The following is a 144,179-nucleotide window of genomic DNA, read 5'->3' as shown; positions in this document are numbered from 1 at the left end:
AAGTCTTCTCTGATCAAATAATCTTTTATAAAAAAAAAAAAACACTATAAATGATACATAAATGTTGGGGTTCAGCCTTGGCCTTGAGGGGGAAGGGCATTGGAGAGCGCACCCGAGACGCCGCCCTTCCCCCAGCCCTGGGGAATGCGGAAGCAGGCCACAATTCTCTGGGTCCGGAACCAGAAGAACTGGCTTTGCAACCAGCCCCCAACTTTCTTGCCAGCCCATGTGCCCCCCATTCTCGCGGGCTTTTCACCCCTGGGGTGTCGCTATCCAAGTGACGTTAGCTCATGAGGCGGTCCTATGACAAGCCCAGCCTATCGTCAGTGCTCTGGCCGATCACCTTTTCTCTCGTCACCTCCTACCATATCAGCCTTTGCCCCTCCCTAATAAATCAGATTTGCTCTCGAAGCATCTCCAAGATCCGCGCACGCCTGGCTTTCTTCACGGTTAAGGAGGGGAAAAAGCGATCTCCTATGGCCCCGTGCACCTGAGGTCTTTCCTGAGCCCCCTACTCCACCCTGGCCTTACCTGCGGGTCGGGTGACCAGGGGAGAGGGTGAGAAAGGAAGCTGTTAGCCGATAGCAGAGCCTGAATCCCCCCGCCAGGGGAGGTGACCCGAGCCGGCACATAAACTATGCATATTTAGAATATGGCTTGATATGCTCTTGCACATGTACATGCTGGTGAAACCACTACCATAATGAACACATCGATTGCTTTTAGAAGATTCTGCATGCCACTCACACTTTTTAACATCATTTTCTGAAACTTTCTTAATTATTGTTTCCCCCTGTTACTGTATCTCCATGCACAGGACAGTAATTGATATAGAGCAGGAACTCACACATTTGTTAAAAGAATGGCAAAGAGGTCTGGCTTTGATCTGTTCTACCATTGTTGTAAATACACTAGAGTTACCTTATAAAAACTGTAGCTCCAGAGTTTGGAATGTTATCCACAAGATCTTGCAACCTCTGTGTGACTTTTCCTGATCACAGCTTGCTGTGATTTCCTCTATGTGAGGTGTTGGCATACTTTTAACTGACCCTGATTGACTGAATCATTACAGCTGCTGTCTTATCACTTCTTCCTGCCCGCATTACTTTTTTGCCAGTCCTGGGGTTTGAACTCAGAGCCTGAGCACTGTCCCTGGCTTCTTTTTGCTCAAGGCTAGCACTCTACCACTTGAGCCACAGCACCACTTCTGATTTTTTATATATATATATATATGGTGCTGAGGAATCAAACACAGAGCTTCATGTATACGAGGCAAGCACTCTACCACTAGGCCATATTCCCAGCACCTACAATATACTTTTAAAAACTCAGCTGGGTACAAGTGACTCATGCATGCAATCCTAGCTACTCAGGAAGTTGAGATCCGAGGATCATGGTTTGAATCCAGCCAGAGCAGATAAATCTGTGAAACTCTGATCTTCAATTAAGCACCAGAAGCCAGAAGTGGAGCTGTGGCTCAAGTGGTGGAGCACTACTAGCCTGGAGTGCTAGCTCAGGGACAGCGCCTCCTGCATTTCTCCAGGCTTATTTCCTGGCTGGAGCAATACTTTGGCTCCTGCAGAGATGAGAAAGTACTACCCTGCTGTGCTGAGCTGCCAGGAAGCTTTGTGGGGTTTAGGTTAAGGAGTCTGATGCCCTTCAAGTTAAAAACATTTGTTCTAAGGACCGGATCTTGTTTTTTTTCTTTCCTTGAAGTATACAATACACAGCAGGGAAGATAAAATAACTGGTTTTGTCTCACAAGATTTTTTAAACTTCCTGTCCACATCATATTTAGAAATTATGTTTTTTCTAGAATTAGTATTTGTGGATAGTAATGTGAAACACAGTGACTGAAATAAAAAGAACTGGGTTTAATTAGTTGAATTGGTAAAATCCAGAAAGAACATGGTTCTTCCCAGTGTCCTTTTCAAATAACAGGAAATTTCCAGAAACACTGCTCAGCCTGGCCCTGGGCCCTGCTGTTCTATTGCCAGGCTTCCCTTAGTATTATTAAGGCCAAAACAAATGTCACTTAAGGATGGCCTCCGTGGTCTTATGAATGAATGGGGAGGCAATACCTGAGGTAATGTGGAGGGATCTGGTCTGACTACCCCTCATCAGGATTTTGCCATATTACCTTGGTCTATAAGAAGCAATTTAGGGTGATGTGAACCTTTCTGAAGTGGAAAGGCAAAAGATGTGTAAAAGACTTAACTGCTAATCTCTGTTCTAATCCTAGTGGCCATTTATTATGAAGTAAAGAAAGCACTGATTTGGTGCTTTGGGGAATTTATCAAACCATCATTTTCCTTACAGGGTTTACATTCATGCTATTGTTGGTGCACAATGAGAACTGAGGAAGGCAGAGGTCACAGAGGTTACTTTCAATGGTCTATGGATCCACACCAACTCTAAAGCCACTGCTCTTATTAATCTGTATTCTCTCTTTCCATCAAATCTCCAGTTTATTAATTCTGGTGCAACTGGCCATAGGGTTCCTGAAATGGGAGGGCGGGGGTGGGAAACAGAATGAACCAGGATACCTATTATGAATGTCCCACCTATTCAACATCCCCTGCACAATTTTTTCTTCATCTCTCATTAGATCCTTGTTTGGTAACAACATACCACACATTATGCTATATTCTGAGGATCAGTGACAGGCCCTTTGTGTATGAGAATATAGCCTAAATAGGAAGCCAGACTCAAAGCCAGTGGCATGTGATTTAAAAAAAAAAATAGGGCTGGGGATATAGCCTAGTGGCAAGAGTACCTGCCTCGGATACATGAGGCCCTAGGTTCGATTCCCCAGCACCACATATACAGAAAACGGCCAGAAGCGGCGCTGTGGCTCAAGTGGCAGAGTGCTAGCCTTGAGCGGGAAGAAGCCAGGGACAGTGCTCAGGCCCTGAGTCCAAGGCCCAGGACTGGCCAAAATAAATAAATAAATAATAATAATAATAATCACATTACATGTTCTAACCTTATTTCTGATGTACTAACCCAACTACCCTAAACAGAACCACAGGAATCCCCTTGGCCTCCAAAGTTTTTATAGGGTTCTTCCTTCTGTTTTCCTTTAGCATGGAACTGGTATCCCCAGTGACCTATAGATTGGAAAAGGTATCTGTTCAAACTTGGATTTTACTATGCTTACCCAAGAGTCTCCTGAGGCCTAATAAACTTGCCAAGAAACTACTTTAGCATTGTGCCACATGTTGCTAAATCTAGCATGGGTCAATTAGAATTTAAAAGAAGAATACAAATTTATTTTACAGCAACACAAAATTTTATTAAGCAACATTAAAAAGGTAAGTAATCAGAAAACAATTATTTCTATAGAGCTACATTCTCTAATGAACTTTTTTCCTTTGAAGAATCATTCCTTTTAAAAAATGCTACCTGTAACAGTACAAAAATATGTATGTATATACATATATACATATATATATTTAAAAGAACAATTAGGTTTAATAGGAAAAGGAAATATAAAAAACCAAAATAATTATTTACACTCATATAAACACTATTCAAACAAAATAAATACATTCAATAGCCACCTAGTGAGCTACTACACTGCAGGTCCAACTGTGAAGTAACTACATGTAGTATCAGATACCCAGATTGACAATACTGTATTTTTTCACTGATTTCTTCATTTGCTTAATTTTCTTCCTTAACACTTGATGATCTTGTTTTAAAATATACCGAAAATATCTGCAACCTAAAAAATAAAATAAGCAAATTAATACTCACTAATTCTTAAGTATATGTCTTTATATTAAAATTTTTGCTTCAAATTTGGCATACTGATAATGAAATAGAGGTATTTATATTGTCACACGTAATAGCATAGGTCTAAGCATTTTCTAAGAGCTGTCACCAATAAAATGTACTATTTCCTATATAAGATTTTGTTTTGTTTGTTTGTTTTTTGCCAGTCCTGGGCCTTGGACTCAGGGCCTGAGCACTGTCCTTGGCTTCTTTTTGCTCAAGGCTAGCACTCTGCCACTTGAGCCGCAGCACCACTTCTGGCCATTTTCTATATATGTGGTACTGGGGAATTGAACCCAGGGCTTCATGTATACAAAGCAAGCACTTTTGCCACTAGGCCATATTCCCAGCCCCATGTAAGATGTTTCTGATGGGTCATAATTAAAGCATATACTTTAGCTTATATTCTACTCTTCCCTCTAAACCCTAATATGCCTTATACATACAGGTATGCATATACCTTATATATGTGCATAGCAAATTATATATTATATACTATAAAATGTATATACATATTCATATATGAGCCTCTTCAAAGGCAAATTAGTTTCCATTTCAATGTTAGCTTGTAACTTAATCACAATGATATCTATCACAATGTTCTTTGTTCTATGGTTTTACTAGATTTATGGGGTTTTGTTTATTTTTAGATAGTCTTGCTATGTTGCCCAGACTGGCTTTGAGTTCTTGGACTCAAGTGATATTCCCACCTCAGCCTCCTGAATGGGGGGGAGTTAACATACTTATTCTTATTTCTAAACATATCACTTGATTTAGTTAAAATAAAATATCTCATATTCACACTTCTACTTATACTTACATAGAAAGCTGGAATTTCACTCCTACCTTAACAAAAAAGAAAAGCTAAGCAGGGTGTCAGTGGCTCATGCCTATAATTCTAGCTACTCAAGAGGCTGAGATCTAAGGATCGTGGTTCAAAGCTGGCTTAGGTAGTAAAGTCCATGAGACTCTAGAGACCAAAAAAGTGGAAGTGGAGCTGTGGCTCAAAGTGATAGAGATCTAGCCTTAAGTGAAAATGGTCAGGAACAGTGCCCTGATATAAAACCCCAGGACTAGCGCACACACACACACACACACACACACACAAAAAAAAAACTTAAATAAACTATAAAATTTTAATAATTTTTTAACTCAGAAGAGAGCTAAAAGTAGTAAAGTATCTCACTAGAAGAAAGGGACCTAATTTGTTTTTCACATAGCACAGAAACAACTACACACACCTCTGCTAAGAGCAAAGCAAAAGCATACCACCACCATTAGAATTTGTATCTTATGGTGTACACAAGTAGAGTCAAAGCAAGAAGTAAACCTAATTCAATTCTCAAAAAGGTTACTCACTCCACACTAACACCTGGACAGAAGAAGAGATGTGCCTATTTTCTAGCAGGAGATGTCTTACATTCCTAGAACAACTTATAATTGATACAGATAGTATTTTGATGAGATGGCTACTTGGTATTTAAAACAATCCTATTAGCAAATAAGGAAGAAACAGTGTTACAATGCCCACTTCACAGAGAAAGCTGTCAAAGGCCGACTGCTTGACCTAAGTATGCGGCAAGTGAGTGACAGTAGTGGAAAATTAGCCCAAATACAGGTACCTCTAGACAGATATGTGCACTACTCTAGAAAGCATAGAAAATGACAACCCAAAACAGCTTTCTGTCCTTAGTCATTTTTTTTATAACTTCCTTATTTGCTAATCCCCCTCTTTCCATAAAACCAATGTTCAACTAATCTTAGTGACTATATGAAATATATGCTGGATACTAATTCCAAAATAAAATAAGCCCTAAGTGCATTAAAGAATTTCTTTAGGACACCTTAAACTTCCTAGCAATTTATATCTTACTAGCAGTCATTATAAGGTTTATTTTATTCATTTCTGAACATATTTTGCAGTTTTGTACTGTTTCATGTTCAGTGGCACAACAGTGAAAAGTTGTATTGGCTAGTCACTTCTTGACCTTATGCCTGAAGAGTTTTATTGAAAAAAGATCAATTTTCCTTTTTATTTTAAGGGGACTTTTTGATATGCTAACAAGAGCTATTCTTTGTTTTCAAGAGAAGAAAAGTTCCCTCCTTACAAAAACAAATAAGCACAACAGGGGGCTATAAAAGAACAGTGAGGTCATTAAAAAACACTTCTTGTTGTTGGTGGTGGAGGACTTAAACTCGGGGCCTGGGTGCTATCCTTGAGTTCTTTTGCTCAACTTAAACTCAGGGCCTGGGTGCTGCTATCCCTGAATTCTTTTGCTCAAGGCTAGCACTCTACCACTTTGACAGCTCTTCTTCTGGTTTTTGAGTGGTTAATTGGAGATAAGAGCATCATAGGGACTTTCCTGCCATGGCTGGCTTTGAACTGTGATCCTCAGATCTCAGCCTCCTGAGTAGCTAGGATTATAGGTGCGATTATTGGCATCCATCTAAAGAACACTTTTGTCCTTTTAGTAAACTAGATAATATCAGTAACCTTTCTACAGAGCAGGCCAAAAGCTTATTACTACTATTAAAAGTTAGCACAGTGCATCTTAATGACCCCAAACAAAACTCAACTCAGCAATGAAAACCAGTCACAAGCAACAATAAGAAATCACTGTTTCTAATGCATCGGATCCTTTATATGCACATCACCTGGGCCCAACCTGGGATTCATTCTTCCATTCACCAATTATTTCTCAAGCACATAGAGGTTTTAGGCACCACATTTCATAAGCTCTAAATGAATCAATCATACTTTGGAATTTCAACATTAGCCAAAAGCCATTTATTGTTTTTTTATTTATGGCCAGTCCTAGGGCTTGAACTCACCAGGGCCTGGGCACTGTCCCTGAGCTTCTTTTTGCTCAAGGCTAGCACTCTTATCACTTGAGCCACAGTGTCACTTCTGGCCTTTTCTGTTTATGTGGTGCTGAGGAATCGAACCCAGAGTTTCATACATGCTAGGCAAGCACTCTACCACTAAGCCACATTTTTTTTTAATGTAAAACTTATTGTGAATATACCTTTTCCTAACAATATTCCAGCCACAAAAGCTTTCTCACAAGCCAAATCTGTGTCTTCCTTCCAATCACATTTTGCCCAAAAGTAACTGAAGTGAAAGGTTGGCCACCAGGTTTTCCTGGAGTTCCACTGTTCTTGAACCCATGCAGGATGACTTCTGGGAAAGAGAAATGTCAAAAAAGGAAGGTCAATGATGCAATGATGGGGACAACCCTGTGTAGCTAAGATTAGAATTTGCAAAGGGTCTGTGGAAAGATGACAAGGAAGATGTTTCCACACTAACTTCTGAGTACAGACGTGATTTGGCACATGACTGGCAGTAGCATGAAGGCAAATCCTTTTGTGTTCTCTTGGATCTCCAGATCCTATTCCAATTCATTATAGCACAGTGGTTAACAGTATAAAGTTCTGGATTCAAATCTCATTCATTCATCTACCAACTGCGTATTCCTAAATCGATTGCTTAATCTTTCTGGATCTGTTTCCTTGAGGATAAAAATGGTACTAGTTCAGTAGCACAGCATGCTTCACATAAAGCTCTTTACACAGTGTCTGATAGTAAATGGCCAAAAAAATGTTGGCAGTCAAAATTACTTCATTACATATTACATACTTACTTTAGCCAGACACTGGTAGCTCATGTCTATAATTCCAGCTACTCAGGAGGGAGATATCTAAGGATCATGGTTTAAAGCCAGCCCAGGCAAGAAAGTTAGTGAAGCTCTTATCTTCAACTAGCTTTAAAAGTAACTGGTGGCTCAAGTGGCAGAGTGCTAGCCTTGAACAAAAAAGCTCAGAGACAATGCCCAGTCCCTGAGTTCAAGGACCAGCACCAAAAAAAGGAAAAAAGAAATTACTTTAAAACCTTCCATAAAATTATAAGCCACTGAGAACTGCAATACAGATTAAGATGCCATTTTTATACAAACACATGGAGTACATGACTATGATAGCTGCACTGAGGCTAGCTAATCATCAGTAACTTAACTGAGTATATGCTTATTTAGCATCTACATGCTCCCTGTGGTAAAACTTTTAGGGATTGGAAAAATGCATAGTATATTTCCTGGCTATCAAGAATCCTACGGTCAAACACTACAAGTGGTATAATGTGCAAAGAACAATGATAAATTTTATCATATAAAATTTAAACTCAAGAAGTAGGCTTAGAGTTCAATCAAACTAGCCGAGTTACTTTTAATACAAAGAAACAAGTAAATATAAACTCTACTTACCAGAAAATTAGTTTTCTCTTCTCCTATTTTTTTAAGAAAAGGAAAAAGAGAACCTATAGTGTAGTAGGAAAGTTAAACAGCATACTACAATTGGGAGGTGGTTATCACACTCCTGTTTCCACTCTCCCAAATTCATATGTGAAATCAACAGGACATTAGGATGATACAAGGAGGTAAGGAATTGGGAAGCATTAGAATGTGAGGTAAGTCATGAATTGGATTAGTGCTGTCAGGAAAAGAGCCCCAGAGCCTTGCCTTGCTCCCTTCCACACATCAAGAAGGCACTATATGAACAGGGAAGCTGGCCCTCATCAGGCTCCAAATATGCTAGCACTTTCACCAGGACTTTGTACTTCCCAGCCCCTAGAATTCTTAGGAGTAAATTTGGTCCCCACTATGTGTTTTCTTATAAACTCTCAAATAGACTAAGATATACAAACAAAACATTTTATAATCAGCACATACTATTTCCTGCATCAAGTCAATTCTGAGGCTTGAAAAAAGTTCTTGGACACTGAACTTCCTAACCAACTAAAATGGACAAAATATATAAATAAAACTTAATATTGTGATAGCCTTTCTTCTCACGTAAAAAATAAAAGCCACCTCCTTTTTACATAAAATGTGTCATTAATGATAGTATGATCAGATATACACTTTTAGGTACTTACTTTGAGACAATAAAATATCTGACAGATATTACTCATAACTTTCCTAGCTTCTGATGTATGCAGAAAATAGTTGAAGATATTGCTCAAGAAACTTTTTTAAAGGCAATTTTTTAAATTTAAAACTTGAAAGACATTTCAGGATGCTAGCAACTCACACCTATAATCCTAGATACTTGCAAGGCTAATAATCTTGAGGGAGGATTGTGGATGGAGACTAGCCAAGAGAGAAAAGTTCACGAGACCCCCTTCTGAATCCATAGTTGGAAGCCATGGTGCATGCTGGTCATTCTGAGCTACCTGGGAGGCTGAGACTGGGAAGATCATGGATCCAGGCCAGCTTGGGGAGAAAGATTCCCAAGACTCTATGTGAGAGAAGAGAAGCTGGGTGAGAAAGCATACGCCTGTCATCCAACAAATGACAGAAAGCCTGGAATAGGCAGATTCCTGTCCAGGTGCACACCTGGGTAAGATGCAAGACGATTTCTCAAAAATAACCAGTGAAGAGCAGAGCTAGTGGCATGGTTCAGTGGTAGCAAGTGGGTAGCTCTGAATTCAAACCCTAGGACCACAAATAAAACAGAAGAACAGCAAGTGAAAGACATAAGCTTAAACATTGGTTAGTATTATTTATGAGGTTCCAGTAATAAGTGTTATTTCTTACTTACTCTATTAATACTTGTTTCAGATATTTTGCCAAATATTTCCAAGCAGTTATGTTCTTAGTGCATCCAGCAAAATCCAAAATCCCAAATAACACTTCCAAACCCAGTTTACGGTGTTCTTCTTTTTCTGCAATAGTGGTAACAGTCCAAGTTTACACAAGGATATATAAAGTTGATCAAGTAATAGTGAATTATAAGCTTCTGTCTGATTAAATGTTTAAAACAATTCACCATGCTCAGTCTCCTGTGATGAATCAGAAGAATTCAGTGATAGTCTATGCTAATAAGGACAAGATAGTAAGTCTTATCCAAATACACTCTTCTACTTATATACTACTAAGAACCTGCACATTTTTGTCACATTCTCTTTTCTTGGGAGAGGGACCTGCATAGTCTTGGTACTAATTACCTCAGCAAGCTGACTTCTTTCTAATAAGTATGTACTTTTCTATACCTACCGGAAGCTCTATAGAAATTAAAATTATATAAATTGAAGCAATTACTCTTTTGCTACCCATTGCCCAATGTTCTATCAAAGCAGACAAACATTCTCTGTAAAGAGTCAGCCAGAAAAAGATTTGTGAGGCATGCAGCCTCTATCACAACTCTGCCATTAAAGTGCAAAAGCAGCCTTAGACAATACCTAAAGGAATGGAGTCCTGTTGAACTTGATTTACAAAATCAAAGATGGAGCTGGGAATATGGCCTAGTGGCAAGAGTGCTTGCCTCATATACATGAAGCCCTGGGTTCGATTCCCCAGCACCACATATATAGAAAACGGCCAGAAGTAGCGCAGTAGCTCAAGTGGCAGTGTGCTAGCCTTGAGCAAAAAGAAGCCAGGCCCTAAGTCAAGGCCCAGGACTGGAAAAAAAAAAAAATTTAACTCAGACAAAATCAAAGATGGGTGGATTGAATGCTCCATAACTGTTTGTTAATTTCCTAATCTATAGAATATCTACACAAAGATGTATAAAACAACAATTACTTACCTGATTTTCTAAGTAATACATGGAATTCTAGCATCAGCTGATGAGATGGAACAATCTCATACAAAATCTAGAAGCAACAACAATTGGTAATTTGCACATATTAATGACATATCTCAAATTTCAGCTCCATTTCAAATAAAGTTGAAAGGTGTGTGTACAGAGATATGTGTTTAGTATGCAGCCAAGGCTGGCCTTAAAATCAATCTTCCTGCATATATCTTCTAAGTGCAGTGAAAAATAACCCCTGCTACTGAGAAAGTCAGGACTATTGGGAAAAATTAATGAAGACTTTTCATTTTCATCTTACACATATCTACTTCTGCTTACCATATTTAAAACCTTAAAATATTTTATCTCTGTCCAGAATAAAATCTTAATTATCTTGAGATAGGCAAATTATTCTTAGATTAAAAACACTAAAATTATATGCATCAAAAATTAGAAATGTCATATCCAATGCCTAACGTATGAAACTGTAACCTCTCTGTACATCAGTTTGACAATTAAAATTTGAAAAAAAAAAAAAAGAAAATAGATGAACAAAAATAAAAAAAAATTAGAAATGTCTGCTCTTCAAAAGACACTATTAAAAAGAGAAAAAGTGTTGCAATACAGTTTATTAGAGTACATGCTTAGCATACTCAAGGTCTTGAGTTCAATCATCCCCAACACCTGTAACATAAAAAAGATACCAAAAAAAGAGAAGCAATCCTCTATGGGAAAAAATTCCCAAGCCATGGAATTTTATCCAGAATATACAAATTCTTTTAAATCGGGAAGATAATACCACTCAAAAAAAAAAAAAAAGATAAAATATCTGGACACTAGAAAAAATAAAAAGAGAAGTAGGGGACATAGGAATGGCCAAGACATATTAAAAGATAGTCAACATTAACCTTTAGACAAATGCAAATAAAAACTATAATGAGGGCTGGGAATATGGCCTAGTGGCAAGAGTGCTTGCCTCCTACACATGAAGCTCTCGGTTTGATTCCCCAGCACCACATATATGGAAAACGGCCAGAAGGGGCGCTGTGGCTCAGGTGGCAGAGTGCTAGCCTTGAGTGGGAAGAAGCCAGGGAGGGTGCTCAGGCCCTGAGTCCAAGGCCCAGGACTGGCCAAAAAAAAAAAAACTATAATGAGATATCCCCTAACAGTGGCACTGCAAAGCCAAACACTCAATATTAAATGTTGGCACAGACGTGGGAAAATAGAAGTTTCACACATAGATGGTGGTAATGTCATTGGTACAGTTATTTCAGAAACAGCTGAGTAGTTTCCTAAGAAGTTCAACATATTTTCCTTACCCAATAATCCCACTCTTAGTTACCCAGTAAAAAATAGAAATACATGTGAACACAAAGGCATACATTTATTGTCTTAGTAGCATAATATGCAATAGTGAAAAAGAGAAAATAAAAGCTGGAGAGATACATCAGTGTTAAGGGTTTTGTCTAACATGTACAAAGCCCTAGGTTTGATCCACAGGACATACCCTTTAAAAAAGAAGTCCATCAAGAAATGGATGCTAAAAATGGAGTACTACTCAGCTATAATAATTTACTAATACATAAAACAGCACGAGAGAAACTAAAACATATTACTCTACCAAGACAAACCATACCAAAAAAGAGCATAAACTGCTCAAATATTGAAATAAAAATTCTACACCTAGTGGTATTCATTAGATACTACATTGAAAATGAACTATACAACTTGTGATGGGAATAAGAGGCAAAAACTGGGAGAGTGGGCCAGGAGTTTGGCCTAGTGGTAAACTGCTTGCGTAGCATGGAAGAAGCTCTAGGTTCACTGCCTCAGTACTACATAAACAGAAAAAAACTGGAAGTGGTGCAGTGGCCCAAGTGGTAGAGTGCTAAACTTAAGCAAAAGAAGTCCAAGCCCCAGGACTGGCAAAAAGAAAACCCCAAAACAAAACAAACAAACAAAAAACTGGGAGAGTGAGAGAAGGGGTGACATTGTCCAAAAGTCAATGTACTCTTTACCTCACTTATGTAACTGCAACCCCTCTGTACAGCACCCTGATAATAACAATTTTTTTACAAAAAATTATACCTTAAGCACACTTATCAGTTTTGCTTTTGGTGCCTTCTCTCGCTTTAGAAAGTTGTATAAGTAGATGTGGGCATTGGGATTTGATGGGAACTTTGCATCATAGGCATAATTGGTGAGGACTTTCCTGGCTCCATCATGATCACCATAGAATTCCAGCATCTAAAAACAGATTTCCTTCAGATGTTTATAAAAAGGTAAGATACAACTTTACCACTAGAAGGCAACAACAATTACAACAAATGTTCACAAAATGAACAAACAGTAACTTTTTAAAGGAATAACAGTACTATCCTTTCTCACTATCATTGTTACAAGTTCTACACAGAACAATATCACTTAAGATAGAGGTTGTGGATTCCCATTTAAAAGCTGATTATTTTGTTGCTAAAAAAAGGTAACTTCAACATAAAAACTACTAGAAATGAGACTATGAAATAAAAGTCCTCAGGCTGGACTCTGGTGGCTCACATCTGTAATCCTAGGTACTCAGTAGACTGAGATCTGAGAATCACAATTCAAAGCCAGCCCAGGCACAAAGTCCATGAGACTCCAATTAGCCACCAGAAAACCGGAAGTGGTACTGTGGCTCAAAGTGGTAGAGTACTAGCAATACTAATGATTGTGAATAGGATGTACCTCAGTGTCCTACCACAAAAGATGTGCATGATAATACATCTGCCATAATTTTGTTCTCATCCTTACACAGGAACTCACATAGTAGGATATGACTTTAGAGATTATCTTCACAATGACCACTTTAATACTCATAAATTCTTAAAAAGAGCAAATATATTCCTATAGTACAGTGTCAAGGACTTCTCTGTCCTTTTACAATGATTCTGACATGATGGGACACCTTATAAGCTTTCTGAAAGCTACAATCCTTCATCTTATACATTGTGATCTATGTAACCTAGATTCAGATTTTTCCATTTCCCCATTATATCTCACTCAATCTTCCTACTTTTCTTCTAAGCTCAACAAGAATAATGTAAAATTGACTTATACAATCACATTCTATTTATATTGTGGATATTTGACATGGCAGGTTACCCAGTGGTAAAAATAAACAAAAGTAACTTTGATAACACATTAATAAAGACCAAAATGTGCTGTTTTTCTTTTTTAAAACTGATCTTCTCCATTATTTTCCATCTGAACATTGGGCAAGCTATCTTTCCACACGCTTAGTACAAAATAAAACTGACCATTTTTTTTAAAGTCTACTTACTTCTACATAACTCTTCACAAAAGGGTCCCAAACTCCAGGAATTTTAATCAATGCACCAATATGCGTAGATGTCTTCCAGCTCTGGTTAAGTATATTTTGGGATTTTGTGCTGTAAGCATAATCATCCTTATCTGCCCAAAGATAAATGAGTTTTAATGTCATGAAATCTTAAGGATTTCTGGTAAATTAGTAACACAAAAACCCCAAGAAAAGTTGAAGTCCTGATGGCTCACAGGTCAATTCTAAGAACTGGATCTCATATCAATTAAGATGCAAAACTCCTCAACAAGGAACTAGCATATGAATCTAGCCACACTTATAAGCCTGAAATCCTAGCAACTCAGGATGCTATGATTTGAGGATGACGGTTTAAAGCCAGTCTGGGCAGGAAGGTCCATGAGACTTATTTCCAATAAACTACCAAAAAGCTGAAAGTGGAGCTGTGGCTCACGTAGTAGAGCTCTGAGCAAAAGAAGCTTAGGAGCAACACACAGGCCCTGTATTCAAGCCCTAAGACCTGCACAAAAAGAACAGGAAAAGGGCTGGGAATATGGCCTAGTGGCAAGAGTGCTTGCCTCACATACATGAAGCCCTGGGTTCAATTCCCCAGTACCACATATATAGAAAACGGCCAGAAGTGGCTCTGTGGCTCAAGTAGCAGAGTGCTAGCCTTGAGCAAAAGAGAAGCCAGGGGCAGTGCTCAGGCCCTGAGTCCAAGCCCCAGGACTGGCAAAAAAAAAAAAAAAAGAACAGGAAAAGAGAAAGTGATGCTGTGGCTCAAGTGGTAGAGCGCTAGCCTTGAGCTGAAGAGCTTGGGGACAGCACCGAGGCCCAGAGTTCAAGCCCCATGACAGCAAAAAAAAAAGTGAAAGGAAAAATTTGACAAAGGGCATTTATGAAACACTCACAGCTAACATTGAACTTAATCATAAAAGATTTTATGATTTTTTTTTCCTAAAATCAGGGACAAAAATGTTTTCTCTCACCACATCTATTCATTATGATGAAGGTTTTGCTCAGGGCAATTAAGCAAGAAAATAATAGGAAAGATGACTAACATTGAAAAGAAAGAAAAATATCATCTGTTTTTGTAGATGATATGATCATGTACCTAGACAATCTGAAAACTTATTAGAGCTAAAAATGAGATCGTCAAGGTTGCAGGGTCTAAGGTAAATACACAAAATTCAAATGTATATCAATACACTTGCAACAGACAATAAGAAAATAACACTGCAGGGCTGGGGATATGGCATAGTGGCAAGAATGCTTGCCTTGTATACATGAAGCCCTGAGTTCGATTCCCCAGCACCACATATATAGAAAACGGCCAGAAGTGGTGCTATGGCTCAAGTGGCAAAGTGCTAGCCTTGAGCAAAAAGAAGCCAGGGACAGTGCTCAGACCTTGAGTCCAAGGCCCAGGACTGGCCAAAAAAAAAGAAAGAAAGGAAGGAAGGAAGGAAGGAAGGAAGGAAGGAAGGAAGGAAGGAAGGAAGGAAAAGAAAGTAACACGGGAAATAAAGCCATTTACAAATGCAAAAAAAACAATACTTAGGTACTATTATCTTTAATACTTGGGTATTATTTGTATATCTATAATTGATTATCTATATTTACCTGTAATCCTAATCAAAACCTCAGCTGACCTTTACATGAAAACCCAAGATCCTAAGAATAGTATATCTATACCTATATCTGTCAATAGCTAGGCAGATGACAAACAAACATAAATGTTATAAGCCAGGAGCTGGTAGCTCACACCTGTAATACTAGCTTCTCAGGAGGCTGAGATCTGAGGACGGCAGTTCAAAGCCAGCCCAGGCAGGAAGGTCCATGACATTCCTATCTCCAATTAACCACAAAAAAAAAAAAAAATCCAGAAGAGGAACTGTGGCTCAAGTGGTACAGCACAAGCCTTGAGCAAAAGAGGTCTTTGAGTTCAAGCTCCATTTAACCACCACCACCAACAACAACAACAACAACAAAAAAAAACCCAAAACTGTTAGAATACTTCTGACTAGATGTCATAAAGAACTCTTACAATTAAATCATTAAGACAATTTGCTGGTGTGGTGGTGTATGATTATGACTTTACCTACTTGGGAGGCAGAGATCAAAAGGATCTGTTTGAGACCAGCTTGGGCAAAAAATTAGCAAGTCCGGTCCATTTCAACCAGAAAGCTGGGTGTGCTAGTATGTGCCTCTGATCCTGGCTACAAGAAAGGAATACATAGTAGGAACGCAGTCCAAGGCCAGCCAGGATAAAAGCATGGGACTCTATAATAAATAATAATAACTAAAGCAGCACAAATGGGCTAGGGGGTATGGTTCAAGGGGTAAAGTACTTGCTTGGCAAACTTGGAAGCCCTGAGTTCAAATCTCAGTATGCCAAGAAAAAAAGAAAATTCAATTAAAATCCAAACAAAAGGTCCAAATACAAATTTTTCCAAAGAAGACACATTAAATGGCCCATAGGTACATGAAAAAAAAAAAAAAAGTTCCACAAAGTAGGAGAAAGCTACCCTTGAGCTCAGGGATAGCACCCAGGCCCTGAATTCAAGCCCCACAACCAACAACAACAAAAAAAAAATTAACAGATTAACCCCAGGAAGTAAATGCCAAAGCAGTTAGCTCCCTCCTACCATCTAATTATAAATATCAAGTTATAAGAACAGGAGACAGGGCTGGGGATATGGCCTAGTGGCAAGAGTGCCTGCCTCATATACATGAGGCCCTGGGTTCGATTCCCCAGCACCACATATACAGAAAATGGCCAGAAGTGGTGCTGTGGCTCAAGTGGCAGAGTGCTAGCCTTGAGCAAAAAGAAGCCAGGAACAGTGCTCAGGCCCTGAGTCCGAGCCCCAGGACTGGCCAAAAAAAAAAAAAAAGAACAGGAGACATAAAGAGGCTATCTAACCTTTCACAAATGGGTATGCACTGGCCTGCAACCCTAGCTACTCAGGAGGCTGAGATCTGAGGAATCCAGTTCAAAGCCAGCCTGAGCAGAAAAATCCGTAAGACTCTTGTCTCCAATAACCACCAGAAAACAGAAGAACTGTGGCTCAAAGTGGTAGAGTGCTAGCCTTGAGCAAAAAGAGCTCAGGGACAATGCCCAGGCCTTGAGTTCAAACCCCATGACCTACAAAAAACCCTCAAGATTAATTTCTAAAAGCATTATTTATAATACTCCAAACTATATTTTCTAAATAAAACTATATTTTCTAAATAACCATCAAGAGTATAGGAATAGACTAGTATGGATGTCATACAATGAAATGTTTTACTCCTACAAATATGAGTAAAAGACAGCTACATTTAACAATGTATGTCTTGAGGGGCTGGGGATATAGCATAGTGGCAAGAGTGCCTGCCTTGGATACACGAGGCCCTAGGTTCGATTCCCCAGCACCACATATACAGAAAACGGCCAGAAGCGGCACTGTGGCTCAAGTGGCAGAGTGCTAGCCTTGAGCGGGAAGAAGCCAGGGACAGTGCTCAGGCTCTGAGTCCAAGGCCCAGGACTGGCAAAAAAAAAAAAAAAAAACAATGTATGTCTTGAAATCAGTGGTAAACAAAATGTGTAAGGTCTAAAAGAATGTACATGCTATGAACCCAAATATAAAAAATTTGGTTGGTAAAAGGGAAGAGGGCAAATATAGTAGAGGGGGTGGGTTTGCTCAAAGTGCACTGTTTGCATGTATGGAAATACTGCAATGAAACACCCTATTATAAATGAAACTAAAAAGATGATATAATCCAAAAATAAAATATTAAAAAACATATTACTGAAAAAGTGTAAAAACTCAGATATATAATAATGCAACTTATCTGGAACACATATTTATTTTAATCAGTTTTGCTACTATCTTTTATAAAGGAAAGAAAGTCCTTAATACATTAACTATTAGAAAAATTTCAGATATAAGCAAAGCAAAACTACAGTTACATATACAAGGAAGAGTGTAAAGAAAAACAAGGAAGGGAATACCATAAAAGTCCATAGGTGGAGCTTATTATTTATTAACAAGGCTTATGAAAGCAAGGCACCTACTCTCCCATAGAAGCTGGGTGTCCGGGCCCTGCCTTCAGGCATTGGCCAAAACAGAAAATTCTTTGGCAGCTACTTTAAGGGGAATGAATGGGTCATATGGGAGATACAAGCTTGAGCTGTTAGAAACTGCCTTAGGAGTTGCAGGATTCTCTGCAACAATCCTTTCTTTGTATAGTTTTCCTCCATACTCTTTAGGATCTTTTCACGTCCTTATCCAATTTTGTCCTGATAGTTACCCCTATGGTAAGGACTACTTCTCTGTTATTCATACTTAATAAGCAGTATTTCCTTGGTTTCTGAGAGCCAATTTAATCCCTTTCTTCTTCAAATCTTCCCTTTCCTTGCCTCCCAATACACTAGAGAACTGCTTTATTTATGTTAGTCTTGTGAGTATTTTGCAGGCTCCATATCTGGAATGCCCTTTGAACTTCAAGACTCACTGGCCTTTGCCTAGCAACTCCTGGTAATACCTTAGCTGCATGTTTAGCCTTTATCTCTTGCTTTTTATTCTGGACATTTTCTGGTGTATTTTATGCTGTTTTCCCATTTATACTAAGCAAATTTTTGGTATTACTTTCATACCTTCTATTTTCTTAACTTTGCCATAATTTTTTATGTAATTTCTCTTTTCTAAAAAATGGCTTATGGAGCAACAGGTGTGGTTTGTGGCTGCAATCCCCATATCTGGAAGGCTGAATGAGGAGATCATGAGTTTTGAGGCTAGTTTGAATAATGTATTGAGGCCTCATCTCCAAAAGCCAGTGACCCAAACAAAACAAACACATGGATATTAATTGACTAGGTGAAGTTTTAAAGTTTTCAAATAAATCATTTGGTGACTTATGCATGTTGGAAGCTGGAATTTAGACAGATAATTCAGTACTTTTCTGTAGTTTGTATTTTATTCTATAGCAATGATAGATGAATATTGGATCACGTGTGTAGCTTTCTAGATGATCTTTAATGAGAAAAACTGAGGACTAGTTCCATATAGCCAAACTCATGAGATCTTCACATGTGAGCATATACCTGTTCTTTTTTTTTTGGCCAGTCCTGGGGCTTGGACTCAGGGCCTGAGCGCTGTCCCTGGCTTCTTTTTGCTCAAGGCTAGCACTCTGCCACTTGAGCCACAGCGCCACTTCTGGCCATTTTCTGTATATGTGGTGCTGGGGAATTGAACCCAGGGCCTCATGTATACGAGGCAAGCCCTCTTGCCACTAGGCCATATCCCCAGCCCCATACCTGTTCTCTATAATATCTAAAGTCAATACAATTACTAGATGATTCTTTAAGACCCCTTCTAAGAAAAGTTTATTTCTTTTTTTGTAAGTCGTAGGGCTTGATTGAGCTCAGGACCTGAGCGTGGACCACCCCTGAGCTCTTTTGCTCAAGGCTAGTTCTCTACCACTTTTAGCCTCAGCACCACTTCTGGTTTTTTGGTGGTTAATTGGAGATCAGAGCCTCATGGACTTTCCTGCCCAGGCTACCTTCGAACCACAATCTTCAGACTTCAGCCTCCTGAGTAGCTAGGATTACAAGTGTGAGCCACTGACACCAGGCTAAATTTATTTCTTACAAAAACAGTAATTATATACTTTAAAAAAAAGTTTCTTTGGCTGGGAATGTGGCTTAGTGGTAGAGTGTTAGTCTAGCATGCATAAAGTCCCATGTTTGATACCTCAGAACCACATAAACAGAAAAAGCCAAAATGACAATGGGACTCAAGTATTAGAGTGCTAGCCTTGAGCAAAAAGTTCAAGAACAGTACCTAGGCCCTGAGTTAAAGCCCCAGGACTGGCAAAAAGAAAAAAAGTTTATTCATATTCACTCACCAAGCTTTGACAATTCCATCTTCTTTTTAGACCAAGAATAGTACTGCAAAAGCCCTTTGTAGGCCTGAACAAGGTTCATTATTATTTCCTGGGAAGCTGACTTTTCACCGTATCTCCATGTTTCTGCCTGACTTAGATTTCTGTTTGCATCCTCAAGCATTCCATGATGTATAAGGTACAATGCATGTTGCAAGGAGATCTGCACCAATTTTAGAAAAGCCACTTAAGTCACTAAATAAACATTAGTTCAAAAGCTCAGCAAATACATAACATATGCAGAGTTAAGTCTTGGTAGGATACAAAGGACATGATACTGACCCTATCATTAACATAAAATGCTATGTAAATGAGAGCTAAGTTATAAAAATTCACAAACAGAAGATAATATGATACAAGGGGTGGGAAGACAGAATGGGAACAGCTTTTAAGATCAAATATTCTGGTTCAAATAAGCTCAGGAAAAACATCTTGAGTGTTAAAGAGTCATGAAAAGGAAAGTATATCCCTGATACATTCAAAGCAATTAAAATAAACAAAGAAGGAACATTTTAAGAAGTGAAGCCACTAAGGAGATTAGTGGAAAATACAATTAAACCGACAAGTACAGTAGATCAAGAAGCTGAAGACCTCCATCTCAAACTGTTGCAATGATTTCTCAACTGGTCCCTCCATTCCTGCCTCCCACAGTCAATCTCCCACGTGGCTACCAAAGAAATTCCATCATTTGGCGAAACCTTTCACTGGAGTCTCCCACTGCCTACAGGATCAAACCCAAGCTCCTTCGGTGTGGAACACAGGGCCAGGTCTATTTTCCCTGATTTCTACCTAAGTGATTCTTAAGAGTAACAAGAGCATTGGATACAAGGCTACCAAATTATAACCCACGATAAATCAGGTAACCGTTCCTCTAGTTTTCCTAGAGAAACAGCAATGGTGTTCTTCATAGTAATAGTAATCAAAAACCTTTTACTGTTTGTCCTTAATTACTGGCCTCAGTCTCTGGAGTGAGAAATGAGGTTCCTTCTGTTTACTTTTCACTCATGGCATGCCTGGTCTACCAGAGGATAAGTTCATAAGGGAACACCTAGAACCTAAGTGCACATTCAGGAAAATTTTCCTAAAGTAATAGATAACATGTAAAACTAATTCTACACTGAAAAACATCTGTTTGCAAAATTTTAAAAAAGATGTGAAACAGCACAACCACTATAGCAAAGAGTTTCATATTTCCTTAATATGTTAAACAGAATTGTGGGAGGTAGAATGTACAGGTGACTTAGCATTTCTTCTCCTAGGTATGTATCAAAGAAACTGAATGCAGGTGCACAAACAGATACTTGTATACCAATGCCCACTGAAACATGATTCACAGAAGCCAAAATATGAAAATAACTCAGCGACAGATAGCAGCTATTTAACATGTAAATACACAGCTACACAAAGACATAGGATTCTGATACATGCCACAACATGAATAAACCTTTAAAAGATGTAAGTGAAAAAAAGACATAAATGGACAAATATTGTGGTATGTATATTATCACAATTTAAAAAAATGAGGAACATAGTGGGGACAGGAGGGAAAAACTGGGAGAGAGCAAGAGAAGGGGTGACATTGTCCAAAAAGAAATGTACTCATTACCTGACTTATGTAACTGTAACCCCTCTGTACATCAACTTTACTGAGGAACAGAAGAAGTAAAAAAGAAAACATTACTAAGGCAAAGACAGAGAGTACTTCAGGCTTTGCAGGCCATGTGGTATCATCCAATTACTCAACTTCACCACTGCCATTCAAAACCAGCTACTGACAATATGGAGACCAATGAATGTGGCTGTGTTACGATAAAATGTTACAATCTTGAAAAATATAAAAATATTTTATAAGACATGATTGAACAAGTGTTCTTTTACTTTAAAATATATCACAAAGAGTAGGATCTAATATTTGGGAATGTCTCAAAAAAATTATTTTGGCCAGTCCTGGGGCTTGAACTCAGGGCCTGGGCACTGTCCTTGAGCTTCTTTTGCTCAAGGCTATTGCTCTACCACTTGAGCCACAGCGCCACTTCTGGCTTTTTCTACTTAGGTACTGAGGAATTGAACCCAGTGCTTCATGCATGCTAGGCAAGCACTCTATCACTAAGCCATATTCCAGCCTAGTAAGACTATTCCTAAAAGACATAAACTTGGACAGAAGGTTCCACACAAGCATGAGGAAAACTAAGGTATTTTCAGAACAGCCAGACAGTACAAATGTGTTTCCTCAGCTTCTTTTCTCCCAGTTATCTTCTTGCCAGTTAATTTTGGTGATAAAGTCTTTGTAGACATTTCTGCATCGGCTAACTTCAAACTATGATGCTTTGGATCTCAGCCTCCTAAGCAAATAGGGTTATATTTTCAATTAGAAAACTTAAAAGCTAACAAATGAATGGTTCTCACAATATTGCTTCCTTTTTTTTCATACAGAGAAAATTTCTTTATTAAAACAATTAAAAATGTTCCATTATTATTTAGCTTTTTCTTTTGAGGTTAATGCTGCATAATTTTTTTAATTCTATTATATTTCATGTATTTGTTTAACATATGTTATTGTTATTTCAGAGGTGATACACAGAGGGGTTAGAGTTACATGAGTCAGGTAATGAGTACAATTCTTTTTGAGCCATGTTTCCCTTTCCCTCGCTCTCACCCAGTTTTACTCTCCAGTCCCTACACAAGATATACAAGATATAGGGGCTGGGGATATGGCCTAGTGGCAAGAGAGCTTGCCTCCCATACATGAAGCCATAGGTTCGATTCCCCAGCACCACGTATATGGAAAACGGCCAGAAGGGGCGCTGTGGCTCAGGTGGCAGAGTGCTAGCCTTGAGCGGGAAGAAGCCAGGGACAGTGCTCAGTCCCTGAGTCCAAGGCCCAGGACTGGCCAAAAAAAAATATATACAAGATATACACAAGTTTTTTACATAGTGTCTAGTGAGTACCCCTGTTGTATTTGTTAGCCTTTTGTTCCATCTTTTCTGTGCCCAACCCCCTCATCCTCCTATAGACAAATATACTAACAAGACAAAAGGCAAAGACAACAAAAACAGCAACAACAAAAATCTCTCGTTTCCTTTTCTAGGAGTTCATTTCATAAGATATCATATGTTTATATGATCACATAAAATACTGAGCTTTTGACAACAGTGCTTTCAATTTCTCTTGTCTAGATATCCTAACCATTTTTCATTATTGTCTACCTTATCATTCATGTAAACAATTTTTTTTAAAAGCTGGGCAGTGTGGCACATGCCAGTAAACCCAGCTCAGGAAGCTGAGGCAAGAGGATCAGAAAGGAGTTCAAGAATAGCCTGGGCTACATAGTAAGATCCTATCACAAAACAAAACAAATGATATTCAAAAGAAAACCAAAAGCAAATTTTGCACATTTAAGTTTACCTACAGAGTTACATACTCACCTTTAGATAGTTCAAGACACCAATGTTTTTCATCCGGTCAGCAAAGGTATTGAAAGTTTCCACGTTGCTTTTGGGATGATAAAATAGAATTTCACTCCCAAGCTTCCAAATAATCTGTCAAAGCACAAATTACTACCAAAATATAAAGATTTTGCCTTAATACAATTTCTGCCTCCAATTTTTTTCTGAGTACAACATGTAAAAACAACCTAAAACTCCTGAAAGATACTTTTCTATATACTGAAAGTAAGATACTGTAGCAAGACACTACCAGTATCTTATTCCACTTCACCCAGTAAAGCTAGTACTACATGTTCGGTGATAGACGCTTTCAACTCATTTAAGTTACCAGGAAAGCATAACAGTACTATTATTAATTTTGTAGGCTAAAAACCAGCAGTTAAGATATTCATATATTAGATGTTTCATATATTTAGTTGAACTTTAAATGAATTTTATATATTTAGTACATATTAAACATGTTTACCACTATTTAATATACATTAAGTATATACTTTTACTAGCACAGGAAGAAAAAGTGAAATAGGTTTTGGTACAGTCAGCAGCTAAACCTGTACTCAGGCTTTTGTTTTACTTCATTAGATACAATGTTTGCTATAGTAGTAAAAGCTATATGAGATAGTTTACATGAAGTTAGCTGTGGATGGTCTTTTTCTGAGCAAATTTAACTGTACATGCTAGGCATTTTTTCACCCCTGCCCTCTGAAATGGACTTTCTGTTTGGACTTGGAGAGACAGTTAACAAGAACCAATTATTAAACTGGCACCCACTATGGAAAAAGATATGGAGTTGAGGAGCCCTGTCCAAGCATAGGGATGAGGGAGTAACAAATGTAGGTCATAACTGTAAATAGGATAGAATTCATAGACCTTGCTGAAAAGGGGCTCACACGAGGATGGCCATAGCTGAAGACAGTGAAGGTAACAGATAAGGGAAAGCACCCAGGCAGGCACTCCTGGCCCTATCCTAGTAAGAGAAAAGCCAATGAGGCTGGAGAAGCAAAGCCAGAAACACTCAGGAATCTGCTAGTTTTCCCAGCAAACTCACACTACTTACCTCAGGTGCAGCCTGTCTTTTGTGGCTATCTGAATCTTCCAAGATCTGCAAATAACTGTGCATGAACTCTGCAGCTCGCTGCCACTGGTGCTTCAGCAAAGCTTCTTGGATAAAACTTAAACAAGCACTTGTTGTCTGAGCAAAATCCTTCTCTTTTTTCCCTCCAGTCGCTATGAAAATAAAAGAGCCTCTTACCCACTGTGACTCCTAGTGAGCTATTCAAAAAAACTTACTTCTGATAAGCACAAGTTTTAATATGGGGAACAGTAGGTATTCCTTGATGCAGCCCATCCCTAATATCAAAGCTAGTCTCATCTGAAACAAGCTCTTCCACACAATGTTATTTTTCCTGACTAAAAGATATCCAAGTTGGCATGATGGTGCAAACCTGTACTTTAGAATTAGAAGGCTGAGGCAGGACTATCCAGAGTTTGAGGCCAGATTCAGCTACAAAGTGAGATAGCCTCAAAAAATAAGGTCTAAAGGTCTAGAGCTAGGTCTAAACTTATTTTGATTCCATGATCATATTCTCCTCCTACTAAACCATTTAGGGAGAATCTTGCAGAGAGTTTCTCTAAAAAATAAGCCCCACAACTCAGGAGGCTGAGATCTGAGGATCATAGTTCAAAGCCAGTCCAAGCAAGAAAGTCTTGAGACTCTTATCTCCAATAATACTCAAAAAAGCCAGAAGTGGCACTATGGCTCAAGTGGTAGAGCAGTAGCCTTGAGCACAAAGAAGCTCAGAGACAGCATCCAGTCCCTGAGTTCAAGCCCCCAGGACTAGGGGGGGAAAAAAAAAAGAATAAGCCCCAGTATTTTAGATGGGTTAAAAAGTCCTCAAGGTCATCCTAGGCAAGCCTGGCCTTGACTACCTAACAATGTTCTAAAAACTCCATGCCAGCTTCCATTTCTTTAGGACCAAATTCTCAGTAATTTAGTGACTGACATATTAAAAGAGTTGCAGACATTAGCACTTCATCTCTATAAAAATGGACAATGCGAACATTAAGGGAGGTATTAGGGCTTATTTATAGCCTTGTTATGTGAGACACTGGTTCCACTGTTTTCTTCTCTTCCTTCCCACCACAACCACCAGGTCTTGGGCTCAGTCTTCCAGCTAGTTACCCTTACCCTAGGCACCAACAGGTACCCAGCAAAGATACTTTTAAACAGTTTGAAGGCTTTCTACTCCCTACATACTGCTTCTTAAAATTAGTCTTCTAGAGAATTGTGCCTGTAGCCAAAGCTTTATAATAAAAAATCTACACACTGTCTACATGTACAAAAACAACAAGGGTTGAAAAAGTGAAAGATTCTAAAATTTTCATCTGCAATTGATTTCCAATTTTTTGCTCATCAAAATTGCACAAATACCTAATCATTTTAAATAGATCATTATGTAGCTTTTTCAACCATTTAGGGGTCAAAGACCTGAAACACTGCTTAAACTTAATTTACTTCCATCTAAGTCCATTAAAGTAATACATCAGAATTTACATCTGTTAAAACAGAATTTAATAGCTGAAGTGTGGCTTACATGGTAGATTTTTAAGCAAGCGTAAGGTCCTGAGTTCAAACCCTAGTGCCTCCTTCAAAGAAAATCCAAAAATGCTAAATCTTTTCTCATTCTAAAAATATGTAACAGTCCAGTCAAGCAAGGCATAGTGCCAGATGTGTATAATCACAGCACTCAGAAGACTGAGGCAGGAGGATCCCAAGTTTGAGGCCAGCCTGGGCTACTACTTGGTGGGACTTCACTTCAAAAAATGAAAACAACAACAGAAGAGTAATACATAATAGTCATTAGGAAAAAGTGATACAAGGGTCTCAACTTCTGCCTTTGGCTTGCCATTTAAACCAGATCTCTTGCTTTTCTGTCCTTAGGTCATTTTTCAGATAGGGTCTTATGATGTTTGCCTAGGTCAGCTTCAGACTGAGATATTCCTACCTATACCTCCCATATACAGCCAAGATTACAGTTGGGTACTTTCATACTCAGCTTACTTATTGACTTTTGCCTGGGCTGGCCTCAAACCATGATCCTCCTAACCACTACTTCCAAAATAGTATTACTGTGCCCAGCTAAAATTTATGTAAAAATGTCTTTGGCTTTGATCAAATGTGTAAACCTATTAGATAGAACCATGTCTCAACCTAGAAGAAATTTTAGTATTTAAAAACTTATAGGCTGTTTGGCTGGCGTGGTGAGCTATGCCTGTAATACCAGCTACATGTGAGAACTGTGGTTTGAGGTCAAACAGCACAAAAAAAGTCGGCTATTTAGATTTCACTAATGTCTTTTTAAAGTAATATAACTTCATTTTAAAATTCCACCAGCTGCTAAAAATTGTACATTAAGTGGACATGGTATTTTAAAACTGCACAAAAGAGTACACTATTTGGGGTAAAGATGAACTAGGGGATATGTAAGCAAAAAAGATACCAGAGATGAAAGTGCTCAGTAAACTCTGCCAAAAATACAAATGGATCCACTAGAGTGCAGACTGTATTAATTCAAAGCCAAAGGTTTCAAAAAATAAAATAATCAACTTCTTACCATTTCATTTTTACTTATAGCCTAAAAAGAGACTCACGCATTCCTATTTTGACAATAAAACCAGCATGGGTCATTCACTTTGCATCCATGTTGAACCTTACCATTTCCTTGCATTAAAATGGTTCTATTGTTTCACTTACCTACAGTGTCTAATTTCTTTTGAAGCCAAGGAAAGTGCATTCCTGCACTGGAGACCACCGAAGTTTCCATTTGGTCATCATCCTCTGTCGCAGGCCTTGTCAATTCTTCACTGAAATCACTCCTATCTGCTCCAAACTGAGAACCACATTTTAATCCCTAGGATTCTGTTTTTGTTTTTGTTTTTTTTTGTTTTTGTTTTTTTGGCCAATCCTGGGGCTTGGACTCAGGGCCTGAGCACTGCCCCTGGCTTCTTCTTGCTCAAGGCTAGCACTCTGCCACTTGAGCCACAGCGCCACTTCTGGCCATTTTCTGTATATGTGGTGCTGGGGAATCGAACCCAGGGCCTCATGTATACGAGGCAAGCACTCTTGCCACTAGGCCATATCCCCAGCCCAATCCCTAGGATTCTGAGCTGTCCAGAAAATCAGCCACCTTTTCATCTAAGAAGTATCAAATGACCAGCATTATACCTGAAAGCGTTGTTTTATTTTTTTGTGCCAGTCCTGGGGCTTGAACTCAGGGCCTGAGCACTATCCCTGAGATTCTAGGTTAATGCTTTGCCACTGAGCCACAGCTCCACTTCCCACTTTTTCTGAGTAGTTTATTAGTGATAAAGAGTCTCATTGACTTTCCTGCCCAGGCTAGCTTTGAACCTAGATCCTCAGATCTCAGCTCCTGCATAGCTAGGATTATACCAGTGAGCTACAGGCATCTGGCTTAACAGCTTTTTTAATCTAAAAAATTAATTTAAGGTCAGCAACAGCCAAAATCATTGATCCGCTACTCTAAAAAACTACTGACTGTATTTCAAACACAAAGCTAAGTAAAAGCCCCTTCATTAAGTGGCAAGAGTGCTTGCCTTGCATACATGAAGCCCTGGGTTCAATTCCCCAGCACCACATATACAGAAAACGGCCAGAGGTGGCACTATGGCTCAAGTGGCAGAGAGCTAGCCTTGAGCAAACAGAAGCCAGGGACAGTGCTCAGGCCCTGAGTCCGAGGCCAATAACTGGCAAAAAAAAAAAAAAAAAGTGTAAAGGCCTCAGGGGGTGGGGGGAAGGGCTTGTAATTCTAGCTATTAAGGAGGCTGAGATCTGAGGACAGAGTTTTGAAATCAGGCAGGAAAGCCTGTGAAACTCTTATTTCCAACTAGCCACCAAAAAGCTGGTAATGGAGCTCAAGTTGCTGGAGCAATAGCTTTGGGGGGGGGGGGGGGAAGCAACTAAGCCCCAGTACCACAACACACACAAACCCTCAAGTCTAGAGAAATAGCAAACTGTGTAACAAGAATAATCAGAATAGTAATAGTAGCAGCTGCTACTATTTACTAATCCCTTCCTACATACCTAGCCTATTCATTGACTAATTTAATCATCAGACCAATCCAGACGTAAAAGCTATTATTTTCATTCATACTAATGTTGAAAAAAAAAACTGACTTAAAAGGATATCAAGTTTCCTAAAGTCACACACACACACACACACACACACACACACACAAGTGAGGACGAGAGTTGAGGGGCAGCGGGGGGTCACAAACCTACAGGCATGACTAGAATAAAGTGAAATGGCCGTGGGAAAGGAACCCACAGGCCCATCCTGAGTGGAATCTAATCTCCAGATGCTCAGCGTCCCCCACCCCGGCACTCCCCTCTCCCCACATCAAGTCGAGTGACACTTCGGGAAGCTCTTCGATTTCTTCCCAATTTTCTTCCTTGCTGCAACCTTACACGCGGGACCCTAGTTCGGAGCCATCTCCGAACTGTCTGGATGACCTCATCCGCTTTCTAACTTCGTTTTGCCTCAAATTCTGCTTCTCCACATGCCGGCAAGGGCAAAACCTTTCTAAATGGAATTCAGTAGCGAAGCTAATGTGTTTGAGGGGTAGTCACACTCACACACTCACACTCACACCTTTCCTTCCCAAATTCTCAGGTCCAGGTCTTCCACAGGGCTAACGCGGTTGCCAGGGTAACCAAGCTTCGGCACCACACCCGGCGGCTTTAAGGAGTTCTTAGCACCGTGGGAGCAAGTATGTGAAGGAAAATGCGGCGGATCGTACGCACCTCTTCTTGTTCCTCTGTCATCTCCGCAATCAGGAACGCAATCCGCGGCAGTCACTTTCCTTACACCTGGGGTAGCTCCGTGCACCAACGGCGTCTCCCGGCCCCAGAACAGCGCGTGACAACTCCCGCCGGAAATGGAGTCAGCGAGCGTTTCCTTCACCGGAAGTGGAGTGCGCTATTTAGCGTTTGCTGTGGGCATGCGCACGCCCTGCTTTGGGCGTTCCAGCGGCGCGCAGACGTAGCCCCGCCCCGAATGCCTTCCTGGCGAGTGGGCAAAGCCGCATCTACACTCCAGACCGGAAGTGATCCTGAAGTGGTCGCTTCTGTCCCCCCCACCCTCCCACTGATTTTGCCTCAGAGATTTCCAACCTATTCGGCTCCCAACTATAGATGGGAGACTTCCACTGCAAATGGAGTGTGGGCTAAGGGGATGATGGCCCAGCGAAGGGATCATTTGGAAGAGCAGAAGGTCACTTTATCTGAGAAGCATCCAGTGGTCGCACGGTTTCCTATCTGCTTGCAGACAAACTACACAAATGGACGAAAGGCTGGTGGCTGGTGACAGGAAAACCCAAATATATCCTCTGGTTTCCCTGAAATTTCTTTTTTTATTTCTAGCTTTTCTATTTAAGTGACTCACAATTGGTCAAGAATCTTCTACCTTCCGAACAAGGATCCTCTTGGTAGTCAACTTTCTTGAGGGCCACTGACAACCACATATGAAAAAACCAACCTGAAAGTAGGATGATTAAATCAAAATGAAGGACAAGTCATCTCGAGTCAGAGGTCCATGATAATACAACATGCCGCTGAGTATTTGAGGGACTGGTCTCTGAGGGAAGAGACAGACTAACACTGAATTTAAAAGAACTCGCAGTAAGCGAGTGAAAGTTAAAGGGAGGCAGGTTGAAGTCAACACAGGAAAGAATTGTATTCATAACAAAAGCTGCACAATAATGGCATGGGCTCCACCGGAAATCTCTGAATTTTCCCAACCATGAACCATTTGAGAATCTGAGTATCATAGAAGCTAAAGGGTCCAGAATTTGTACCTAGATTCTTTAAGTGCTACAAATAAGTGATACTGTTTACTTCATAAACAATATACAGTCATTGGCTTGAAAGGAAAGGACATTCTGCTGTTCTTCGTGTCATTAATATTTTCCTTCAATCTGTACTCTTAACTCTGCAGGCAAGACGATCCTAAATGACATGATAAAGAAGGGCATAGACACACACAAAGTCATTACCTCCTAATCAAAGCCTCATGCATGGCTTGCTTGCTTGGATGGCTCTCTACCATTTGAACCAAGCCAGCCTGGCTTTTCTTTTTTACTGGTTAATTGGAGATAAAGTCTTATTGACATTTAACCTAGGCTGGCTTTAAACTATGAACTAAGATCCTCCAGATCTCAGTCCCAGTGCATGTAGGATTAGAGATATGAGCCAATGCTATCTGTCTTACTCTGGATATAATTGAGTTAAAGCCACCCAGTGTTTTGTTTTGTTTTGTCCACCCCCAGGCTGGATCATTATCTTCCTACATGTGCTTTCTGGCACAGCCCAACATTTTCCTGGTGAGATGGGGGATTTTATTTGTCTGCCTGTCTGTCTTGGGGCTTAAACTCAGAGCCTGGCTGCTGTCCCTGAACTTTTTTGCTCAAAGCTGGTGCTCTACCACTTGTGTTATATCTCTAGTTCTGACTTTAAAAAAAACTAGTTGATTGGAGATGAGTTTCATGGACTTTCTTGGTCAGACTGGCTTTGAACCAAGATGTAATTCTAGGACGTGAGGGCTCATGTCTATATTCCTAACTATACAGAAGTCTGAGGTTTGATTAGTGGGGTTAGAAGCCAGCTGGGGAAGACAAATCTGAGAGATTCTTACCTCCAATTAACAAGTAAAAAGCTGGAAGTAGAGGTGTAGCTCAAGTGGCAGACCACCAGCCCGGCAGTCCTGAGTTCAAGCCCCAGTATCAGCACACCCAAGAAAAAATGGTACTTCCTTAACATCCTCAAAATCCACTCACCAGTTGTTTTTAACCTTTGACAAAATACAGTGTGAAGATTTTTGGTGTTGAATACTTACCTACATGAAAGCAACATTTTTTCTTGACACCAGATCCTTGATCTTACATTCACACAACCCATGCTAGAAATAAAAATAGAAAAAGATCTGTGTGTTTATTCTGCTGACTTTTAATTTACGCTCTCTATTGAGTCAGCAAACGTGTTCTATAAAGAGGCAGAAAGGGACTTTGGAGAGCATACAGTCTCTGTTGCAACGCTTCAACTATGCTGCTGTAGCTGAAAACAATATGCAGTCAGAAATAATATGTAAAAAGATTAATATGTATTCTATGAAAACTTTGTTTATGACAGCAAGTGTTATTGGTTGACAGAGTGGTGTGCACCTAGAGTTGTTCAGCCACTTAGGAATCAGAGACAGAGAGAGCCCTTGAGCCCAGAAATTTGAGGCCAGCGTAGGCAACATAAAAAGCCACCATGTCTTAAAACAGAAAAAAAAAAATCAGTCTTCTGCCATGTGAGAAACAGCTGTCTCTAAGTAGGCCTCCTTAGCAGTCACAAAATCTGCTGGCATCTTGATCTTTGATTTTCCAGCCCCCAGAACTTGAGAACTAAAATTCTGTTGTTTATAAGACACCCAGTTATGGCTGGTAATGTGACTTAGTGGTAGAGTACTTGCCTAGCATTCCTGAAGCAGTTGGTTAGATTCGTTAGTACCACATAAACAGAAAAAGCCAGAAGTGGCATTGTGGCTCAGGTGGTAAGAGTGCTAGCCTTGAGCAAAAGGAATCTCAGGGACAGTGCCCAGGCCCTGAATTCAAGCCTCAGGAGTGGCAAACAAACAAACAGAGACACTCAGTTGGTTGTTACAGCAACCTGGGTGGACCAAGACATTTCAGGGGGAAACGAGATGCTTATTTAGCATTTGTGAGGCTCTGGCTTTGATCTCCAGTGCTAGGGAGGAAAATATAAAAGCTATTCAAGATGAAAAGATATGCTAGATCTCCAAGGGCTTACTTTGGATGAACAAACAAATCAAAGGAGGCTAGTTATTATTCTCTCCTGCTAATAACTCTCATAGCCTTGCAGTTTCTCCTGCTTGTTACTCTTACTGCCTGACAGATCACTGTGGAAGGCAGTCTGCCCTGTCCAGTTACTCTCTCTGATACTACTTAAGGCACAGATCCTTGTGCTGATTCTGGAGAAGAAGAAGGTTCAGTTTCTTTTGCACTGTCTTTACTTGGCTTGCAGAAGCTACCTTTTGATGATCATTTTCCCACTTTTCAAAGACAGAAATGGAGATGTTCTATAGTTGTGGCTTTAACCTTCCACAACAGCTATGCTAAGGAATCTGTTGCTAAGAAATAGCTGCTATATGGATGACAGCAAACTTCTCCATCCCATTCTCTTTTGGCTAATGCACAAGAACATGATTTTATATGGCAGCAAGTAAGATCCAAATTTTTTGGTTTTGAATATACATGTGCATTCTTTGTTTGGGGATGTACCTGAAACTTGGGCAGCCCAGTTAAAATGACAGAGGATTACAATGCAGTTCTCACAAAGGTGTAAAGGTGGGCTTATCTTCTAAACACTAGTATATAAGATATATTGGACACAAAAGAAGCCAGAACTCAGGGAAATGGAAAGAAAGGAGACCTCAGAATATCAAGCAGGAAACGATATTGTATAGCTTGACCTGATAGCTATATCTTTGCCATTTTCTAACTCACCAATCATAGAGTAAAGAAAACAGCTCATTACTTACAAAAACACTTTGATGCTCTTACAGCATATCTTTCAGGCTCCATCAAAGACATTATGCCTCAATTTGGAACAGAAATTGTTACCTTATTTGCACCATTAATGCTTTTAAAAATGAATTGTTATCTACCATCCCCAAATAGAAATTATCTTGGAGCTTACCTGAACTCTGCCTGCCTTAGAGTGGTATCATAGAAATAGGCCATCTCCAAGTTCAACAGGAGTGTGCATAGGCCATGGCATTGGTCCTCTGGCAACAGCTAAACAGTGCTGAAACTCTGAGAGCCAGATCTCACTGATGACCTGTATAAAGCTCTCCTTTTCTTTTGATTATATATTAATGATATAAAACACTAAAAACCACAGAAGAAATTAATATACTTTTATATTGATTGCAGGACAGTAGCATTTGGATATATTGAGTTAAGTAAAAATACATAGGAAAAGTTCATTTGTTTTGGCCAGTCCTGGGCCTTGGACTCAGGGCCTGAGCACTGTCCCTGGCTTCTTTTTGCTCAAGGCTAGCACTCTACCACTTGAGCCACAGCACCACTTCTGGCCATTTTCTATATATGTGGTGCTGGGGAATCGAACCCAGGGCTTCATGTATATGAGGGAAGCACTCTTGCCACTAGGCCATATTCCCAGTCCGGAAAAGTTCATTTGTTGCACTTTTAAAAAATGTGACATCTAGAAATTTTAAATTATATTTATAGTTGATATTATATTTCCATTGGACAGTGGGGCTTAATAAACCAATGAGAGAGGGGGGAAATCCGAGGTGATGCTGAAAAGCTCTGCTCAATTTAAGTTTGATTCTCTTATATATTCTGTGCTATCAGATACCATACAATTTTAGATTGGAATGGCTTTTCATGCTACATAGAACTCTTATTTTTCTTGTATATAATATCCTCATGTCAACTTTTATTTTGTTCATTAATCATATATTGGCTATTGCAGCCTAAGATTTCCTTACTTAAACAACATAACTGAGCAATCCTTTCCTATTATCTAATATTGTAGGTTTTAATTCGGTCCCTTTTTTATTAACGAGGAATTTTGAGACTCAATGGCTAGTCATACAATGAGATCTCTGATTCCTGGTTCATTTGTTGTGACTACATTTCCCGCCTACACTGTTGTTCTGATAAGGGGGTAAATCATATCTGAACTAAATGGACAGAACTAAACAGCCTGCACTGCTGAAATTGAGTTGTACAGCTCACATCCTGAAATCTATTCTGCATTTGTTTCAAAACATCAAATATTTAAGTTCAGTGAAAACAGGGCCAAGGTAAATTAAGCAGAACCGGAAACAGGAACACATAGGTACACCTGTATATTCGTCGCAATTGCAACTCTTTGTATAATAGAAAGTGGAATAATATTTGCCAGAGTTAGACAAACAGAACATGCTGGCAGAACACCTTTCCTTGCATATGACTCATTCCCTGTAGAACATACACGTTGACAAGCTTTTTAATTGTAGGAAGGGAGTCAACCCTTTTTGTCAAACACAAGTCTCCATCCTCCCTGCTTCCAGAACAGGATGCTTGCTTAAGTTCCATTTAGTTATATGACCCATGTACTTCAAGTCTGATATATCTCTGCAGGTTTTTTAAAGCCTATTAAATCTAAATTCTTATGCTTGGTTTTCAATGATTTTCACAGTCTGCACTATAACTACTACCCAAATTTGTCTTCCTTTGTTTCTTTGGAGTACTGAGGGGTTGAGCTCAAGACTGGGGGTCACACATTCTACCACCTAAGCTGTCTCAACAGTGCTGAATTTGTCATCCAGTACTCAAATGGAATCCTCTCACTCTAGTAAAATGCTTTTGTTCTCTTTGCTTTCCTTTAAACATATTGTCTACAGTGTCTTTTTTGATGTTTTATTCTCTTTCCAATCACACCACCCAACATTACTTTACTCTTTAATGCTCAGAATTTTTACCAAAAGAAATTTTAGTGCTTGTTGTATGCCAATACGGGGTTCTTCAACCTTCCCAACTGCCCTTATTCTTACTAACAAGGTAAGTAGCAAAGGAAGCCTGTTTATCTCTGATGAGTTCACTCTATAAAGAATATAGTCCATCTTTGAGGGAGCCAATGTTGGGCACAGGTATAAAGGTGGGTTCATCTTCTAAACACTAGTATATAAGATATATTGGACACAAAAGAAGCCAGAACTCAGGGAAGTGGAAAGAAAGGAGACCTCGGGATATCAAGCAGGAAACAATATTGTGTAGCTTGACCTGGTAACTGTATCTTTGCCATTTTCAGACTCACCAACCATAGTGTTTGCATTTGGCCTAAGTCTTTTGCTAGGTTTTACCTGGTTTATAACTCATTGGCTACTTTTATGTTGTGGTTGTTGTTTTAGTTTGGTTTTTTCTTTTGTGTGTTTGAGGTTAGAGCTCACTAAATGGCCCAGGCTGGCCTGGAACTCGTCATTCCCTTCCCTTGCCTTCTGACCTGAGTGCTGGGATTACAGTTATGCCACCACTACTCTCACATTTCTCAGTTACCTTTAAGGAGAGGAGTCTAACCTCTTTCTACTTAATATTAGACATTTTCTCCCTGTAACTCTAGGTATTGGTGGTACTAAGATGTTTAAATTACACCGTTTTCTGAGTTTAGACACAGGTAGAAACACATAAAGCCATCAGCTCAGACCAAACATAGTACATACCATCACACCCAACCATTTACAGAAGTAGAATTTTGTGGTCAGGTTGACCTAATATTTAACTTTATTTTAACAATTGCTACCATGTTTCCCTAATCAAGATGGAGTCAGCTCAACTCCCTACAACAATTGGACAAGCCTTTGATACCTTTAGCCCTGGAAAAGATTCCCTGTCAGGACTGAGAGTACAAACTGCCTAGAAACCAGTGGACATTCTCTATCAGGCATGGCTGGACACTCTTGAGAATGACTGAGCAGACAGGTTGTGTCAGGTCTGGATGGATGCTTGGAGCCCACAGACGAAGAACTAGGAAGCCAATCACTCCTTTTCATCCTCACAGTGTTAGGGTTCTCTTTCCAGTCTCTGTCTCCACATGTCAAGTCTCTCAAAGTGTCAATATAGAAACTTAATACAGTATATGTCAATATATCTACCAGCTATCAGACTGAGTACTGACAGCTAGAGCCAACTCTATTTCCTTTATCTCATGTCTGAATCAGCGTTTCTCGTTGGTTCATACTATGCAGTGCTTTATGTCCCCCCCCCCTCCCTTTTTTTTTCTTTTTCTTGCGCTAAACCAGCAATAAGGGGTTAAGCTTAGCTTCATGTCCCTCCTAGGTCATACATCCTTCCCTAGAAAATCAGCTATGACAGGAGTTTCCACTTTATTAAGAGGGACTTGTAGTTTACTCTTGGGTACTCTGGGCTCTATTTGTCTCCCTGTTATTGGAGGAAGGGTGTGCTGAAGCATTTGTTACAAAGGAAATGAAACTACTCTGCATCCGGGTTTCTGTTCAGCATCTGAGCCTCCAAATTTTCTTGCTTTGCCTTTGTGTTGGAGGTGAGGTTCTCAAATTCACATTTTCTAGTAGTGTCCAAGAAGACAATGCAGAAAAAGGAAATACGAATTGATTGTGCCCTATAGAATTAATTATAGTCAATGCTATAGTGTTATTATAATTCAAACTCTAAAACTATTTTTAACATATATCTGCCTAAAAATTCTTCAAAAACTTGTAGTTGATGTGAACATATCTATAATTCATGAAAGGATTATAAAGTTTTTAATCTTGTCTGGCTTATCAATTTCTTTCTTTTCTGGGTTTATGCTTTTTTTGTGTTTTTTTGTTTATTAGTGTCTTTCTTTGTCAGTTGTAGGCTTGAACTCAGTGCCTGGCCTCTGTCCCTAAGCTCTTTTTGCTCAAGGCTCTACCACTCTGAGCCACAGTATTACTTCTGGTTTTCTTGTGGTTACTAGAGTCTCATAGACTTTCCTCACTGTGCTAGCTTGGAACTGCAGTCCTCAAATCTTAGCCTCCTGAGTATCTAGGATTCCAAGCATGAGCCACCAGTGCCCACCTGCATGTGTGTGTGTGTGTGTGTGTGTGTGTGTGTGTGTGCACACGCACGCATGCGCCCATCCTGGGGCTTTGAACTCAGGTCCTGGGTGCTGTCCCTGAGGTTATTTTTTTGCTGAAGGCTAGCACTCTACCACTTGTGCCATGTCTCCACTTCCAGCTTTTTGGTAATTTGCTGGAGATAAGCCTCTCACAGGCTTTCCTTCTAGGGCTGGCTTTGAACTGTGATCCTCAGATTTCAGCCTCCTGGGTCTCTAAGATTACAGGTATGAACCACCAGCTCCAGTCTCACCTTTTTCTTTACTCAACATTAGTGATTGCCTGTGGATCACATTCTTTTTCCCTTAACTTTAAAAAATGCAATCAGTTTGGGAACTCAACAGATGGTATTGTTTCTAAAGGTAAATGTATCACTCAACATGAAGAATTAAACTATAACACCTTAGCAGACAAGGATTGGAGTGTCTGACCTACTCTTCCTTGGATTGACCTACCTGTGTGTTTTTCATATGCATATAGGTATTTCAGTTAAATTATGATTGAAATGAGATGTTGTTCCCCTAGTCAGCAAGAAAGTACAAAAAAAATGGCTTGTTGGTTGAAGAAGGCTTTAGAGTTGTGATTAAAAGAGAGAATTAGCTGGGTTTGAATCTTAGTTCCATCACTAATTTATGCATCTATAACCTGAGGACCATATTGGAATCAACTATTGTTAGTTACAACTGTTGTGTAGATTAAGCAAACGATCTAGATAAGACCTCAGAGTAACAAAGAAAGCACTCGGTAAATATTTACTATCATTGACCAGCTTACTTTCTCTGACTTTCATTTTTATTCTTTTTTATTTTTAGTTTAATATTACTGGTCCTGGGGTTTGAATTCAGGGCCTGGGCACTATCCCTGAGGCCCCTCCCCCCTTATTTTTTTGCCATTCTCCGGGCTTGGACTCAGGGCCTGAGCACTGTCCCTGGCTTCCTTTTCCTCAAGGCTAGCACTCTGCCACTTGAGCCACTTCTGGCCATTTTCTATATATGTGGTACTGGGGAATTGAACCCAGGGCTTCATGTATAGAGTCAAGCACTCTTGCCACTAGGCCGTGTTCCCAGCCTTTTTTTTTTTTTTTAATGTGGTGCTGAGGAATAAACCCAGGGCTTCATGCATGCAAGGCAAGCACTCTACCACTAAGCCATATTCCCAACCCTCCCTGAGCCTTTGTATGCAGGCTAGTGCTCTACCACTTGAGCCACAACTTCACTTTTGGCTTTTTGGTGGTCTACTGGAGATAAGAGATTCATAGAATTTACTGCTCGGGTTGGCTTTGAACCATGATCCTCAGATCTCAACCTCCTAGTAGTCATCTGTATGCCCGTTGTTTTCCACCTTTCGACAAGGCTCACACATCTTGACTTTTGACTTTGACCTCAACCCTATCCCACACCACCATGCCATGCGGCTTTGTCCGGTGTGAGCACAAAATGCAAATCCAACCGAATGGTGTTGAATTCTTTCCCTTATGGATATAGACGGGAATCTCATTCTCTTCCTGAGGAAGGCTGCCTATTTCTGTATGTCCCAACCCATCTCCACCTTGAAGACTTCACAGGCCTCTGTCTCTAATGCACATCCTCGCCAGCCCTCTCTTTTCCTTACCCTTCCATAACCAAAGAGGAGCCTGGGGTGGGGGCTCCAGGACTCCTCGAGTGTCTGAAGTGGGAGGACAGGGAGTCCGGAACCAGGGACGAACGGTGGCAAATCGTAGATGGCATTTGGCAGGTAGTTCAGAACCAAGAACGGGGATTTGGAGGATGGTGTTGAAGTGGAACAGACATCCTGATAGCAGAAGCGACCAGGAAGGAGGCAGAAAGGACCTGTTGGGCTGGCGCTGGGAGGGGAGTGCGCGGCGGTCGGAGCCACGCGGAGGGTCTCCCGTGGTGGCAGGGGGGGGGGGGCGGGGGGTACCGGCGCCCAGGCAGGCGATTGGGCGAGGGAGAAGATACAGACTCCCGGTTGCCAAGGCAGCAAGCAGAGGGGAATGCCTGCGGAAGGAGGACCGGGCTGCGGCCTCCTCCAGGTCCCAGTGCATCCCTCCCGAGCCCGGGCTGACGTGTCACTCGGGAAGTGCTGAAGCCTTCCGAGGGCGCCGCCCCTCCGCGCCGCGCGCCCCACCGCCGCCCCCCCGCGCTCCGCCCCCGGCACCGCCCGCCGGCTGCGCCCGCCCGGCCTCCTCCTCCGCGTCACCGGCTCCCGAGGTGACCACAACATGGCTGCGGCGGCGCCGGGGCTGCTCTTCTGGCTGCTCGTGTTCGGGCCGCCCTACTGGGCGGCGGGGCAGCCAGACCCCAGCCCCGGCCGGCGCTTCTCCGAGTACAAACTCTGCGCGGACGACGAATGCAGCAGTGAGTGCGCAGGCCGGGGGAGGAGTAGGGGGTCCCGGGTCACCGCTGCGGCGGCGCCTCTCCGACTGCGCCGCGCGGGGGGCCGGAGCCCCGCCGCCGGGCCGTTGGCCTAAGGGGGTCTCCAGCCCCTTGGGCGGAGCGCGGGGGGTGGACGATCCTCAGGATCGTTAAAGCCCTCCCCGCTCGGCCGACGCGTGGCCGGCTGGACCTGATGGTGGGGAGGGGGCAACTGCACCCCCCACTTGTTGCCAGCGTTTTCTTCTTCCCGTGCTGACCGAAGCCCGGGGTCTGGGCTGGGAACCCTGCTGCCCCCAACTCCCCAGTGACAGTTCCCTCCCCATCCGCCTCGGCTCCCTGGATGATGGGGTTGCGCGCCGCGCGCCCTGGGCTCCCCACGCTGCTGCCTAGCGCTTTCTCGCCTCCGCCGCGGGGATCTGGGTGGGCGCTGGACGGAGGGCTCGGTGGGCGTAATCGCAGTTGACGGTGTGGGGTTCCTTAGGAAGGGCGTCCTTGGAGCTGGCCCTTAGCCCTTCCGGCTGCACTGAGATTTGGGCTCATCCTGCGTTTTGAACGGGGATTGGAGGTTGCTTTTTGGGGATGATCCCAGTGTTTTGCAAGGTCTCTGCCCCGACTCAGACACGAAGCCTGTCTTTTCCGTGCATGGAAGCCTCCTTGCCAAATTGCCAGGTAGGGCAGCAGGAAGGCCCAAATCGTTCGTTCTTGAAAGAGGCCAAGATGTGCACCGGCCACCTCGGATCCGCAGCTTCAGTGTGTGGTGCGCAGGAAACGGAATTGAGTCTTAGTCTTGGCTTAGAGGTGACGATGGGAAGGACATAGATATTCAAATTTTGAAGAGGGTTATTACAGTAACAATTAATACTCCAAGGGTCTTCCAAGCCTCAATCCACCGTTAGCTCAGCCGCTTGGGTTGATGGAACCTCTTCCTGGGTGTTTGCCCACCCAAGAATAAGTCTTCTGGCTCTTAGGTGGTCTGCAGTAACCTTGTAACTTGCTGACAGTGTTGTTATTAATGATTGCAAGTAATAGACATAGAAAAATACCCATTCTAAAAAGGCCAAAATGCCAGTAAAGTTATTTGTATTCCAGTTGGTATTATCAAAAGCAAAGCTCATAATTCTAATTTATAATCACTACAATACCAGCAAAGAAAATGGAAAGTGGTATTTTTCAGTAATTCCTATAGGAACCCCTAAGGCCCATGCGAGAAAACACTGCAGAAACAGAGCAAATGTCACGATTTTTTTCCAAGGCTACTCTTCCACCGTTGAGTAGAGCATGATGTTTGTTATTCTTTGCTGTGGCACACTGTCCTTGGGTGCCTCAAAACAAGTTACCTGGAGACTCAAATCACTGATACTTTCTCAGAATTTAGACACTGTTGGAATGGTTGGGGGGGGTGGTAACACAACTTGAGAAATTGCCTGTGTCCCAACAGACACAACTAAACAATTAGCATAAGAAGGAGACGCAGGGCTTGGGTCTATGTTGTGTTGTAGAAGTGTCTAGTGAGGTGGTGTGTGTGTGTGTGTGTGTGTGTGTGTGTGTGTGTTGTCCTTGAGTCCTTTTCACATAGGTGTTCCACAGTGTGCCATATGTTGCTGTTAGATTCATTACTACCAAACCTCAAAGATCTCCATGGAAACAAGGGAAACATTGCCATTTCCAAATTCTTACAGAATTCTCAGCCTTGAATTCCTTCAACCTGGCCTCTTACTCAATTGTATCTGTATTATGATGCTGACATGTCTGAAAATAATCTGACGTGAGCTTCAAAAAACAAGTTACCCCTCCAAATATGTATATCTTCCTCTCATACATATTTTTCCTAATACATTTTTAAACACATGCTTTTGTGTGTTATTGCTCACTCGCCTTTAGAAACAAGTGTTATTTCCATTTCTTCCTCATCTCTGCTACTCAATTGTGTCTATTGTTCATCTTATATCAGAACTGTATATTTGGTCAACTAGTGGAAAATACAGCTTCTACCAGTTTCTAGACTGAGTGTGATGCAAGGTCTGAATTTTTAAGCATGAAGATAATTCCTTACCTGTTCACATGGATTTGCTTGGTCCCTGGCAAATGGGATGTGTGCTTTTGATTTTGTATGTAGAAAAGATAAGGGCACTTTTGTGTTTTGTTTTGAAATCATTTTAATGTTGAAAATACCTGATATTATTTGCTTTGAAAACATTTTTTTGTGATTGATTGGATTCATAATATGATGTGGTATCTTCTTAATTTATCCAGATACTATGCAGAGACAGCACTTTGGCTGCAAAAGAAATTGAGTGTTTACTGCTACATAGTAGCAGTGCAGCCACTTAAAGATAGAGCTTTTTAGTGGTTAGATCAAGTTAATTGACCCCTTGGGGAATCCTGGGGGTTTGTCCCAGTTCCTTATTATCTCCCTGGTAGCTACAGTTGAATCAGTCAGCATCTGCACTTATCCATTTGCAAAGTGAGGCTTTTAGGATTATGAAACATTGAAAATTGAGGCCTAAAAGATTCTAGATGGAACCAAGAGTTTGACTGGAGAGCTTCCATGTGGAGGGGTGGTGGTAGAAACATTGCTCTTTGCTTTCCAATATTAGCCACACCGAAAAAGAGGTTTTCCTTGTCTAATTGTAGAAGATGGTAAGATTTCTAGCAATAAAGCTCTAAGGATTGTAAATTATTTGAGAATGTGAATTCAAAGCAATTCTTCAAGGACTGGGAAAAATTACTGTTTATAGTGGGATTATTATATCAATGATACATGTATGGGACTATGAACAATATCAAATCCTATTATCTGGTTACTTACTAGTATTTTTTCCTGTGTTTATGTGCAGTGTTAATGTTCCGAGGTGAGGCTCTGGAAGATTTCACAGGCCCTGATTGTCGCTTTGTGAATTTTAAAAAAGGTGACCCTGTATTTGTTTACTATAAGCTGGCAGGGGGATCCCCTGAAGTTTGGGCCGGAAGTGTAAGTAAAATCTTAACAGAACTTTATTTTCTTGGTTGGATTGGACTGCTTTATTTAGTATATCACAGTGACTGTTTTCTTGGGGACTTTGATGGAGATAACCTGTCTTCTCTGCTGGACTGAACAGAGATGCTCCTGGGAGTTCAAAGCCAGCCTTGGGAGAAAAGTTCCTGAGGCTCTTATCTCCAAGAAGAGGGAAATGGAAGGGTGGCTCAAGTGATAGAGCATCAGCTAAGAGAGAGTGCTGAGTTAAAAAAACAAAAAAAGATGGCTCTGATCTTAGCAGACCATTTCAGAGTGGAGACTCAGTAGAGATTCCTGAAACAAAACCAAACTGGCCTGGCCACTGCCCCTCACAATCAACCTTCAGGAAGGCTGAAATGATGAAAACTTCCCCCCCCACCCCCAATCCTGGGGCTTGTACTCAGGGCCTGGGCATTGTGCCTGTGCGTCTTTTGCTCAAGGCTAGCACTCTACCACTTGAGCCATAGGGCCACTTTTGGCTTTTCCTGTTTAGGTAGTACAGAGGAATTGAACCTAGGGCTTTCATGTATGCTAGGCAAGACTCTACCACTAAGCCACCTTCCAAGACCCTCTTTTTTTTTTTTAATAATGCATTGTACCTTAAAGATGCAATGGACATTAATCTTCATGTGAGATATTGTTTCAGATATGTAAGTTTAAAGTTGACTTTCGTTTTGGGCTTTTCTACATTATTAAAATTTAGGAGAAAAGAAAAGGCATCAGCCCTGAGAAGTATTATCTAACATTTGTATAGTTCTTAGTCTGTCTAAGCAGCAAACTGTTGTGTTCCTGTATGCTTTTTGCTTGGTTTTGTTTGTAACTTCTGGGTCATCCTTTTCCTGCTTTTCTGATACTTAGTGTCTGGGAGTTTCCCCAGGGCTTCTGTTCCCAGCCATTTTCCTGGGTGTCCTGATTGCCATCAGATGTGGCAGTCAATGACTTCATGCTTCGATACTGTTAAGCAGGAGATTCATTAGCAGTGATTTGACTGAGAACCTTTTCTTTTTAGAGTGTGACATGGACTATGGGATTGCTTACTGTAGTAGTCCCTGATGACTTTAGGATTGTTCCAGTTTAGAATTATTTCCAGTTCCAACTGTGAAAATTCTCACCCTCAATATAACACTTAACAAGCAACAGAAAATAAGTCCCTAGAAAGCCTCATAGGGGGAAAAAGTTTATTTTGTTGTCATTCCAGATACTTTGTATTTTAGACAAAATCCTGGTTGCATTAATTCATACAAGAAAAAGCTATACATCCTTTCCAGTTAATTAAATAGAATGTCTTGATAAGCTTTATGCATGGAACTATTTTCTGTGAGCCTCTGCTTCTTTTTTTCTTCCAGCAGTCAATATCTTTCTTCCTTCTTTGTCTTTGAGCTTGTGGATACAGTTGCACCTAGTTTTCCTCTGACTACTTTTTGCCGCATTACCATGCGCATCTCTAGAAATGTCATTATTTCTGGGTCTCAGCTCTCCCCTTTTTTTCTGGGTCTCAGCTCTTCCCCTGCCTTCTTCAGACATTGACCTTTAGTACTCAGCTGGTAGGGATCTCTGCTGGCAGTGGTTGGAAGGTTCGTGGGGCATTTGTTTTACTGCTTTACATTGCACTCAGTTTGTGTACTATCTTAGTTCAAATAAAGTTAAAAAAAAACACCTCTGTAAAAGAAGCTTTATCTTTTTTCCTTTTGGTATTTTGTTATGGGATAGTGACCCTTAATAATGTTTGTTCTGATCGTAGCATAAATAGAATTTGTTCTTTCCTTCCCTACTCTCAAATCAAATCAACAGTACTTTGGCAGAAATGATCTATGGAAGCAAATTAGACATAACAATTACTTCCAGTCACAAGGCCCTATGGTTCTGCACCACTTTTTGTGAGATGGTAAGAAATGGGATATCACCCAGTGTATAATTATGGAGCTTTATATAATCTATGGTCTCAGTGGATGAAGATTAGGCAAAGAATTTACCTTTCCTTTCTGTGTTCCATTCCCTTAATAGAATGTTTCTCAGAAAGAAAAAAGTATATTTCCCCTCAGATTTCCCTTCCATGTCATGAAACTAATTCTTAGGAAATTAAAAAATCTCCAGAGTTTTCAAAATGACTCTTATTTCTAATTCTTAGTTCTCTCTCATTCTGCAATCTTTGTGTGTGTGTGTGTGTGTGTGTGTGTGTGTGTGTGTGTGGTTTCTTCAAGTTTCAGACTTTATCTATCAATAATGCAGCTTTCAGTTGCCCTGTCTTATCTAATCTTATTCTACTATCCATGCTGGCTTTCAGATGGTTTGCAGGTATAACAAGAGCATTCATGAAAAAGGATATTTTAGAGCCAGTGATAAGATGTCCCTTTTGTCTTTTTGTGCACTTGATTTGCAGTTCACTCGCTTTTAATGGTTAGGAAGAAACCCATTACTGCTTCCTTTTAGACAATAGCTAGTAAAAGCTATGTGTTTCTCAAGAGAACGTTATGTACCCCATATATACTTCATATGGCATAGCTCTTGGTGCTGAAAATAAATGGTGTTTCCTGTACAGAATTTATTTTATGTGGAACCAAGGCTTGGTATGTAGATAAGCACTGTAATTTTGTTTTCAGATATTTGTCAATGTAGGGTTTGTTTGTTGTTGCTTTTTTGGCCGGGGGAGGTGTGCTTTGAACTCAGGGCCTTGTGCTCATGCTTGGCTTTTTTTCAGGCTGGTATGCTATGCCACATGATCCACATCACCACTTCTAGCTTTTTGTTGGTTAACTGACAATAAGAGTCTTACAGACTTTTCTGCCTTTGTCTTTAAACTATAATCCTCAAATCTCAGCCTCCTGAATACTTAGGATCACAGGCTGTGTTCAATGTATTTTTGAAAAACTTGGTACAGCATGTAATATCAATAAATATTTGCTATTTGTTGTAGTGGTCATATATTCTAGAAACTTTATTTTTACTTATTAATTTTCATGATTATTTTTTGTTTCCATTTCCTGGAGTTTATTTTGATAATTGTTATTTTCTATGATCAGGGGCGTGTTCATGATGATCTTTTAGGGAGGGTGAGCATTGTTCATAAGCTAGTTACTTAAATGTGTGTTTTTTGTATGTGTATGTGCTAAGGCTTGAACTCAGAGCCTGGGCCTTCATTGGCCCCGAGCTTTTTGCTGAAGGCTACCATTCTACCACTTAAGCCACAGCTTGATTTCCAGCTTTGTTATTTTTTAGTTAATTGGAGGTAAGTCTCACAGATTTTCCTGCACCAACTGGCTTTGAACTGTGATCCTCTTATCTCAAACCTCCTGAGTAGTGAGGATTACAGGTGTAAACCACTGGTGGCCAGCTCCTATGCACATTTTATTTGTGCAGTTAATGCTTACTGGCAATCATTTGGCAGTGTGTTTCTAACCAGCTTTGATTTGCTTAGCTTTAATTATATAGTATATAATAGTCTTCTGCTATGCAGATCTTTCATTTACTTTTCATTCAAATTTTATGTGCCCAGTGTTTAGAAGTAAAGTGGATATATGAGAAAAAGATCAATGGTTTTGGAAATGTTGGTTAATTCTTACTGGAATAACAATATCAGGGTAATTACAATAGCAAGTATATATCCACTTACTCACATCTATCTACTTCTCTGTGTATTTCCCCTCACTGCTAAGAAATCCCTCATTTATATTCCTTGTTTGGAAGTTGACTGATATTTGTCTTTTTGCCTATTCTTTCATATAGGTTGGGCGTATCTTTGGATATTTTCCAAAGGATTTAATCAAGGTACTCCATGAATATACAAAAGAAGAACTACAAGTTCCAGCTGATGTAAGTTGTTGAGTTCTTTTTTGTTCTCAGTTACAGATTGGCTTATCAATTCATCAGCTGTAGTAATCAACTGTTTTTTGACAGTCTTTGAGTATGTTTTGTTGGGGAAATACATTTATTTATCAGATTTAATTTGGAATCAAATTAACTGTTAGAAAAGAAAGAAAAGTTGGAAAAGCATTGAAAGAAGATTATAACAACAGTTACCTAACCTGTTTAAGCAGATATGCTTAAAGAAGACTATATTCTCATGTAGAGGTTTTTCCTTAACTTTTTCATATGTGAAAACAAGAGATGTTTGTACTTATTAGATATAAAGGCAAAAATCATTTTAAAGCAAAAGGAAGAGTATCAATATGAAAACTACTCATTTAGTAGGTTTTAGACATTTTAAATATGTAGACATGAAGTCAACTAGCTGCTAGTGGCTCACACCTATAAGCCTATCTACTTAGGAGGTTAAGGTCTGAGGATCATTATTTGAAGCCAGTCAGAGCAAAAAAGCTGCAAGTGCAGTTGTGGCTCAAGTGGTAGAGTGCTAACCTTTAGTGAAAAAGCGAAGGGACAACACACAGGCCTGGAGTTCAAGCCCTAGTACTGGCGTGTGCGTGCGCGCGCGCACACACACACACACACACACACACACACCAAAAAAAAAACCCACACACACACACACGGAGAAGGAAAGAAAAGAAATGAGGTTAAATGAATCCCACTCTAAATTATGTGCAGGTCTAGAAATGCAAACGAACAGGGGTTTTCTTATTGCCTGTAGTGTGTTGGGAAATCATAGTAGGTTATAAATTCAGAAAAGGGACCTAAGGTTTTTGGGTGAGGTCTAGGCTCAAGTCTGTAAAGGCACTAGGTACATACTCTGAAGCACTCATCTGCATGGACTGAAAATGTTGTCCTGGTTAAAAAGGTTCTATGTTCTAGACTCCTTATTCCAGCTGATTGTTTTCTGGAGTTTAAGCCTTACCAGAATTTATGGTCACCTCCCTTGAAGCATCTGTGGTCAGCATCTTTGAGGAAGCTCCAAAGCTAGAAGATGGATGAAAAGAATCAAGTCATAGCTTAAGTAGTAGAATGTTAGCCTTGAGCAAAAAGAAGCCAGGGACAGTGCTCAGGCCCTGAGTCCAAGCCCAGGACTGGCAAAAAAAAAAAAAAAAAAAAAAAAAAAAAAAAGAATAGTCACAGAGCTATTGGTGCTCCTAAAATTTTCTTGATAACCTCAAGCACCATAACATGAGTGCTGTTATTGCCTGTTGTGGCTTCTCTGTTGATAAAGATACTGGTCAGGCTTTAACTGAGAACTAGCAGTTCATTGCAGAGAACTCATTGGTTTTGGATTCTGCCTACTCATTATATGTCCCTTTGAGGTGTGTGTGTGTATTAAGAAATGCACTACTGCGTTCCCTATACACACACACACATTAAAAAGGTTCAGAAATGCATGTGAAGGATAGAGGAATCAAGAAATCATTCATCCATTCTACTGGAAAGGTCTCCCCAGAATATTGTAAAGGTTTGCTTAGGAGATGAAATCTCTCTCTCTCTCTCTCTCTCTCTCTCTCTCTCTCTCTCTCTCTCTCTCTCTCTCTCACTTTTCATTCAGTTTGGGGTTACTGAATATAGGGTGAAGAAAGGGTGAGTATAGATTATGAGTAGTCCTGAAAGCAGATCTAAATGACTGCCTGAAACCTTGATTTGGAGAAAAGTACATTCAACTTGCTGAATCTTATTTTCAAATTGTTCTTATGATATCTTTATGATATCTTATGATTTATTTATTTATTTATTTATTTATTTATTTACTTTTTAGCCCCTGTATCCCAAAAGGATTCTTGCTAATCTGATTTATCTTTCTCAGTCTGAGGAAAATGTGTGTCAAGGATAGAGTCAGCAAGGTGGTTCTGCTTATTTCCAGGTGCAGGAGAGAATGGTAGCATAGAGGACCCAGGGGTGAAGAGGATGCCTAGTCTTCTAGCTGCTACAGCACAGATTATTACAAGATGAATTGACAAAATATCAAGTGCAGATATGGTGACATCCCACATTCCTCCCACAGAACAAATTGAGAGACATAAACCAGGAAGATAGGCCAAAATCACTACTACTTACTCATTAATCTGTTTAAAGGATATGACCTATTTTTTTTATTAAAATGCAGAAATAATAAGCTTTCTAACATTTTAGTCTAGAATAAGACTGATAGACACAACCATAGACAGAGCTACCCAACTGGGAGCCTACCCATGGAATTCTGTTCATATAAATCTCATAGCATGAAGGAACAGTATTTGTTTACCTTATGGCTGTTCCAATTAGTGAACAGAAAACAGAGATGGGACTGAGAAAACTCACATCAGGAGTCATTCTTCCTTGTAGGAAGAGAGGATGAGAATAAGTGAGGAGTATTATTTGGGTTCTAGCCTCTCATCTCTAAGTGCTCAAGGACAGGCATAACTCAAGGTTGGTCCAAAGCTCCTCTAGAGCCAGGCAACCATTTTGGATTCTCTTTGTTATTAGCATAAACAAGAATTGCTCTCACGATGCTTGTTGACATAGCAAATGTCTTTCTTTTCCTGACAGGAAACAGACTTTGTCTGTTTTGATGGTGGAAGAGATGATTTTGATAATTATAATGTAGAAGAACTCTTAGGGTTCTTGGAATTGTACGATTCTGCAACTGATGATTCTGAGAAGGCTGTAGTAAAGGCTTCTCAGCCTGAAATATCAAAGGAAAGTGAATCCGAACCTGAGCCAGTAGAAGCCAATGCAGAGGAAAGTGAAAGTGCATTTCCAGAAATCACTAAGGGGCTAGATGAACAGTTCTTGGCTCAGAAGCGTCACCCACATGAAAACAGTCAAAAAGATAATGCTCTGGGACAGCAATCATCATTTGACTCTTTTGAAGAAATGCTGAAAGATAAACTAAAAGTACCAGAAAATGAAAACAAAACCAGCAACAGTTCTCAGGTCACCAACGAACAGGAGAAGATGGATGCATATAAACTTTTGAAGACAGAAATGACTCTAGACTTGAAAACCAAATTTGGCTCAACTGCTGATGCTCTTGTATCAGATGATGAGACAACTAGACTGGTGACTTCATTAGAAGATGATTTTGATGAGGAATTTGATGCTGAATATTATGCACTAGAGAACGAAGAAGAGGAGAATGCAGACAACTTTGAGGAATTACCATTGCTAACTTTCACAGAAGGAGAAGATGAGAAAACACCACTGAAGTCCGGAATGGAAAAACCTTTAACTGATAAAGAACAAAATTTGAACAAAGAGGGTAAGGTTGAGGTGACTCCACCCCCTGGCATGAGCAATGATGATAAAAAGGTACTGACAACCTTGGGAGATAAGTTCTTCTCTACTGTCACAGGTAGTGAACAAAAATCAGGTGTGATTGGTTCAGAGAATTCTAATTCAGAAGAAGAGGAGGAAGACGGTGATGCACAATTACCAGAGAGCAAACAGGACAAACTGCAATCAGCTGCAGGTGACATTGGCCCTGAGCATACAGAAGATGGTGTTTTTGTAGAAGCCTCTAAAACAAATGATAAAGATTACTCAGAGCTTCCCATTAAAGGACATGGGGAGGATGTCCAGAAGCCCAAGATGGACCTAGTGCCAGATGAACCAAAATTAGAGGATGTGAAGCCCGAAGGGGTAACTCTACATGGTTCTTCTCAAAACAATAAGCTCAACTCATTGCAAGCTGGTGAAAAGGATAAAGACATATGGAAAACAGTGTTCAAAAACAAAGAAAATGACCTAAAAGAAACAGTTATTCATATCTCAAAAGAAACCTTCCATGAAGAAAAACCTGGAGAGATTTTGGAAAATGGCCCAGATAGTGTATCTGTGCATCAAGTTATGGAGAACCAGGTGACCGAAGGAAATAGCAACCAGAAATCTATGGATATTGTACCACTCTTGGGAGATAATCAGCATAATACATCAAAAAATAGTATGGAAGAAGTAGATGTTTCAGCGAATGGACAAAACGTGCGCACACATTCAGTGGAGCATCAACGTAAAGAGGAAGAAGATGCCCCTGAAACTCAAAGTCAACCAAGGTTCTCCTCTCCAGAGGAAATTGATTTGTCAAGAGAACTGAAAGAAAAGGTGCCTACTTTGGGAAGAAATCTTTCTTGGCAGCAAGAAAAAGACATGACTGTCACAGTCAGTAAGCAAGTGAATGAGAAGTTAGGGCTTTCTGAGAAAGAGGGTAGTGAGGATCCCACACATGCACAGTTGGTTGATCAAAAGGCAATGCCAGGGACACAAGAAGTTGAACACCCTGAGCAAACTGATCAGGCGGAAATACCAGCTTTCCATACTGAAAAACCAGATACAGATGAGGATGACTTTCTCCCTGAAGAACTACTGGAGGATGAAAATGCTCTAAGTGCACAACAGTCTAAAGAGACACCACCGGACATTCAGGAAGGGAAATTCGATGCTGCTTTGCAAGATAACGAAAAAGTAAGTTTAGGGACCAGGGATCCTGATCCAGAAACCAGTGGAAACAAACCATCAAGTATGGTTTTGGAGACGAAAAAAAGTGACAGTGCACTCCCAGGGGTAGATGAGTTAGGCAGGGAGCCAGGTAGTGTGGTAGTGGGCAGAACAGTAAGCTCTCTGGCAGATGAGAAAGCCCAAAGGTCATCAAAAGAGGGTGACTTTCTTGACAAGAAAAACACTCAGCTTCCAGGGTTGGAAGAAATATTTCTGAACAAAGATCCTGACAATCTGGAAAAAGACAACCCTAAGGAAAATCTGAACACCCCAGGACTTGTAGAGATAACTAATGGAGAAGAAATCTCAAAAGAGGGGCCTGAGAACATAGAGAAGCTCAGGGACTTAGAAAACCTGGGGCCTGGTTCTGTAGACCTTGACCATGGCTTGTTCCTCGGGAGCTCACACACAGCTCTCCAGCCAGAGCTCGACATCCTCAGGGAGACCTTGCCCATCATAAGCAGCTTCTTCAGAGAAGATCAGTCTCTGCAGAGGTTCCTGAAGTACTTTGATGTCCACGAACTAGAAGCCATGCTACACGAGATGTCATTAAAGCTGAAGTCAGCACAGCAGGAGAGTCTGCCCTACAACGTGGAAAAAGTCCTGGATAAGGTCTTCCGGGCTTCAGAGTCACACATTCTCAATGTGGCAGAGAAAATGCTCGATACTCGAGTGGCTGAAAATAAAGATCTGGGAATGAAGGAAAATAACATGTTTGAAGAGGCTGCAGTGCTGGATGACATTCAGGACCTGATCTATTTTGTCAGGTACAAGCACTCCATGGTGGAAGAGACCGCCCCTCTCATCACTCCCCCTCCTCTAGAGGAAGGCTGGGTTGGACCAATGGAAGGTAAAGTTCCTGCCTGGGACCTTGTCCGGGTTGGGCTGGAGAGACAGGTCACCAAAGTGCAAATTTGTAAGGTTCCTAGATCCAGTTTCCATGTGTCTGAAAAAGAAGGCTGACATATGTGGCCCTTCTTTTAGGCTAGAGGATAAAGGGAGATTTTTCATATTGTTTCCCATAAGATAGATTAGTGTTTCAAAAAGAAACTTCATAAAAAGGTAAAGAGAAAGGTACAAGAAACTTAATGCATAAAGCAGACTTCTTAAGATAGCACAGATCTCAGATAAAATTATAAAAAGCCTTTATTGAACCAGATTTCTTCATTCATCATAAAGTAACTAACCAAGAAGTAACTAACCAAGGAGTGACTGCATAACTCTGTGTGTGTGTGTGTGTGTGGTGGGGGGTACTGGGGTTTGAACTTGGGTTTCTGCATGCTAGGACATGTACTCGACTACTTGATCCACGTCCCCAACTCTTGCTTAAGTTATTTTTCAAATAGGACCTAATGCTTTTTGCCTGGGCCAGCCTTGGACCATGGTCTTCCTTCCTACAACTCTCACATAACTGGGATTATGGTTGTACTAACTTCTTTCTTTTTGGCCAGGGCTGGCCTCAAACTAGTCTACTAATCTCTACACTCCAAGTGGCTGGGATTGTAGGCATGAGCCATTAACCTTGGCCCTTGCATTGTCCTATGGCTTGAACTCAGGGCCTGGGTTCTGTCTCTGAGCTTTTTTTTTTGCCAGTCCTGGGGCTTGGACTCAGGGCCTGAGCGCTGTCCCTGGCTTCTTTTTGCTCAAGGCTAGCACTCTGCCACCTGACCGCTGGCCATTTTCTGTATATGTGGTGCTGGGGAATTGAACCCAGGACCTCATGTATACGAGGCAAGCACTCTTGCCACTAGGCCATATCCCCAGCCCCTCTCGGAGCTTTCTTGCTCAAAGCTAACACTCTACCACTGGAGCCACACCTCTACTTCCAGGTTTTTGGTGGCTAATTTGAGATAAGAGTCTCTCAGACTCTCCGGTCCTGGGTGGGTTCAGTTCTCAGATCTCAGCCTCCTGATTAGTTAGGATTATAGCTGTGGGCCATTATGCCTAACAGCATAACTTTTAAATGCTTTGCTGAAAATCCTTCATTACACCCAACTTTCATCTTTTATGAATGTCGTGCTCTTGCCTGTCTTTGGGAGTTGTCACTTGCTACAGTTATATTCCATGGGTTCTTGGTTTCTTTAATTTAGATTAATTAAGGATGATTAGCATATGCAGTGTTTGGGTTTTATCCTGGTACTGCAAACAAGCAAACAAGCAGATTACTCAAGGATGGAATCAGAATGAGGAGCTTTCTAATATCATACCCTTGACAAATCAAGGCCAGTCAGTGAAAATTGTTAACCAATACTGAGCAAATATCTTGACATAAGCTTTGTATTTTCTAGTCTTATGTTCTGTTCTGTGTACCTGTGCTTTTCAGACTGAAGTATATGGTAGAGAACATAAAGCCACAAGAACATTTGTCTCCCTAGATTGCTAATTTTTTCTTGAGAATTGGAGGAAGAGAACATTTTTGCATTTAATTACAACAGATATAGTTGGGGTAAGAGTGAAAATTTCAAAAGAATTTTCAGGTTACAATCTGTGACTACAAAGAAACAATCTTCATTTTGGATGACAGTGGATGATGCTCTGATAGGTTCCTTCTTTGGCTCTTAGAGGTTCTTGAAAATGTTTGAAAGGCACTTGGGCATGTTATTCACTTGACACTGGCTCTGAATCACAAGCTTGTCTGTGGATAGAAGAGTCTGTATTGTTTCTAAATAGAATAGGCTTTTCATATTTCTATTCTTTTTTTTTTTTTTTTTTTGGCCAGTCCTGGGCCTTGGACTCAGGGCCTGAGCACTGTCCCTGGCTTCTTCCCGCTCAAGGCTAGCACTCTGCCACTTGAGCCACAGCGCCGCTTCTGGCCATTTTCTGTATATGTGGTGCTAGGGAATCGAACCTAGGGCCTCGTGTATCCGAGGCAGGCACTCTTGCCACTAGGCTATATCCCCAGCCCCATATTTCTATTCTTGACTAGAATTCTTTTCTGCACATTTATTTGTGTTGGTATATGTTGATTTTGCCAAGGGAAGTTAGGTTATTGAAATCTTTTCCATACATGTATGGAATTTATTTATGAAATACTTTGGAATAAGGCTTCCTTTGTACATTTGATAATGTGGCTCAGTCATACTTCAATGCTGTAGAAGAAATGGAGACTCTTATCTCTCTGCCTGGTTTACTCAGGAAGCATCTGGACACAGGGGGAAGTGCCCTGGAACTGTGTAGTGAAGAAGTCCTGGACCGTGGGATGAGCTGAGTGGATAGTATCAATCAAGGTATCTCACTGCATTGTTTTCTCCTGTAGAGATACAGCCACCCCATGAAGATAATTTTGCACCGGAGAACACAGATCTTCATGTGCAGATTTCTGAAGAGCACAGTCTCTTGGATCAACCTGCAAATGGGGACAGAGATACCTCACAAGTGTCCCAGAAGCTGGATATTGAGGAAGATGTAGACCCAGGTAAAGCTTTTACTTTTTCTATACAAAGTAGAGGCTTATAGTATAGAAATTGTTGTTGCTAAAGGTAAGATAGAGAACTAGGTGCTGTAGTTGCTCACTGTAATCTGAACTATGGGGGAGGTAGAGAACAGAAAGATTGTGGTTTGAGGTCAGTCTTGGGGGAAAAAGTGAGATCCCTTTTCAATCAACAGGCCTGGCGTAGAGGTAGACAATTGCTATTCCAGCTATGCAGAAGGCCATGTGTAAGAAGATTTTAACCAGAAACCTGTCCCAGACAAAAACATTGAGACTCTACCTGAAAACTAAATTTAAAAATGGAGGGAGGAGGCTAGAAGTGTAGCTCAAGTGGTGGAGCACCTGCCTAGAAAGTATGAAGTCTGAAGTTTAAACCCTAATACTTCCAAAATAAAAAGCAACAGCAAAATAAAACAAGGTAGGAAAGAGTAGAAAGGAGAACAATCTAGGTGCATGAGTTCAAAACAAAAGCAATCCCAGAGTGATTGAGAGAAAAGCATGAGTTGTAATAGAGATCAAAAATAAGAAAGAGGGCTGAGGATATGGCCTAGCGGCAAGAGGCCCTGGGTTCCATTCCCCAGCACCACATATACAGAAAATGGCCAGAAGTGGCGCTGTGGCTCAAGTGGCAGAGTGCTAGCCTTGAGCAAAAAGAAGCCAGGGACAGTGCTCAGGCCCTGAGTCCAAGGCCCAGGACTGGCAAAAAAAAAAAAGAAAGAGACTAGAAACTGTAACTGATCTACAAACCAGTTTGCCTGTGTCTGGATTTTCGATCTAAAATATCATTCTTCAAAGGCTGTATGTGCAAACACTTTTCAACTAGACCAAAAGCATCAGAAACTCTGGGGAGCTGTCTAAGAAAGCCTGGCCCGACACAAGTCCCATGTCCTAAAACACTTTTTTTTTTTTTTTTTGCCAGTCCTGGGGCTTGAACTCAGGGCCTGAGCACTGTCCCTGGCTTCTTTTTGCTGAAGGTTAGCACTCTACCACTTGAGCCACAGTACCACTTTCAGCGTTTTCTTTATATGTGGTGCTTTTTTCTTTATATGAGGAATCGAACCCAGGGCTTCATGCATGCTAGGCAAACACTCTACCACTAGGCCACATTCCCAGCCCCGCTAAAACATTTCTTCATTTGCTTCATCAGACAAAATTATAATGTAGCTCAGATTATTTTTTGATTTCCTGACTCAACATAACTTTTCAGGATACAGTGAACAGCCCAGATATCTTTACTTCTGTATCCTTATAGGAAGCAGTACAAAAATTTTGAAATCCAATATAGACTTCCACTTGTCAATAGTTCTTGATTTAATGGGAGATGAAAATTTTCTTTAAAATCCCCAGTAAACTGGGGCAAGTGACTCACGCCTGTATTCCTAGCCACTCAGGAGGTTGAGATCTGAGGATTGCAGTTTGAAGCCAGTGCAGGATGGAAAGTCCACGAGAGTCCTATCTCCAATTAAACACCAAAAAAGTCAGAAGTGGAGCTGTGGCTCAAGTGGTAGGTACTAGCCTTGACCAGAAAAGGCTCCATGACAGCACTCAGACCCTGCCATCAAGCCTCAGGGCCAAAAAAATTTTTTTTCAATAATAGACATTTTCTCATTTTTGTGCAGCCTCTCATTTTACCCAGAAATCCAAATTCAGTTTCATGTTATTATTATTATGTCGTAGCAATAGTAGTACTTTACGTCAAACCCAAAGTGTTGTGTGTGCTAAGTTTCATTGAGCTGTATCCTCAGCGGTTGGTGTGTGTGTGTGTGTGTGTGTGTGTGTGTAAAGATTCTGATCCATAAGAACAGCAATAATATTAGCTTGAAGAACTATAGTGTGCAGAGCACTGGGCCCCAACCACTACTGCCATGGAAACACACAGTGTAGGGAAAGAGTAAGAGAATTTGAGAAGGAATGACCTATCAAAGGTCTCCCATGCCCCAAAAGACACCACATTCATCTATAATACTTTCTATTAGTAAATTCATATTTGAGCTCAGAAAGGTTCTATGCGCTGAAAAATGACTCATCTACCATTAAGATTTGTTAGCATTTTTCCTGCCTGGCTGGCTTCCTACTGTGATCCTCAGATCTCAGCCTCTTGAATAGCTAGGATTACAGGCATAAGTCATTGGCTCAGATTTTTCCAAATATTATAATCTGCATCTCAACATTAAGACCCAGTTGGGAAAAATCTCACCAGAGGTGAAATTTACTAATCAATATAGAGATTCCCTACCTCCTGCTAGTCTCATGTTGTACACTTGGCTGTTTAACCAAATGTGTCTAGCTCATATAACTCATAGTGAAATCCCATCCCTCCCTCCTCATGTGAAAATCCTTTCAGGGGACTGGGAATATGGCCTAGTGGCAAGAGTGCTCGCCTTGTATACATGAAGCCCTGGGTTCGATTCCCCAGCACCAAATATATAGAAAATGGCCAGAAGTGGTGCTGTGGCTCAAGTGGCAGAGTGCTAGCCTTGAGCAAAAAGAAGCCAGGGACAGTGCTCAGGCCCGGAGTTCAAGCCCCAGGACTGACAAAAAAAAAAAAAAAAAAAAAGAAAGAAAAAGAAAAAAGAAAATCCTCTCAGGTAGACTGGAATTCAAACTCTTTCACAGAGCCTTTATGGCGGAGTCCCAAATCTGCAAGTCATTCTCCTTAGATTCTCTTGGCAGTCATTTACCACATTCTCTTTCATGTCACTGTCACCTGTCTGTTCAGTAAGTAATTACTGAGTACCTGCCAGGTGTCAGGTTGTGCTAATCTTTGGTGAGCTCCACCTGCAAAACTGTGGAAAAAGTCTCACTCTGTCAACTCTCCTCAAGTTTCTAATACAATGCTTTTCAGCACCAAATCCTTGTTTGCTGAATGAGATTGGCTACATAGTGAAAGCCTAAATTTCAGTAGCTACCCCCCACCATCATTGAGCATGAATACATATTGTTTTAGTATGTTGCATGGGCAGGGGAGGCTGGGGAGGGTGTTAGAGTGGGTGGAGAGATGTTCATTTTATAAACAGAAGTGTCTGATGGCACTTATTAAGACTCTCAAGTTTCCTTTGCTCTGTAGGTTCTTTAGAAGAACCACATATCCTTTGCATTCTGACTAATATTTAGTGAACTGTCAAATGAACCTAAAGCATAAAATAAAGTATGTTTTCTCCCTCCATTTTAGGGCTACTTACAACAGAAGTTACTCCTGTTGATTCTCTTGACACAAAAAAGCAACAAGAGACACTTGTGGAAGAGCCAGCAGGTGTCTCGCCTTTGGAGAATGCAATTGGTTCACTATATTCAGCTATCCTTTATTTAACCAAGACGGTAAGTTTGATGCAGTTCCTTAAGCTACAGTTTTTTGTTGTTTTTTTTTTCAAATTTTTATTATCAAACTGATGTACAGAAAGGTTACAGTTTCATACGTTAGGCACTGGATACATTTCTTGTACAGTTTGTTACCTTGTCCCTCATCCCCCCCTCCCTCCTCCCCCTTACCCTTCCCCCCCTCCACGGAGGTGTTCAGTTCACTTACACCAAACAGTTTTGCAAGTATTGCTTTTGTAGTTGTTTCTCTTTTTTTACCCTGTGTCTCTCAAATTTGGTATTCCCTTTCAATTTCCTACTTCCAATACCAGTATAAGCTACAGTTTTAATTTGATTTTTTTTTTTTTTTTTTTTGCCAGTCCTGGGCCTTGGACTCAGGGCCTGAGCACTGTCCCTGGCTTCTTCCCGCTCAAGGCTAGCACTCTGCCACTTGAGTCACAGCACCACTTCTGGCCATTTTCTGTATATGTGGTACTGGGGAATTGAACCCAGGGCTTCATGTATACGAGGCAAGCACTCTTGCCACTAGGCCATATCCCCAGCCCCTTAATTTGATTTTGAACATGCAGTAGTGAAGTCTTTCAAATGTCTTTAGGAAAGCAGCTTCTGATCCTTTGAAGACAATCCTAAAACGAACCTTAGGTAGATGGCTTTAGTTAGGAGTGTGTGTGTGCTTGTGCTTTCCCTGGGGCTTGAACTGAGGGCCTGGTCTGGTTTTAGTTAAGGATTCTTTTTTTTTTAATGTCTGTATGTTGATCCTAAGATTTGAACTCAGGGCCTGGGCACTGTCCCTGAGCCTTTGTGCTCAAGGCTGCTGCACTCTGCTACTTGAGCCCACAGTTCTACTTCTGGATTGTTTTTGGTTGTTCATTGGAAATAATGTCATGGAATTTCCTGCCAGCTTTGAACCGTGATCCTCAGATCTCAGCCTCCTGAGTAGCTAGAATTACAGGCATGAGCTACTGATATCCAGCTTACTTTAAGGATTCCAAATTTAGAATGTGAGGAGGATTTGCTCTCTGCCAGGACTGGGCATGTAAACATCTATAAAACAGGATTCTTCTCATCTGGACATTTCAGTCTATTGCAGGGAGATAGACAGTCACATGAAACACTAAAACATGGGCAGGGATAGAAGTGTGTATCTAATTATGGAGCAGTATATTCTGGAAATGTATTTTTTATGTATTGAAGATAACAAGGTTAGAAAGTCCATAAGACTTATCTCCAATTAAAGAGATATGTTTAAGGAGAATCAAAGGACAAATGGGAGTTGTCATGTAGTTTATTGTTGAATAGAAGAGCTCAGGTGATGGAGACAGTGGGCAGTGAGAATAGGAAACACATTCTGAGAGATGGATGCCTGAAGGAAAGATGAAGAGGTCAGGGAAGTGTGAGTAAGTAGTGTTGAATTAGAAGGTGGATGGTGGCTGTTGGAAGGAGTTGGGGACAAATCATGAAGAAAGTTGTGTGCCATGATGTGTGGTATTAAACTGTTCAGGAATCAATCAGATCTCTTTCTTTGAAAGAGTCATGTATGACAGATGATTTATTGAGACTGATCTTTCCAAACAGAGTCAGGATCCAAGTGAGACATTTAATATGTTTAGAAGCTTATCCAAAGTTTTTTAAAGGACTTGGCTCCCTCTTGTGGTATTTGTTGATATTGGATACTCTTTTTATTCTGGTTAAATTGTTGGAATGAGCAAGCTTTCAGAAGTTGGAGGCTAAGATGACAGCAGGACTACAGAGATAGTGATCTTTCCAGCCAAAGTAGTTCCCTGAAGGTGCTATTATTTCCATGCTTGTGTAGGAAAGAGGGTTATTGTTTTTTCTGTAAATGAGTTGTGACCCAGGGTAATCTGGATTCATGTCTCAAAGTTAGAGTTTAGAAGTTTGGGCACACTACTGAACTTTTGTTGTTGTGTCCCAATCATCAAGAAAACAAAGGACGCCACAATTACCAAGCCATATTACAAGGATTCTTTGATGTCACCTCCAAAGGCCAGCAGCTGCACGGGGTATAGGCTTTCCAGATCATGCATCACCAAGAGAGCTCAGAGCCTCCCCAATCCTTAGCTGGGTAGTCCATTCTTATATTGACTCATATTTCCCTCTGTATGATATCCCTTATAAAATTCTAATTCCCCCTAGCTACTTGGGAGGCAGGGACAAGAAGTTCAAGGTTTGGAGCCAGCCTGGTCAAAAGTTATCAACAAGACCCTATCTGAACAAACAAACCAAACCCCCCATTTTACCAAAAGTAAAATGATGGAGGTGGAGGATTAATGGCTCAGGTGGTAAAGCACTTGTCTAATAAGTAAGAGGCCCTGGGTTCATGTCTAAGTTACACACACACACACACACACACACACACACACACGCACAGATTTCTACATTGTAATCCTTTAAATGTTTGAAATTACATCTTAATTTTAAATGTTTTTAGTTTTTTACCATGGGAAATTTTCAAAAAAACCACAACAAAAAACAGAAAGAATGATAAGATGGCTCTAAATAATAACAATAATGTGGTGTGCATTTCCAAAAGGTGGAAGAAAGGATTTTGAAAGTTTCCACCACACAGAAATGGTAGATGTTTAGCCAGGTTGAGTGGCTCATGACTGTAATCTCTCCCCCCCCCATCTCAAGCATCCTGTATAGTTTGGATATACACCCTGATGTACCTTGAGAAGGAGGTCTCGTTAAGTTTTTCTCTCTCCAGGCTGGCCTCGAACTACGAGGCTCCCGTTCCTCAGCCTTCCAAGTAGCTAGGGTTACAGACATAAGGCACTGGCTTCGGGCTAGGATAAGGCTTTTTATAAGAGTGACACCAGCAAATGGAGGTCAAGAAGTGAAAAGTAAGCAGTGGACTGGATTGGGCTGCGATGGAAGGCTTTGTCCATGTTGAATGGTGGGGTCCTTCAGAATGGAGCAGGAGAATCATCTCTGGTGTGGACATTGGGGAGCAGGTCCTCAGTGTATCTGCACCCCGTGGGGTGCTCAAATGGCCTGAGAGGTCAGAGCCCCACCGCTCCTCCCCGGCTCCTAGCCTCTGGCCTCTTGGTTGTTCACTAGCTGCCTCCGCGCGCCCTTTTAAGTCGCGGGCTGTCAGAGCTCCTTGCCCTTGGTTCCTTTCTACCAGGCCCGCCCACTGTCCATGCCCCGCTCTGGCCACGCCCCCACGGGCTGGCACGTCGGCGTCCGCCCTGGGCCTTGTTTGATGACGTGTTTTTCTGGTGGAGGAAGGCGGAAGGTGCCGGCCGGGCGGGGGTGGGGGGAAGGCGAAGTTCATTCCCGGTGTCCGCCCCCTCGCCGGCTCCCTCCCGAGGAGGACTCAGGGAAAGTGGAGGTCCCGGGCCGATCCGCAGGGAAGCGTCGCCTCCGCTGTGCCGTCCACACACCATGGACACGGTACCAGCCACCGTGCCATCTGTCACCGCCTCCCCCGGGGACCCGGAGCTTCTGGGCCCCCTGTCGGTGCTCTACGCAGCCCTCATAGCCAAGCTCCTGGAGGTGACAGCCCCTGCACCCACTGGGGAACCCTGATCCCCGCACCTGGGGCGGGGGCGGGGTGGAGACCCCGGCTCGGGCTGGCGGACGGACGGACGGACGGACGAGACCGGACATCGACTGACAGGGCGAAGGGGAAGCGGAGTGTCAGGCCGGAGGCAGGCTGGATGTTGCTGGGCACTTAGGGCTTGAACATGTAATTTTAGAAGCTCGATTTTTTTTTAACAGAGCATTTTAGGCAGTGTCAGGCACTGTGTTAGGTTCTAGAATGCAGTCGCAATCAAAACAGCTTAATGTCCTGTTGGGGGATGGGCCAGTATGACAGTTACCAGGCTATGAAAACCGGCTAGGTGCCTAACCAGCTAGGTACTGTTGTAACACACTGTCTTTGAGGACACACAGTTAAGGCACTGAGTTTTACATAAGACAGTTACCTTCAGAGCTGTCTAAACCAGTTATCAAAAGTTAGCTGAACTTACTCAGCATTTGTCTTTGTTTCTGTAAGAGTAGAGTAAAATGAAGGATTAAAAACTCTTAGAGGAATGACACATTATGTGGGCTCTTCATTATAATATTGGTTTTATTTGCAGCCATAAAATTATACATTAATTTTTAATTATATCTATTATACATTATTTTTTTATGTGTGTGCTTGCTTGCTTCTCTCCCTCACTTCACCCCTCCTCCTCTCTCTTTCTCTCTCCACTTTTTAGTGATCAATTGGGAGAGGAGTCTTTTGGATTTGTCTGCCCACACTGGGGGCTTTGAACTGTGATCTTTAGATCTCAGCCTCCTCAGTGGCTATTATAGGCATGACCACCAACACTTGCTTGTGTGTCTCCCTCCTCTCCCCTCATTTTTTGGTTATATTAAATATGTATACATACATACATATGAGTAAAATACAATCCAGGGGATTTCAGCCATCCATTAGCTTATTGCAACTGGAAATAAAACTTAAAAGATGTTTAGGTTTATTTTACTTCAAAACAATACAGGCCAAACAGGACAGAGAGCACTGCTCTTTCATGAAATGGGAGCTATTTGAGAAGACATTTGAAGGGACAGTTTTCTTTCTGAGTTTGGCATAGAATTTCTGTGATGATTGGGATAGCTTTGTTGTAAATGTAATGTTTCCCACTTATTTTGTCTAACATATCTATTTCAGATAGTTGCCACTTTGCCTGATGATGTTCAGCCTGGTCCTGATTTCTATGGACTACCATGGAAGCCTGTACTTCTCACTGCCCTCCTGGGAATAGTTTCATTTGCCATTTTCTTCTGGAGAACTGTTCTTGTTGTGAGTAAATTAAGTGATTCATAAATACATGGAAAATTTTGTAAGCACAGACCTATTCACTTCTTTTTTCAGTTAGTGACATAAAAACACATTATGGTTATAATCCTGACTAACTTTGTAAAATAATTTACTGTAATTTTTGTGTTGATAAACACCTTAAAGAACAGTGGATATATAATCTCAATAGAAAGACTCTGATTTGTAAATCCTTCTTATTAAGACCTAAAGATGAAGAATTAAGTAGATTATATATGCATGTTACTAGTTTGGAGGATTTCTTTTTGGGGGGTGCAGGTTCTGGGGCTTACACTCAGGGCCTGGGTACTGTCCTGAGCTTTTGTAGGTAGGCTAGCCACTCTACCACTTGAGCCATAGCTCCACTTCTAGCATTTTTGGTAGTTAATTAGAGATAGTCTCATGGGTTTTCCTGCCCCAGCTGGCTTCCAACTGTGGTCCTCAGATCTCAGCCACCTGAGTAGCTAGGATTACAGGTGCTCAATAGCTTTGGGAATTCTTATAGCCATTTTGAAGAGTAGTTTAATAATATCTAACAGAAATGGGATAGGATATAGAAAAACATTGTATAATATCATATCTAGTAATCTATCTTAAGAAGAAATGAATAATCTTACATTTAAAAATCTTGTATAAGAGTGTTCAGGAAATGGCACTGTGGCTCCTCAAGTGGTAGAGTGCTACCATTGAGCTAAAGAGCTCAGGTACAGAGCCCAGGCCCAGAGTTCAAGCCCCATGACCACCCCCTCCCCCCAAAAAAGAGTGTTCAATAGAACAGTGTTTATTAGAGTGAGAACTTGACACAAATAATCCACAGTAGGGATTATTGTACATCTATAAAATAGGATATTAGACACCTTTTTATGTTTCAAAGACATGGGGACACAGAAAATGCTCTTTTTTTTTTTTTTTTTTGGCCAGTCTGAGGGCTTGAACTCAGGGCCTGGGCACTGTCCCTGAGCTTTTTCTGCTCAAGGATAGCACTCTTATCACTTGAGCCACAGTGCCACTTCTGACTTTTTCTGTTTATGTGGTACTGAGGAATTGAACCCAGGGCTTCATGCATACTATGTAAACACTCTACCACTAAGCCATATTCTCAGCCCCCAGAAAGTGCTTATAATTTAATGTGAAGTAAAACAAAAAGTAGAAAGTAAGACTTAAAAGTATTGTTAAATTGGTTATTTTATAAACACATAGGAAAAAAATGCTGCAAAGAAATGTAAAATGGTAGAAACGTTTAGGAGATGAGATAATTTTTTCAGTCTTTTTCTTTGGTGTATACTTTTTTGATTTGATCATGTGTTGTCTTCAGAAGTATGCTTTTGTTTGGAAATACTAATTATTTCCTTTTCAAAATCACATCATTAAATTTTAATTATTCATTGTCTTTCTGAGAAGAATTTGTCTTTGAGATATAAATATACAAACCCTAAATATATATATGTATATGTGTATGTATATGTATGTGTATATATGTGTGTTTGCATACCCTTAATACATATTTGTGATTGTACCATAAATCATTGTTGTTGTTTTTTTTAATTTATTTTTTGGCCAGTCCTAGGCCGTGAACTCAGGGCCTGAGCACTGTCCCTGGCTTCTTTTTTGCTCAAGGCTAGCACTCTGCCACTTGAGCCACAGCGCCCCTTCTGGCCATTTTCTGTATATGTGGTGCTGAGGAATTGAACCCAGGGCCTCATGTATACGAGGCAAGCACTCTTGCCACTAGGCCATATTCCCAGCCCTAAATCATTGTTTTATACTTATTTAATTAAATGTAATTAGGGAAAATTATTATGTATAAATGAACTTTGTAGACAAAAAGCTTTCAGTTGAAACTTTGTGTCTCAGCATTAGATGAAAATTATCCATTTTTAAAACTCATCATTTTTTTCCTGATTATTTTATCTGACCTATCATTGTTAATACATTTTGTCTCCTGTAAAAATTCCTTAAAAAGAAGTGTCTTCTGTTTGGGTGTGGTAATGGTAGTTCAGACCTGCAATCCTAATACCAGGGAAGCTGAGGCAGGAGTATCTCAAGTTCAAGGCCAGACTGATGACTGCATCAGTATGCAGATAGGGAGTTCCACGCCAACCTGGATTGTATGGTGGGACCCTGCTTAAAACAACCAACCAACCAAAACAAGGACAAGAAAATACCTTCATACAAAGAAGAGTTCTTTTACCTGGATTCTGTGAGGGCTTTTTTTTTTTTTGGCCAGTCCTGGGCCTTGGACTCAGGGCCTGAGCACTGTCCCTGGCTTCTTCCCGCTCAAGGCTAGCACTCTGCCACTTGAGCCACAGCGCCACTTCTGGCCGTTTTCTGTATATGTGGTGCTGGGGAATCGAACCTAGGGCCTTGTGTATCCGAGGCAGGCACTCTTGCCACTAGGCTATATCCCCAGCCCCTGTGAGGGCTTTTGTTAACATCATTGAACTTTTCTTCAAGTACAGCATAAAAGAACAGAAGGGTAATTGGAAGGGGGAAAGGTGAAAACATTTTGTATTTCTCCTATTTCAGGAACTCTCACATCCATTTCTGTTTACACTATGCTGTGTAGGTAGGCCCTGTGTCTTAGCTACTGCTCATCCGCCCTCAGCATTTCCCTTTGGAACCTAAGTCCTTGCCTTGGAAGATTGATTTTGCTTCTTTGTACTTTCTCCTGCTTGTTAGTTTGGTGAAAAGGAGAAAAGGAAGTGGAATACTGTACGAATGAGTGTACTAATACACAAACATTAGAGAAATAGTCATTTCTTTCCCTGTATTGGAGTTTTCTGTGAATATCTTTTCTTATATTTGAGATTTATTACAAGTGGTATTTTAGGTACTTAATGCTGAAATGCCTTGGATGGTTTATAAACTTTATGATTTTGTAACATTTGAAAGGAGAAATCTAATCTAAGTTATAAAGAAATTTAGCAATACTTAGGGTTTATTACCCTAGCATTCATTGCTGTCTTTGGAGATTCCATTTTTTGCCCTATCAAGTTGTTAGTTGTCAATTCTCTTTTCCCTTTTACATCTATCATACTGGTTTAGTGGTACATGAAATCACCTGATATAGCTTATTAGATCATGTCTAAATTCAACCAGTGGCCACCTTCTTTCCTCTTTTAAAATTAGCATATATTAGTGATCCAAGTGGTTTCGTGGTAATATTTTCATACATGTGTATAATGTACTTTGGTCAGTTCACCTCCACGGTTACTTTTTCTTATTCTCTCTCCTCCTTTTAAAGACAATTTTAATAGGTAATGCCTCTCTTTACCCTCTTCTTTTACTTCTGTTTTGTTTTCTCCTCTGTCCTTACCACAGGTAGTCCCCCCTGTATTGTACTCTTGCTATTCAGTTTTTGGTTTTTTTTTTTTTGCCAGTCCTGGGCCTTGGACTCAGGGCCTGAGCACTGTCCCTGGCTTCCTTTTTGCTCAAGGCTAGTACTCTGCCACTTGAGCCACAGCGCCACTTCTGGCCGTTTTCTGTATATGTGGTGCTGGGGAATCGAACCCAGGGCCTCATGTATACGAGGCAAGCTCTCTCGCCACTAGGCCATATCCCCAGCCCGCTATTCAGTTTTTTAAAAAATAGTTTTATATTCCACATATGAGAAAGAGTATGTAATATATGGTTTTCTGTATGGCTTTTTTCCCTTAACATGATGATTTCCAAGTCCATCTATTTTCCTTCAAACATTATTTCATTCTTCTTTGTGTCTAAATAACATTTTATTGTATATAAGCACTACATTTTATTATCCGTTCATTAGTTGATGGATACCTAAGTTGATTTGATAGCTTCACTCTTGTGAATAGTGCTGCTATAAATGGGTGTGCATATAATCTCTATTTTATTATAACTTACATTCCTTTGGATGTATGTCTGGGAGTGATATAGTGGGATCATGTATTAGTTCTACTTTTAGTTTTTTAAGGAATGTATATACTGATATCCATAGTGGTTGCACTAATTTACATTCTCACCAACCATCTTTTGAGTACTACATTCAAGTAACTTGTGTATTTATTAACTGGATCATTCTTTGGGTGTTTAATTTTTGGAACTTCTTTTTTTTTTTTTTGGCCAGTCCTGGGCTTGAACTCAGGGCCTGGGCCCTGGCTTCTTTTTGCTCACGGCTAGCGCTCTACTACTTGAGCCACAGCACCCCTTCTGGCTTTTTCCATATAGAAAATGTATATACATGGTGCTGAGGTCATAAATTTAGATGTTGATCCATTTTGAATTAATTTTATATAGGATGAGAAGTGTCTAGTTTCAGTCTTTCACATGTAAATATCAAATTCATATGTGAATATACCAACACTATTTGTTGAAGAGGCTATCTTTTTCTCAACACACATTTTTGGTGCCTTTGTAGAAAATGAGATAGCTATAGTGGTGTGGTCTTATGTCTGGATTTTTTTTTATTATATTCTACTGATCTATATATCTGTTTTTGTGCCATTAACATGCTGTTTTGTTACTATGGTTTTGTAATATAATTTGACATTAGGAATTGTGATACTTTTAGCATTACTCTTACCCTTCAAGATTGTTTTGAGAGCCAGGGACCTTTAATCCTAGCTACTCAGGAGGCTGAGGTCTGAGATCTGATTTCTGCCCAGGCAGAAAGTCTGTGAGAGTTTTATCTCCAATTAAATCACAGAAAAAGCTGTAAGTGGTACCATGGCTCAAGTAGTAATGTGCTAGCCTTGAGCAAAAGGAGCTCAGGGATAGCACCCAGGCCCAGAGTTCAAGGCCCAGGACCGGAAAAAGAGATTGTTTTGATGATTCAGGATCCATATGAAGTTTAAGATTAATTTTTCTATTTTTGTGAAGCATGACATTGGGATTTTTCTGCAGTCACATCAAATTTATTGATCACTTTCAGTAGTGTAGCCATTTCACAGTATTAATTTTATCAGTCCTCAAATATAAAGGTTTTTCTATCTTCTACTATTTTTAGTTATGACTATAGAGGTTTTTCATTATTTTTGTAAGGCTTATTCTTAGGTATTTAATATTTTTGAGGTCTTTGTGAATGGGATTGTTTTCTCTTTCTCAGCCTGTTCAGTATTGGTATACAGAAAAGCTACTGATTTTTTATATATTGGTTTTGTATCCTATTACTTTGTGGAAAGTGGTTTTCAGGTCTAAGAACTTTTATTATTTTTTCCTTTTTCTTTTCTTTTCTGTCCTGTGGTTTGAACTCAGAACCTCATGCTCGCTAGGCAGATGCTCTATAACCTAAGCTATGACCCTTAACCTGAGGATCTTTTAAGTATAGCTTCATATCATCTATACATAGATCCTCTCTTACTTGTATTCCTTAGGTTTTGGGTGTTTTTTTTTCCAGTAGCCAACTTTGAATATAATTTCTAAGATGTTTTCTGGTGAGTGAAAGAGAAATGTTTTTGTACAAAGATTTTGCCCTTAATTTTGTTTTCCAGACTTTATTCTGGCTATTGGGGGCTGTCAAAATGAAATTGGTTAAATAAAGTAATAGTATATTTTTTATGAAGATAGTAACCACTTTTGTTATTAAAAGTAAGTGTTCATGCCATAAGATTGTGCTCATTTATTAGGTATATAAACATGTCTTTAGCTGCAAAGTAAACTCTTTATGTTTTGTTTATATCTTAAAGTTGTTTATGGTGTATCATTATCAGTGAAATTAAAATGATTATTTTTGCTTTCTGTATTTCTAATCCTCTAAATTTGTTATCATGAATGAAGCTATTATTCTTGTTATACTTCCGTTGTATTAAGAGTAATTTACTTCTGTTTATGAAATGTTTGACATCAAATTGAATTTTATCTCTCTCTCTTCTAGGTAAAGAATAGAGTCTATCAAGGTAACTTTGTAGGGTTATGTTATATTCTTGTCCTCTGTATTGGTGTTTGATATGAATTTGGGGAGGCAGTACTATGGTTTGAACTCAGGACCTCAAGCTTGTTAGCAGGCATTTATCACTTGCCTCTAGCCCTAATTTTTGCTGGTTGTTTTTGAGATAGGGTTTCACTTACTGCCTAGGCATACATCTGCATGTGAACCACCTATGCTAGGCTCTTCATGTAGCAGATGTGCACCACACATCTAGCTCTCTTCATTGACAAGTGGTCTCTCAAACTTTTCTGCTAGGCTAGCCTCAAGCCAAGATACTTCCAATCACTAGTTAGGCTTGTGTGACACTTCTGTGTCCTCTTTATAAGAGGTTTCTATGTAAGCTAAAAGGAAGTAGTTTGTAGGGGAGGAGCAGTATTAGGGTTTCAACTTACAGAACCTTATATTTAAATGCTCTACTTTTTTTTTTTTTTTTTGCCAGTCTTGGTGGCTTGGACCAGGGCCTGAGCACTGTTCCTGGCTTCATTTTGGTCAAGGCTAGCACTCTACCTCTTGAGCCACAGCCCCATTTCTGGCTTTTTCTGTTTATGTGGTGCTCAGGAATTGAACCCAGGGCTTCATGCATGCTAGGCAAGCACTCTACCACTAAGCCACATTCCCAGCCCCCTAAATGCTCTACCACTTGAGCCATATCCCCAGCCCTCTTTGCTTTTTAGTTATATGATTTAGTTTATGTTTCTCTCTGATGAAGAAACTTTTACACCCTTATTGCTATAACTAGCTGGTTTTTTAAGGACAAAATAGATACATTAAGGTGTTCCTTTTCTTCATAGTACTAGACATGTGTTTGCTGCTAAAATGTTAGACAATTCATTTTTTTTTACTGCTCGTAATAATCTTGTGGATTTTTTTTCCCTTTAGTCACTGAGCAACAAATTTCTGAAAAGTTGAAGACTATCATGAAAGAAAATACAGAACTGTTACAAAAATTGTCAAATTATGAACAGAAGGTATAATTACCTTTTCCTTCTGGTTCTAGCTTAAATTATTTCCATGTCTTACATTATGTCTTTGGTTAAATTTTTATTGTACAATATTAAGCTCCATATATTTATAAAACTTTTCTATTATAAAGAGTCATCTACTTGGAAATAAGTAATTTTTCCTAATTACAAATCTTTTATTTTACATAGATCAAAGAATCAAAGAAGCATGTTCAAGAAACTAAGAAACAAAATATGATTCTCTCTGATGAAGCAATTAAATATAAGGTAAAAGTTTCTTATCATTTGGAGATTATTTTAAAGGCAAAAATAAATGTTAACAAGTAATTTTTAATGTAATTTCAATATACTGGGTTTTTTTTAAGGATAAAATCAAGACACTTGAACAAACCAATGAAATTCTGGATGACAGAGCCAAAAATCTCCGTGTTATGTTAGAAACTGAAAGAGAACAGAATATCAAGAATCAAGACTTGGTAAGTGTTTTACTGCTAACAGGTACTATAATATGGCTATTGAATTATTTGGAGATTTAGTTGAATTTTTCCTATTCTGTTATTTAAAGTAATATTAGGGTAAGGAAGGTGACTCTACTTCTGCTTACTTTGTGAATTTTAAGTACTAATTCAATGTTGTTTTTAATGAGCCTAGGAAGTGTTTTTGCGTTCAACCCTCTCTTTATTTTCCAGTAGATTGATTCCGCCCTCTAAAGCACAGTAAAAAACTAAGAAACTATCACATAGTTGAACAGTCCTTGTATTTTATTTTGTCTTATTAAGCAATTCCTTTTCCAGTAAACTTTTTTTTTTTTTTTTTTTTTGCCATTCCTGGGCCTTGGACTCAGGGCCTGAGCACTATCCCTGGCTTCTTCCCACTCAAGGCTAGCACTCTGCCACCTGAGCCACAGTGCCCCTTCTGGCTGTTTTCCATATATGTGGTGCTGGGGAATCAAACCGAGAGCTTCATGTGTAGGAGGCAAGCACTCTTGCCACCAGGCCATATTCCCAGCCCCTCCAGTAAACTTTTAACTTTAGTTTTAGAATTACATAAAAGTAGTTTTACTATCTTTGTATAAGAACATTAAGAGAGTTCCTATCCTCAGGCTTAATCACTTACCTAAGGCCATATTTGCCACATTCCTCCACTGTAAAATAATAACATACTGTAAAAAAAATAACATACTGTATTATTTGAAAGTATATATGAACTTCCCACAGTTAAGGAGTGGAGACACATTCTTACCTCCTTGAGGCAGTTAGTGTCTTCATAAATGTTTTGGAATTCTTCTCTGTGTAAAATTGTCTATTCTCTCTACTGTTCTACCATTTTTAATTTAAGCAAGAGAATTGTAAAATGACTCGGGGGTTTTCTTTTGTTCTACCACTAAGGGACAAAAACTAAAAACAAAGTAAAGTGCAAACTAATTACTGATGTGAACTGTTGTATTTGAACATATTTTCTTTTCTTTCATATTTTTGGTGTTTACCCCACTACATTATCTCCTGACCAGGAAGTTTGTAGATACTGTGAAATATTTATAACCTCAATTATTCTCCTTAAACTCTTGATTTGTTTGTGTAGACTCAAATGAGGTCTCTTTCATCTGAAATGCATGAGATGACTCAGGATATGTTTTATAATATTTCTTCATTGTAGCTTACATATCCATAATTTTACTGAAATTCTAATGTATGTTTTGTATTATATTTTCACCTGGCAGATATCGGAAAAAAAGAAGTCTATCGAGAAGTTAAAGGATGTTATTTCAGTGAGTGCCTCAGAATTTTCAGAGGTAAAGCTGCCTACATTCTTGCACAGTATCAATACTCTTTGTTTTGCTAAACAACACAGATTTCAAAACCCAAGACTGTAATGTTTGGGAAAATGTAACTCATTTCTCTTTGAAATTATCTTAGTAATCAGAATGTTTTGTAATAGGTTCAAATTGCCCTCAGTGAAGCTAAGCTCAGTGAAGAGAAAGTAAAGTCTGAATGCCATCGGGTTCAAGAAGAAAATGCTAGACTAAAGAAGAAGAAACAGCAGGTAATGAAGAGCTCATGTCATGGATAACAGAAACTAGAAAAACAGTTGACATTATGTCTCAATGATCTTTGTTCAGAATTGCTTTTAAGGAGAGACAGTATTCATGGAGGGGCCTAGTCTTAGATAATGGCACATATAGATTTTCTCTATTTGTTCTGTACTTTTCTGTTCTGTACAAACTCCTGCAGCTCTCAAAAGAGTGTTTAGTCTTTATGTTTTCAAAACCCAATCAGTATTAACTTGAGTAGCCTCAAAGCAATTGCTTGGCTTTTTAGAACAAAAACTCTCTATGTAATTACTGCTTCTCTGGCTAAGGAGGTTATTTGTCCAGAAGTGTGGGTTTAATACTCAGTGAGGGCTAGTCCATTCCTACTGGAAATAAAGTATTTGAATTAGAAGCCATTTTCTGAAAGATACAATAAATGGGGCTAACTTCTCTGAGAACTCTGGCTTTCTTACTTAGTCACATAATGCAGGTCTGAGTCCCTCATCAGAGACTAAGAAGAGCTTGATTTCCTGTTCTTCTGTCTCATTTACATGGTCCTGATGTCTCCCATGCAAAAGATCTAACCCCTATGTATTTTGTGTTTTGTTTTGTTTTTGTTGCCAGTCCTGGGGCATGGACTCAGGGCCTGAGCACTGTCCCTGGCTTATTTTTGCTCAAGGCTAGTACTCTACCTCTTGAGCCACAGCTCCACTTCCAGCTTTTTTCTATATTTGTGGTGCTGAGGAATTGAACCCAGTGCTTCATGTATACGAGGTGAGCACTTTACCACTAGGCCATATTCCCAGCCCAGTAATTCATGTATTTTTTTTTTTTTTTTTTGCCTGTTCTGGGGCCTGGACTCAAGGTCTGAGCACTGTCCCTGGCTTCTTTTTGCTCAAGGCTAGCACTCTGCCGCTTGAGCCACAGTGCCACTTCTGACCATTTTCTGTATATGTGGTGCTGGGGAATTGAACCCAGGGCCTCATGTATACGAGGCAAGCGCTCTTGCCACTAGGCCATATCCCCAGCCGTAATTCATGTATTTTTAATTTTCAGTTGCAGCAGGAAATTGAAGACTGGAGCAAATCACATGCTGAGCTCAGTGAGCAGCTCAAATCATTTGAGAAGTCCCAGAAAGATTTAGAAGTAGCTCTTACTCACAAAGATGATAATATTAATGTAAGTTTATTCTCATTATGCATGCTCAGCATCATGGATTCTTCTGAAATATAACAAATTAAAATTTAGAAGCTCTTGAATACTTGTGCTTCTTTTATAGGCTTTGACTAATTGCATTACACAATTGAATCGGTTAGAGTGTGAATCTGAATCTGAGGATCAAAATAAAGGAGGAAACGAGTCAGATGAATTGGCTAATGGAGAGGTGGGAGGTAAGATCGGTCTCAGGAAGGTTGGACCCTTTTTGCCCTCGTGTATACTGATTGATGCTGCTTGTAGCTGGATGATTATCTTCTTAAGCTTTGAAGTTGTAGACACTGTCACTGGACATGTAGAAATGTCTGTCTTCATTTTGCAGAAGTGGTTACTGAGTTGTTGTGTGGTGGTAAGCATACAGGGTACATTGACTGTTTTTTTCATTCCATTGAGAACTAGATATGTATGCCCCAACTGCATTAGTCATGTCTTATACCTGTAAATATCAAATATATAGTAGGAGAAACTTGTTTCTTATGTTTATGGAGATATTTGACTAATACTCATGAGTCTGTACTTCTGTGCTTCTGAGGCCCACAGCTCACTTCAAGTCATAGGGTTAGAATAATAATCTAAGGCTGTAAGAGCAGAGGTATAAGATGGCCAGAAGCTAAAGAGTAGTGTGTGTACTGATGAGGAAAATATCTCTAGATGTTGTTTTTGGTTGATGAATGCTTGTATAGTGTCTTCTTCTCAACCATACATGGTAGCAGATTCAGGGGCAGAACAGAAAAGTGAATCTTAAGACACTTTCCCAGTTTGAGATATGTCTGAGAGAGAAGAAAGAACTTTATTCTCACACATGTCTTCTTGCTTAGGAATAGTAGGGACAACATTTTATTGTACAAACTGAGAACTTTTTTTTACGAGTTTGTAATTCTTCTAAAGTCAGTTCTGTTCGTTCATTTTGTTTTTCTTCCAGTGTTTGAACATGATCATTGTTTAGTTTTGAGAAAGTCAAGAAAATACAGAGTTTAAAAAGCAAGGGAAGGGGCTGGGGATATAGCCTAGTGGCAAGAGTGCCTGCCTCGGATACATGAGGCCCTAGGTTCGATTCCCCAGCACCACATATACAGAAAACGGCCAGAAGCGGCGCTGTGGCTCAAGTGGCAGAGTGCTAGCCTTGAGCGGGAAGAAGCCAGGGACAGTGCTCAGGCCCTGAGTCCAAGGCCCAGGACTGGCCAAAAAAAAAAAAAAAAAAAAAAAAAAAAGCAAGGGAAGGGCTGGGAATAGGCCTAGTGGTAGAGAGCTTGCCTCGTATACATGAAGCCCTAGGTTCAATTCCTTAGCACCATATATAGAAAAAGCTGGAAATGTTGATGTGGCTCAAGTGGTAGAATGCTAGTCTGGAGCAAAAAGAAGCCAGGGACAGTGCTCAGCACTGACTTCAAGCCCCAGGACTGGCAAAAAAAAAAAAAAAAAACCCACACAAAAAAATCAAAATAAAACAATAAACCCAAAAAACAAAAAGGGGGAGAAAAAGCCGTTACCACCTTTGCTTTTCAGGTGACCGGAGTGAGAAGATAAAAAATCAAATTAAGCAGATGATGGATGTCTCTCGGGTAGGTCCTTTTTATAGACTTGCATTAGTGCCTGTGAATTCTTACCATGCCTTACTTGTAAGACTGCATCTCTCTCCTGCAATTTTTAGACACAAACTGCAATATCAGTAGCTGAAGAGGATCTAAAACTTTTACAACTTAAGCTAAGAGCCTCGATGTCCACTATATATAGCCTGGAAGGTAGGTTCCTCTTGAGAAGAAATTCCAATAAGTTGGACAGATTTAAATTTTTACTGGAAAGATACAGACTAGGTTCTTGCTTTCATGCTTCTCAACCTACCTAGCACTTATCTCAACCAATCTCTACAGTCCTCTGCACACATATGAAGATAACTGTTTTATCCTTTATAGAGCAAATAAAGAAATTGGAAGATGACCGCAGTACACTGCAGTTCACTAAAGTTGGACTGGAAGATGAGTGCAAAACTCTGAGGCAGAAAGTGGAGATTCTCAATGAACTCTACCAGCAGAAGGAGATGGCTCTGCAAAAGTAAGATTTTACTCCATATTGTTTACATTATCATTGCCACTCAGTGTATTAGCTATTTTTGAATAGGTTTTCCAATTTATGTCTCATCTAGCCTGGACCGAGATCCTTGTATCTATACTTGTCCCTTAGCTGGAATAACAGATATGCTTAGCTAGTTGAGATTTCAGGGAGGTGTGGGGTAGGCAAGAGAAGATTTCATGAAATTTTTGCCCAAGCTGGCCTTGAACCAAAGTCCTGATCTTCTCCTCTTGAGTAGTTAGGAATATAGGTGTGAGCCATACTTTATTTTTTAAGAGTTTTTACACTTCCATCCCCATCTGTGATAGAGATTGGTCTTCCTTTGTGATTTGTTTACCATAGCTTCTTTCTGTTCTAATCAGTAGTCAGAAAATGTTTCTGTAATTTATGTGAAGGGGAGTAGTTAGTACCTACTAACAGCTGGTTTATTCAACTTCTCTCCTGGAAAACCTTTTCTCAACCACTCTCAGTTTAAGTCCATACCATAATTTCTGTCAGTCATGTAATTAATCACCTGTCTCTAGTATCCCTTTCTTATACAGTATTCTCAAGCTTTTCTTTACACTTGCTTGAGTGAATTCTCTAAAGTCTACAAAGGATTTGCTATTTGATGGCCTGTTCTGCATTATTTTTTGACTCTTTGTATTGGGAGTGGGGTGGGGAGGAGTGTTGGTGATAAGATTAAGACAGGATTTCACTATGTAGTCTAAGGCTGATCCAAAACTTGTGATGTAGGCCAGACTAGCTTCAAACTTGTGATCCTCCTTTCCTCAGCCTCCCAAGTGCTAGGATTACTGTGTGCACCACTGTGCTTGGCTTTCTTTCTTTTGGATTGTTGGAATATTTTTAGCTATTCTGATTAAGCTTGATGAAGCCATAGATTGACTTATCTTCTTATAGCTCACACCATATAGCCTGTACTTATTAAAATGTACCTCCCCTTACCCTCAATGCCACTGCTCCAGTAATTTGTTGAAGACTGTTTTTAGCCTCTTTATCTCTGCATTGTCATCTTTAATATGCAGATGAATGTAGGGAAAAAGTAGCCTAAAATGTTAGCCTTAAATGTGATTCTGAGGGCTGCTGATATGGCCTAGTGGCAAGAGTGTTCGCCTCATATACATGAAGCCCTGGGTTCAATTCCCCAGCACCACATATACAGAAAATGGCCAGAAGTGGCGCTGTGGCTCAAGTGGCAGAGTGCTAGCCTTGAGCAAAAAGAAGCCAGGGACAGTGCTCAGGCCCTGAGTCCAAGGCCCAGGACTGGCCAAAAACAAAACAAAACAAAACAAAACAAAAAAATGTGATTCTAAGGGCTGGGGATATGGTCTAGTGGCAAGAGTGCTTGCCTTGTATACATGAAGCCCTGGGTTCAATTCCCCAGCACCACATATACAGAAAGCAGCCAGAAGTGGCGCTGTGGCTCAGGTGGCAGAGTGCTAGCCTTGAGCCAAAAAAAAAAAAAAAAAAAAAAAAAAACCACAAAAAAAGGAAGCCAGGGACAGTGCTCAGGCCCTGAGTCCAAGTACTGGGGGAAAAAAAAATGTGATTCTGGGATTCTTTTTTCTACTGGGTTTTGCCCACAAACACATGTCTTCACGGCTCTGTACCTTCAAGGACATTCTTTGATTTTTTTCTAGATGTTCTGATTGTTCATAGTATTCTGACTTAACTCAATATTGGAAACAAAATTCTCTCTTGGGGGTTTGAGATGGGGTCTTGCTGTATACTCAGTGCTAGGATTACATGAGTGTACCACCATGACAAGTTTGGTATTTTTTAATAAGATTTAGTTTTTCACATTCTTTTTTTTCAAACATTTTTAATTGTTACTATAAAGGTGATGTACGGAGTGGTTACAGTTATGTAAGTCAAATAATGAGTACATTTCTTTTTGGACCATATCACTTCTCACATTCTTCCTTAAAGTTAGGGAGAGATTATTTTGTTCGTGCATGCATCTTTTATCCATAAAACTGAGCCCTGGTGCAGGAATAATGCTTTATCTATACGTTTATCTTTAGCATCTTACAAGTTAACTAGTATTTTATAGCCACTCAAAGTATTAGCCCAAGTATTGAATGAGTTGCTATAAAAGAATATGAGTGGGAAACTTCTCCTTGGTGTTAATAATCCTTTCTCTTTTAACTTTTTAAATTCTGACTCATAGAGAATGAAATTTCAAGTTAAGTATCTTTTGAATTGGAACTATGTATACTATAAATATAAACAGAAAGTAGATTGTTTTTGTTTTGTTTTGAAACACAGCTTCACTAGGTATTCTAGGCTGCTCTAGAACTTGTGACCACCCACCTCACCCTCTTAGTGCTGGGATTCAGAAAAGAGCATTTATACTACCTCAAATGCTGCTGTCTTTAAAATCTATAAAGATTAATAAGATAGTAGTTCACATCTGGTCTTTGTGATTGGGGATGACTAGTTTTCTGGGTGACAGATATTTCTAAGTGCTAAGATTTGTCTTTTCTTAATCCCAATCCATTGAAAGCGTGTGCAGATGTTCCGTGGTTGTTTTCATAGTTAGAAGACATGTCCTGAAAGGCTCTTCCTTTGACTGACAATATGTTTAACATGTACTAGTCTTGGATTGAGCAATAGTTTCTCAGTGACAAAATAAGAAAAGTATTTAGTGCCCTTCCCATGGCAGAAATAAGAGAAGTAAATGTTCCTTTCTAATTCTCCTAGTAAGTTCAGTTGCGTTAGGATGGTCAGTCCTGGCTTTCCACATAGAAAGAAAAGAAAGGAACTTTTCATTATCCCAAGCATAAGAGACTTTCTCATGGAACACAATATTGGTGGTTTTTTTTTTTTCTACATATGTTTTGTTTACTGGTGGCTGGATAATTATGTAGAGAGACGACTCGTTAGAAAGCCAGAGTCCAAGTTCTGAAAGAGCAGGTTTGAATTCTTTCCTAGTATTTTATAAGTTTGCATTTTTGAGAAGGATGAGAAGTGACATTTGGACAGAGCATTCAGACAGACTTCTGCAAGGAAAGAGAACTTTCATTTGACCACTGGTTTTATTTTAGGAAACTGAGTCAAGAAGAGTATGACCGGCAGGAAAGAGAGCAGCGGTTGTCGGCTGCAGATGAGAAGGTGGTTTTGGCTGCAGAGGAAGTCAAAACCTACAAGTGAGTTCAGCTCCTAAAGAGGGGCCAATGGCATGGGGTAACTGGTGTTCACTTTATTTCCAATTACCTTTACATTCTGTAGAAGAAAATAGCATGGAAGAAAAAATAAACGGTAAGAGGGAATGAATAAATACACTCAGTTTACACAGGAGAAAAATATATTTTAGATGACAGAAAATGTTAACTGGAATTTACTTAGAGGTACCACTGGCAATCATGTAAGAAACCTGGTTCATATTAATAGTTTGGAGATTTTTGTCTCCAAACTTTTTTTTTGTTATTATAAGGTATCGTACAGAGTTAAGATAATTTTTTAAGAAAGGTATTTAATGTGCAATATGTAAAAAAAAAATCAAACTATTCAAGTACTTGTACCATTTAATAGACCCAGTAATCATAGCTTTGTGAAATTTCCATTGGATATAGTAAAGGGAAAAATAAGGTTGAGTGAAAGAAGATATTCCTAGCAGGTATGAAAATTGTAATTTATCAACTCAGTCTTCAGCATTAAATGATAAACAAGGAAACTATGATTAGTTTTGATCAAGTTATACTTTTATTGAAACTATATAAAATGTTCCTACATGTCTGCTGAAATCTTTAAAAGTGCATTTGTTAAGAGTAAATGGAAAATTTTTCAGATTGTTTCAAATTTTATTCAGTTGTGTTTTAACTAATAAAACCATGTCTATTTCTTAGGCGGCGAATTGAAGAAATGGAGGAAGAATTGCAGAAAACTGAGCGCTCATTTAAAAATCAGGTAAAAATTTTACTTCCCAACTGTTTGGTGTAAGTGAACTGAACACCTCATGGGGGGAAAGGGAAAGGGGGAGGAGGGAGGGGGGATATGAGGGACGAGGTAACAAACAGTACAAGTAATGTATCCAATGCCTAACGTATGAAACTCTAACATCTCTGTACATCAGTTTGATAATAAAAATTTGAAAAAAAAATTTTACTTCCCTAAAGTTTCAGAATTTCCTGATATCTACTACAAAAAATTACAATGGCCATAATGAATTCTAAAACATGTTTGCATGTATTTTGTGTGTATGTGTGTGTTTGTGCTGGTATTGGGACTTGAACTCAGGGCGTGACAATGTATCTGAGCTTTATTGCTCAAGGCTAGTGCTTTACCACTTGAGGCAGGGTTTCACTTCTGGCTTTTTGCTGGTTCACTGGAGATAAGAGACTCATGGACTTTCTTGCCTGGCTTGGCTTTGAACTGTGATCCTCGGATCTCAGTCTCCTGAGCTGCCAGTGCTTGGCTCTAAATATGTTTTTGATATGTTTTTTTTTTTCCTTTCTTTCAGATAGCTACTCATGAAAAGAAAGCTCATGATAACTGGGTAAGTTTTTTCTTCTTCTTCTTCGTTTTGTGCTTTTCTTACCACATCTAAATTCGAATACTTTCCCTTCAACAGCTCAAAGCCCGTGCTGCAGAAAGAGCTATGGCTGAAGAGAAAAGGGAAGCTGCTAATCTGCGACACAAGTATGTGATTTTGATATATACATTTCTAGTGCTTTTAGAATGCTTTATGGCTGTGTTAAGTGATAAACAAGGAATTCATTGATATTGTATACTTAAGTCCACTTTTTCTAATATTCAAGATTACTGGAAATGTCTCAAAAGATGGCACTGCGACAAGAAGAACCTGTGATTGTAAAACCAATGCCAGGAAGACCAAATACACAGAACCTTCCACGAAGAGGTAGAGGGACTTCGTCAAAGCCTGCAATCTGTTTTTGTTATGTCTATGTTATATAAGTTACTATTTATTTCTATGTGTAATAGTTATGATGCCTAGAAATAATTCCAATAAGTTACTAAGAGAAATAAAAGAAAGATTGTCTGAAAGTAGTAATGAAGTATTGTTTTCAGGTCCACTGAGCCAGAATGGTTCTTTTGGCCCATCCCCTGTGAGTGGGGGAGAATGTTCCCCTCCCCTGACTGCAGAGCCACCTGGAAGACCTCTCTCTGCTACTCTCAGTAGAAGAGATATGCCTAGAAGTGAATTTGGTGAGCATTCTCATACTTGGCAATAAACTGTTCCAAGGGTTTCTTTCTTTTTAGCATTCACTTTAGAACTTGGGTCAATTAGGACAGAGAAGGAAATGTCTTAATTTATCTTAGTGGACAGTTTATTTCAAGATCTACTTTAGAACAGAAACTATGTATATTCCTAAAGGTCTGGGTTTTTTTGTTTCTTTTAAATTATCTACTGGGATGTGTATTTATTTTTAAATCTCTGTGCGGTTGATCAATGAATATTGTAAAAAATTAGCCTTAAACCATATAATTTATGGATCATATATACTTCTGTTTTTCATTACTGCAATTGAAATGTTTAACAATTCTTATTTCTGATGTTAAAATGTCTGTAACACTAAGATTAGAAGCCAGATTACATATAGACAGTAAAAAAAAAAAAGGCACCAGCATATAGAATTGTATCAACTGTAGCCTGAAATACAGAACAGTACTTTTTTCTTGTTCAGTACTGGGGTATGAACACAGGGCCTTGTGCTTGCTTGCTAGGCAGGTACTCTACTACTTGAGCTATAAACCCTTATCCCCTTTTTGTTTTCATTATTTTTCAAATAGGGTCTTGCTTTATTCCTGGACTGGCTTAAACATACTATATATACTTCCTGCATGAGTGGGATGACAGTTGTATGCCACTGTACCCAGCTTAAAGGTTGAGATAGAGTGGCATACATTTTTTCTAGGCTGATCTGGAATTGTGATCCTCCCAGTATCAGTCTTTTGAGCAGCTAGGATTATAATTGTAAGCCCACACACCCAGCTGGTACTCTGAAATATAGGACTAGTATTATTAATATGTAGTGTTTGTCTTCCAATCCAAGGCAGTTTTCTTTTGTGTCTGTAAAGCCACTAGATTGTTACTTATTTGCATTAAGAGACACCTTCCTCCTTTTTTGAAACAGTCTTGCTATGTAGCCCAGGTTGGTCTTGAACTTGTGAAACTGAAGCAGTTTCTTCTGAGTGGTGAGGTAATAAGCATGTACCACCACAGCCAGCAGATCTATTTTTTTTGTCGGTTGTGGGGCTAGAACTTTGGGCCTGGGTGCTGTCCCTAAGATCTTCAGCTCAAGACTAGTGCTCTACTGCTTGAGCCACAGCACCACTTCTGGTTTTCTGGTGGGTAATTGAAGATAAGTCTCTCACAGACTTTCCTGCCTGGGCTGGCTTTGAACCGTGATCCTCAGATTTTAGCCTCCTAATTAGTTAGGATTACAGGCACGAGCCACTGGCACTCAGTAGAGATCTATTTTTTAATGTTGCCTTTTCTAAATAAGAGTTGATCCATGTCTAGTTATTTCTTCAAAAACAAAACAAAACATGCCAAGGCTCTGTGTTTCTTTCTCAAGGGACAGTGGATGGGCCTTTACCTCGTCCTCGATGGTCATCGGAGGCATCTGGAAAACCCTCAGCCTCTGGTAAGGGATCTAAATCATTTCAGTCTAAAATCATGGGCACAAGATGTATTCTCAAAGTATACAGGTGAGAGTGAGTCTTAGTCAGTTCTCTGGCCTCCCATAGACCCAGGATCTGGTCCAGCTCCCATGATGAACAGCAGCTCCAGAAGCTCTTCTCCAGCCAAGGCAATAGACGAAGGCAAGGTAAGCTCTGCACTCCTGCTAAATTATAAGTGCTGGAACATGTAGGTTTTCCTATAGCATTCTCTCTCTACCTTATCTCCAGTTTGATTGTTTAGTTTGTACTATCCTCTTTTGTTGTTGTTGTTGTTTTTTAAAAAGCAAAGTGTTCCCCAAGAGCCTGAAGGCCCCTCAGTTCCTAGCTTGGTCTCTTTGGCTGAGCATCCAGTCACAGTGAGTACTTAGAGGTTGAGGACTGACCTGGGCTTTTATCTGTTGTGTTTCTGTAAAGGATACAAGAAGCATGAGATTAATCTCCATTTCTTTAACTTGCATGGTCGTATTGATGTTATTCTTCCCCTTACCTTGGGAATATCCTTGAACTGATTGGTTGTTGGTTTCATCTCTTGATATGGATAGATGATTAATCAGTTTAGAGCACCTATTTGTAAGTGTAATTATAGAATGTGGAAAGTCCACTCCAATTTAATATTGTGTGCTTTGTGTTGCATGCTCTAAGTAAAATGAATTTATTATAAATTATGTAATTCATCATTACTCTGTGTTTGGAAGTATGCTACTTACAAATTTCTCCATTTGTGTGTTAGGCAAGGTTTGAAAAGTTACATTAATAACAAAATATCTGCTCGAAGTGAATAGTGTACACAACTGTATTCTCTTGAAAGTTGTGTAGCTATTGTAGCTGCTAAGTCTTTGGATTTTACTTCTCAGTGCTACTCTATGTTGAAATCAAGATTTTTTTTAAATTAGTTTCCCACAGAAAATGATTAGTGTCTCATACAATGTACTAATGAGTGAAGGTAAATATTTACCTTGCTAATTCATGTGTATAATATTGAGTTGGGAAATACTTCCAAGTTCCAACTCCAGGGACCTATACCTCTTGAGAGCTTTTTATCCAAGTGCAGTTTGGATAAGACTCAAGAAGACCCTTCTGTAGTAAAAGGCTTTAAAGAGACTAGCAACCACTTTATTAGATACGGAAGTGGGAAGAGCATGTTTTGAGTCAAATCTGGTATTGAGTTTCATCTCAGCCTCTTATGTGCTGTGTGACTTTCAGTTAAGGTCTTGCCTCTCTGTCCCTCATATTTAAAACAAGATAGTCATGCTTTTATTTCAAGTTGTGAGAATTTAAATAATATCTGAAAGGCCTATTGAAGGTACTCTGAATAGTGACGATTGTAACATGTAGAGATTTTCATTCTCATTTATTGTTAATATGGAAATGAGCTGTTGTGTTGATGAGAGAGACATGAGACTCCTTTGGAAATCTCTTGGTGTGTAGGGCATGGCTTTTCTTACAAATCACCTCTTAATGAGCTGAGTTTCTCATCTTCCCTTTCCTATACAGATAGGAGTAGCACAAGTTCCGTGGAGCTGCTAATTCTTGGGTGGCATCCTTCTAACCTCTCTGAACTGACATGGGAACATGGTGCTGGGAAGCGGGGTGGAGTTTTGTTGCAGTTTCTGCTCTTTGGCCAGGCGCCTGGTGTCTGCTTCAACTGGGTTTTCACTTTTCAGGTGTTGGTTCTCTGATGTGTCAAAAGAATTTCAAAATATAAATGGTCTCTTGCAGGTTAATATGGCTACCAAAGGGCCCCCTCCTTTCCCGGGGGTGCCTCTGATGGGTTCTCCCGTGGGAGGTCCTCTACCACCACCCATTCGATATGGACCACCTCCTCAGCTCTGTGGGCCTTTTGGGCCTCGGCCACTCCCTCCACCATTTGGTATGATGATCTGAACAGTACTGATTCACTTTTAAAGCATGTTCACCTTTTCTTTTTATTCCTTGCTAAAACAGTTGTTATTGCAGGGCTTTGCAATACAAGAATAAAGCTGAGTACATTTTGTCTTTTCCCCAAGTTTATTAGGATACATATAGAACATTATGTAATCTCCCTATACTGAGCTGTGCAATAGCTATCTCTTACAGACAAGACAAAGGGGTTTTATACAGAAAGCAAGGAATGTTACTACTCTGTATATATCTTTTAATACTAATGGCCATATACTGCAATGGATGGGAGCTGGATGACATGTGTCACAACTTAAGGTATCTTTTAGTTCCAAATATTACATCTTATAGCATAAATATAGAAGCATAAGCAATAAGAAGGTTAAAGTTGCCCTCCTCACCTTGAGAGTACATGGCAGTGAGCTTTTAAAAAGGACAATGTAGGTGCTGGGAATATGGCCTAGTGGTAAAGTGCTTGCCTCGTATACATGAAGCCCTGGGTTCAATTCCTCAGCACCACATAAACAGAAAAGGCCAGAAGTGGCACTGTGGCTCAAGTGGTAGAGTGCTAGCCTTTAGTAAAAAGAATCCAGGGACAGTGCTCAGGCCTTGAGTCTAAGCCCCAGGACTGGCAAAAAAAAACCCCAAACAAACCCAACAACAGAAAAGGACAATGTAATAGGAGCTTAATGAAGGCTACTGAATTTCTCTAGGCATAACTAGAAGGCCTTTTCCTGCAGAGTAAGTACCTTGATTTTGTTAGCAAATGTTAGGTACATGCTGAGCTACTTATTACATAAATCATTTTCATGGGTAATAGTAGTAAACATTAAGATTTCCTTATCAAAATTCCTTTGTTGCAATAAACTCTTAACTGTTGTTAGAGATGCAGAATTGTATAGTGAAGCAAACAAGCTTGGAACTAACTAGAGCCATGTTGAGTCCCATTTGTATTGCTCAGGGGCTAGCTGGCCATATGCCGGAGGTAGATAGACTTGCTGAGCTTCAGTTTGCCTCAGCTAGTTAGGCAAGTCAGCTTGGCTTTCTAGAGTTGGGAGAAATCAGAGAATATGTTAACATACGTTTTAGTAATTTTAGTTTTAATACATTCCTTGTTATTTAAAAATGACTTACTTTGTTTTGCAGTTCCTGGTATGCGTCCACCACTAGGCTTAAGAGAATACACACCAGGCGTCGTTCCACCTGGGAAACGGGACCTGCCTCTTGACCCTCGGGAATTTTTACCAGGACACGCACCATTTAGACCATTAGGCTCACTTGGTCCAAGGGAGTACTTTATCCCTGGTGCCCGGTTACCACCCCCAAACTATGGTCCCCAGGATTACCAACCACCACCTGCTGCAAGAGACTCACTGCCTTCAGGTTCCAGAGATGAGACACCATCTGCCTCTCAGGGCAGTGGCCAGGACTGTTCTCAGGCTTTAAAACAGAGCCCATAACTATGACCTCTGACACTTCAGAGAGAGTGGACTGTATACTATTCACTATGATAAAGGATTTTGTTGGCTTTAAAATCAAAGTTTATTTTAAAAGGTTTTTAGAACTAAGCTGCCTTGGCAGTGTGCATTTTTGAGCCAAACAATTAAAACATATTTTCCTCTCTAAAGAAAAATCACCTCTTATGCTAGAGTGTCCTTCCAATTTTGAAATGTGCAATAAAGAATACCTGTGTTTTAGTTATGTAGCATATGTAATTGCTAAATGATTTACAATGTCAAAAATATGAACATTTCCTGTGGAAATGCTTTAAGAACATGTGTTTCCATTACCCCATTTTTAGTTTGTGTATCAGTTGAATACAGAGCAATGGTGTTTACAGCTTGATCTTTTTTTTCCCCCTCCAATATCTGGTCACAAAGACTGTTACGCTAAAAATGTTTACTGAAATATCATAAACTTTATCCTCCCTGTTGCTGAAGTTCTTTGTAGTAATAGTTCATAAAACTTTGTTTATTAATTTCCCCAGTGTCTGTTGATTCACTGGATTGTCATGAGACATGTGCCATTTGGGAAACACGTAAGCAAGACGCTCAGAACTGAAGATGGTGACTTGGCAGCAGCTCAGTGTTGCTCGCTGCTGAGGATGTTCAGTCTCAAAACCACCTGGGAACACTGTAAGGAATTTGTTCCTTTAATTCACAGAAATCAGTGGTCCTACTGGCCTGGCATTCAGGTGGCTTCCTGTGACCCTCACTGCTTATTAAGGATGGTTTTATGAGTATGAACATATTAGTAGCAAGAATTATTTGGCCAGATATCTTATTGCTTTTATTTTTATTGCAATGGGGGTATTTAGCAGCAACATGAAAATGAATGTGTTATGACTCCAAAGTAAGGAAATGTCCTTTTAAAAATGTAAACAGTCTATATTCTTTTACCACTACCTTGCCACTTGTTTTTAAGGAATATTAAAATGTGTCAATAACCATAGATTAAATTCAGTTCTAGTTTTGTACTCATTACTATATTGTTTTTAAAACAAAGTATCTAAAATCTACCTTTTGGGCTGGAAGCCTAGCTGAAGTGGTAAAATTGTAGGGCCCTGAATTCAAACTCAGGTACCACCAAGTAATGATAATTATAATAAAAATAAAAACTAGTTCCTCAGATGTTTTAATTACAATAACTTCAGCAGTATATTTTATGAGGTTTAAAATTAAATTAAAATTATAAAACTTAATGCCTTGATAATGCTGGACAATGTTCTTCCATTTTTTTGAAATCCTGTAAAATGTTTTTTCTTAAATTACTGAAAATAATTTAGAAGACAGGATCTTTGAAAGAAGACAACTCAAAGTTAATAACTGAATGTATGGATACTTCAAGAAAATTCAATCTTATGAACCCATCTAAAATCAAAATCAAAATAATTAGCTGGGTGTTGTGGTGTATACTTGTAATCCCAGCATTCTGGATGCCTAAGCAAGGAAGACCACAAGACAAGGGTAAGCTGAGCTTAACAGCAAGACGCCAACTCAACACACCAAAGTCTAATGGTAAGCTTAGTGATACGGTGCTGCCTTAGCATGTGCATGACCCTGGATTTGATTAAGAGGCATTGTGAAGAAGAAAAGCAGAAGTCATATCTAAAAGGAAAACTTCATTTTTACCCATGTAAATTAAGTCACAAACACAACTTCTGAATCTGTTGATTTTTTTTCCTTTTTGCTAATCCTGGGCTTGAATTCAGGGCCTGAGCATTGTCCCTGAGATGCCTTTGCTCAAGGCTAGCAGTCTACCAGTTGAGCCACAGCGCAACTTCTGGCTTTTTCTATATATGTGGTGCTGAGGAATCGAACCCAGGGCTTCATGCATGCTAGGTAAGCACTCTACCCCTAAGCCACATTCCTAGCCCCCTATCTGTTCATTTCTACAGAACATAAAACAATGCAAGTTAATATAACTTGTAATATAAAATAATTTTATTTTCTTCTGAGCTAGAGTATCACTTATGTGTATCCCAGACAGTCCTTGAATTTGGGATCTTCCTGCCTCAAAGTCCATGTGCCACGAACTTAAATTTTTCTTTTTTTTTTGGCCAGTCCTGGGGCTTGGACTCAGGGCCTGAGCACTGTCCCTGGCTTCTTTTTGCTCTGCCATTTGAGCCACAGCGCCACTTTGGGCCGTTTTCTTGAACTTAAATTTTTAAGTGGCATTTAAATAAGGCCTATGCTATGTAGGAATAAAAGTAATTTTATTTCTAAATTCAAAATTAGAATGTTTTTCCCTTTAAAGCCATTTGCTTATATCACAGGAAAATCAGTAAGACATAGAGCTTCCAGTGTAGCTCATCTGAGCAGTTCAAAACCAGCCTCTTCCACATCCACTGACTGTACCACGTAAGCAAAAAAGGCTGCCAGTGTACAGATGAGGTGAGAACACTGCCCTCCAGTTAAATCAGACATTTCAGAAGACACCTACAGATAACTGGGTTTTAAGATTGAATGTCTTATGAATCAGCAGTTTTTCAGCTTGAAAGCATTTCTACTACAGTTGTGGTTATTATCCAATGCCTTATCCCCTCCCACTATATACACATATTGGTAAGTAAAATAACTTATGGAATATGGGATATTTTATGCCAACTGCTTCAAGATATATCTGTCATTTCATTGAGGTCTGAATTAAAACGAAGTTACTCTCACAGGGTTCAATTTAGCATCTTTAGTATGAATGAAAGGCACTTGTAGCTCATATAAACCATACTTAGGTGGACATAAATTATCACTTTGGTTATGAGGAAAGAGAAAATACATGAGTTTTGCTAAATTTAATAGTAAGTTTTTCTCTTAAATTTTACCAAGGATTTATTTTAACGTAACGGTTAAAGTAAAGAAAGAAAAGAAACATTTCCTGCTCCCCATGCAGGAGATAAGAATCAAAGAGGCTAATAGTAAGTTTTAAGGGGCTCTATTTTAGGTCTTATCAGCAACATCAAACAAAGGTACTTACTGAGTACTCCACAAGGTACAGAGTAATGTCAAGCACTTAAAAGTTTACATAGACAAGATGTGGTTCTTGAATCCTAAGGAGCCTATGGTCAGAGGACCTGACAACTCTCTGACCTGGCAACTTTGGGAATAAGAACTGAGTGACAATGAAGTAATTTACTCAAGTAAATCAAGAGCTATTGTGGACTGAACTGTTTTAGTACTTGGAACTAATTCAATCAACATGAAAGACAAGACTAAATTTGGTTGAGAATTCTTTCAGGCTCGTAAAGTTTTTATTAACATTCATCTAGTAAACAACTGACCTAACAGACAACTGAAAATAAGAGACTAGCTCTCTTGAAGTGCAAGGGTTAAAACAACTGTGATTACTTATTTTAAAAAGCAAACATTGACTTGGGTTATTACACTAGTTCAAAAATAGGCCACATACATTGCATTCCCTCCATGCATTGTTCATTTAAAGGTATTAAAATATGTGGGTTCTATATTGACCCACAGAAAGCCCATCACAAATTTAATGTTCTGTGTATCAAATATCCACCTCGTGTGTACTATGAAAATTTTATGCATTACTAAGCCAAAAGTAAATAATTAACAGTAAAAAGCTGCAAATTTTCATATGGATGGATGTCAGTATATCTAAATAGGAAATAAATGGCAATCCTATCTACCTATATTAAAAAAATAGACTATCTTTTCAGATTTTGCATACCCATCATTCTAAGGAGAGGTACATAGGATTTAAGATTTTATGATCAATTGCCAGAAGAAAGTCAGTTGTTCCTGAAGTATCTCATTAGCATCTGATTTTAGTTTATATGATTTACAAGACATTGTAAATCTATCTAAAAGTGTGTAATTGTTCTGAGATGGTTCCAATGTTAACCCTATAATCTATTAGAAAGAATATCAATGCGGTGTAGAAGATAGCTAATCAGCATGACTACAAATATGCTCACTTTTAAACAATCTGGTCATCCAGGAAACAAAAGAAAATCACAGCTACAAACTGGGGTACGCTCGCATCTAAGATACTGGCCAAGGCACACAAGTTCTAGTCAGAACTGTTGGTCAGATTAAAGTTAGGCCACATTTAAGAAGCAGCCTGTAAACTCCAGACTAACCTTCCAAGGCAGCATACCTGGTCCAATTCCTCTCAAAAGTAGTTTGGTACTGTCCTGCCCACCTCAACCCAGAATCTGAAGTTAAATCAAAAGAGCAAATGGAAGAAAAAGTGAGCAGATGTGTAAACTCTTAGCACATTCTTATTGCTGTATTAAGTTTTGAAGATGAGCACACCTACCACAACAGTATTGTTCCAGGAAGCAGAGTAGGCACAATAGACTGTTAGAAAAGTAAAAACATGTTTCAAAATCTACAATAAACCTGTATCCAAAGGAGTCTTATATGTCAGTAATATGCTGAACTTTTGAGTTCTGTGGAACAGCTTTGCAATGGGCTCCCTTGGGCACGGCTGACTTCCTGCTTGTTGAGGGGGAATATGCTACACAGAGCTATGATGGTTTCTACTGAGTGGTAAAATTCACAGATGTTCCAGGTTATTTATATCAGGATCATTCCTTGTGCAATGTTTGATGTAGATGAAGATAAAGTGGTTTCTTGGTCAATAGTTGTAATTTCTTTCGTTTAAAGTCAGTGGGTTTCTTGTATCTGTAACCACAATAGAAAGATCATTGTTTAAATATTTAGATAATTGATGTATTCTAAGGTTGTATTAAATTTAAAAGACGGAAAAACATACCAGTCACCATTAGAATAGTACAAAGTCTACATGCACATCACTTACAGCTCTATTACAATTGGTCCAGGTTTTATTTCATCCATCTCCATGAAAGCAAAACACTTGGTGCTGGTAAACCTTTTTTTAGGCTTGTAGTGTTTAAATTCAAAGAAGATAGCTGCACCTAAGGAATTAAAACAAACCACATAAACCACATACTCCACTTTGATCAGCAACAAAAATATACAAATATGCAATGGTTTGCCTAGAATGTAAGTTATACTCAGGTACTACTATGAATCACTAAAGAATATAAAAATTAGACAAGGAACATAAAAGATTCTTGTTAAGTATCATCAATAGCCATAGATGCTGTTTCAAAAAGCACTGGACAGAATAAGCATTGAAACAAATGTTCCTTAAAAAAAAAAATTCAAGCTTGGGGCTGAGGATATAGCTCAACAATAGAGTGCTTGCCAAGCCCTCAAGCCACAAAGTTGTGGGTTCTATCTTCAAAATGATGGTGGCACAGGTGTGTGTGTGTGTGTGTGTGTGCACACACACAGAGACAGATTCAAGCCTAAATAATTTCTCTTCTCTGAATCCCCCAAACTCTACATTGGGAGGCCTGGGATCCAAACATGAGGAACATGCTGGTTTAGTTGTAAAATGTCACTGATTTCCTACCATTTTCAGAATCTGAAGGCCAATTTTGTATTTTCCCTGTAATTATATTTGTATCAAGACAGCTATGGAAGGAAAAGGCCTAAAAGTTGGCCTATTCCACTGCTGTCCTCAACAATCAAGTAATCAAGAGGAATTCGAGCAGTTCTATATTCCCATAGCTCAACAGATAAGCTCCCCACCCTGCAGAGAAAAAAAGCCAAAAATGGAGAAATAACTCGTCTCACCAATGTAGCCAAAAACAACTGATTTTTTTTTAATAAAAAGGCATAGAAACTGATAGCAGGATATTGGGGGTCTTGCTCAACTGGCAATATCTTAATGCTTCCTTAACTAGCATAGTGCTAATGTTGGCTTTTAAAGAGAGGCAACAGATTTGCAATACTTTCAGTGATGACAAAAATGACTACAAGTCTAACAGTGTTCAGAAATCTGTGTACATCCCTGGCACTTTGGTACAAAGGGAGCCTCCCAAATGTCAGAGGAGAAAAAAACAAAGAACAGTCCCTCAGGAAACAATGGGAGGGAGGTGAGGGGAGAATGGCATGTAGTTACTGCCTCATATAAATGTTTACACTTGTTGGGTTACCAGGGACCAATCCACTGTACCATATCCATAGAAGGGTGGTTTTTCTCTTACAGCATTAGAAGAGACATTTGGTTATTAAAAAAAAACAAAAACCTCCATTTGAAGAAGCAAATCATATTTCTTAGGAAAACCATCTCCTTTGCATAATAATCGTGTTTGAAGTCTGAACAAATGTGGAAATGGCAAATGTGGAAATGGCTCAAATGTTACCATGACTTTGATGAAGTTAAAAAAATTATCCATCTTTTTCTTGCTCCTGGTATGCATAGCTTTCTACTCCATGAAATTGATAAGAACTAAATGTGAAATAGGCATATCCTGGAATAATTGAGATGCTTATAAACATGAAAGTGTGTTCATTAATACTAATATTAGCTAAAACCAAGTAACTAAATAAGTTCAAAGATAAAGAAAAGGAATGCACATACTCAAATATTATCATGTGAGTCAATTTATCAGGAAAGAACATAGTGTCATAAAGTTGAAAAGTTAGCCCACAAAACACTTGATCTTCTCCCCCCCTACATCAAGAACATTTCTCAGCAACTAGAAAATTGAATGTTTTTTAGTACTTTTAGGCATACTTTAATACTAAAAATGTTCGACATTATTTATATTATTCTAACAGTGACGCGGGTCTGGTACATTTCAGAAAGACAGGAGGGCTTCCTAAGACAGATGGCTGAGGCTGCCCTACAGTTTGACTCAGGAGATGGACAGGGCCAACACTTGCACTTAATGAGGTTTCAGCTCTGGGGGTCCCACTCAGAACCACTGTGGTGCCAGAAGCACTGAAAGATGAGTCTCTGAGTGGCCAAGCACAGGACAGGGAGATGTGAAATATCAAATTCTATAGTGTCAATTGCTTCAAAAAGTTACTGGTATCATCTTGTATAAACTTGCAGTTCAAAATTTTCATAAAGTGATAAGGGGATTCTAAAGTCATCTTTTTGGAGAAACAGACATTCCAGTGGACCAAGCAGCTAGAAGTATTTAATCCTAATAGCTGTGTAAACTGCAAATGTAATCTGTTCTAAAAGTTTAGTTCTTCGCCTTCCCAGCTTCCAACTAACTACAAATTTTTTTTTCAGGCATGATAATCTTTTTTTAAATTCATTTTATTGTCAAGTTGATGTACAGAGGGGTTACAGTTACATATATAAGGTAGAGAATACTTTTCTTATCAAACTTGTTATCTCCTCCCTCATTTTTCTCCAACCTTCCCTCCTCCCCAGATCCCCTCCACGCAAGTTGTACAGTTAGTTTACAAGATATTGTCTTGTAAATATCGCTGTTGCATTGGTTCACCCATTGTTGTTTGTCTTACCATTCTGATGTTCCTCTTCCCTTCCCTAATTCAGATAAATGTATATACAATACCCAGGGTACCAAAGATTATGGAATCTTTCTACCTAGTACATTCAAGTAAAACAAAAACTTCCCAAAACTTAGTATGATAAAAAAATTTCCTGTTTCATTATCAAAGACAGTAATTTTACTAACAATACTTTATTATATTATTGTTTGTTGTTATAAACTAGTTAACACAATGACTAATTTCCTCAGTTAAAAAAGGTTATCAGTTTGATGTTTCTCAAGTCAATAAGCATAACTACATAATATTTACTTCTGACAGGTATCAGCTGCTAGGTCAGTATGTGCAGGATCACAAAAAAGGGATCTGTCCATCAGAAGCCAATGACTTATGATTACAAACCTTTGGTTAATTTTTCAACATGCTTCTGGAGCTCAATATCCACATTAAAATGGACATATGTGTCTTCCTTTCTTGAAGCCACAGGAGTATCTTGCACAGGAGTTAAATCTATGCCATTCAAATCTAAAGAGAAACAAAGTTTCTGCTTAGGAGCATGCACATTGCAAACTGCACAGTTATGTTTCCTACAAAGGCTTGGTGAGAGCTGAAAGGTGATTCTCAGGCTAACAGAGCTCCCTTAGCTGGTGTAAGCTGGGGCCTGGGAGCTATTGGTAGGTGGGTGGAGCTGAGCAGAGAGGATGAGAAACCTTATGGAGGGAGGTGAGGAAGGTTTGCCAGGGCCAGGTAGAAAACCAAGCTTGTAGAAGACAAAACTTGATATTTATGTTAAGAGGTAAAAGGAATGTTCTGTTTCCCAAGGACTAGACTACTCTATGTGCAATAAAATTGTAGAATGTATATAATTGGCGACAATGTGGTTCCTGTCCCTATTTTCTAATCTTAATCCAGAAAGGCCTCTGAATCTAACATCAGAATTTCCCTGTAGTATTCAAGTCAAGTGGACATGAGAGCTGCCAAGGAAGCTCTTTCATCAGCGAACAAAAGAATAATAAATAAATAAATAAATATCCTAAATACTGGTTCATGTCCACAGCCACCAGATAGTATTCTAAGTTACTATGTATGGTTTTAATTTTCTGGATCCAGAAATCTCAGTTTAGTCCAATTCAACTCATAAATAGTGTTTATGTATTATTCAACAACAATATAGTACATTTTTATTGTAGCTTTTAGAGATTTTTATTAAAAATAACTTAATGGCTATTTTTTATTTATTTTATTAATTTTATGTGGTACCAAGGAATCAAATACAGGGCCTCATGCATGCAAGGCAAGCACTCTACCTTTAATTCACATTCCCTGCCCCTTAGAGATACTTACACAAAAACTTTCAGTTCAGTATGCAAAGGTAGCAATATCCACATTATCATTATTTTTATGTTTTACAGTACATATTTCTGAATGAGCTATACAGGTTTTTTAAATGAACTGAACAATATACATATTTTCCTGTTGAATACATTTCTGATAACTGGTAACATCAAGTTAAATATCACAGTTATAATTCTGTTGGTAGTACTCTTTACATATTAAAATTATCTTACTGTAACTTAATACCTTTGTGTGTGTGTGTGTGTGTGTGCCAGCCCTGGGAATTGAAGTTGGGACCTGGGTTCTATCTCTGAGCTTTTTTGCTCAAGGCTACTACTCAACCACTTGAGCCACAGCTCCAGTTCTGGCTTTATGGTGGTTAATTGGAGATAAAAGGTCTCACAGGCTTTCCTGCCCAGACTGGATCTTCAGATCTCAACCTCCTGAGTAGCTAGGATTACAGGCATGAGCCTTGGAAACCTGGCCTCCTTTTTCTTTTAATATAAATAAATTCATCAGTTTGAATTAATTTTAAGACTGATAAAAGTTCCATTTAACTTCAGTCCAGTTGTTTCAAATTGTAGATTAATATTAAATCCTTTGCACCAATAGTGCAGTTATTTCTTGGTAATGATATGGTAACTTTATCATTAATGACCCAATCATTATTCTTTTTTTTTTTTTTTTTTTTTTTTGGCCAGTCCTGGGGCTTGGACTCAGGGCCTGAGCACTGTCCCTGGCTTCTTTTTGCTCAAGGCTAGCACTCTGCCACTTGAGCCACAGCGCTGCTTCTGGCCGTTTTCTGTATATGTGGTGCTGGGGAATTGAACCCAGGGCCTCATGTATACGAGGCAAGCACTCTTGCCACTAGGCCATATCCCCAGCCCTCAATCATTATTCTTAATCTTACTAATTCTTGCTTTTGTAGCAGTGTCTCATAAACAAAACAAAGGTGGGTACAAGTTATAAACAGGAAAATATTTTCAGTAAATCAGAGGTGTTCAGTCAAAGAGTGGTGATTTTTTTCTAGGGATTTTGTTTCACTATAGAATTAATTAAAATGTCATAAAAATGAAAACAAATCTCAAAGGAGAAGCAATTAGCATAAAATTAGCTAGGGGGGAGGAATATAGACAGAATGTTATTTACCTTTTACACTAACTGTAATATAGGGATCGATGCACTGTCCAGCATCTTTCAGACCAATTTTCTCAATTCTGATAGTGAGTAACGTCATTCCAGGTTCTGATGGCAATCTGGGTAATAAAGTACCTGGCAACAGAGAAACCACAACAAACATTAGCTTTACCAATAATTTCAGAGTAATTATTTTAACAAATAGAAAAGATTCAGACTTACTCTCTCTCTCTTTTTTTTTTTTTTACCAGTCCTAGCTTCTTTTTGCTCAAGGCTGGCACTCTTACCATTTGAGCCACAGTGCCACTCATGGCTTTTTCTGTATATGCGGTGCTGAGAAATCGAATCCAGGGCTTCATGTATATTAGGCAAGCACTCTACCATTAGGTCATATTCCCAGCCCCCAGACTTGCTCTTAAATAAGTAGCCAGAAATTATATATTTTGGTTTCTAAAACTCCCGAACACTTGCTCTTATTCTCTTCAGAAAAATATTAAATTAAAGCAAGATAAATCTGAAATTCCCTATCTCACGAACAGCATAAAGCAGATTTACTAATTCAAGCTTGTTAAAAACTCAAGTTATAGCCAGACACTGGTAGCTCACGCCTGTAATCCTAGTTATTCAGGAGGCTGGATCTGGGGATCATGGTTCAAAGCCAGCTGGGGCAGGAAAATCTGTGAAATTCCTATTTGCAATTAACTACCAAATAGTCTTGAGCAAAAAAGCTCCTAGCCCTAGCTCAAGGCCCTACGATCCAGGGCCCTAGCTCAAGCCCTACGATTGGTATACACACACAAAAATGCAATTCATTCAAGGAAGGCCAATTATGAATTACTATGTAATTGACGATATACTCCCATAATACATTTCACATACTTACCCTTTATACTTGAATATAACAAAATAGGAAAAGCCTTTAAAATATTTGTTACACTATCCTAAAGCTTGAGAGATTTCATATCAGAGTTGGTCAACACATTTTTTTAGTTGCTACTAATAAAATAATATATACTTTAATATTTGTTTAACTGCTGAATTTTAGTATAATTTTCTATTCTTTCCCTCATCCTGTATGATTTATTCTCTCAGAAATTAATATACAGAATACCACTTAAAATCATAAAAGCAGTTTGTATGTTTGCAATCTTCTCTATGCACCAATTAAAAAAATTAAAACTAAAGGCCCACCCAGAATGAGATGAGAACAACCCTCACACACCAAAAAATGGTATAAAATAAGAAACAACTGTGGAGTTTGTGTCTTTCAAGAGGATTAAAATAAGAGCTGATTTTAATCTAGTATGTATATAACACCTCAAACTACAGAAGGATTGCAGTTCCATGCCAGTCCAGGTAGAAAGTGCACGAGATTCCATCGCAGCAATCTAGCCACAGCAATTTAATACTCTTTCCATACACAAGGGACATGATCTGTCTAACATAGGCAGATCCATGGCTCAGGCATGCATGCATCAAGGCAGGAGGTAAGAATTTATCTAAAAAAATAACCACTGCAAAAAAAGGGTTATAGGTGTGGCTCTATTGTTATAGTGCCTGTCAAGAAAGCTCAAAGCCCTGAGTTCAAACCTCAGTACTGTCAAACAATAACAAAATAAAAAAGGAAATGGAAAGCATCACCTATCACCAGTAGACTAAATTACACAGAAGAAAGAATATCAAAGATTGAAGATAAGGTCAAGCAAGTCCTACATTAGGATAGCAATACAGAAAAAGAACAAACAAGTAGGAAGACAATTTTCAAGGACTCTGGGGCAATATAAAGAGGTTAAAACGAAGGATCTTTGCAAGAATTGAGAAACTAAAACTACAGGAAATTTATTGAATGGAATTATGAGAAAATTTCCCATATCCAGGAAAAGATATACAAGTATAGGAGGCATATAGAATCCTAAACAGGCTGCCAGAAAAGAAACTCTAACATCACACTATACTTCAGTGAAACCTAGACACCAAAGAGAAGATAATGAAAGCTGCAAGTAAACAATATCAACCTAACTTTCAAAGGTAAAAAGATCAGAAACTTCATTTTCCTTTTCTTTCCGAGGAAATTTGAAAAGCTAAGAAAGCATGGGATGATATATTTCAAGCCTGAGAATAAAGACCTGCCAACCAAGAGTATTAAATCCAGGTACATTATCCTTTAAAATCTAAAGAGAAATGAAGACAAATACAAACTGTAACAATTCATAACCAATAAGTGAGAACTGAAGACAGCACTTAAAGGAATCCTTCAAAGAGGCAATTTCACAAAAGAAATGGAAAAACCATGTGAGAATTAGGGAAGAATCCATTATGTTCAATCAAAAAAACCCCAGCAACCTCTAAACCTGCAAAGGGCAAAAGAAGAAAACAAAGAAACCTAAGTCTTTCTTTTATTCCCCACTACTCCTGATCCTCCACCACTAAATCGTCATCAGCAACTAAATGCATAACTGAAAAGCAAATTAACAACATTATTTGCTCTTTTGGTATTTTTTTGTTGTTATTGACTTTGTTTGAATTCCTTTTTTCTCTTTCCTTTTTTTTTTTTTTTGGCCAGTCCTGGGCCTTGGACTCAGGGCCTGAGCACCTTCTCTGGCTTCTTCCCGCTCAAGGCTAGCACTCTGCCACCTGAGCCACAGCGCCCTTCTGGCCGTTTTCCATATATGTGGTGCTGGGGAATGGAACCGAGAGCTTCATGTGTAGGAGGCAAGCACTCTTGCCACTAGGCCATATTCCCAGCCCTCTCTTTCCTTCTTGATCATTGGTGTTGCCTGTTCCTTTTATGTTTGTGTTATGCCTATGCCTACTCATTTCCAACTTCATGTTCACTACGTTCTAATCCTACATAACTTATTTTCTACTTATCTCACTTCATCTATTTATTAACCTCTCCCATAGGGTTTAGCTTTTCTCCCTATGTAACAAATGACTTAAAACTATTCCAACAGTACTACCCTCTCTATCTCCTTACTACCATCCTGGCCAAGGAAGATGAAAGCTGTTCATCAATAGAGGAATAGGGACACAGAAGGAGAGACTATTGCAGGGCAGGTACTGAGGCAAGGGACTGAGCTAACAAGGAGGATGAAGGAGGTCAGTTACTGTCAAAATAGATTTACAACTATGAAAATAAAAAACCCGTGGAGATTGTTTTGGGAAGATGGGAAGGCATTATGGAGAATGATCTAGGAATACATTGTAATGGTGTGGAAATGTAACCATGAAACCCTCTCCCCTTATGATGAATGTCAGGTAATTAAGAAAAAAAAATATCTTCAGTGGTACGCACTAGATACTACATTGAAAATGAACTATACAACTGATGAGTGGGGACAGGAGGGAAAAAACGGGGAGAGAACGAAGGGGTGACATTGTCCAAAAAGAAATGTATTCATTACCTGACGTATGTATCTGTAATCCCCTCTGTACATGACCTTTATAATAAGAAATTTTTAAAAAGCAGGAGAAAAAAAAATCTAAATGTGACTTTTCCAGTAAATATATGGAAGAGGTATTGCTATCTCCATTTGCAGGTGATAAGGAGAGGGTAACAGCCTCCACTAAATTTGGCATTATGAAAGGTTATCACGTAGATGTCTTATATTTAAGGCCTTATTTAATCTTCATAGAGATCCTATAAACTAGGAATGGTCATTTTCTCATTTCAGATAGTAATGTGTGTAGTACAACTCAATTAGAACTTGGCAGAAATTAGGCTTCTGTTTGTCCAAGACTACATTGTTCATATTACAGATGTTTCCTCTTCAAGGAGTCTTAAGAACACTGGAATATTACTTTAGTTATGAAGTTATCTGAATTACACACAAATTCAACTACATTGTAAAGCTCATAGAGTTTAGTCTAACGTTTCACAACAGTACAGCACCTTGCTACACTTCCTGAAGTGAACTACTTTTCCAGAAATAAGAACTGTGCACAGAGGTAGGTTATAATGCATGCCTGTAATCTCAGCAATTCTGAGACAGAATCATCACCAGCTTGTGCTACAAAATGAGACTTTTTTTTTTGGTCAGTCCTGGGGCTTGGACTCAGGGCCTGAGCACTGTCCCTGGCTTCTTTTTGCTCAAGGCTAGCTCTGCCACATGAGCCACAGCGCCACTTCTGGCCATTTTCTGTATATGTGGTGCTGGGGAATTGAACCCAGGGCCTCATGTATACGAGGCAAGCACTCTTGCCACTAGGCCATATCCCCAGCCCAAAATGAGACTATTTCAAAAAACTACATATAAAGAAAGCACATGACGAACAGAAGAGAATAAAGAAGTAACTGTGAAACTCAAAAATTTTACCCAGAGTCCTTGCAAGATTATTTATAAAGAGAAAGATCCTTATCAAGGCCCACAAATAAGAAGGCTTACTGTATATTATTTCCCTTAAACAAGAGAACTTATGAAGTATACGTTCTGCCTTGTAATGATTTTAATAATCACAATTTGATTGATTAAAGGACTTAAGATAATATATATTAAAGGGGCCTAGAATATACAGGAAGGGGGTCTAGAAGTTTGCCTAAAAAGCCTAACATGGCCTTCTTGTAAGGTTGGCCTGTGGCCGCCATTTGGGATCCTGGATTTGAGAAAGGTTTCTTCATTCTCTCACAATAGTACAACTTTTAAACCATTGATGCAAACAATATGGTTTTTGCTTAATACCTGATGATTTCCTTCTGGAGTCTGTAATTTTGGTCTATGGCAGACAGAGGGTGCCTACATGATCAGTTCCCCAAAAGATTGGCACTGAATATCTAATGAACTTCCCTAGGAGACATTTCAGCATTTCACCAGCGTTGAAGCACATCCTATGGGCCTCCACTGGGAGAGGTCTCTTGGAAACTCATACCTGGTTTCTTCTGGACTTTCCCCAAGTGTCTTTACCCCTTGCTAATTTTGTTGCTTGTTCTCCTAATAACTCACAGCTGTAGTAGGACATACACTTAAATCTTGTGAGTCCTTGCCAATCAGTGGACACATGGAGATCCCTGACACAGGTGATATTTCTATACTATATATGTAAGTAGCCACTATCAACAATCTGCTTAAAATTTTGTGGGCTCTTTAGGATACAAAAGCTTTGGATTTGATTCTCAGCAGGCTCTGTTGAGTATGGTATCAGCAGGAAAGGGAAGGATGATTTTTTTTTTTTGCCAGTCCTGGGGCTTGAACTCAGGGCCTGAGCACTGTCCCTGGCTTCTTCTTGCTCAAGGCTGGCACTCTACCACTTGAGCCACAGCGCCACTTCGGCTTTTTTAATATATGAGGAATCGAACCCAGGGCTTCATGTATATAAGGCAAGCACTTTACCACTAGGCCATATTCCCAGTCCCTGAAATTTCTTTTGAAGGAGGGAGGTAGGTAAAGGAGGGGAATGACATTGTATGCATGGATGAAAATGTCATAAGGAACTCTCTTACCCTGTACAACTAATGTATGCTAATAAAATTGTTTAAAAGAAAAAAAAGACTTCGTGGCCTTTGGAGTTTTATTCTCCACTAGAGAGTAATAAAGTAAATTCCAAACACCTTGACCTTTGATGAAATAATGAATATTCTTTGTAAGTAATACTCACCGGGAACTCGAGCAGGAAAAGAATCAGGAGACCCTGCTCCAGCACCACCTTCTTCTTCATCTTCTTCAAATTCCAAATTCTCTTCCTCACCAGGTGCTAAAATTCTTCTATATGACAAAAAAATACAAAATGTAGTAAGCTATGATACTCAATATGTTAGTAAAGCCTCATAGCTACTCATTTTTCCAGGAAAGATGTTGATGTATTAGTATCAATGGCTCTATTGATGGTCATTGTTACCACTAATACCAATCATACAAATGCCATCAAAATTTGACATTAAAAAAGTATTTTTAAAAAGTTATAAATAGCTAATGAGAAGATAATATGGATATTTATTTTACCTTAATGGTACAGGCTGAACATCAAATGGAAATTCTTTATTATATGTAAGAATATTCTTTAGTACTAGAATAAAAAGATAAGTAAATATGAATTCTTCCATGAATTAAAACCAAATACTGCATCTTAAATGGCTAATTTTAGCCTTTTTTTTTTTTTACTATGTATACACTCCCCCTGGCCCTTCTCTCTGAAGGTATTAGAAAATGAACTCCCAAACAGTACAAGGTAGAGAGAGAGAGAATACCTCCTCCCTGTAGTATTTTAATTAAGACTGGTATCAAAAAAGATGACAATTGGAGAGAAATACATGAACACATGTTACTCTTTCTTTTTTTTTTTTTTTTTTTTTTTTTTGGCCAGTCCTGGGCCTTGGACTCAGGGCCTGAGCACTGTCCCTGGCTTCTTCCCGCTCAAGGCTAGCACTCTGCCACTTGAGCCACAGCGCCGCTTCAGGCCATTTTCTGTATATGTGGTGCTGGGGAATCGAACCTAGGGCCTCGTGTATCCGAGGCAGGCACTCTTGCCACTAGGCTATATCCCCAGCCCATGTTACTCTTTCTTGAATCAATTTGCCCTCAATAGTATCCTGTAGGCCAGTCTGGTAGCAACCAGATTACAATTTTTGTATTCCATTTATGATTTTATTATGAATACATTTATGTATTGACATAGACACAGAGAGTGGGATTTAGTCTCAAGAGAAGTCTTCACACATGACATTATGTCTTGGCTGTGGTCTATACTCCAATGGCTATATTCTGGAACATAAGCTTAGAGAAATATGTTCTACAATGCTTTTTATATTTGGAGAAATAACCTATGTAATTCAGTGTCTCATTTTTGCTCTTCTGAGTTCCTAGTAACTACCTGCAATGACATCAGAGCAAATTCACAGTATTAACATGCTACCCAAAAAGGCCCTGTTGTACTCAACCTTTGATTTTGAAGTTTAGAGCTAAAAGAGAAAGTGTTGTCATTACCAAAACACAGTAGAGAGGAATTATTTGAGTGTTTGGCATGTAGCTGCTACTCTTATAAAACCAAACAAACAATGACAATTGATGAAAGATTTTGTGAGACAATAGGAGAAAGAAATGAAGATTTTTATAGGAAGAGATAATAAATACCCAAGGAGGGGGCTGGGGATATATATATGGCCTAGTGGCAAGAGTGCTCGCCTCATATACATGAAGCCCTGGGTTCAATTCCTCAGCACCACATATATAGAAAAAGGCCAGAAGTGGCGCTGTGGCTCAAGTGGCAGAGTGCTAGTCTTGAGCAGAAAGAAGTAGCGACAGTGCTCAGGCCCTGAGTTCAAGGCCCAGGGCTGGCAAATAAATAAATAAATAAATAAATAAATAAATAAATAAATAAATAAATACCCAAGGATAATTTATAATCATTACAGTTATCCTTTGTTAGTATCTGTAACTTTTTTTTCCCTCTTTTGGCAATGTAAGGGTTGAAACTATATACTTGTGAATTCAAGGCAAGTGTTCTACCTCCAGGTCTCATCCTCAGACCTCTGAAGATTCTCAAATTTTGTTTGTAAACAAACAAACCTAACGAAAAATTGTGACTAAGAAGCCAAACTTCTAATCATTTTTTATTTTTAATTATTTTTATTATCTATAGTTGTAACGTGTGAGTGTGTGTGTGTGTGTGTGTGTGTATTGTGGAGGATGGAACCCAAGGCCTCTCATATGCTAGGCAAGAGGTCAACACTCCCAAACCTACAGTTGTAGTCTTACTTAAAGGCATCTATGTGCATTGGCATGGTTAGTCATAAAAGACCATGGATCATGATTCTGTTTATATAAAATGTTCAGATTAAGCAAATTTATAGGCAGAAATAAAATCAGAGGTTGACTAGAGATGGTAATCGGAGGATGAGGAAAAATGACTGATTGCTAATGAGTTAGGGTTTCTTTTCTTGGCCAGAATTGGGGCTTGAACTCAGGGCCTGAGCCACTGTCCCTGGCTTCTTTTTGCTCAAGGCTAGCACTCTGCCACTGGAGCCACAGCACCACTTCCGGCCTTTTTCTATATATGTGGTGCTGAGGAATCGAAGCCGGGGCTGCATGTATATGAGGCAAGCACACTTGCCACTAGGCCATATTCCCAGCCCAAAGTCCAGGGTTTCCTTTTTGTAGTGATGAAAAGTGTCCTAAAATAGCTGGTCATGATTACATAATTGTCAGTATACTAAAAAGATTAGAATGCATATTTTAAATTGATGAACTGTATGTAAGTGAATTATATCTCAATACAGAGAGCTGTTATGAAAATAATCTTACAAAAAATGAGAAAAGTCATCTTACACAAAGTATTTGTATTGCCTTTTTCAAAAGTCATCAAGTTTAACTGTAGGTACAAGAAAATGAGTTCATTAAAAATAAAAATTTGTAAATATTTTGTATTATTTGACTGACATTCTTATATACTGGAAATAGATAAACATTTTGAACATAAAATGATGCATCTAGTAACAAAAAGTTTCTTTTTGTTTTGTTTTTTGCCAGTCCTAGGGCTTGAACTCAGGGACTGAGCACTGTCCCTGGCTTCTTTTTGCTCAAGGCTAGCACTCTACCACTTGAGCCACAGCGCCACTTCCTGCTTTTTCTATATATGTGGTTCTGAGGAATCGAACCCAGGGCTTCACGTATACAAGGCAAGCACTTTACCACTAGGCCATATTCCCAGTGTAACTAAAAGTTTATGAGCTGGATTATACAAAGTAACCAAAACTATTAAAATGACAATTCTCCATAATTCTGGCCATATGCAGAACAGTATTTGGAAGAGATGGAATATGATAACTCTAGAAAAACCACCAGAATTACAACAAATTTGCTATGTGTTCTGATTTTTTTGTTGCTTTTCTCTACCACCCCTAGCAATAGAAATCAGATTCCTTGCAGCATAGGCTCTGGGTTCCTCCTTTGTGGCCTTTGCCTGTATTTACATTCACACTTCAATAGCTCAATAACAGAAGTTGTCTGGGAATTTTCAGGAAGTCTCTTTAGCTCCTTTACTTCTTATACAAGGCATGGAAACCTGTCTTGAGGTATCCTGAGATTCAGGCCCTGTTCAGTGACTAAAGGCTGAGGTAAAGAGCAAATCAAATCTACTTTTCTCTATTTACATAATTAAGTTTAAGGTGTAGAATCCTCTCTCAATGGAAGAATTCAGTCACAATCACCTCCATATCGTGGTCTATACTGCAAATATTTCTCCTAAGAGAACATTTCTTTGAACAACCCAGAAAGCTTTATTTGGCATTATCCTAACCACCAAAATATTTGAAGGAACTCCTTTAGTTTAAGAAGTTTTTAAGAAGAGAAGAGAAATGGAGACAAAGAGTAAATATTTTGTAGTTTTGCCTTCATGGGGAGTCTGTAGTTTCCAAAGAAATGTAATGTAAATGGCATCAACAATGGTAACTTTATATTCTCTATTCTACTGTAAATGTCTGTTATAGTAAGTATAGTCTTATAAAAGCCATCAAGACAAAATAAAGTCTATTTATGTGTTTAGACCAGACCTCGGGCTTGAATTCAGCCTGGGTGCTATCCTTGAGCTTTCTTTGATCAAGGCTAGTGTTCTACCACTTGAACCTCAGTGGCACTTCCAGCTTTTTGGTGATTAATTGGAGATAATTGTCTCACAGACCTTCTTGCCAAAGCTTCCTTCAAACCATGATCCTCAGTTCTTAAGTCTCTTGATCAGCTTTACAAGCATGAATTGTGGATGCCCACCTTACTTATTCATTTTTGTATGCCACTACTGGGGTTTGAACTCAAAGCCTCAGGTTCTTGCTCATTTTTACCACTCATGGTTGGTGTTCTATCACTTGACACATCTCTACTTTCAGTTTTCTTTTTTCCCCCTGGTAAATTAGAGATACGAGTTTCAGGGATTTGTCTGCTTGGGCTGATTTTGAATCGCAGTTCTCAGGACTCTGCCTCTTGAGTTGCTAGGCTTATAGGCATGAAGCCATTGGCACCCAGCAAGGCTAATATATGTTCAATGAAATACAACCTCAAATGTCTTAGAAATGAAGGTAAAATCCAAACTATAGTTACTATGAACATTGCAGGAATTAAAAGAGCACTAAAAAGATCACACAGGACTACATACTATGAGAAACAAGTCTAACTACCATCTCTGCTAGTGATAAGGAGCCATTTTCCTAAAGTAGTACTACTAACAAAATTTAAGATGAACACTTACTTGGTTCTAGCTTCTTCAGGTCCTCCAGTTTAAATTCTTCTTGGGACTGTGTAGACTAAATTTAAAATATGCACATTATATCTTTTTACTACATTGATTTCACTATACCCTATGTCTGTTAAATAACAAAAACAAAATACTCAAAATGAATTCATTTCTTGATTCCAAAGTAGATAATGACAAATTTTTTTTTGCTTTTGTATTCTTGGAACATTCGGGCTACAAGTAACAGAAAAAACTAAAGTTATATCTTTTATTTCTACAGTTTATAAATATAAGTGATACAATTTAAGCATGAGATTAACCGATGAATTCCTATCAATTGCCATAGAAACCTAAGACAATATTGTTTGGGGCACGATTGTCTAATGTTTCAGAAGAAAAATTTATTCTTCTTGTGTTAGGAAAAGAACAACAAAATCTCTACCTGTAAAGCTGCACTTCGCAATTCCAAGCATGTTGCAATTTTGCCTATGGTTTTCTGTAGGAAAAAAAATGCTATAATTACAAAATTATTTTAACTGTTGTTACAATCAAGTTAATTTTTTGTTTGTTTGTTTCTGGTGAGTTGTGGGGCTTGAACTCAGGGCTTGGGCACTGTTCCTGAGCTATCAGGGCCTGGGCACTGTTCCTGAGCTATTTCACTCAAGACTAGCACTCTACTACTTTTGAACCTTAGAGCCACTTCTGGGGAGTCTCATGGACTTTCCTGCCTGAGCTGGCTTTGAACGGTGATACTCAGATCTCAGCCTCCTGAGTAGTTAGGATTACAGGCATGAGCCAATGGCACCCAACACAATCAAGTTAATTTTTTTTTTTTTTTTTTTTTTGCCTGTCCTGGGCCTTGGACTCAGGGCCTGAGCACTGTCCCTGGCTTCTTCCCGCTCAAGGCTAGCACTCTGCCACTTGAGCCACAGCGCCGCTTCTGGCCGTTTTCTGTATATGTGGTGCTGGGGAATCGAACCTAGGGCCTCGTGTATCCGAGGCAGGCACTCTTGCCACTAGGCCATATCCCCAGCCCTCAAGTTAATTTTAATTGATCAAAGGTCTATAATGCATTTGAACAAGTTAAATATTATTTCTTTCTATCACCTTGCAGACTTTAGAGAAACAAAGGGTTGAGGAAGAGACATTGATCATATATTCTCTTCTAACATCTTATGCCACAATCAATTCTAAGTCAAGTCTGCATTGGTTAACCATGCATTAAGTTAACCATGCATGAACCATGCATGAAGCCCTGGGTTCGATTCCTCAGTACCACATAAACAGAAAAAGCCAGAAGTGTCACTGTGGCTCAAGTGCTAGAGCACTAGCCTCGAGCAAAACAAACTCAGGGACAGTGCCCAGGCTCTGAGTTCAAGCCCCAGGACTGGCAAAAAAGGAAAGAAGGGAGGGAGAGAGAGAGGGAGGGAGGAAAGAAGGGAAGGAGGGAGGGAGGGAGGGAGGGAGGGAGGGAGGGAGGGAGGGAGGGAGGGAGGGAGGGAGGGAGGAGAGGAAGGAAGGAAGCAAGGAAGGAAGGAAGGGAGGGAGGGAGGGAGGGAGGGAGGGAGGGAGGGAGGGAGGGAGGGAGGAAGGGAGGAAGAGAGGAAGGGAGGAAGGGAGGAAGGGAGGAAGGGAGGAAGGGAGGGAGGAAGGGAGGAAGGGAGGAAGGCGGGCATATGGAGGTTCCTCAAAATAGACCTACACACAATCCAGCAGTCCTACTCCTAGGTATATTATTAGGCAAAACAAATGAAATCAATTTGTCTAAAGAGACATCTATACTCTCACACTCACTGGCAAAAAAACTACCATTATGCTAAGTACCAAGTTAAGAGGCGGCTGGAGGAGTAGAACAGAGGGAGTACTAGTTACAGTTAGAAAGCAGCAAGAAGTTCTGGTGTGCCATAGCAGTGGATGACTATGAATAATGATATACAATTCAAAAAGTTAGTTACCAAGTTGTTAATATAAAGAAATGGTAGACCACTGAGTAGATGTTTAACTTCACTGAAATGTGATACAATGTATTCATGTGTCAAAATATCATTGTCTCATTCGTATACATAATTTTTGTTTTATCTCTGTTACAAATTAAATAATTAAACATTAGAATTAAGAAATTAAAAATAATAACAAGAAACTTTCGAAAGAGAAAACAATGAAAGAGGATTTCTTAAGCAATGAAAGAGAATATAACATGTCCCCTCTTCAGCTCTTTTCTCTATAAAGCCTGAAATAAACCAAAAGACTTAGCACAGTGGTATGATACCTTCGACTTTAAGTTGACCCTAACATATTTAAATTGTTGGGAATACTAAGCAAAATCAGTATTTCCAATAGACAGTGGCAAATTGTACACAATGAGCTACAAAATTGATGTTAATGGTAGGATATAGTCCTTGCTAATTTCTTTTTTCATTGCATGAGAAAAGACACATACGGAATCTAATAACAGAAAACAAAGGGCTGGGAATATGGCCTAGTGGCAAGAGTGCTTGCCTCCTATACATGAAGCCCTGGGTTCGATTCCTTAGCACCACATATATAGAAAATGCCAGAAGTGGTGCCATGGCTCAAGTGGTAGAGTGCTAGCCTTGAGCAAAAAGAAGCCAGGAACAGTGCTTAGGCTCTGAGTTCAATCCCCAGGACTGGCAAAAAAAGAAAGAAAGAAAGAAAACAAAGACACACATTTCTATAGACTTCAACAAAGAGAGTCCTTCTATTTACATATGCTAAAGAAACAGAATAAGATTTATTTTTAGGAAGCAAGTCCCAAAGACAGGTAGGTTTCTAAAAATTAAAGAGGTTAGAAAACTGTCAGGGCTCCAAGCTCAAGAAGAATGTAGGTAGGAAAGTAACATGGAATGGGGGATCTGGTGGGAGGAAACAGTCGTTCTGAAACCAGCGTTCCATGATCAGCTAGGAATCTCTAGTGGTAAGGCCCATGGGAGGTTTCTGAACAGGACTCTGTCAGATCTGTGTTTAAAGAAGACCATTGTGAGCTGATCTGAGTGTGTACTATTCAAGATCTCAGCTATTTGGAGGTCTAAGGTAGGAGGGATAATTCAGGACCAGCCTGGAAAACAGCAAGATTATCTCAAAAATAGAAAAACAATGCAGACTGTCATCACAAAAGTATACAAAGCATACATAAGAGATTAATAACTGAAATGATCAAGCAGGCAGCAGAATTTTGCCCAACAAGACTTTTAGACCTTCCAAAAAAGGTATTTCTTAAGTGTGGTTAGAAACAAATCCAGACTAGTGAAGTATGTATGCACAATGTTCTCAATGCCTCACAACAAGGGAATCTTCCCCCCCAAATGACATATTTTTCTAATTGTACTGATAAACTTGCAAAAGTTCAGTAAACTGGACCTGGTGGGTTTCTCGTTGGTTAATTTTTCTGGGAAGTAAATGAGGAGTGAAAGGGATCAAGTATTGCCCTGATCCCTAGGGGTCAGGTAGTGGGTCAAGTATGGCATCTGTTACAAACAGCTGGACAGCAACTCAAACTAAGCCACAATTAGCAAGACAGGCTCCCCAGCCAGGGAGTAAGGAACAATATTTAACCAGTTCTACAACATTTAAGAATTCAGCTTAATTCAAAATTTCCAAAAATTTGCATTTAGAGATTATATCTGAAAATACTTGTACTACTAAATGCAAAAGTATTCAAAATGCTCCTAGATTTATCATACTCTGAAACAGCTATTCTGTATGTCAGTATTTTCGTCATAAAATGTAATATCCTCAAATATGTCACTTAATTTTGACAATACTAGTAAATAATTTTAAGTGTAAATCTAATGAAATAATGATGGTGATGACAGTAACTACTGAGTATTTTCTCAGTAACAAGCCCTCTTAAGTGATTTACAAACATTAATTCATTTAACCCTCATGATAACTCTAAGTAAGACACAAGTGTTTTATTGGTGTGAAAACTGAAGAACAGAGAAATTCTGAAACTCATCCTAAACACACTAATGCCTTCTATATAACATACTAAGATGTATCTATATAACATACTAAGATGTACAACAAATTCTACATTTATATTATTGTATTAGCTATAATTTCTTGTTTTAAAATGAATTTTTTAAAAAGAATTTTCTGTGTTAAAATGTATCAGTGAATTAATCTTTGAAACTAGTAGCTAACATCTTATCCTTCTTTACTACAAAATCCATTTAATTGCATACTTTAAAAATTCAGATACATTTTAGCTTAACAAGTATGAGCCTACCAATAAACTATTTTATATTTAGGCATTTCTTCAAGTTAAGCAGAAGTACTCAACTATGGCAAAATACCAAGAGGCATTATTCATAGCTATTTTAAGGAACCACACCCAACTTCAGTATTAAAAAAGGAATGAAACACTATCATCGCAGCATCAGCAATAACTTTTAAAACATGTAAAATTTTTCAATGCCAGAATCAAGTGCTTGCTACTGAAATATTTTCACATTTCTTAGAAATAAAAATGATCAAGAAACTCAAGTTCACACATACCAGGGTACACAAACCTAAGTACTGACTAATAATTAACATGCATTAAGGCTAAGAACAAGCCACCTATGATTCCAGCACGTGGGAAGCTGAGGTAGAAGGACTGTAAGTTCAAGTCCAGCCTTGGGTTGTCAGGCTGATGAAAAAAAAAGCTTAATGTTAAGAAAACTTAAAACTTTGACAACTCATCGAAATCAATTGCTCATCTATAAAAAAGTGCTACAGAAATAGAAAGCAAAATTTCAAATATGGGCTATTTCATGTAGGCATTGCTAGGGAAATTAATAATTCAAAAATCAGTTAAAGGAAAAGAAGAAATGAAAATAGACAAAGAGTTGAATTAATTTTGCTAAAAGGTATTCAACCTATGTAAGAAAAGATAAGTTAAAATACACATGAAGTAGTATAGTTTCACTTAATCCAGATTTGATTTAAATAGGCTCTGTCTGGCTGGAAAGGAAGGGAGGTGGAGTTAGAAAAGGGTGAGGTTCTGATAAAATGCAAAACAAGACAACGGTGACCAGAATATAGCTGGAATTCTCATTAATACCAAAAATTAACTCAAAACAGAGGAAAGCTTTCGAAGTGTTATGATATGAGATGTTCTTTTCTGTCCAGAAACTTACATGAGAAAGTCTATTACACCAAAGCAGAGAATTCAATGGAGTGAAAGTTCTTGGCAGCTTTCTCGTTGGCTACCAAACCCAGTGGTTATAATGACAAAACTATTGAGAACGGAAATGAGTTAAGTGAACTCTTCATGAAGACAAGCTATTAAGAAGCATAAACGTATTCTAAACCAGAATTTGAGAACATTAAGAATAAAAAATAAATAAACGTAGTAACATCCATTCATAAGACTAGTAGTTCTTTACAAAGTAAATTTAATAAAGAGACAGCATTCAAAACTTACATTAATAATCTATTATCTGACAATAAATGTATCCATCAAATTATCTTTGAGAACTCACTGTGAGCCAGAAAGAAAAAAGTTCCACCAAGTTTCATAAAGAAACTGGGCAGCATGGTGGCAAATACTTGTAATCCCAGCTATTTAGAGGTAGAAATAAGAACATAAGTATTTGAGGTAAGAGGTTGGCAGGGAAAGAGACCCTAGCTGCAAAACAATTAAAGCAAAAAAAGAAAAGAAAAAAAGAGGGCAAGAGAGAAAAAAGAAATTACTTTATTGAGGGAGGAGGTAACAAGTTTGACAAGAAATGTATTCACTACCTTACATATATAACTGTAACCCCTCTACAAATCACCTTGACAATAAAAATTTTTTGAAGAAAGTACTTTATTTATTTATAGTTTTTAGTTCTAAATTTTGGTGCTATTAAGGTTAACTGTGGTGATGCACACCTGTACTCTCAGCCACTTAGAAGGCAGCTCTCAATCCAAAGTTAGCTGGGACAAAAAGTTAGAGAAAACCACCTCTATCAACAAGTGGAGTGTAGTAGTCCATGCCTATAATCTCAGCTATGTGGGAAATGTAAGTAAAAGAATCACAGAAGTCCAGGCCTAGGCAAAAAGCTCAACCTTGTTTGAAAAGTAACTGAAGAAAAAGTCCTGGAGGTATGGTTTGAGTAAACATCTGTCTAGCAAGCTTGAAGCTCTGAGTTGTAATACTAGAGAGAAAGAGAGAGAGAGAGAGAGAGAGAGAGAGAGAGAGAGAGAGAGAGAGAGAGAGAGAGAGAGAGAATATATGCTATTACTATCAGAACACGGAAGAAAGTAACAGAATACAATTTAACTTTTTTTTTTTTTTTTGGCCAGTCCTGGGCCTTGGACTCAGGGCCTGAGCACTGTCCCTGGCTTCTTCCCGCTCAAGGCTAGCACTCTGCCACTTGAGCCACAGCGCCGCTTCTGGCCGTTTTCTGTATATGTGGTGCTGGGGAATCGAACCTAGGGCCTCGTGTATCTGAGGCAGGCACTCTTGCCACTAGGCTATATCCCCAGCCCCAATTTAACATTTTTAAAAAATATTTAAAACAAGGTAATAAAAACTCTCCTTTTTTTTGAGGAAAATAATTTGAGATTTGTCTCAGCCTTATTTACCAAACAAAGCATTTCACTAATTTTGTAACAACAGTTTGTACTAAAATTTCTCATGCTCTTCACAACACTAGGCTCAATGAAATGGTTTATCAAGGGAAGAGAGGAACTTCCAAAAGTACATTTAAAAAATACTGCACACTCAAACCCTTTCTGGATTTTCTAAACACTTCCTAGCTTAGACCTCTGAAATCTTTTGCCCTAAATGACATTCAACAAGGGCTATATGTCAGTCTGAGTTTTCTGGCCTTCTGTGAGTACATCACTTGTATTTTTAAAGAAAATGAAGCTTTTAAATGCCTATAACTTACTGTATATGAATAATATAGTTCCAAGATCAAGGAATAAAAGGCAGGCACAAGTGTTCTTTGGAATCACAACTAGCAGACACAAAAGCTTCTGAAACAAGGATTATAAATAATACATACCTCAGAAATTAGGCTTCCAGGAAATCAGGAGGTGCAGACTACTTCAAAGGCAAGGGTCATTAAGAGATTTAGGGGAAAGATACCTTTGAAGGTCATTTTATATATAAAGAAATTCAAGCCCAGAGCCAGAGCCAGAATGTAAGACTCTAGTCTTCTATCTCCAGATCTCAGCTCTCACCTCTGTGTCATGTTGCCTCCCAGTCCTTTGGGAGCACAAGATCTGGTAGTATTTCAAACAAAAGATAAGCCATGTGGCTACTAAGGAATAGCTATCTATTAAAGAATACATAGCATTCATTATTAAACACTAGCTTTGCCCTCAGAAAGTTAAAGATAATTACAAAAGAGGTAAACTTTTTTTTAGTATAATAATATGAATGACTCATTTCCTGATGGTATATATATTTTCAAAAATATTGAAGTATTATTACAGACTTAAAGACTTAATACTGGGTGTCAATGGGTCATGTCCCTAATCCTAGGGGCTTAGGAAGCTGAGATCTAAGGATTGTGGTTTAAGGCCAGCCCAGGCAGGAAAGTCCATGACACTCATCTCTAATTAATCACCAAAAATCTGGAAGTGGATATGTGGCTCAAATGGTAGAGTGCTAGACTTAAAAAAAAAAAAACCACACACACACACAAAACAGCTCAGGGACAGTGAATTCAGGCCCTGAGTTCAAGCCCCAGGATTGATATTCGAGACACAGACACAGGACACTCATAGAAAAGGCCTTGAGGTATATCACACACTCTCCCTCCCCCCCCCCCCGCCCCACACCACACAACACACACACACACTCGGTGGATAACAAACAACATTAATGGTATTTTTTAAAATTTAGTGTGCTTTTGGAGATTAAATTATCTCTGAGGTCATGTGACTTACAAGTCCTATTCCTTTGCAAGAGATAATGAAGACAAAACACACAACTAACTCATAGTGAATAGGTGACTAAACACAGGCTCTTGGAACTAGAGGTAAGGCTCAAGGGGTAAAGCACCTGGATGAAACAGCTCCAAGAAAACGAAGACTCTGTGTTCAAACCACAGTAATGATACACAAAAAATAACCATAACTGGGCTCATTAAATTTTTAAATTCCCCCTTTTCATTTTATTTCCAGATTTGTAGTATACCTTCTTAACTATTTATATACCTGGTTATATAATATTTGGCTCATAAAAATTTAGAGTAATACCTAATGTTAGGTAAAATATAATCAATATGACCTTTTTAACTAATTAAAACAGTTTTCGTTTAATTTTTTTATTTAGTAGATCTAAAAGAACCCTTTTCATATGGAATCAGATATATCAAGAAATTTATTTTATGGTACCTTCTGTTCTTCTGTGAATTCTGAATTGTTGTGTTGAGCTTGGGCCTCTTTTTGTAGATGTCTTGCTAATCTGTTAAGAAGAAAAGGTTCATGAGAATTGGAAGAAAGCAAACTATCTCAACTATAACAAGGTGAAGCAATTTAAATCTTTAAAACACTGTGACTTACAATAATACTTTGTTCTTTTCTTTTTTTTCCCCCAGTCCTGGGCCTTGGACTCAGGGCCTAAGCATTGTCCCTGGCTTCCTTTTGCTCAAGGCTAGCACTCTGCCACCTGAGCCACAGCGCCACTTCTGGCCATTTTCCATATATGTGGTACTGGGGAATTGAACCCAGGGCTTCATGTATACGAGGCAAGCTCTCTTGCCACTAGGCTATATTCCCAGCCCTAATACTTTGTTCTATTTTCAAAGTATAAGTCCACATTACCCTTTTGTCAGACTCTAGTCACAAAGATGATAAGAATAAGATACAATACTTTCATGCTGTTTCACTGGAACACATTTCAGCTCTAGTAAGTAAAAACAGAATTCTAAAGCTGGAAAGAATCTCAAAGGACATCTAATCCCACTTTTAGTATGTATGATTTTCTTCTGTAACCAGACCAATACATAATTGTACAGATTCTACTTAAACACTTCCAGTGAGCACAATAATGGTATCAACCAGAGATACTTTATCAGTCTATCATTAATCTGCTGCTTAATCCAAACCCCAATTACTGCCAAGACAAAGTGATAATACTCTATCAAGACATATTTTGGAAACATTTTCATGAGAAAAACAAGTCTTCCATCAATCAGAAACAAAAACTATTGCTTGACCAATTATCATTATACTTAAAAACAGCAACAAGGCTTCAGGTAAATTTTCAAGGATGGATCTGTGTTACTACTAGTCTAAACTCATCAATAAAGAACAAAAGCTCACTTATTTGCTCCCTCCCTCTCCCTTCATTCCCTCTCTCTCTTCTTCATCTTTTTTCTTGGGGGGGGGGTTATTGGAGGGGGCTCATACTTGCTAGACAAGCACTCTACCTTTTTTGAGCCATAGCCCCAACCTATCAAAGCTATTTCAGAGATAGCAAAAACTAAAGGACTATAAAGGACTGGCGGTTGGACAGATAAATAATAAAACACCAATTTTAAGCAAAGGATTTGAACATTTTTGGAAAGAGAAAAATGAACAGTATGCACATGAAGAGATACAATATTAGGTTAGGGAAATGTATGTCAAAGCATGAGATACTACTTCACATCCATGTGGATGGATGGATATAATTTTAAAAATAAAAATGAGAAGAATGGAAAAAATGGAACCTTCATGCATTGCTGATGGAATGATGTCAAATACTGTTCCTCTGAAAATGAAAGAATTACCATGATAATCCAGAACCTTTAAATTCCTAGATATACTTCAGAGAAGTAAAAATGTTATGCTCATACAAACCACCTGTATTCACAAATGTTACAGTAACACTATTCAAAATAGCTAAAAAGTGGGAATAATCAAAATGTCCATCAAGTGATAAACAAGATGTGGCATACCCATTCAGCAGAATATTATTAGGTCATAAAGAGGGATGAAATTTATGTTACAATAAGGAATGAACTCCAAAAATACAACAACAGCCAGGTACCAGTAGCTTATGCCTATAATCCTAGCTATGCAGGAGACTAAGATTTGAAGATTGTAGTTCAAAGCCAGCTGGTAGGAAAATCTGTGAAACTCTCATCTTTAACCATCAAAAAAAAAATTTTTTTAAGTGCAAAGTGGAACTGTGGTTCAACTGGTAGAACACTAGTCTTGAGCAAAAAAGTTCAAGGATAGCACCTAGACTCTTAGTTCAAGCCATAGGCCTGGCATACACAGGCACGCACACGCGCGCACCTCCCCCCCCCCCACACACACACAAAAAAAACCCCAGAAAATTATGACAAATACAGATGATATTATATGATTCCATTCACATAAAATGTTCAAAATATTCAATCTATAGAGGCAAAAAGAGGTTAGTGGTTGTCAGGAAATGGGGGTATTTGAACTAAGACTAAATATGGAGTTTCTTCGGAGGATGATGGAAAACTAATGTTTAGAATTGGAGGCAGTGGGCTGGGGATATAGCCTAGTGGCAAAAGTGCCTGCCTCGGATACACGAGGCCCTAGGTTCGATTCCCCAGCACCACATATACAGAAAATGGCCAGAAGCGGCGCTGTGGCTCAAGTGGCAAGAGTGCTAGCCTTGAGCGGCAAGAAGCCAGGGACAGTGCTCAGGCCCTGAGTCCAAGGCCCAGGACTGGCCAAAAAAAAAAAAAAAAAAAAAAAGAATTGGAGGCAGTGATGCTGCACAAAATAGTGAACACACTAAAAAAAATCCTCAACTATACCTTTGTGAGTTTTATGTTATGTGATACTGATCTCAATTTTAAAAGTTTCAGGGTAAAAACTAGCAAAAGAATTTAATTCTCACATATATTATTTGGGGTGGGAAATAAAGACAGGAATATAAAGCACAGCAAGTGTTAGCCATTGCACTGACACAACTGAAGACATTTAAAAAAATCAAAACACAGAACAAAACAACCACTACCACCAACAAAAGTGCGGGGCTGGGGATATGGCCTAGTGGCAAGAGTGCTTGCCCTCATATACATGAAGTCCTGGGTTCAATTCCCCAGCACCACATATACAGAAAACGGCCAGAAGTGGCGCTGTAGCTCAAGTGGCACAGTGCTAGCCTTGGGCAAAAGAGAAGCCAGGGATGGCAGTCTAGGAAATGCAAGCTCATCTTTAGGATGGCTATAAAAGAATCACAACATTTGGCTAGGATGGCTCCACCATGTTAATTAATTAAATAGTTCCTCTCCATAATAATCTCTCCAAAAATGTAAAAAAGTCATGTGTGTGTATATTTGTATATGCTCTCCACAAGACAAGGCTCCATTCCCTTTACTCTGCTTTCTTTCTAACTCTTGCTATCACCAAAAGGAGTACTTTACAGAAATCTACAGTTTCATTGTCCTTAGCAAATAAGCTATGAACTTAAGGAAGTTACAGGGTGACAAGATTCTCTACTTGAGTAATTCTACACATAATTTGCTGATTGTAGCTACCAATTGACCGAAGTAGGGTCAATGTTAGAAAAAAAAAAGTATAGAAAGAGTTTACTCTTGCTTAAAGTAAGCAGGAGAGAGGATACTACAGTTTTTAAGATCTAGGCAACAGATTAAGTGAAAAATATTGTAAAAATCAGACTTGTATCCAGAACATACAAAGAACTCCTACAACCCATTAGGGCAAAAGATAATTCAAAAATTAGGCAAGAGATTTGAACAGACACATCACAAGAAATTTAGAGAGGGAATGTAAGTATACGAGAAAACACTCACTATCATGAGATAGTGAGTCTAACTCTCAGAAAGACAGATAAGCCACATGCGGTGGCTCTCACCTTGCTACTCAGGAGGCTAAGATCTGAGGATCGAGGTTAAAAGTGAGACCAGGCAGGAAAGTTCGTGAAACTTTTATCTCCAATTAACTACCAGAAAACTGAAAGTGGTGCTGTGGCTCAAAGTGGTAGAGTATTAGTGTTGAGCTGAAGAGCTCAGAGACAGTGCCCAAGCCCTGAGTTCAAGCCCCTTTGACCAACAACAAGGAAGGGAGGGAGGGAGGGCGGGAAGGCAGATAAGGAGACAGGCAGGCAAGCAGGAAAGCAGGCAAGCAATGATATTTTCCTTAAAGTTATATATTTGACACATAAATGGACATGTTTAATTTTAACTCTGTTGTACAACCATTTAAAGATGAAGAAGTAAAAAAACAGTTACATATTTAACATACAACCCAGCAATTGCACTCAGTGGTATCTAATAAAAAGGAAAATGTATGGTCACATAAAGAATTGCATGTGAATGCTTAGGGTAGTGTTAATGATACTCAAAATTAAAATGTCAACGAACTAGTAATGGATGTACAAAATGCAGTGTAGCTATACAACACAGTATAGGTCACTAATGAAAAGGAACAAAATACTGATAAATGCTACATGGATCAACTTAGAAGCACTTTGCTAAATGAGTCATGTGCAAAAGGTTATGTTATTCAAATTACATGAAGTGTTCAGAAAAGACAAATCTATACACAGAATCTAAAATAATGGCTGTCTGGAACTAGAATGGGAATATGGAGTAGCTGTGAATGGGAACAGGTATCTTTTATGGGTGATACAGATGTTCTAAAACTTGATGGGTTTAACTAAAGAATCATTCAATTAACTGGGTACCAGTGGATCACACCTGTAATCCCAGATACTCAGGAGGCTGAGACCTGGAGGATCTCAGATCCAAGCCAGCCTGAGAAGAAAAGTCTACAAGACTCCATGTCAATTAACCAGCAAATAGCTGGGCTGGAGATGAAGCTCAAGTACTAGAACATCAGCAGTGAGGAAGAAAGCTGAGTGAGTACCAGGCCTTCAAGTCAAAGGCCAGGAACCAATATACTTACATCCATACACATATCCATATTCCATTAAACTATGCATTTAAAATTGATGAATTTCACAGTATATTAATTATGCCTGAGTTTGTTAAAAATACTTTTTAAGCCTTAGCAAAAACTTTTTTTAAATCATGAAAGATAGTTTAAGTAGGACCTGGTTTTGCTCACTGATGGAGAATCAACTTGCTCTGAATACCAGTTGAACAAATAAAAGAGGTGACATTCTACTTGTAATAGAGATTAAGTTGTGAAATATACTTCTCTATGGGTTCCTCCCACTCTACCTTAAAGTACCTACAACTACCCTAAGACTGCTCTTAAGGGAGGGTCTTAAATATATTCTAAACACACAAACAAGTGAGGGATGGAAACTCCACATCATTCTAATGATGCAGAAACTCGTGCATCCCAAACTATCACTGACTTAGAGAAAGACCAAGTTTGAGGCTGAGCAAGTTTCTATTTCACTATACAAGTTAGTAGTCATGTACGCCCAGGTGGCTGGAAGAGATGATCTGCTCAATGGAAATATTTTAAACATTGGCCCTGTATATCTTAGATAAAAATTTTCACCTAATCTCTTTTAATATTTTATAGCATTTTAGCATCCACTCCTTAATGCTTCACAGCATACTCCTAAATATAGTTATGCAATATCTAAACAATTATGCATTCAGAATCCAATATTACTCTGGATATTAAGAATAGAACAGGGCTGGGGATATGGCCTAGTGGCAAGAGTGCCTGCCTCATATACATGAGGCCCTGGGTTCGATTCCCCAGCACCACATATACAGAAAATGGCCAGAAGTGGCGCTGTGGCTCAAGTGGCAAAGTGCTAGCCTTGAGCAAAAAGAAGCCAGGGACAGTGCTCAGGCCCTGAGTCCAAGCCCCAGGACTGGCCAAAAAAAAAAAAAAAGAATAGAACAGACACCATCCTTTTCCACCTCCATCCACCCTCCAAGAACTTACATTCTGGAAAAGAGAGAAATTAAAAAATAAATACATAAAATACATTTTACATCATCACCAGTGCCATGGATACAAATGAAGGAGGATGGGAGGAGGGGGGTAAGGTTGCTAGATTGAGATGCAGGGAGTGAAGGGTGGCTAGGAGGCTTTACAATTTTAAATAGGCGGCCAGAGGGAGTCTTGCTAAAGAAGTAATGTTTGAATACTCCAGAAGTAGGTGGCCAAACAACCTGAACAGATAATAGGGGACAGTAGTGTTCCAGAAAGAATACACAAGTTCTGAAGTGTGCTTTGGGAAACATTTTCTGTTAGTATTTTGGAATTGCAATATTCAAGTCTAAAACATTCTATTAAACTTTGAGTGCAGAAATCCAATTTTGTTGAGTTGTAACTCCAGTCCTCCTGTTTGATGATGAAATTGTATAAGGTACAGCATTCTAACATGATATTAGTGTGTACCATCTCTCCAATGTCCCCCTCCCTCCATAAACCAGTTCCTGAACCTTTGTATAACTACCTACACCATTAGAACTCTTAATTATCTTAGTCTTTTTGCTTCACTCTTAATATCCAGCTAGGAAGAAAATCCTGTCAGCAATTGTGCACTGAGTGATCCCCAACCAGGGAGGCCCTGGCTGAAATCTTTCCTCTCAAAAGAGCTCTTTCCAATACAAAAGCATTTTGCCTTTAATGCTAGATACACTAGAAAACCTAAATTGTCGACTGTTCCTCACAGTATATTTACAAAGTTTAAGCCAACTATTAAAAATGCTATTGAAATTTGACCTGGCAGGTTTGTGTTTTGCTTTGCCAGTCCCGGGGCTTGCGACTAAGGGCCTGAGCACTTTAACCTCTTGAGCCACAGTGCCACTTCGGGCTTTTTCTGTTTATGTGGTGCTGAAGAATTGAATCTAGGGCTTCATGCATGCTAGGCAAGCACTCTACGCTAAGCCACTTTCACAGCTCTGACCTGGCAGTTTTTATAATGATAATTGAGGAATTATTCTGAATTCTCAAAATTCAAAGCTTAGTATATAGAACCAACAATGAGTTTGTATAGGCCTCTTATGTTCATTCAGATGTTTCCTCAAATTCTAGCATAGATATCTGCATATCAAATTTTCCTTTGTAATTTCAATTAGAAATGATATTCTTCACTTTCCATTGGGATGTGTGTAGCCCAGAGCCAACAGCTTCCAGATTCCACCACATTACAAATGAGAGACCATTTTATATTTCATTAACACTCTTCATTAACACACAGCATTAGGGTATCCACATGCTTGGTATGTAACTGATACAGTATAGTAGGGTATCTAATAAAGGAAATCTTGGAATTTTACTGATTTACTTAGAATCACCCCATCAATGTTTCATTTAAAAAAAAAAAAAGCACCTTAAACACTTAGGTAGTAGAGCAAACAAGATTTGGAGTCATAGTAATAAAAAAAATTCTAGGCTGGGAATATGGCCTAGTGGTAAAGTGCTCATCTCATATACATGAAGCCCTGGGTTCGATTCCTCAGCACCATGTATATAGAAAAAGCACTATGGCTCAAGTAGCAGAGTGCTAGCCTTGAGCAAAAAGAAGCCAGGGACAGTGCTCAAGCCCTGAGTTCAAGGCCCAGGACTGGCAAAAAAAAAAAAATCTAAATTTCAACATTACTTTGTGGTGCTAGATAGTTTAACTTGAGGTTCAGTTTCTTCACTTGGTAAAATGAGAATAATTATATTCTCAGTGAACAGTTTCAAGAACAAATGAAATCATGTGATAGGGCAAAATAAGTGCTAGCAGTTGTTGGGCACAGCAAAAAGGCTCAGAGAATTCAGAAATGGAGGGATAAAGAGTGAATGGATACAGTAGTGATATTCAGTAGACATTATGTTGAAAATGAACTAGATAACTTGTGAGCAGGGATGGGAGGGGAAAACTGGGAATGAGCAAAGAAAGAGGTAACATTGCCCCAAATGAATGTACTCATTATCTGACTTACTAAATGATAACCCTTCTGTACCTTAATAATAACTATGTTTTGTAATTTTTTAAGGCCTAGTGTACAGTTGTTTGCAGGTTTAGGGGAACTATAGGCAATTCAAAATTAATAGTATGAAAAGGAGACCACCTACGTACGTATCTAAATTATCTTATTGACCAGATAAAAACAAGTAACTAACTATTGAAGGGGTAGGGTCAGAATGATTTACCAAGTACCAACCCTGAATTCTTTCCAGTAGGCATCATGGATGTACGTGTGTGGATTTTATTCACACATTCTTTCTTACTCTGTGAAACCTCCAACAATAACTTGCTTTAAAACCAAGAAGCACATCAATGGCAACAGTTTACAAAACAATAGCATTTTAGTAAGCAATTCTCATGTTCAGTGATATGTGCAAGAAATCAAACCTTGCCTTCTCATTTATAAAACATCTCTAAAGCATTTTTTTTTCTTTTTACACCAGAAAGAGAAAGAAATTCAGCCTAGGAGGACAAGGGAAATTGCTGCTCACATGTACCCCAAGGCTACACACTGTACACAGGAAAAGGAGGAGGGACTCAAGGAGGGAGTGGTGACTCCTGTGCGTGGTCTATTAATTCACATTTTGCTCTCTCCGGTTCACATCCTGCGCGGACTCCACCCAAAGCAACTGAGCGAGGGGGTGGGTGGGACTCACAGCCTAGCAAAAAACAGACCCAGAAAGCGAAACGAAATCGAGGTGGAATTGTGAAAACATAGCTCACCAGAAAAGAGGGGTGGAGAAGGAGCCCGAGAGCGGGGACCTTTTTTTTTTTTTTTTTTTGGCAATAGAAGCATCCTTGGCCCTCCCTGCAAATGGGGGCACCTCCCCCCAATCGCAACTACTTCCCCACCCCTACTCTCCTACACATGAAGACACACACATACACATTGCGAGGCCACTCATCCTTGAACGTGGGCGAACACACACACACACACACACACACGTATTCCTTAGAGATTAAAAAAAAAAAAAACAAAAACCAAACAAACGTCGAGGAGTGGCAACCCAGGAGAGGCGGAGGAAAAGAGGAAAAGAAACTGAGTGGAAAGCGGGGAACCCGTGGGAAGCTGGAACAGAACTAAGTAGGCATCCCGGGAGGGCCGGCTCCCCAGCACAGAAGGGGCTACCTGTTGAATGGAACTCGCCCAGCGGAGGCGGAAAGACGGGACACCCCGAGAGAACGGACCCAGGGTCCCCGGAGCCAGCCTCGCGGGGCCAGTGGGACTCCAGTCCCGATGCCTGCGGGGCCCCACCCTGAGAAGCCTGGCTGCAGACCCAGGGATGGAGACGCCGACTGAAACAAGGCGGACGGCGAGGAAGGGGGCTGGGGCGCGGGGGTAGGGGGAGGCCGGTGGGGCCCGGGCCCACCCCGCGGCTCATCACACTCACATCTGATACTCGTCTATCGCCTCCACCAGCTGGCCCCAGGAGTCGAAGTCGGCGCCCCTCCTGAAACTGGCGCCCCAGCGCTGCAGCAGACTCCGGGTCACCTCCGACATGGCCGGTTCCCAAGCCCGGCCCCCTCCCGCCCCGGCCCCTCAGAAGCAAGGCCGGGTTCTAGAGCGCCATCCTCCCCGGGCCTGGCCCCGACATTAACAGGGCCAGGAGGAACCGCTCTGGCCACCGCCACCGCCACCCGCCGAGGAGCCGCCCAAGCCCATTTGCCGCCACAGCCAAACTTAGCGGCTCCGAAGCAGCCGCCCCGCCGCGGGCTCCGCCCGCCAGGCCCCGCCCCGCGTTAGGTTGAGGCCGCCCCGCTCCGCCCTGCGCCGCCGCCGTCTTTGAGGCTGCTTCCCCCTGGGCTCCCACTCCGGCCCGCCTTCTTCCACCCTCTCCTCGGACGGCACCCGGGCTGTCGAGAAGGACCGGAGAGGAGAAGGTAGAGAGGGACGCGGCGGCCCGGAACGCTCTGACGGTGCTGCAGCGTCGTGGGAACCTCGGCGCCAGGCGCCCGGCCGCCTCAGTAGCTGTCATGGCCGCTGGTCACGTGACGCCGCCAGGGCCCCGGCCTGCTTGCCCGCGGTTCTAGTTTCCGTACTCGGGGGCTCCGCGACTCCTAGCTTTCCTGGCTTGCGCACCCGGACATTACCCCATCTCCCCTCAGGAAGAGTAGCACTCAGACTTTGAGAACCACGGCAGGTAAGTACGTCCGAGAATGGGCGTGTACTCGTCGTCTCCTTCCTGCTGTGTCCCCTGGAACCCCAAATCCAGGCTCAGCCGCTTTACAACCAGTTTCCTTGGGCCCCTGGGTGGTGGTTTTGAAGAAGGGAAAAAGAAATGCTTCGTAATGAAAGTAGATGCTTGTCGGTCCGTGAATCAATAGTATTAATAGATGACTGATTGATTTCTCTGGTCCCTCATCGCCATTGGGTGTTGCGGGGTTTGTAAGCTGAGTGGAGGGGGATGGAGGTGGGGGGGGTGGAGAATCCGCTCGGTGGTTGCTTCCCCGCCCCTCCGGGTTTGGTGGCATCGGCTTTCTACCCAAGGGCCTGTGTAGCCGCCCGGTGTCTGGAGTGCCCGGACTCGGCAGGAAGGAGTGGCAGGAAACCGGAAGTGGTTGCAGGGAAAGGAGGTTCAGGTGGGTTCCTGGAGGACTGGGGGCGGGGTTGCCGTGTCCGTGTTCTTAGGTCTGCGGAGGTGGTGGGTTATGGTGACGTTCTTCATCCTGAAAACAGGAGAGTGCCAGGTCATCGATGGGTTTGCAAGATGGGGCGGGAAATAGGGTCTTTAAACTCACTGCAGGAAACTTGCTTTCTTATAGCAACCTTAAAGGCGCTTCCTTTATGTGCAAGTGCATGCTGGATTTACTTAGTCATTAAGTTGGTTTATGTGGAATTTTTTTAGCTGATGATTTTCTAAAAGGATTTCTAGTGCTAGGGATTGAACCTAGGACCTCGCAAATACTAGGACCATTGGCATTCTACCTACCAAGGAGCTACATATCCCTCAGCCCTCCTAAAAGGACATGTTAAATGAACTTGCCCTGTTTTTCGTTGAGTACACAATACATCCTCTATTCATTAAGTAGTTGGTACAAATCAAAACCGGTTTGGCTATGAATAAGTAACATAAGAGAGGTGCTTAACATAGATATTTCACAATGCTGTGCAGTCCACCCTTTTCCTCTAACAAGAAAAGTTGATTGGCAACCTTGGGCAATGCCTTCAAATTAAATAAATCCTACCAGAAAGTTTTTGTGTATTCTGGGACTGTAATCACTTGCACCAGCTACTCAGGGACTTTTTAAGCAGGAAATATACACACTTTTTTTTTTTGGTCCTACATAGGGCTTGAACTCAGGGCCTGGGTGTTGTCCTTGAGCTTTTTCACTCAGGACTAGTGCTCTACTACTTTGAGACACTGCTCTGCTTCCCGTTGTCTGGTAGTTAAAGATAAAAAATCTCAGACTTTCTTGCCTGGGCTGGCTTCTAACTGCTGTCCTCAGATCTCAGCCTCCTGAGTAGCTAGGATTACGGACTTGAGGCAATGGCACCCAGCTACTTTTTTTTTTTTTTAACCTAAATCTGTGAATTTTTTTAGGTTGCCATTTCACTTGAGTTTTGCAAATGGTTTTATTTTTGAATAGTAGTTATTGTCATTGATCAAATATTGTCTCTGCATTATAAAAGCTGTTACCAGTTTTGCAGAAAAGTACATTTGTTATAGAATACATGCTGTGATCCATTGTCAGCAATATGTGGAAAATAAACTTCAAACCTATGTAAAGGTTGGGTGTTTGTCACAAATTGTCGAGAATGCCAGCCTAGCAAGTGCAAGGCCCTGAGTTAGATTCCAATACTGTCCAAAAAGTAAATAAATAAAATAAATGAATTATTTCCAGTAGTATTGGCCTATAAATTAGGATTTCCATTTAATCCTGTTATGGATATTAGATTCATCTGGTCCTGTACCCCTTTCCTTTACAGCTGTCCATCCAAGTTGTAATATTTACCTACTTGTAAGTGTAGCCTGGAGAAGTACAGTGTCAGCACCTCAGCTTCTTCCCCAGACTGTTGAGTTGGAACTTCCATTTTAGCAAGACCAATCCATTTCCAGGTGCTTTTTATTCACAATAAAGTTTAAACATTACTGCCCTAGTGTATTTTAACGTTGAAGTTGGGTATGAACATACTATATTTCCAAAAGCTTGCTCTTTTTTGCAGACCTGATCTAAACCTAGATAATCATAAATGGACCATCCATTTTAGAAATTGATTTATAGAGATAAAACAAACATGTTTCATGCTAATAGTTTATATGTAAAATGTGTATATTCTGTAAAATTTTTCACTTAAAAGTACCTTTCACACTATATATGCTGGTCATTAAATGTGGTATCTTTAATTCTTATGTATTTGTTTTTTGTATGTAGAACACGTCTGGGGAAAATGACCCATTGGTTTCATAGGAATCCACTGAAAGCGACAGCTCCTATCTCTTTTAACTACTATGGTATGGTCACTGGCCCTTCTGCTTCAAAAATTTGCAAGTAAGTTTTAGTTAAACTCAACAGGTATTAATTGAGCAAGTTACTTGTTTTTCTTGGCAGTACTGGGGTTTGAACTCTGGTCCTGTAGCTTGCTAGGTAGATTGACTTCTCTGCTGTGCCTTCAGCCTGGTTTTGCTGCTTATTTTTAGAGATAGGGTCTTACTTCCTGCCCAGGTACAAGTTTGGATATATAATAGGACCCATGATTTGTTCCTTTGATTAGACTAAATTTGTTTTAATAAAATGTTTAAATTATTGGGGCATGTTTCACTTGTCTTTAGCTATTGGTGCTAATTAAACTTATTCCTGTATTTTAGTGTATATATCTCCTAGAGGTAGGGGATGTAGGTGAGAGTTGTGTTTTAAAGCTCTTACATTAACATCTCCAAATCATTTCTACTTAAAATCATAGAACACAACTGAATTTTACTCTCTGTTTCATGTAAGTGAGTTGAGATCATCCAGGATGCGCCTCCTTGAACTCTTTACTGATTTGAGCTGTAATCCAGAAATGATGAAGAATGCAGCAGATTCGTACTTTTCACTTTTACAAGGTTAGTTATTTATATGAACTTCTGAGTTTGTAAAAAACAAAATTGTATTGACATTTTCTTTTAATTCTTAAGCTTTCCAAATTTGTACAATTTGGTCTTCTGGGCTGTTATTTTGTATGCTTGAGTTTCAGAAACAAGAGATTGTAATTGTAATGTAAATATATATGTATTTTGTGCTATGTTACACTAGGAGAGTGGGTGAGATATGGAAAGGAAAAACAGGGCCGGAATTTTCATTGAGGCACCTGGCAAAGTAATTGCTTTTCTTTTAGAAAGAATTTTTCTAAATAATAGTATTTCTTTCTGAGACTAAGATGTCTTGTATCTTTTTATAGGTTTCATAAATTCACCTGATGAATCTACCCAGGAAAGCAAACTTAGATATATTCAAAATTTCAAGTGGACTGATACATTGCAAGGACAGATTCCAAGGTGAGCAATGCTAATGTAGTGTGAAATTGCAGCCAAGTATTCAGCCAGTGTCTAACTTATATCCTTGTATTGAAGAAAACTGTAAGACTGGTCAGCATTTTTTCTAAATCAGTTAATTAAAAACATTTGGCCTAAGTCATGTAAAAACAGAATGGTTTTCTTCCAGATCAACTCGTTTTTTTTTTTTCTTTTAATGCAAATATTAACTAGAACTGAACAGCCTTGACTATTTTTAATAACACAAAGAATGTTTTGGGAATTTGGAACCCTAAACTGGCATTCAATTTTTGCCTTCCTTCAGCTGAAGAGAATTTTGGTTTTCCCTTATTCTTTTTCTGATTGTTCTTTAAAAAGTATTTACTACTTTTTTAAAACATCATTGATTGTTAGATGCCCACTATATCTCAATTTGTTTTGGGATTACTCTTTTACAACAACACAAAGGAAAGGATTGGAGATTGCTGAAACGACCAGTGCAGACTAGGAAAGGGTATAAGAAATGTTCATATGTAGCTAGATAACATTCCAGGCTTTCTTCCAATTGAACACCATCTTCAACTAGATTTTGCTATAACAGTTACAGATCATTTTGTGAGGAACTTAGTAAGAAAAATGGGTATAAATGAATAATACAATATTAGTCATTATAAGAAGACAAATTTTCCTTTTTTACTTAGGAATGTCATATGTAGAATTGGTCATTTAATTCAACATCCAAATTAGGTAGAAGGTAGATACTTTCTTAATTTTAATATTTTTAAGTACTGAAAATTTCTAAGATTTCATTAATGAAGTCTTTGTTCTTCTGTAATCACTTTTTCATCCAAAATTGAGATTTATTTTTTTTATAATGGTCTTGGGGCTTGAACTTGGGGCTTACACCTATCCTTAAGCTTTTTTGCTCAAGGCTGGTGCTCTACCACTTGAGCCACATCTCACTTCTGGCTTTTTGGTGGTTTTTTTGGAGATAAGAGTATCAGGACTTTCTTGTTCAGGTTGGCTTTTAACCTTGATCCTCAGATTTCAGCTTCCTGATTTGCCATGATTATAGGCATGAGCCACCAGTGCCTGGCTAAATTTGAGATCTTTTTCTTAGTTGACTGTTTAAAGAATCAACCATCTGTCTTTATTACAAACTTTAATAGACTCTAAAATATTCTGACATTTCTTCGTACTACACCAGATTTGTATTCTGTTACAGAAAGCTCTACTAGACAGAATTTTGTAATGTAGACAAGTCATACTTACTGTTTGGTGCATATGTGACTGTATGCTTGATTGCTACTTACTCTGTGGAAATTGTCTCTGTACCACCAACAAAAAAGAGATAGAGAATGAAATTGTGTTGTAGCTCAGTGGGAAAACTTTTAAAAACCCACCATGTATGAGGCTGTAAGTTCCTTCCCAAACTTTAAGGGTAAAGGGGGAAAAGGGGTAAGGAATTTATTTATGAGGCTTCACACAAATGAGCAAAATGGTCTTATTATTTAAAGTTATAAATTAGATATGCCACTAGATCACTAGATAAAATTCATTTGAAAGTTCTCAGTGATGAGTCACTTGATGTCTTGTTGAAATTCAAATTATGGGCCCTGTCCCAGATTTTCTGAAGCTGAGGTTAAGTCCCTGAAAGAATTTTTTTTAATGTGTGTGCTTTTTTAATGGTATAACTTATTTATACAGAGAAATCATTTGCTTGACCTATTTACACTCATAGATTCTAAGAATTATTTTTTTAATGTAACTTTTTTTTTTTTTTTTTTTTTGCCAGTCCTGGGGCTTGAACTTGATTCTGAGAACTGTCCCTGGCTTCCTTTTGTTCAAGGCTAGCAATCTACCACTTGAGCCACAGCGCCACTTCCAGCTTTTTCTGTTTATGTGGTGTTGAATAATTGAATCCAGAGCCTCATGCATGCTAGGCAAGCACTGTACCACTAAGCCATATTCCAAGCCCCTAAAATGTAATTTTTAAGGTTGTACAGAGAGGTTTCCATTTCATAAGTCAGATAATAAGTACACTTCTTTTTTGGACAATGTCACCCTTCCAGTTTCTTCCTCCTGTCACGCCCATAATTTACATAGTTTATTTTCCACATAGTGTATATTGAATACCATAATTGCATTTTTTCGCCCTTCCTCTCTCCCTTTCTGTGCTTCTCTTTCGTTCCCTGCCTCCCCCAAAAAAGCAAAAGCAAATACCATCACCACCATCAACAAAGCCCATGTTTCCATTTCCTGAAATTCATTTCAGTAAATAGTATTTTAAATGTTGAAAGGAGTTACACCTTTGGGTTTCTACCCTAAGAGTATCCTCCTGTAGTTTGAATATATGTGAATGCCTAGAATCTTGTATAGGTTATCATGTCCAGTTATGTTTTAGATCTACCTTCCACATATGAGAGAACACATGCACTGTTAATCTCCCCGAGCTTGGCTTACTTCACTGAGCATGATTTGTTCTAGGTCCATCCATTTCCCTGCAAAAGACATCTTACTCTAATGGGTGAGTCCATTATGTATACATACCACGTTTTATTGATCTACTCATCTACTGAAGGGCATCTATGGGCTATTTCCATAACTTGCCTAATGTGAATAGTGCAGCAGTGAACATGAATGTGCAAGTGTTTTTACCATACCCTAACTTGTAATGTTCTGGGTAGATGCCCAAGAGTGGTATATATGGCTGAGTTTTAGGGAAATGAAAGACATATTTTTTTTTTAATTTGAAAAATAGCATGTGATTTATTTTTTCATCAGAACCATTTCAAGTACAGAAACAATTTCATTAGCTGCATTACAGTGAAGAAGAAAAATATCTGATCTAAAAAAGCAGTGCTTACTTTGAATATTTAAGGAAGTGTTGGTGTGGGCAGACTGAAAAGCATGAAAAACAGAAAAGGGATGCCCCGGTGGAGAAGACCCCCCCCCCCCCCGCCCCAAGGCAACATAGAACATTTCCTGAAGCCAAGTAACCCTTTCCCTTCAATTTTTAGAATGTAATTGCCACTTTAATGATCAAAACAGATGCACACTCAGACCTTTAGCAGCATGTTAAGTAAGGCATAATCAGCTCCAAAGGTGGGGTTCAGTTTTTCTCATTACTTTTCTTTTATGCTGATATTAGGGCTTGAACTCGGGACCTCACATTCTCTCAAGGCTGGCACTTTGAGTCATAGACTCACTGAAAGACATATTTTTTGTTTTGTTTTGTTTTGTTTTTGGCCAGTCCTGGGCCTTGGACTCAGGGCCTGAGCACTGTCCCTGGCTTCTTCCCGCTCAAGGCTAGCACTCTGCCACTTGAGCCACAGCGCTGCTTCTGGCCGTTTTCTGTATATGTGGTGCTGGGGAATCGAACCTAGGGCCTCGTGTATCCGAAGCAGGCAGTCTTGCCACTAGGCTATATCCCCAGCCCCTGAAAGACATATTTTTAAAGCTATTCTATGTAGCTTAAAACTTTGGCAACTATTCTTATGTTTATTATGAAGCACATAGCACATACAAGGCCACTATTTACTCATTCATTAGTAATTACCTGTGTTTTATTTCCTTATATTCAACACAAGAATCAGTTGTATACTCAGATATAAACATGGTTACCTGCATATACCAGTTAACATATCTTCGTAATTTCAGTGTCCAGTAGGCTTCATGTAGCAATGTTGTAAAAATTTACAGAACATAATGCTTGTGTTTTAACTCCAGTGCCCAGCAGGATGCTGTTTTTGAATTGATTTCCATGGGCTTTAATGTAGCATTATGGTATACCAAATATGCTTCAAGATTGGCTGGAAAAGAAAAGTAAGTTAAAAGGAAAAAATTAAATGCATGTGTGTTGTTTTTCAATAATATTCAGGTTCATTATTTAAAATTCCAAGCTATTGATTAAAAAGTACCACTTTGGATAAGTGAAATTTTTGCCGCCCCCCCCCCTTTTTGGGGTGTTTTGGGGGCACTATAATTCCTCTCACTCTTGCTCAGCTTAATTCCTCATGGCTGGTACCTTACCAGCCCAGCTTGATCTGGGCTGGCTTTGAATGTTGATTTTCCAGATTTCAGCCTCTTCATTAGCTAATTAAGAGTACAGGTGTGAACCACTGGTGCCCAGCTTGTCTCATATTTTATGTATTTGAATTACATAGCCTAGTGTTAACACAGAATTTTAATAATTTTTCCCTGTGGAAGGTTTTTCTAAATAAGACCACAAACCAAGAGAAATAGGAGTATATATTTGACTACACAAAATACTATAAACAAAATTTAGAAAGTAAATGATAAGATTGGCAGAAACCAGTGAGGCACTGGTAGCTTGCACCTGTAATCCTACTACTCAGGAAGCTCAAGCTTGAGGATCACAGTTCAAAACCAGCCTGAGCAGAAACTCTCGCGTCCAAAAAAACTACTAGTCCCAGGAGACACACACATATATATATACACACACACACACACACACTCACACTCATGGTCACTGATGGCTCACTCTTGTAATCCTCACTACTCAAGAGGCTGAGATCTCAGGATTTTGTTTGTTTGTGTTTTTGTTTTTTGTTTTTTTGGCCAGTCCTGGGGCTTGGACTCAGGGCCTGAGCACTGTCCCTGGCTTCTTTTTGCTCAAGGCTAGCACTCTGCCACTTGAGCCACAGCGCCACTTCTGGCCGTTTTCTATATATGTGGAGCTGGGGAATCAAACCCAGGGCTTCATGTATGTGAGGCAAGCACTCTTGCCACTAGGCCATATTCCCAGCCCTCAGGATATTTTTTATGTACAATTTTTTGAGTGTCAAAATCATTTTCAAGGAACTGACAAGAAAAAAAAATTATTTTCAAAGAAAAAAACATGTAGGGAAAAACCCAAATAACTAATATTGTTTAATGATAATTATGTACTAGTAATAGTGTATGAGTTTCTGATTTTTTATTCATCCTCTGCTAAGTAATGTAACCAACCACTGTCTTTAAGCGTAACAGAAGATGAAGCAAAAGAAGTCCATCGCAGCTTGAAAATTGCAGCTGGGATTTTTAAACATTTAAAGGTAAAAAGTGTGTGTGTATGTGTGGGTCTAATGCTTTAATACACAAGTAATTTTTATTTGGGGTGAGGAAGACTTAATTATTTTATTATTTAAAAAGAGCTGGTACTAGGCTGGATGCCAGTGGCTTATACCTGCAATCCTAGCTACTCAGGAAGCTGACATCTGAAATCACAGTTCAAAGCCAGCTGTGGCAAGAAAGTCTATGAGACTTGAATCTCCAATTATTCACCAAAAAGCCAGAAGTAGAGCTGTGTTTCAAAGTTGTAGAGTGTTAGCCTTGAGCACAAAAAGGTCAAGAACAGTGCCCAGGCCCTGAGTTCAAGCTCTAGGACCAGCACCAAAATAAAAAAAGAGCTAGTACTAGCAGTATGTGTAGGATATTGGTTCCAGAACAAACTGTCACCTTACCTCTAGGATATTAAATGTTCATGTCCTTTTTATAAAACCACATAGAACTTTGATATAACCTGTGTACATCCTTGTGTTCTTTAGTTTGCTTTTTTTTTTTTTTTTTTTTGGTCAGTCATGGGGCCTTAGCTCTGGGCCTGGGCATTGTTCCTGAGCTCTTCAGCTCAAGGCTAGTGCTCTACCACTTGAGCTACAGTACCACTTTCAGTTTTCTGGTGGTTAATTATAGATAAGAGTCTCAGGGACTTTCTTGCCCAGGCTAGCTTTGAACTTTGTTCCTCAGATCTCAGTCTCCTAAGTACTAGGACGTCAGGCATGAGCCACCAGTACCCAGCTTAGTTTGATTTTTTAATTTTGGTGGTACAGGGTTTGAACCCAGATCCTTGTTTCTGTTAAGTAGGTACTGTATCACTTGAGCCATGTACCTAACAACTGTTGTATACTTTAAATCACCTCTAGATTGCATATTTTTTTAACACGGTTTAAGTGCTTTGTAAATTGTTGTTATACGGAACTGTTCAAGAAATAATGAGTAGGAAAAAAGTTACTGTATGTCCAGCATAGGTACTACTTTGTTTTCAAATCTTTTCTTTGTTGTTGTTGCAGCACTGGGGACTGAGCTGAAAGCCTTGAGTTTGCTAGGCAAATGCTGTATTATTTGAACCATGCCCTTGGCCTCTTTAGCTTCAGTTTTTAGATGGGATGTCACTTTTGCCTGAGCTGGAATTAGACCATGATACTTCTACCTCTGCCTTTTAGGTAGCTGGGGCCACCATACCCAGACATTTCCACAGTTTCAATTTGATATAAATGTGGAACCCTCAAATTCATAGAGCTAATTGCCTGTGTTCCTTTGTAAACTACCTTATTGATAAGGTCAGCCAATAGCTGAATGTTAATATCCCTATTTTTGTCGAAGACTTACCATTAGAAAATTCTAGTTGTAATACTGTGTTTATTTTATATCTACCTCTAACTTATAAATGAATCTTCCTATCATTTCTAACTGTTCTCCACAACAGTTTCCAGGAACAGCCACAATTCCACAAAATTGAACTTGTGTTGTATTCTCAGTATCTCGGTGAAAATACTAGAAGGGTGATCATTGCACTCTGATTATATTAGATAGCCTGGAACAGTGTGATGGGAGCCCGAGAAAGATACATTCTTCCAAAATGAATTTTTTTTTTCTGGTCCTGGGCACTGTCCCGAAGCACCTTTTGTTCAAGACTAACACTCTACCACTTGAGCTACAGTACCATGTCTGGTTTTTTTCTGTGATTAATTGCTGATGAAAATCTCACAGACTTTCCTGCTCCAGCTAGCTTCAAAACTCAATCCTCAGATCTCAGCTTCATGAGTAGCCACCAGTGAGTGCCTTGCTTCAACAGCAATGTTTTCCTTTGATTCTGGTTGAGCTCCTGTTTACTGAAGTTCTATGAAGGCTAATAGGTTCACCCCCCATGATGAAATAATATGCTTTTGTAGTGATTAAAAAGCTGTGGTTCTGAATTAAGTGTAGGATTATGTTTTTAGTACGTCTTTAATTATTAGTGTGAATGAATGATTAAAGCTGTCATGTAAAAAGGAATTTTGGTTACTATAACACTTAAGAATTTTCTACAGTGAAAATGTGGTTTGTTTGCATTGTGTTGTCTTGCCTAAGCAATCTACCTATTTAACCTAAATTATTTTTCTTGGATTTCTTATTCTATTTTTTGGGGAGGGATAGCACATGGAAAATCCTTTATCTTCATATTTATATTAAAACCCAGAAATCCCACTGGCTTTGTTGTCAAGTCAGGTGCCTACAATGACAAGATATTTTGAATTTGCTGAATTTCAAACCCTAAAATGGAAGAAAAATTGTGGAGATAGGGGTACAGAAACAGAGGGGCAGGGTCTCTAGTGGTGCTCAGGAGTCTAGAGCCTAGGTTTTTAGATGAAGTCTCCTACAAGTAGGGATGAAAGTAGGAGATGGAGCAAGGTGGTTTTCCTTTTCCTTTTGGGTTAAGATAGGGTCTTCCTACCCCTGGTTCCAGAGAGTGCTGGGGATTCCAGGTGTATGCTGCATGTTGCTTTTTCTTGTATTTCTAGTGAAGAGATCAATCCTCAGCACCAACCTAGGATATCTTATTCTTACAAGAAATAAGTTTTAGGGGCTGGGAATATGGCCTAGTGGTAGAGTACTTGCCTCACATACATGAAGCCCTGGGTTTGATTCCTCAGCACCACATATATGGAAAAAGCCAGAAATGGCACTGTGGCTCAAGTGGTAGAGTGCTGGCCTTGAGCAAAAAGAAGCCAGGGACAGTGCTCAGGCTCTTGAGTCCAAGCCCCATGACTGGCAAAAAAAAAAAAAAGAGAGAGAGAGAGAAGTTTTTGTATAAAATTCCTTATGTATTTATAGGTCGTATTTTACACAATGTTTGTTTGTATCCTGAATTTCTGGTAAGTTCCAAAACAGTATCTCATAACTTTCCCTTTCTTCATTTCTAAAAACTGGATTAAAACAAAATTTGTCTTTTCTGTTTCTTTCTTAGGAAAGTCATATACCCAAACTGATTACACCTGTAGAAAAGGGAAGGGATTTAGAGACCCGGCTCATAGAAGCTTACATTATCCAGTGTCAAGCTGAAGCTCAAGAAGGTATCTTAAATATTTTAGGATTTTTTTTCTTCTTAAAGAATGTCTAGGGGCTGGGAATATGGCCTAGTGATAAAAGTGCTCGCCTCGTATACCTGAAGCCCTGAGTTCAATTCCTCAGCACCACATTTATAGAAAAAGCTGGAAGTGGCTCTGTGACGCAAGTGGTAGAGTGCTATCCTTGAGCAAAAAAGAAGCCAGGCGCAGTGCTCAGGTCCTGAGTTCAAGCCCCAGGACTGGCAAAAAAACAAAAAGAATGTCTACATTGTATTTAATTATTTTTTATCAGGATTTACTTGGGTGTCAGTTTTTAATAAATTTATAGTAATGAATAATTTTACCTACACCATTCACCTTCATTCTTAGCAGGCAGTGTCCTTCCAGCTCATTGGCTCTTTCTGTTGGTTTTTGTGTTGGTACTGGGCTTAAACCTCTGGGTCTGGGTGCTGTTCCTTAACTTTTTCAGTGAAGGCTAGTGCTCTGCCACTTGAGCCACAGCTCTGTTTCTGGATTTTTGTCGGTTATTAGAGATAAGAGTCTCACAGATTTTTCTGCTTAGGCTGGGTACCCTCCTGAGTAGCTAGGATTAAGGTGTGAGCCACTGATGCCCAGCTTATTGGCTCTCTTTGAGAGGATTTTTATTCCATGCCACTTCTGCCAGCAAAAATTTAGCTCTAAAGTCTATCTTGCTCATTCTTTTTCCACTTTGAATCATTGCCTAACTTAAAGTCTTCATCTTTTTGTTTTTATTTTTGTGCTTATCCTGGTGCTTGAACCCAGGGCCTAGGCATTGTTCTTGAACATTGCCCCTGGCTCAAGACTAATGCTCTACCACTTAAGCCACAGCTCACTTCTGGCTTTTTGTGGTTAATTGGAGATCATACTCTCATAGACTTTATTTCTGGGGAAATGTTTCAATCTTCTGAATAGCTTGTATTATAGGCATGAGTAGCCACTGGTGCCCTGCTAAAATCGTTTAATGGCAGGAAAGTGAAACCTATGTGAGAGTAAGAAACATTCTAAGCTTTTGATTTTCTTCATTTCAAATTCCACTCGCTGCTATGAAATTATTTTTCTTGCATGCTGTCTTGTATGATTAGCTAATAAGTAACAGGTAATTTACTTAAAGAAATTGTATCAGAACTAAGTACAGTGTTTTCTATTTGTGCTTATGTTTTCTATAACTTGTCATATTAAAACTTCAAACTGTATGAAAATCTCAAGAAAACTATATCAGACTGTCTGTTGCTATGGTAATTGAACTTAACAGTGAATGCAAGTGAAGTTAATTATATACTTTCCCTTTGTTGGTCATAGTAACAATCGCCCGAGCAATCGAACTCAAACATGCTCCTGGACTGATTGCTGCACTGGCATATGAAACAGCTAGTTTCTATCAAAAAGCTGGTAAGCATCCAATTCTGCTGTTAGACTTTTAGTCTTTAGATTCTCAGATTTATTGGCTCTGGAAAGGGAACCACCAAATGATGCTCAGACGTTTTTTTCAGTATTTGCAAAACTGCAATAATATCGTCATTGTGGATCTTGCTAAAGAATTAGAGCTGCTAACAGTTGTTATATAACTTCTAGTGGAAAAAATAGTGCTGTTCTTTATAATCAGTTACGGCTAATTAACTATATAGCCTTTTTGCTTTTAAAATAGTTTTTGGGTCTTTATAACTATGTTTCTTTTGACAAAGAACTGAAACTAAAGATCTGACATGAGCAACTCAAAACATAAGGTTGCCAGGTGGGAGCTGACTTACTCCCTGTGACAGGTTATTATTCACACGTTATTATGATTTAGGAGACATACCTACATTTCTGTTTTGGAGCTCTTTTACATGATGAGTAGGGAGAAGTAGAATAAATTCACAGTCTAGGGAAGGAGATAAACTCGTAACTACTTGAAACAAGTTATTGTTGTATCAGTGAAGTAAGATCCTGAACACTCTGGGCATGCTCAAGAAGGCTTTCTCAAGGAAGATGACTTTTTAAAATATAAATAAGTTTCACGTTTCTTAGGAACCTTCACTTTGTGGGCATAGGACATTCGATGTCATGTATAGAGTTAAAGAGCTGGGCATATTCCGTATCCTTATGACAGCTGTTAGCATAGCTGAAATACAGGATGAGTGAAAGAGAAATAGCTAGGAAACTTCACATACGTGAGATCAAACCCTAAATCATACCATTTATTAGTTTCACCTTGATTGGATACATGCTGGGTACTTAGGACCCATTAAGAAACAAAAAAGTGAGTGAATGTTTTTTTCCCTATGGTTGTAGGGCTGGCCACCTAAAGGAATTATCTGCTGACTCAACACTAAAATAAAAATTGTTATTCCTTTTGTGGGAAATGGTGAAAACTTTGACAAATACAATGAAATAGGAAGTGGCAAGGAAGAACTAGATCTGAGATGTTTAGATTTGTATACACATGTGTATATCTGTACATGCATGTATATGTACATACATATATGAAAGAGAGCCTATATATTTTTATTAATGCAGGATAAAAATATTCAATGATGGCAGGAGTAAAGGAGATGAGATCGCCCTCTGTATGACTTGAGTGGTATATTACCCTTTACATTGTTATATTACATAAAATTTTTAAGAGAAACAATAAAAATAGTATCTAATTTGTTATTATCTTCAACTCAGGAGTTACATTAACTATCAGATATACCAGGGAATTAATCTTTGCTGCTTAAAATATACTTATGGGAAAATATACCACTTTAAATAAAGGGTTTAGGTGGGGCTTTTTTAAATGTATAAATGTTTGAATTTGTACTTGATGGTATTCTGCTTTTATCAGCACAACAAATGTACTAAAAATGTACTTCTAGTGAATCAGGGTGAAATGATATTTTGCTTTTTAAAATGTAACTTTAGATCATACTTTATCCAGTTTGGAGCCTGCATATTCTGCTAAATGGAGAAAATATCTTCACTTGAAAATGTGTTTCTACACAGCTTATGTGAGTATTAGTAACACTGAAGACATTATAGTTTACTGTCTTTTCAGCCCCGGTAATACCAGCCTCTCTCATCTGACAGACTGTTCCCTAGCTCTCACTAAGTGTTCACCAACACTGTAGCCACTGTGAATTAACATGATGATGCAGAATTACAGGTTGGAATAGCTGTTTGTTACAGAGTCCACTTTCAGGCTCGAATCTTCTACATATCAACAAGAATTTTCTCTGTTTAATTGAATTCAGTGGTAAAGACATTTACTAATTCTTACCATAAGGCAATACATGTAGAATACCATCTACATGGGTGAAGAGCCGTCAGTATGCACCATCTTAGAGGTTACTTACCAGTTTATTATATCCACCAAACTTGGTTTGCTGATTGTATCAGGTGAGAGACTGAAATCCCCTTTTCACTTTCATTTTTTTCTTACACTGTATAATCAGTTTTTGAGTGTATTACCTGAGTCTAAATACAACAGCTATGTTCATATAGACATTTAAAGAGCAAATCCTTAGGGTTCTATATTCACCTCCAGTCCTTGCTCAGGAAGGTACAGGTTACAGGCCCATCAAGGACCTTCATAATACAGATCTATTATCTTGAAGTTAGGAGGCTAAGGCACAAAGATCATGAGTTCAAAGTGAGTTTGGGTTACAGAGCCAGACCCTGTGAAAAACAAAAAATACAAGAATAAGAAAAACCCTCTAGTCTCCTTTATCTGTTATGTCCTGATTTTTTTTTTTTTTATTTTTTTTTTTGGCCAGTCCTGGGCCTTGGACTCAGGGCCTGAGCACTGTCCCTGGCTTCTTCCCGCTCAAGGCTAGCACTCTGCCACTTGAGCCACAGCGCCACTTCTGGCCATTTTCTGTATATGTGGTGCTTGGGAATCGAACCTAGGGCCTCGTGTATCCGAGGCAGGCACTCTTGCCACTAGGCTATATCCCCAGCCCTATGTCCTGATTTTAAAAAGCAAATTTCATCTAGTATTTTTTTTTATTTGCTCTAAGGACATGGTTAGAAGGTAGAGTATAATGTAAGTCCATTTATATTAACAGAGAAGGGAAAAAGGTTACTTACTCAAGTAGCAAGATATAAGGGATTATACTTGTATTCATACGGTAACTAAAGGTATTTCTGACACAAGTATAAGGAAAGAATAAAAATGTGCTTCTTTTGTCAGGCTTACTGTTATCATGGGCAGACTTTGCTGGCTAGTGATAAGTGTGGTGAAGCAATCAGGTCTCTCCAAGAAGCAGAAAAATGTGAGTTTCCACTTTGAATTTTAACTCCTTTTTAAAAACAAAACATTTTATCATGAAGGGAAATAAATATGTTTTGACTGAGTTCACGAAAGGGAATGGGTACTGGTAGCAAGGCAATTGGAGGAAAGAAAAGTGTGAAGCCTGAAGTCTAGAAAATGCCACCTTCCTCTTAGAGCATTATTATTGGCCTTGCAGGGGAAGTTATGTCAATTTATGCCAGTTTACAGCTTTTTAAGTATGAATAAGCAATGTTTCAGTATTTCTAGATGATGTTGATCCCTTTTGTGTGCAGTATATACCAGAGCAGAAGCACTTTGCAAGGACTATGGAGAAACCAAAGGACCTGGACCAACAGTCAGACCTTCTGGACACTTGTTCTTTAGGAAGCTTGGGAGCCAAGTGAAGAATACCCTGGAAAAATGTCAGAGAGAAAATGGATTCATGTACGTACAGCTTAATTGTTAATACTAAAGTTACATCAGTATCTACTATGCATGTATTTGTAAGTTAATATTATCACAATTTCTACTGGTTTGTACTCCTAGAAGTTTTATCTTATGTTACATATCAGGTTGGCATTAGTTTTCTTTTTATGTTAGTGATACAGTTAAGTGTATGTGGCCCAACCTTTATTCTACATATGATGATATATAAAAATAGATTTTAACATAAAAACCTGAGTTAATATACCTCACTTAACCTCCTGTGAAGTCCTAAGTTTTTCTTTGTTTCCTAATCCTTCTCCATTTATCACTTCTCAGCTCCCTTTGCATATTCATTTAGTTCTGGTTTCAGCCACCCACAAGCAATAAAAATAATTTTCTTATATTCTCTTATAGTACTTTCAAGCAGCTTTCTGTTATCAAACCATTGTTGGCCACTGCCTTTGTAGGCTAGTAGAATCAGTCTTGGCCCTGCTTTTATCTCTGCATCCTTCCCTCATGTTCTGCATTGGTCATGCTGAACTTGGCACTTCCTTGAACAGGTCTAGTTCAACTTTCATCACTCTCTTAGCCCCTAAGTCTGGGTTCGTACGCCTTCTTTGTGTTCCCATGGCACTCACATCCAAAGCAGCTTCTTGTTTTTGTTTTTGTTTTTGCCAGTCCTGGGGCTTGAACTCAGAGCCTGAGCACTGTCTCTGGCTTCCTTTAGCACTCTGCCAACTTGAGCCACAGTGCCACTTCTGGCCTTTTCTATAAATGTGGTGCTGAGGAATCGAACCTAGGGCTTCATATGTAGGAGGCAAGCACTCTTGCCACTAGGTCATATTCCCAACCCCAGTGTTTTGTTTTGTTTTTAATTTTATTTTATTGTAAAGGGGTTACAGTTACATAAGTAAGGTAATGAGTACATTTCTTGTCCAACAGTGTTACCCCTCCCTCGTTTTCTCCACTTTCCCTCCACCCCAACTCCTTATTGTTGTCCCCCAAATTGTAAGGTTTATTTCCAACATAGTGTCATGTATCACTGTTGCATTCATTCACCCTTTGTCATTTTTCTCACCATTTTGTTATCTCCCTTTTCCCAAATCAGATGAATGTTATATAAGACAAAGGGTACCAAAATCAAAGACAGTGACAACAGGAGATAAAGCAAAGGAAAAAGAAATAACTTCACACAGTACATTAAAAAAACAAAACAAAAGAAGTCCTGTTGTTTCCATTTCTTGGAATTTCTATTAGCATCATTTTATATGATCATATGTACCAAATGATCATAAACAAGGCCACACTAAAGTTACTAGCACAACTATGTTCATTGCAGCATAATTTACCATAGCTGAGATATGGAACCAACCCATATGCCCCTCAGTAGATGAATGGATCAAGAAAATGTGGTATAAATACACCCCATTCTTAAGGTGGTTTAGTAGCCATGCTAAGAAACAGGCTACATGGTTTCCCTCATTTGGAATAATTAGTTTATGTGTAGGATAGTCCTAGCAGAGGATCACAGTAATGTCTTTACATTATAATCCACAGCACTTCTCGACTTTCTTACCTCATTTACAAGCTATATGAGACAGAGAAACCCACTACTTGGTATTAATTTGGGCTTTCAAACATGCACTCAAGTTACTGAATAAATGAATGAACCATTATTTCAATTATCTTTTGCAGTTACTTTCAGAAAATTCCAACAGATGCTCCACAGCTGGAACTCAAAGCAAATTATGGGCTGGTAGAGCCTGTACCTTTTGAATTTCCTCCTACGAGTCCTCACTGGACACCAGAAACCATGGCAGCATTTGATCTTACCAAGAGACCCAAGGATGACAGTGTATGAAACCTGAGTTTTTCCTTCACCAAAGTTTAAAAAGAGAATTCAGAATTAGCATTTTGATTTCTTTTTCTTTTTAAGTACGTACCTGTGTTTGCTATATTAAATGAGCTAATTGAAGCACTTGATACGATCTGTCCTAGAACTCTTGGAGACAGTCTAATCCTTCAGTGTCTTCTGATTTTCTCCATTGTTTTCAACACATTATCTCACCTTTTTACAACTTGACAATGCCTTCTTTAAGAATAGCGTTTGGGAGAGAAGATCATGTCTGTGTTGCTATAGTGACACTCTACTTTTAGCATTATAGGGTATTTGAAGATTTGATCTAATTTCAGCATTCCAGAAGTCCTTCAGGAGTAAAATAAGAGTGCTTCTATTCATTTATTTCTAAGTACATCTGGGTGTTCTAAACCAAATAGTAGCTTTAGTAGATATTTTCAGATTGAACTACCAAAAATCTAGGAACCTATAATTAAAAAAAAATTGGGGGAATTATTTTACAACTATTGTTTCATCCCTAGAATTGCATTTATAAGTAGGTAAATTTTTGTCTTATATTAAAACCATTATTCCTTATAATCACCATTTTTATATCCTTTTCAGCCTCTGAAATAATACCCTAAAAGAGAACCTATCACTCAAGCTATTTCCAAACCTTGCGTAGTTACACATGTATGAATTCACTACTCCGTTTCTCAAAAAGACTGAGTTGGAATACTATTAGCTTGATTTTGCCTATGAGTGTAGGTTCTTGTTTCACTGATAACATCATCTGTATCTTTTAAGTTAGTTTGTAGGTAGCTTTGGGAATAGCATGGTTAATGTTAGTGTTGTCATTTACTACATCAACTTTTAAAAGTCTACACTGCAAAGATTATAGTGTTTTTTCCTGATCTTGGAGCTGTGTATTTTACACTGCTTTTTCTCTCTCCCTAGGCCAAACCTAAACCAGAAGAAGAAATGAAGCCAGTGAAAGAACCAGATATCAAACCTCAGAAGGATACTGGATGCTACATCTCCTAATTGCACTGTGCACTAGAATCTCTGCTTGCAGATAAGATATGCCACAGAACTTCAGTTCCTATTTCTTGAAATGATACATCTGACACTATGGAATAATTATTAAATTCAGAAGGAATTGGCTTTCAGATCATTCTTAAATGTAGAAATGGTTCATGCTTTGTCTCTGGACATTGCTTTTTTTTTTTTTTTTTTTTTTTTTGGCCAGTCCTGGGGCTTGGACTCAGGGCCTGAGCACTGTCCCTGGCTTCTTTTTGCTCAAGGCTAGCACTCTGCCACTTGAGCCACAGCGCCACTTCTGGCCATTTTCTGTATATGTGGTGCTGGGGAATCGAACCCAGGGCCTCATGTATATGAGGCAGGCACTCTTGCCACTAGGCCATATCCCCAGCCCTGGACATTGCTTTTTAATCAGGAAAACATGAAAGGTTGAATTGTGCCTCTCAAGAGTAAGTGTGAGGGTAGGATAATTTCTGAACTCTGGTTGGTTTCTGGCTTCTCAAAAACATTTATTTTCCATTATACTTGATACCAGAAGAACTGTCTCTTTTGAATAGAAACAGTTGTTTCTTCTTCTCACCATTGTATTATAGTACAGACTGGTTGCATTCTGTCATTTATCTTCTCTGGTAGGAAAACAGATCACTTGCCCTGGAGGCATAGCCTAAGTGATAGAGCACTTAGACAACCTGAGTTCAAAACCTAGTACCACAATAATAATTGTAAAACCCTTCACACCAGATTCCTTATACGTACCAGAATCTTTTTTTTTTTTTTTTTTTTTTTTTGCGCCAGTGTGGGCCTTGAACTCAGGGCCTGATCACTGTCCCTGGCTTCGTTTTTTGCTCAAGGTAGCACTCTGCCACTTGAGCCACAGCGCCACTTCTGGCCATTTTCTGTATATATGGTGCTGGGGAATTGAACCCAGGGCTTCATGTATGCGAGGCAAGCACTCTTGCCACTAGGCCATATTCCCAGCCCCCAGAATCTATCGTTTATATTCTAGTAGTCCCATGCTTCATTCAGTCTCAATGACCCTTCAGCGATTTTTACAGATATCTTTTCTAATGGCTTTTTTACTTAGAGGGTAGAACTTCGTAACTGTGATTAGTGTTCCTATGTAAGGCCAGATAGGAAGAGTGGAAAACGTTTCTTTGAGGAAAAGAGATCAAATATTGCATGCTATAAAGACAAAAACTAAACTTGAATGAGATAGGTTGTCCTGAATTATACTGATAACTGCCTCTTTGTTAAAGAGGTTTTAATGAAAATCATAAGAAGAAATTGTAGTTTTTGAAACAGTTGAGTTACATACACAAACATGGGAAAATAGTGGGTGTGTATTCTAACAAAAGTCAGAACAACTGTAGGTTTATCTTCTATTGTTAGTTTTCCTGTTTATACATGTCCAATTGGTTCACTTAATAAGAATAGTACTAGTTATGTGGTTGCGGGCTTCCTATGTACCAAGCAATGTACTGAATACATACATAGATAAATCATGAGAAGTACATAAAATCTACATGAAGTGTTGAAATAGGAATAAATATTTCATTATGAAGCATTAACAGATTATACCTATCTGAATCAAGATTGTGTCCAAATAAGTGATTTTACCATACCTTTCATTCCTTTGAGAAAGCTATGTAGAACCAGGGGCTTTTAACAATATAGAAATGCTAGTTATTGCTTTCAGTAGAAGATTCAATATTTGAAGCTGTAGTTTGGCACAGAACAGACTTCTTTTTTTTAATTTGCAATCTACAGAAATTTTACTAAATTTCATGTGCTCCTTACTACAAATTCCTGTGTGTTTGCCACTTAGTGACAAAACTTTGACAGTAATTAATGCTGGCTCACTCTGTACTCTCTGCCTCTGTTTATCTTAGGTGCTGGTTACTAAGTTTGCACATTGAGGCTTGTATGGATAATACTACCATGTATAAAATGAAGACATAATTATGCTCACTGCTTCTGTGAGATGCAGTAACTAGTACTGGTATTTATGTCCATAGTTGTCAACATTGACATGATCAGATAATTAATACCCCCTTGGCTCACCAAGTTAATACTTTATGACAGATATATCCTATTGTATGTAGTACCTTTTGAAGTAGTGTTGGCACTTTTGGGAAATTGCCAAAGGGAAAGGAATTGCATGACAGCTATAAAGAGTTGTTGGTGTTAATTATTACCTGTCTTTCATACCAGGCCATGATAGCTAATGTTCTATTTCTGCTGAGTGTGGTTTGTATTATGAGCTGCCTTTTTATTTATGAAAATAAAAGCAATTTTATGTACATTTCCATTAGATTGTTTTTTGTTTTCTGGTATTTTTACACTAATTCCAAACAGTAAAATGAAAGTTATTAATTACAGTAATATTATTAAAGCACAGATGTATTTGCATCAGTTTTAACTTCGTAAGTTACACATTCATCATTCCTTTACCTGTGTAGTTTCTGTGTTTGTTGTTTGGTACCAGTTCCCTCGTTTTTACAAAAGGTGATTTTGATTGGCTTGTTTATGTCTGATGTGTTATGTCCAACATGGCAGTTCTGTGTGCCATGGAAAGGTAAACTAGACTGCTTAGCATTACTGTTGTACAGTACTCTGGAGAAAAGTTTGTATCTTGCAAATCATAAGTGGCATTGTTAGTACTATATAAACATACTTAGAAATAAAACTATTTAGGAGATTGTTGCATATTCTTTTTCTTAGTTTACAGTTTAGTTCTTTCAGAAAATCCTGAAGCACATTGTCTTTTTTTTTGCCAATCCGGGGGCTTGAACTCAGGGCCTGGACATTGCCCAGGAGCTTCTTTTGCTCAAGGCTAGCACTCTACCACTTGAGCCACAGTGTCACTTCTGGCTTTTTCTATTTATGTGGTACTGAGGAATCAAATCCAGGGCTTCATGCATGCTAGGCAAGCTCTCTACCACTAAGCCACATTTCCAGCCCACATTAAGTCTTTTGACATGTATAAACCTAGTGTCACTTTGGGTCACTATAACTTTGTGTTTAAGGACTTTTTTTTTACATACATTTGAGTACAGTTTTGCCTACAGTTTTAATTTTAAAAGTCTTTAA

At 39.2% G+C, this 144,179-nt stretch overlaps 4 protein-coding genes across 10 annotated transcripts; 2 read left to right on the top strand and 2 right to left on the bottom strand.

Annotated features, from left to right (window-relative positions):
- Positions 1-3,034: 3,034 nt before the first annotated feature.
- Positions 3,035-29,040, bottom strand: Taf1a (TATA-box binding protein associated factor, RNA polymerase I subunit A). Of its 3 annotated transcripts, none has more exons than XM_048358162.1 (11): positions 28,853-29,040; positions 26,786-26,921; positions 24,089-24,258; positions 23,011-23,124; positions 19,550-19,748; positions 13,667-13,797; positions 12,436-12,594; positions 10,360-10,426; positions 9,373-9,496; positions 6,804-6,958; positions 3,038-3,727 (listed from the first exon to the last, which is right to left on the bottom strand). In XM_048358162.1, the coding sequence occupies exons 1-11, from the start codon at positions 28,871-28,873 to the stop codon at positions 3,615-3,617; spliced, it is 1,389 nt and encodes a 462-aa protein (XP_048214119.1). In that variant the 5' UTR covers positions 28,874-29,040; the 3' UTR covers positions 3,038-3,614. The 3 variants fall into 3 exon arrangements, with proteins under 3 accessions (XP_048214121.1, XP_048214119.1, XP_048214120.1); XM_048358163.1 differs by lacking the exon at positions 28,853-29,040 and adding an exon at positions 27,198-27,350 and having other exon boundaries at positions 3,040-3,727; positions 26,786-26,954; XM_048358164.1 differs by lacking the exon at positions 26,786-26,921 and having other exon boundaries at positions 3,035-3,727; positions 28,853-29,010.
- A 9,894-nt stretch (positions 29,041-38,934) lies between these two features.
- On the top strand, positions 38,935-85,171 carry Mia3 (MIA SH3 domain ER export factor 3). Of its 4 annotated transcripts, XM_048358159.1 has the most exons (29): positions 38,935-39,091; positions 41,947-42,080; positions 45,828-45,914; positions 48,507-51,300; positions 53,707-53,865; positions 57,053-57,198; positions 61,880-62,011; positions 67,860-67,881; positions 68,793-68,881; positions 69,065-69,142; positions 69,241-69,351; positions 70,596-70,667; positions 70,814-70,918; positions 71,961-72,083; positions 72,184-72,295; positions 73,626-73,681; positions 73,771-73,861; positions 74,033-74,171; positions 77,237-77,338; positions 78,038-78,098; positions 78,652-78,687; positions 78,763-78,830; positions 78,950-79,050; positions 79,221-79,358; positions 80,732-80,800; positions 80,904-80,983; positions 81,122-81,193; positions 82,557-82,707; positions 83,862-85,171. In XM_048358159.1, exons 1-29 carry the CDS (start codon positions 38,956-38,958, stop codon positions 84,173-84,175), a joined length of 5,778 nt encoding a protein of 1,925 aa, XP_048214116.1. In that variant the 5' UTR covers positions 38,935-38,955; the 3' UTR covers positions 84,176-85,171. The 4 variants fall into 4 exon arrangements, with proteins under 4 accessions (XP_048214116.1, XP_048214114.1, XP_048214118.1 ...); XM_048358157.1 differs by lacking the exon at positions 81,122-81,193; XM_048358161.1 differs by lacking the exons at positions 38,935-39,091; positions 41,947-42,080; positions 45,828-45,914; ... (1 more) ...; positions 53,707-53,865; positions 57,053-57,198 and adding an exon at positions 60,436-60,714.
- Positions 85,172-87,428: 2,257 nt separating this feature from the next.
- On the bottom strand, positions 87,429-121,748 carry Aida (axin interactor, dorsalization associated). The gene is made up of 10 exons (XM_048356425.1): positions 121,364-121,748; positions 112,484-112,553; positions 104,589-104,642; positions 104,162-104,216; positions 99,928-99,991; positions 99,584-99,690; positions 94,004-94,126; positions 91,922-92,044; positions 88,998-89,115; positions 87,429-88,861 (listed from the first exon to the last, which is right to left on the bottom strand). Exons 1-10 carry the CDS (start codon positions 121,471-121,473, stop codon positions 88,765-88,767), a joined length of 921 nt encoding a protein of 306 aa, XP_048212382.1. The 5' UTR covers positions 121,474-121,748; the 3' UTR covers positions 87,429-88,764.
- Brox (BRO1 domain and CAAX motif containing) lies at positions 121,734-141,261 on the top strand. Of its 2 annotated transcripts, none has more exons than XM_048356423.1 (13): positions 121,734-122,113; positions 124,347-124,463; positions 124,911-125,017; positions 125,353-125,449; positions 129,155-129,250; positions 130,410-130,482; positions 133,434-133,539; positions 134,854-134,943; positions 136,438-136,523; positions 137,705-137,786; positions 138,079-138,229; positions 139,907-140,066; positions 141,006-141,261. In XM_048356423.1, exons 2-13 carry the CDS (start codon positions 124,363-124,365, stop codon positions 141,090-141,092), a joined length of 1,236 nt encoding a protein of 411 aa, XP_048212380.1. In that variant the 5' UTR covers positions 121,734-122,113; positions 124,347-124,362; the 3' UTR covers positions 141,093-141,261. The 2 variants fall into 2 exon arrangements, with proteins under 2 accessions (XP_048212380.1, XP_048212381.1); XM_048356424.1 differs by lacking the exon at positions 121,734-122,113 and adding an exon at positions 122,811-122,941.
- Positions 141,262-144,179: the final 2,918 nt, after the last annotated feature.

Source organism: Perognathus longimembris, chromosome 11, assembly GCF_023159225.1.
Source record: "Perognathus longimembris pacificus isolate PPM17 chromosome 11, ASM2315922v1, whole genome shotgun sequence".
NCBI lineage: Eukaryota > Metazoa > Chordata > Mammalia > Rodentia > Heteromyidae > Perognathus > Perognathus longimembris.
The sequence above is the reverse complement of the archived record's forward strand: the minus strand, read 5'-3'. Positions and strand labels throughout refer to the sequence as shown.

Bases quoted from the DNA above. Each gene is read 5' to 3' on its own strand.
- Aida (XM_048356425.1), bottom strand. From the start codon at position 121,473: ATGTCGGAGGTGACCCGGAGTCTGCTGCAGCGCTGGGGCGCCAGTTTC. The intron at 99,992-104,161 runs GTAAGTGTTCAT...TTTTTATTCTAG, and splicing joins CCTGAAGAAGCTAGAACCAA to TACTAAAGAATATTCTTACA. The intron at 89,116-91,921 runs GTTTGTAATCAT...TTAATTCCTTAG, and splicing joins TGTTGAAAAATTAACCAAAG to GTGCAGCTATCTTCTTTGAA.
- Taf1a (XM_048358162.1), bottom strand. From the start codon at position 28,873: ATGACAGAGGAACAAGAAGAG. The intron at 19,749-23,010 runs GTGAGTATGTAA...AAATTGGTGCAG, and splicing joins GTGTCTTGAACTATCTAAAG to ATCTCCTTGCAACATGCATT. The intron at 13,798-19,549 runs GTGAGTGAATAT...ATCTTTGGGCAG, and splicing joins GATGGAATTGTCAAAGCTTG to ATAAGGATGATTATGCTTAC.
- Mia3 (XM_048358159.1), top strand. From the start codon at position 38,956: ATGGCTGCGGCGGCGCCGGGGCTGCTCTTCTGGCTGCTCGTGTTCGGG. The intron at 45,915-48,506 runs GTAAGTTGTTGA...TTTTCCTGACAG, and splicing joins AACTACAAGTTCCAGCTGAT to GAAACAGACTTTGTCTGTTT. The intron at 51,301-53,706 runs GTAAAGTTCCTG...TTTCTCCTGTAG, and splicing joins CTGGGTTGGACCAATGGAAG to AGATACAGCCACCCCATGAA.
- Brox (XM_048356423.1), top strand. From the start codon at position 124,363: ATGACCCATTGGTTTCATAGGAATCCACTGAAAGCGACAGCTCCTATC. The intron at 125,018-125,352 runs GTTAGTTATTTA...ATCTTTTTATAG, and splicing joins GTACTTTTCACTTTTACAAG to GTTTCATAAATTCACCTGAT. The intron at 136,524-137,704 runs GTGAGTATTAGT...TTCTTTTGTCAG, and splicing joins TGTGTTTCTACACAGCTTAT to GCTTACTGTTATCATGGGCA.